The sequence below is a fragment of the Scyliorhinus canicula genome, chromosome 1, assembly GCF_902713615.1.
Source record: "Scyliorhinus canicula chromosome 1, sScyCan1.1, whole genome shotgun sequence".
In the NCBI taxonomy this organism is placed as follows: domain Eukaryota; kingdom Metazoa; phylum Chordata; class Chondrichthyes; order Carcharhiniformes; family Scyliorhinidae; genus Scyliorhinus; species Scyliorhinus canicula.
In genome coordinates this window covers 30,732,679-30,876,857 of record NC_052146.1, presented here as the reverse complement: position 1 = coordinate 30,876,857, position 144,179 = coordinate 30,732,679, and positions in this window count along the sequence as shown.

Here is a 144,179-nt window from a genome sequence, read left to right as displayed (position 1 = left end):
TGTTGAGCAATATGTAACTGACTGTTACGCCAATGACTGACACACCAACATCTTTATCAGAGATCAGCTGGGTTTATGTTATGATAAAAGTGGTTTGAGGCCACCGTCAGATGAATGGTGGCAGTCAGCTCTGATGTGGCTTAGAGTGGGATATTGCTGAGTATTAGGCACTCCCCCGTCACCTTTATTGCTGTCAGCATGTTACTGCCAAATAAGGTAGTAACGGGCAGCCTGAATTCTTATCTCTCTAGGTTATTCTTTTTATTTGGTTTCGACTATTTTCTTTCTTGTTTGATCCCTCTTTCCCCGAAAATCAAGATCCATACTAGATTCCATACCCACGGATGGGACCCATCTCGAACACGTTTTGCCAAACTGATCATTCTTCATTTGTGAACCTGGACAACAGGGGCTGGATGCTCCATGGCGGACTCAGACCGCGGAGCTGCATGTCCCAAATAGTGCCCCCGATTGGCCGTGCGCCCGATCGTGACCCCCGGGCCAAAATTACCCCGGGCCCATATGATGCCCCCCTGCCCTCCAATCGGCCCACTCCCGACCATGGCGGCCGTGGACTGAGTCCGCAGCCGCCAAGCTAGTATCCCGACCATGAGTGGTCCAAGCTGCCGGGAATTCGGCCGGTCGGAGTGGAGAATGGCAAGCGGGCTTCCAGCAATGGCCGCAGGTAGGTGATACGCGGCGGGGCATGTATGCCGCTTTTTGGGGCCCGGAGAACTGGGGAACCGGCGCCGGTCCCGATTCCATGTGCGGAAGTGGATTCTCCGCCCCGGTGCCAGACGTGATTTTGGCGTCGGGGTGCGGAGAATACAGCCCCGGGTGTCAGCAGGATATCTATTATGAGATGCATCACAGCTGACCCTGCCCTCAACTGAATTGAATTTCCATCAAGTCTCACAGGATAATCAAAATCACAGTTCAAGCTATTGCCCCGACTCATGGCTAGTTTTCATAGCAGCGAGTCTTATTGGATCAGGCATGTATGTCCATTTATGGGATGCTTATAGAATACTGCACTGACGTTGTGCAATTAGCCCCCATTTTTCACTAGTTAAAGACTGGGAGGTCTACTATGCACACCCCCCCCCCCCCCCCCCCCCCCCCCCGCGCCCCCCAACCACCTCCTTTTACAAGGCAGAAACTGTCACACCAGTACATTCAAGATAAAACTGCTTCGTCAGATTGACCTCCTGATTAAATGTAAGATGCTAAACATCACCTGATTTAAAAAAAAACAATCAAATCATAAGGGGTTAACAACCAATTTATGAAATGTGGGTTCGTACAGGATTTGATCATTTCAGATCTTTTGGATGAAAGAATTATGGGGTTACGATGACGTACATAGGTAACTTGAATTCCAGTTTAGTAGTTCAATACCTTGACCAGAATTAAAGCCTGATCTCTGACTTGTGCCAATGGACGTCTATATGTTTCATGCATTTGTTCTCAAGTAAACAAACAAGCTGGGAGTTTAACACATCTTAAATGTTGTGAGGTAAGGTATTAATGTCTGGATATTTGCCATCTTCAATATACAATGCCCCTAGATGGAATTTTGCCTCTATAATGGATTACCCTAATGGTTCAGTATTCAAAATGAATAGAGTTGTTCTACTCCATTGTCTGTCAATCTGCATACATTAACATTTCAAATAAACTGTTCCAGCTACCAGAACAACTTTGACTTAATTGGTTTCTCAATGAAGCCACTCGATGTATTTCCATAGACAAAGCATCATCTGTGGCCCTCCACATTGTATATGGGTGAAAAAGTACATCTTTCATTTTAATTCTTTTAAAAAGGGCATGAAGAGCTGACATTAAAAAAAATCTCTCCATGTCACAATCAGGCGGAAGAATTTTGGCTAATATTTTCCCTTCCTTAGCCAAGGGACATTGAGGCTAATCATGGCCCCCTACTATGATCCCGGTGGAGACGCAATCCTTCAACACAGATAGCGAGTTGAACCTCGAACCCTTCTGGACTATGTAGGTCAATTTCTCATTGTTTCAAAAGAGAGACCATCAAGGGACCTCTTCTATCTCTGTTTTCTTACATTTAAAAATTAAACTATATAGTTTAGATATATCAAGTCCCAATAAAAATGCAAGCAGCCTCTTTATATGTGGTAATGGATCCCATTAACTCTGCTCTGTCATTTATAATTAATGCTGTTTAAGTATCATGTGATCGCAGGCCCAGCTCTGGACAAAACTGTTCTTTTGACGTACATTGCAGACAGTTCTTGTGCATGAGGCGACCTGAGAGGATCAGGTTTCCACCTCATTTAAAATGCACGGCTGAGACCTTGGCTAACAACAAAACCTCCTTTGTTAACTTATATAAAAAAAAATCCCTGAAGATCTGAACAAAGAGCTGGAATTCAAAATGTTAAATGATTTAAATGTTATTTAATGAACATGCCTTAGGTATAGATGTTAAAACACCAGTGATGGAGGAAACTAATTTGACAACTGCTATGCGTGTTGGTATCACAGTTTGGTTTTTAAGGCTAAATGAAGCAGATGGTTTACTGTGCATTAGCTGCAACTTTGCATTTCATATCCTGTTTCCATCTTTGCAGTCCACTTGTGATTTCCTGATCTAACCCCTCCTCGGTGCCAATTACCAGGCTCTGCCAGTGCTGTCTGCCAGGTCATTGATGGGAAAAAATCCCTGCCCTCCGTCCTCTCTCCCCCGTTGACTTATTCTCTGCTATCCTTTGACTTCCTCCCCTTATCAATAGTTTCCTTGATACGCTACATATTATGTCCTCATGACTTGACTGGAATTTCTGCAGGAGGCATTTCAAACATGAAGATGCATCAAACAGCTCCACAGGACAGTGTTGGTGTGATGACAACTTTGTCAGTGGCTCATCTTGAGTACAGCACATCCAGTTATGGGCTAGTTATGCTGGCCTATTGATTATCGCTGGCATAGCAGGTTTTCTGAATGACTGCCCACAAATATCAAAATGAAAATTAGTTACCAGACAATACAGAATTATATTTTTCCACTTCCAATGCTATGCTCACTTTGGGAAGAACATCTAACTTTGCTTTAAGGGGATACATTTATGGGTGGCACAGTGGTTAGCACCGTTGCTTCACAGCACCAGGGTCCCAGGTTCAATTCCCACTTGGGTCACCGTCTGTGCGGAGTCTGCACCTTCTCGCCGTGTCTCTGTGGGTTTTCTCCGGGTGCTCCGGTTTCCTCCCACAATTCCCAAAAGACGTGCTGTTAGGTGAATTGGACATTCAGAATTCGCCCTCTGTGTACCCAAACAGGTGCCGGAATCTGGCGACTAGAGAATTTTCACAGTAACTTTCATTTCAGTAAATTTTCATTGAAGTGTTAATGTACGCCTACTTGTGACAATAATAAAGATTATTATTAGTAAAACAGGAAGTAGCTGATGATAAAGCCACCCCCCACATCCAACAACAAAACATCGGAGCTCTATTTTTTTGTATTTTGATAAAAAGCAGCTATTTACAGACATTGAATGTGGAAATAGCCAAGAAAGTGGAATAATACTATTTACTGAGGGGTGGATGCAAATACAATGCAGAAAGAGGAGCCAAAGATCTCACCTATGTCGCATAGTGTCTACAGAACTGTGGAAAATGGAGGATCGTCAAGTGATATAAGACACTAGTTCAGCGTCCGCTGGAGTATTGCCTCCAGTTCCAGGGGCCACACTGCAGGAAGAATGTGAAGGCATTGGAGAAAGTACAGAAAAAGAATCACAAAAACAATTCCAGGGATGGGGAACTTCAGGCATAAATGTAGATCAGAGAAGGTCGGATTGGTTTCTTGGAGAAAAGAAGGCTGATGTGACACTTGATAGAGGCACAAAATCAAGAGGGGTCCGGTTTCAGCAGGGTAGCATGGTGGTTAGCATAAATGCTTCACAGCTCCAGGGTCCCAGGTTCGATTCCCGGCTGGGTCACTGTCTGTGTGGAGTCTGCACGTCCTCCCCCTGTGTGCGTGGGTTTCCTCCGGGTGCTCCGGTTTCCTCCCACAGTCCAAAGATGTGCGGGTTAGGTGGATTGGCTATGCTAAATTGCCCGTAGTGTCCTAATAAAAGTAAGGTTAAGGGGGGGGGTTTGTTGGGTTATGGGTATAGGGTGGATACGTGGGTTTGAGTAGGGTGATCATGGCTCGGCACAACATTGAGGGCCGAAGGGCCTGTTCTGTGCTGTACTGTTCTATGTTCTATGTTCTATTCAGTAGGTTATGTGAAACTATTCCTGCTCATGTAAAGATTGAGAATGAGATGGCTCAAATTTAAAGTAATTGGCAAAATTGAGGCGTGGTTGGGGTCTGGAACGTCATTAAAGTCATAGGGTGGAATCTTACCATATTTTTTCAAAGTGTCAGTTCCGGTGTGAAAACTGGGGAGATTGCTGCCGTTGGCATGGGTGGGAAAACTCACTGCATATTTAGCCTCTTGAACAAATGTTTCCCTCATCTGCTTCACACCACAGCTTGCCTCTGATAGGCTCAGCTGGGAAAACTTAATCTTTGTAATCAATGGGGCGCTCATTTTAAACTCCTGCCCTGCATTTGTCCCAAATCCAATAGCGGGGCGATGGCTGCCAGAAAGATAGCACCACATATCATGGAGTGAGCCTTCACCAAACTCTGGGATGGTGGGGAGCAGAGTCGTGACATCCTATACTCGCGATAGTGCAGACATCCATCAAGCAAGGTCACCACCCTCACCTGGGAGGCAATGGCCGCAATAATAAGTTCCAGCTCGCTCCAAAAGCAGATGGGGTAACAGTCAGGATAAGTCAGCTGCCTAATGTCTTCCGATGCACCCCATCACACGCCTTTCACACTTCCAAGGTGATCTCTCACCCAGCCACCACACGGACTCCCAATACTTGTCATGACGTCACCCACCTAACCCCATTCTCCATGGTCCATCCAGTGAATAATCTGCTTCTCACATACATGCTCCCATGCACCTCCCTCTCATACTAGACTTCATCACCATCTGACCTGGCAAGACTCCCGCCTGCATTCTCCCCATCTGTCTCATTGCAGGTCAAACTCGAGCATGACTGGCATGAGTGGGCGCAGCCTGCCGGAGTCATGCCCAAGCTGAGAGAGTCTCTAAACTGGCAGGTGAAGAGCAGGATGTGTGCAAATGGCAGGGTGGGGCAGTAGACAAAGTGAGAACCCTCAGGATATGCAGCCATGGTGCAAGCCTCACATGAGTTAACATTCTCCCATCATTCATCCCCCATGATACACAAATGCCATCTCGCTTCCCTTGCAGGTAATCAGTCAACCAGCCCGGACCATCCTCGTGACCTTTGGAGACCACAGACCAGAGTAGCTCAGAACAGGTGTCACCTGCATCCTCCACCAGCACAGATTCTGACACCTCAGTGGGATTAACTAGTTGGCCTCTGGGTCATTCACAGGTGAGCACCTCACAGTTGAAAGGTGGAGGAAGGAACATCCCAGTGATCCGGCACTTGAGGGATGCCATTGGGGGAGTCTGTTGAGTCCCTGGCCAATGATGAACCCCTAGATCCAGTCGTCCAAGAGCTGCTGGAGAGACAAAGGCAGAGTCAGCACTATAGAATGGTGGGTCTTGTGGATCTCACTCCACCTGCCCCTCTATCCCATGGAGGAGCCCAGGGGCCCAAAGGGAGAGGTAGGCAGGAGCATAGCCCAGGGCCTTCCACCTAGGAAATCCTGGAGGTACCCAGCCTATCTGACACCCCCCTCACCATGAGCAACACAGTCCCACACACCGAGGAGGGTTGCTCTGTAACACCTGTACAGCCCAAAGCTAGGCCCGGATGCTGAAGGTCCAAACCTCCCAGGGGACCCCCATCAATCTGATGTCAGGCAACAGAGCGTGAAAGTCAGAAGACCTCCTGAACTTCAGCTGTGGATCCTGGGGATTGACCTAGATGTACCAGGAGGGTGAGGAAGAGTAAGAAACTATAGGCACCCAACAGACACTAATAGAGATGAGTCACCATTGTAATATTGTACTTGAGTTAAAAATCACTGTATTCACCCATACAGACTCTCCATGCTGTCATGCGATGGTGCCATGCTTCACAAATCCCCACGCATTCTCGGCACTTCATCCCTGTGGGATGTGAGAATGGGAGTGCCGTGTCTCTCCCACCTCCCGCACTGACGATACAGTGAAGACGTGCTGCTGCTGGCACGGGTCCCCATGCCCACCCAACCCCATCCATGGAAGGTTAAACCACACCCCTCCCCCCCCGAACATCAATACTCAGACCTCTCACATCTGCTAGTCTTCTCTAGTGATGAGGATACCAAGAATTGGCATTGAGAACCTGAACCACCTGGTACATAGGCGGAGAAAAACATCAAGGCCCCTGACCTTGGAAGAGGCAGTAACAGCTGTGATTTGTCATCCAGAATCTCTGGGCTCCATAAAAAGCCCATTCATTGGTAGGTGGCGTTCAGCTCTCTGTCAGGAGGATAAAAGGAGCACCGCTCTCTCTTCATTGCAAGTCATCATCATTCTCTCTCGGCATTCAGCCGATCACTTCACAGCCCTGCCCATAAATGTAGCCACCATCACAATGACCTCCTGCAGCAACCTCAGTGGTGTGTGAATGTCAGGCTCCATGTTGGGTGAGGTCTTCACAACCTAGTCCTGGTCGTCACCAAACAGAGATTCAATCAGGTCATCCAGAGACCTGCACCTTATTCAGGCCCTGGACATTGCCCGTGATCCTTCCTCCTCCTCCTCCGTGGGTTGCCTACGCTGTCCTCGACATCCTCCTCATCTGAGGACATGTGGTGCTCCTCGAAGTCCTCCAGGTCCAGTTGCTTTTGCCAGGTTATGCAGAGCACAGCAGATCCAATCGCCTTCTTGACCAGCGCAAGCATTGATTGATTTGCCTCATTGTAGCGAGTTTAAGCGGGAGCTTGTGGCCTCCGCACTCACACCACCAGCCACTTACTGAGTGGGTACCCTTTGTCCCAGAGCAACTACCCCTCCAGCCACCTCTCTCTTTCAAAAATGACTGGAATCTGCGTGCGCCCCCGGAAACAGGCACACACCTGCGTGATGCACGTCCCGTGGTCACAGATGATCTGGACATTGAGGGAGTGGTATCCCTTGTGGTTCAAAATTGGTGCCCCATGCCTCCATCGAGAGTGCAAAGCCACATATGTGCAGTCAATGTCCAGACCAACACCACCCTCTTGGTAAAAAGGTTTTCCTCAAATCCCCCTTCAACCTCCTGCCCCTCACCTTGAACTTGTGTCCCCTCGTAACTGACCCTTCAAATAAAGGGAACAACTGTTATCTATCCACCCTGTCCATGCCCCTCGTAATCGTGTACACCTCAATCAGGTCACCCCTCAGTCTTCTCTGCTCCAGTGAAAACAACCTAAGCCTATCCAACCTCTCTTCATAACTTAAATGTTCCATCCCAGGCAACATCCAGGTGGATCGCATCTGCACACCCTCTAGTGCAATCACATCCTTCTTATAATGTGGCAACCAGAATTGCACACAGTACTCCAGCTATGGCCTCACCAAAGTTCTATACAACTCCAACTTGACCTCCCTGCTTTTGTAATCTATGCCTCGATTGATAAACACAAGCATCACATAAGCCCTTCTCACCACCCTATTAACCTCCCTTTTGCGTTCAGAGATCTATGGACAAACATTCCAAGGTCCTTTTATTCCTTTTATACATGTTTAATGGTGAATAATGATTACTGGGTATACTTTCCATGATTAATCTCAATCCTTAATAAACTAACTTTGTAGAACTATTCTAGTGTTGTCCTAGCTATTCAGTTTTAAGGGGTCTTATCTCTGGACACCCCTTCAGGCTCCACCCACCGATTTTCCCTTCGGTCCCTAATGGGCTCTCCTATTTCCCTGGTTATCCTCTTCCCATTGATATACTTATAGAATAGCTTGAGATTTTCCATACTTTTACCAGCCAGAGCGTCCTCATGTCCCCTCTTTACTTTCCTAATTGCTTTCTTAAGCGCCATCATTCACTTTCAGTACTTCACTAATGCCTCCATTGGTTTGCTCCCCTTGTACTTGCTGAAAGCCTCTTTTCCTTCTCATAGCATCCCGAATGTCTATGGCCATCCATGGTTCTCTCAGCTTGTTACTCCTTCCTAATGCCACAGAGGAAACATGTTGGACCTGTACCTTCCCCATTTCCTTTTTGAATGTCCCCTACTGCTCTTCTATAGATTTCCCCACATGTAACTCTTTTCAGTCTACCTTGGCCAGATACTGCCTTATTTCACTAAAATCTGCTCTTCCCCAATCCAAAACCTATTTTTGTAACATGTCCATTTCTTTATCCATAACAACCTTACATTGTACCATGTTGTGGTCTCTACTACCAACATGCTTCCCTACGAACACATTGACCAACTGTCTCGCTTCATTCCCCAGAATTAGGTCCAGCACTGCACAGTCCCTTGTTGGACCCTTTACACATTGAGCTAAAATGTTCCCCTGTATACATTTTAAGAACTCCACTCCATCGAAGCACTTCACATGATAACTATCCCAATTGATGTTGGGAAAGTTGAAATATCCGAACATAATTACCCTATTATAATTTTTACACACCTCTGCACATTGCGCACATATTTGCTCCTCAATTTCCCGCTGACTATCTGGCAGTCTATAATAAACACCTAGCAACGTGGCTGCCCCTTTTTTTTATTGCTAAACTCTTCCCACAGAGCTTCATTAAAAAAATATATAAATTTAGAGTACCCAATTCATTTTTTTACAATTAAAGGGCAATTTAGCATGGCCAATCCTCCTACCCGGCACATCTTTGGGTGGTGAGGTGAAACCCACGTAAACATGGGGAGAATTTGCAAACTCCAGACGGACAGTGACCCAGAGCCGGGATCGAACCTGGGACCTCGGCGCTGTGAGGCAGCAGTGATATCCACTGCACCACCGTGCTACCTTTATGTTTAAGTTATTAAGCAAAATTGTTAAATAGAAGATTAAAGCTAATAATGCAATAATGAGTATTACAATCTGTGCACAATATAAAGTCTATTTTCGAACTATCCAACAAGAGCCACTCTCTAATGCGAAGCCAATCTTCTATAAGTAACTATTCTGTACACCCAGTCCTTTTCTTTCTTGTAATCAGATATTTCCCTATGAAGATTCCAATCAGTTTTGTTCGTTGAACTCCACTTGTAAAACTGATCCTGCCATTTCTATACACTTTTCATCACCTGCCATGGTTTGGTTGGAATTTCTTAAATGACACCTAAAACTCAAAAATAATTGTCTGTTATACCTTCAACTGAATAAATCACACAGTCTGTTCTTCAGCAAGAAATCAACCAAAACCCAAAATAAACTGTGAAAAACGAAGCTCTGTTGATTTTTCACCGGAGTTACAGCAGCCAAAAGGTAGAACCCTAAAATAAATTCCCAGTACAAGCTGTTACCAATTGAGCAAAACTTACATGTAAATTTGCTTTTTGTAATGAATAAGAAATCAGCACAGTTGCACAGATATACCATGAGTAACCTTTAACTTGTTGAATAAGCCAGAGATGTACACTGTTACATACCCTTGAATAAATAGGAATTGCTACACATTAAATAAAGTTTTGTCTATCTGGTTGAATAAACCAGAATTCTATTGTTGCATAATGAGTAGACCTTTCCCAGGTGAAAACAGTATCTCAACATAACTGCACGGCAAGTAACTCCCACTCTGTCAAATCCACAATTCGATACAGCTATACAGAATGAAACGTTAATTTGCAAACAAACAAGAAGCCCATACGATTACAGCAGAATTGCTGTGTTTGGGAGCACATTTCTTGCATTTTCCGCCCCGCTCACTCTCTCCTGCCTTGTTCTGGGTGATCTCTGCCCTCTTTAATGGATTTGCAACCAAATTGGTTGAAGGTAAAACAAGAGCCAGTGATGCCTGGAGCAGTTTTGCGCAACCTAAACAGTGTAAATGTCAAAATCTAGTAAGAGGCCAATCTCATTCGAACTAACCTTACCATCATCCGTACACTCTTGACTGCCTCACTGAGGTAAGCAGGGCTGTTGGTGGTTAGCAGTGGGACTGATACCGTGATAAGATGAGGATTTGGCAGTTCAGGCTGTCATTTTGCATTGGAATCATTACATTGATAACAAGCCATGGAAAGCTGAGGAAAGAGAAAGTAACTTTGTTTATTGCCCAACGTCAGATTTTTCAGTGTACAACAACTGTAAGCCAAGTCTATTAAAAACATTAAAAGGGATCCTTGTTTTTATGAAGAGATGATGTGGAGATGCCGGCGTTGGACTGGGGTGAGCACAGTAAGAAGTCTTATAACACCAGGTTAAAGTCCAACAGGTTTGTTTCAAACACGAGCTTTCGGAGCGCAGCAGAAGAAGGAGCTGCGCTCCGAAAGCTCGTGTTTGAAAATAACCTGTTGGACTTTAACCTGGTGTTGTAAGACTTTATAAAGAGAGGCATAGAATACAAAAGCAGGAAGTTATGCTGAACTTTTACACAACATTAGTTATGCCCCAGCTGGGGTATTGTTGTCAATTCTCAATACCACACTTTAGGAACAGTGTCAAGGCCTTAGAGAAGGTGCAAAGGAGATTAACCAGAACAATGGGAGGGATGAAAGACTTCAATTAGATGGAGGGCTGGGGCAAACTAGATTGATCTCCTAAGGGACAATTAATAGAGACACTCAAAATCATGAAGGGTTTTGAAAGAATAATTAAGGAGAAACTGTGGTGGTGAGGGGGGAGGGGGGGGCGTGTGGGGAAGGGGGTGCAGGGTGTTGGTAACCTGAGGACTCAGGCTGAAGGTGACTGACAAAAAAACTACTGAGGCGGATATATCAGGTCAAGAAATTTCCCAACTTGGTGGAACCACATCGGTAGAATGTTCTGCATTGGACAGGTGGGGTGAGGCGGAGTGGGATAGAGTTAGTCTCACCACCCCACAAAGGCAGATGGGACATGGACACAGGTGTGGCCCTGCCTTGGTTCTCTCAGACTTTGTCCCAGTTGTTTTGTTAAATTTTAGATCTTCTGGTCATCATACCTCATGCCCCATCACATATCCACCCACTCCTCATGCCCCATGCTAACTCATGCCTCCCACATACCCCAATGGTATTTGGCCCCTTGCCAAATCATGCCAACTCATGTCAACTCACCGACCACCTTTGAAAAATCTCCCATTCACAAAAGTCCATTCAAACCATTTGAATTACCTCAACTGCTTAATCCATTATACACACAAACAAACCTTTATGCATAATCTCACATCAATGATAGCTCCTCTTAATAACTTCTTTGAACTGTCAGTCAAACTGAGCATAGGATCTGACCTGCTGAGATAGTTATAGTTTGTGAAAAGCAGTCAAGCATTCATAATGACATAATAATAACCCTTGGGGAAATGTCAACAGACAGCTATTGTAATTGCTAGAAGACATTTTTTTCAACTTCCTCTGACACAGGCATCCTGTTTTTTTTAATTTTTGCAAGGCTGTGAATTTAAATAAATTGACAACTTGACAGTCTATAGACCTTATCCGCCTTTCGAAACTATTTGCATCTACCCTAAAAATGCATGACTCCAATAAGAACATAACATAAGAACATAAGAACTAGGAGCAGGAGTAGGCCATCTGGCCCCTCGAGCCTGCTCCGCCATTCAATTAGATCATGGCTGATCTTTTGTGGACTCAGCTCCACTTTCCGGCCCGAACACCATAACCCTTAATCCCTTTATTCTTCAAAAAACTATCTATCTTTACCTTAAAAACATGTAATGAAGGAGCCTGCAGCTTAAGGACATTGCTACAGCAAAAACTGTGTCTGTTTGAACTTATCACCGAGTTCAAATAGCCCTGTTGAATCCAAGTTTCCCTCATGTGTGAGTCATACCCTACCTTTCTTCTCCTACTGCCAAAATTGAGACCTGTCAGAAGTGGAGGTATATGCAGGTCCCATCATTTTTTAAAATCCGGAGAGTCTTCACGACTCGGTGACATCTGGGGAATAGAATCATTACGGCAAAAGGACGCCATTGAACCCATTGAATCCATGTTATTATAATACGACATAGATGATGGAGTCAGCACCTTGGCACAGTGGTGCTTCACAGCACCTGGACCCAGGTTCGATTCCAGCCTTGGGTGACTCCATAGAGTTTAGATGATCTCCCCGTGTCTGCATGGATTTCCTGCGGGTGCTCCGGGTTCCTCCCACAGTCCAAAGATGTGCTGGTTAGATGGATTGGACATGATAAATTGCCCCTTAGTTTCTGAAGGTCAGCTGAGGATGCGGGGATAGGGTGGGGGAGTGGGCCTGGCGAGGATGCTCTTTCAGAGGGTCGGTGCAGATCCGAAGGGCCGGATGGTCTCTTTCTGCACTGTAGGGATTCCACGATTCTATGATAGGATGATACAATTCAACCTACTTCCCATTATTTGTGCTCTGTCAATTATAGATGCAAGAAACATTCCTGGTGTCCAGTAATAAGGATGTTTATTGTGCAGCATGTTATTGTCATCTGGAATGCATTTACAGAAAGAATAGTGGTTGCAGATACAATAATAACTTTCAAAAAGAAATTGGATCAATATTTGAAAGTAAAATAATTGCTGGGCTCTTAAAAAGACAAGAGGAGAGGGAACTAATTGGGAGAGATTTCCAAGGAGCTAGCACAATGGTCTAAATGTTGTGCTGTATAATTTAAAAAAATAAAATAAATTTAGAGTGCCCAATTTTTTCCAATTAAGGGGCAATTTACCATGGCCAATCCACCTATCCTGCACATCTTTTGGGTTGTGGGGGTGAAACCCACGCAAACACGGGGAGAATGTGCAAACTCCACACAGACAGTGACCCAGGGCCGGGATTTGAACACGGGTCCTCAGCGCCGTAGGCAGCAATGCTAACCATTGTGCCACCGTGCTGCCCTAATTTTAAAGAATGGCAAATAGTGCTTGCTGTCACCAAAGAATATAGATGATGGCCTAAATATTTTGAATAGTGGGGTCTCGCTTTCCGCAGTGTTCCAAAGAGTCAATGGAAAACACATCCCTGTCAATTTCAAGTGTCCCACAGTCAATTTACCCTCAAATGAGCATTAGGTGGCTGCAGACAGCGCTTTCACCCCTCACTTACGATACAGTCCCACCTTACAGAGCTACCAACAATAGGGAAGGCCTGCGAGGGGGAAGGGGATGAATGGATGAGAGGCCATCGGGGGAGGACGGAGATCCAAAGTCACCCAGCCCGTAGGCAGGGGTGCGCCTGAGTTCAGAAGGGAGCTTCTGATGGAGGGTCCCCACCATCCCCACTTCCTGCCCAAGATGTAACTTTCCCCTTCCCCCACGGAGGTTCAATCACCCCGCCGGTCGAAAAATTGAGGCTGGGTGGAAATGGCTCTTAAGTGATCATTACGATCTCTCCATCGGACTGAAGTCTTTCATCCCTCGCACTGGTAATTCAGCATAAATTTATGTAATCGGGCATTCAGTGGGAATTCTGTCACTTCAGGAATGATGGAAATGTGTTTTTCCAAGTTGAGAAAAAAATGGACTCAAAATAATTCTCATCCTGATTACTCTGTTGATGAATCTATTCAGCCCGGTACTTAAATAATGCAGATCATGTAGGTCCCACAATCACCTTATTAAGTTGTAGTAAGAAGTCGTACAACACCAGGTTAAAGTCCAACAGGTCTGTTTTGAATCACTAGCTTTCGGAGCACTGCTCTTTCAGGAGCAATGCTCTGAAAGCTAGTGATTTGAAACAAACCTGTTGGACTTTAACCTGGTGTTGTAAGACTTCTTACTGTGCTCACCCTAGTCCAACACCGGCATCTCCACATCCTTATTAAGTTGAAGTGAAGGGCTGGTTTACTCAGTTGGCTGAACGGTTAGAACCTGGTTCAGATTAACATGTATGGCACAGGGTTGGATTCCCATTATGGCTGAGGTATACTTGGGACCCAGCCTCTTTACTTTGCTCTGTAGTAAAACCAAAGCATAAATTGTAGTTTGGTGATCCTTGAATAATCGAGGATGCTACCTGCAGAAGACGTACCCAACATGAGCTCACAAATGTAGGTTAAGAGCAGCAGATTGTATGGCCATCTTATAAGGTTTAATATGACCTGTGTTTCTTGCCCTTAACCATTCAAGGTCTACAGTAGCAAATATTGAGTCCAAAATACGTTTTTTTCTCCTTTTGTTTCATTAATAAAATAAAACAAGGTTAGCTTTTCCCTACTTTTTCCTTTCCTTGGTGCATATGGGTTACAATCTAGTGATAAATTATTGTGCTTTAGAGAAAAATAAAGTCTCCAATCTGTTCTCACATTCTACTCACTTTGTAATTGAATGCAAGCTCAATGTGGAAATTGAGGGCCAAGACTGTAAGACAAATATTTCTGGATGGAAGATGGGGTGAGGCCCGATATTGGACATGGGGATCACAATGCATAATCAGCCCATTGATGCAGGCAGTGTTCAACCTTAACATAATATAATCTTTATTAGTGTCACAAGTAGGCTTACATTAACACTGCAATGAAGTTACTGTATGCTGTCTGTTCATCAGCACGATTGAAGCATGCAGCCCAGTGTGAAATGCGCAGCAGGCGTGAGGCGCGTGTGTGGCTAGCAAAGTGCACAACTAGCTTGCATTTCTTGAAGGCAGTCTGCCCCTCTTAAAGAGGAGGTGCACCCAGGGTACAGCAGCTGCTGCAACAGTTTCAGAAAGGCTTAGACAAAAGGTACAGGACAGCAAATGGGGCAGCTGGCCAGAGAGAGGGTTCCCAGCTTTTCAGATAGTGATGGAGGTAGAAAGAAGCAGAGGCTCCAGTGAAGATAACGCTGAGCCCTCTTCTTAAATTGCTGTAGCCCTTGTGCTGCAGGGACCTCCACAATGTTGGTAAGGAGCGAGTTCCAAGATCTTAACCCAGCATGGGGAGAAGGAGGTGAAGCCCGAGCATTAGAGGGCTTAGGTCTTAATGGAGAAGCCAGTGGGGAAGGCGGGGTGGAGACCTTGTTTGGGGTGGGGTTGGGTGGTGCGCTCGATGTGGACAGTGGGCCCTTGAGGGGGTAATACACCAGTTTTATGGTCACCGTTACCAAGACGAATATTTCATTCCATATTTATTTAGATTTCTAATTTTTAAAAAAATTTAAATTCCCAATTCTTTTTTTTCCAATAAAGGAGCAATTGTAGCATGGCCAATCCACCTACCCTGCACATATTTGGGTTGTGGGGCTGAGACCCACGCCAACACGGGGAGATGAGCAAACTCCACAGTGATCCCGGGCCGGAATCGAACCCAGCTCCTTGGCGCTGTGAGGTGGCAATGCTAACTACTGCACCAACTTGCCACCCCCATGTTTATTTAGTTAACTGAATTTAAATTCCCCAGCAGCTTTGTTGGAATTTGAACTCATTTTTGAAATGTATTCTGTCATGGGAGGTGATCGGCGCTGACAAGGCCAGCATTTTCTGCCCATCCCGAATTGCCCATGGACTGGGTGGGTTTGCTGGGCCATTTCAGAGAGCATTAAAGAGTTGACCATATTTCTGTAGGTCTGGAGTCACATGCAGGCCAGACTGGGTAAGGATGGTAGATTTCCTTCTCTAAAGGACTTTCGTAAACCAGATGGGCTTTTACAACAATCAACAATGGTTCATGGTCATCATAACCGAGGCTAACTTTTCAATTCCAGGTTATTAATTGAACTTAAACACTACCAGCTGCCATGGTGGGATTTGATCTGTTGGCCCCAGAGCATAAGTCTGGGTCTTTAGATTACTTATCCAGGAACATTATCATCATTCCACAGTCTCCCCCTCATGTCTCTGGAGTTCTACCTACCCAGTGTTGTTTATAAAGAAAATTAACATTTATTGAAACAGCAGCCTGCTTATTCATATCATTTACCTGACTATCTCAAACCTGGAACAGGATTTTCTGCACCCCCACCAATTCCCTCCCGCACACCCTCCCGCTTCCCACGGCCTGGTGTTGTAAGACTTCTTACTGTACTACATTCCAGTAGGCGAGGCAACCCGCCATTGGCTAGCAGCAGGATCCGCCAGTTGCACTGATACGTACAGGGCTTTGCATGTCCTGTACCGTCCGTCATTGGGGAAAGCGCTGTGCAGGGGAGTTGAAGGTGTGGGTGTGTGTGTTTGTGGGGGGGGGGGGGGGGGGGGTGTTCTGCCCGACCAGAAACGGAAGGGCCGGAAAATTTTGGCCTTGATCTTTTACACTTGTGGGGGGTGGGGGTGGGGGTGTTCTGCCCGACCAGAAACGGAAGGGCCGGAAAATTTTGGCCTTGATCTTTTACACCTTTGCTCAGCCGTGATCATAATGAATGGGGTAGCAGGCTCGATGGATCGAATGGCCTCCTCGGGCTCCCATTTTCGATGTTTCCATGTCTTGTAAAACAAACGTCATGGCGGAATGGACAGAAATGTAGCTTTAACCCCAAAGGAACAGGTTAAAACTTCCAGATTAGGCTATTTGTCACTCAAAATACTATTTTTCAAAACTTGTTTCACAATACTTTTACACCCGGCAAACAATGCATGGGTCAAAAAAGTTAAAGATGAGACTGAAATATAATCAAGACTAATTTTTACTGTACGAGATTACATTTACCTGCCGAATTGTCTTTTGTATATTTCAGTGTGCTTGTTAACATATATTGTCAGAGGCCTCAACCTTCTGACAAACCTAGGCGCAGACTCATCTTGTTCAGAGAGCTATTAGCCTGTCAGCTGCAGAGAGGTAACAACTACATCTGTGCCGGCAAGTCCCATAATACCGGAGTTTGACTGTGTGCAATGCGGAGAATCTTCCAGCGTGCATCTGTATGACGCGCTCAGCTATGCTGTGCAGCAGCAATATGAAGCCAGTCGTTTCCCAGGCTGGAACAGCAATTATCATCTTGCAGTCGGTGCACTGAGTGAAACACAAAAACACAAGTGAAGGAGCAGGTGGAGGTGGCACAAGGGGCCACAGGAAGCAGCTGGCTGGAGGGTGAGATTTCTCCGATCCACGGCTGATGAGGACAGGATTCTGATCCCTGGAGCCCCACTTTTAAAAATAGCATGCTTTCTGAGCACGAAAGATTGTTGCAGTCAACGGGGAGCGTGCCAATCTGATTGCATCACATTAAAGTTGGTGGAGACAATCGAAGTTATCAGGCAGTCCAACTTGGGCCGCATGACAACATGAGAGGCCCCATGGAAGCACCCCTAATGACAGGCTTCATATTTCTCCTGAACATCCCGCCTGGAGACATTGAGTTATCAAATGATGGGAACCTCAAACAATACCATTACTGCCATGGGGTCTGCTGGTCTGTACATCAGGAGGTTCCCCACATGCATTATTTCTTGAATCACACCTACTGGGCTAAAATGGGCAGAAGCAGTCAGAAAATACAAGCAGAGCAAATCCTGAGCCAGCATTTCATCCAAAACTCAATCGCCTGCGACGTCCTGTCCACTTTGCAGCAGAACCTTCCAAGCACAGATCGGGCTAAGCAGTCACCTACCTACCCAGCAAAACACTACCAAATACAGCAGATGTTGAACATGGTTACCTTCGTCTCGAAGGATGGATGAAAATAAACTGGGCCATACAGTGCCTGTTTTTATTTTCAAAGTTACACACCAAAAGGCTCCTACTTTGTGTCTGTGAGGGTACACGCTGATGGGACGTGTGCCGGACACCACCTTGGTAAACGGGTTTGTTTACGAGCACCTGACTACCATTGGCAGCACATAGAGGAACAAAATGACAATGTCAATCAGTGTAAAATGTTGACTTGTTGCCAGCACTGCCATTTTCAAAGTTTACACTCTAGCCAATGCCCCCGTTCGGCCCATCGAGTCTGCACCGGCTCTTGGAAAGAGCACCCTACCCAAGCCACACCACCCTATCCCCATAACCCTTCATTCTATTTAAAGGGATGATGAACTATTTAAAGTCAGTTGCTGATTATTTCTTTTTGCCCTCTAGAGTAATTATATATGTTTTTGGAACTTTTCATTACCTGGCTAAAGTGTGAATACTCTACAAGAGATGGTATGGATATTCTTAGTCTTTCGTCATTTAAAATCTTGTGGTAAAAGAAATTGCTTCAAGACACAGTTGAACTGGTTGGATTTCCTTTGATTTGGATTGAAGCTGAGATTTGAGAGAATGAAGCTCGGTCATGTATAGTCGGACAAGCCGCTGGAAGTAGGAGGGGGAGAAGGAGAGGGAAGAGGCCATGTCACCAAGGGTCTTTCGGGAGCAATTCTCTTACCTCAACTTCAGCGACAGCAAATGAATGCAACATATTCCCTTGCAAAAAGGGTTGCTGCTGAAATCTGCCAACTGCTGCAGCCTCAAAATGACCAAGAGCAGCATTGACTGTGGCTGACAAGCTTGAATAGCTGCCAGCACATGTGAACTCTGAATCTGAGGCTTGCTACACCGTTCAGTGTATGAGGCTGAGGTAAATCATGTGAATTGAAGGGCCGAGTGTTAATTTATAGAGATTGCCAGTAGGTGAGTGATGGGTGTGCAGTGAATTAAACAATGGATGAGGCTAGTGGTGAAGTTAGGTGGATATGCCATTTGAAGTTTGAGTCGCTGACCTTGACAACTCATGTCAGATGGTTAAACATCTTTATGTACTGTATCCATGCTCCTGGAGCTACAGTCCTGGCGTGGACCCACACCACTATATCTTCTCACTATTTTCTGAGAAAATGCCTAGAGGACCTCCTGCTGCTCTGGAGGAGGAGGATATTTCTGGAATGCACTGGCTGGAAGTGTGGTGGAGGCAGGTTCAATTGAGACATTCAAGAGGGCATTAGATGATTATTTATATTTCATAGAATATACAGTGCAGAAGGAGGCCATTTGGCCTATTGAGTCTGCACCGGCTCTTGGAAAGAGCACCCTACCCAAGCCCACCCTATCCCCATAACCCAGTAACCCAACCTAACACTAAGGGCAATTTTGGACACAAAAGGACAATTTAGCATGGCCAATCCACCTAATCTGCACATCTTTGGACTGTGGGAGGAAACCGGAGCACCCGGAGGAAACCCACGCACACACGGGGCGAACGTGCAGACTCCGCACAGACAGTGACCCAAGTCGTGAATCGACCTGGGACCCTGGAGCTGTGAAACGATTGTGCCAACCACTATGCTACCGTTCTACCCACTTGAATAGTAACAATATGCAGGGGTATAAGGAAAAGACAGGGGATAGGCACTAAGCCATGATGCTCATTTGGAGATCCAGAACAGACATGATGGGCCAAATGGCCTCTTCTGTTCCATAACAGTTCTGCGATCCTGCAATCTCTCCTACTCTCTGTCGCCTCAGCAAGACCTCCAGTGTATTGTTGGAAAACCCTGGCGTGTGCGTATTTAAACATTCTATAATGAATCAGAGCACAGACTCAGTTTGCAAGTGGCTTCTACCATTTCTTGTAGCTACAATGCACCTCCCCTTTAAAAGGTACAAGCTGCCTTTAGAGGTTACTCCAGCCGCACGTGACATTGGACTCCATGCAAATGTATTCAGGCAATCAACAGCGTGAAGTTAACACAATGGACAGGTGAGAGTTAATCACCACCACTACCACAGCATGTGGGCTAGAAGACAAATGGCAAGGAGGAGCTCTCTGTCTGGAATATAACCTCGGTTCGTCAAATCTTCACCACTTTCTGCTTCCAAGTAATGCAAATAACATTGTACTTGCACAGGGGCAGCTCGCACCCAAAACTGATGTGAAGTCAATAGAGCCTTCCCCAGCCGGTCAAATGCTATCTTGGATCTTATTGCAATGCCACTAGTGCCAACCAAGTACAGCACTGCAACTCACGAGTTGGCTCTCACTTGGAACCAGCTGGCAGTTTGGGTATAGCGCAGGGTTGGCGGAAGGTGTGTGAGAGCAACATGCCTGCCACAGGCTGGAATTCTGTCTGTTGGATGCACACTTTATGCATGGCTTTAACCGGTCCATATAAAGATTGCTGGCTCCGCCACTCAAGACCTAGTGCAGCGAGGCAGAGCATGCATGGCACCGGCACCATCCCTTTGTACCTCAATTTTGCAGTTGGCATCTTACCACTGAATGACCTGATTTGGAGCGAAATTTAACTTACAGCCGTAAATTTCTGCCTGCCCTTCAACTAACTTTTTATGTTGAGATGTTGTCAAACAGCTGTTAACAGCCAAATTTATGTTTAGGGATTAGGAAAGAGATGGAGCAGCTGGGAAAAAGATGCAGAAGTCATAATAACATCACTCACAGATCATAACAATGTTATGATTCCCACACCCATTGCTAGTCCCACCTAAAGTCTGAGTAATGTTCAAAAGGGATGCTGCAGGTCTCTCTCCTATTTTTACCAATCAATGAGAAAATCAGCTCCAGTGAGCATCACATATAGGGACTGATCGTTAAATAAGTTTGTAGCATAGGAAGTGCCACTGTTTAATGATTGGCTAGTAGGAAGTACCGCGCTTAATGATTGGATTTGGAGCTGGATGTAGGTTTATTGTCACGTGTACCGAGGTACGGTGAAAAGTATTGTTCTGCGTACAATCCAGGCAGACATGAAAAAACATAGGACATACGATAAATACACAATGTAAATACATCGGCTCAGACATTAGGTGAAGCATACGGAGTGTAGTACTACTCAGTAGACAAGATGTGTGAAGAGCTCAGTTCAGATCATAAGAGGGCCATTCATGAGTCTGGTAACAGTGGGGAAGAAACTGTTTTTGAACCTGCAAGTGCATGTTTTCAGACTTCTGTATCGCCTGACTGATGGAAGAATTTGGAAGAGAGAATAACCCAGGTGGAAAGGGTCTTTTATTATGCTGCCTGCTTTCCCAAGGCAGTGGGAGGAATAGACAGAGTAAATGGATAGGAGGCGGGTTCGCCTGATGGACTGGGCTGCGTTCACGTTTCTTACGGTCTTGGGCCAAGCAGCTGTCATCCAGCCTGTGATGTAGCCAGATAAGATGCTTTCTATGGTGCATCTGTAAAAATTGGAAAGAGTCAATGTGGACATGCTGAATTTCCTTAGTTTCTTGGTCATAGTGTTGACGTGAGTGGACCAGGGCAGATTGTTGGTGATGTGCACACCTCGGAATTTGAAGCTGTCAACGATCTCCAACTTGGCACCATTGATGCAGGCAGGGGTGTGTACGGCCCTTCGTTTCCTGAAGTCAATGACCAGCTCTTTAGTTTTGCTGACATTGAGGGAGAGATTGTTGTCATTACACCACGCCAGTAGGTTCTCTATCTCCCTCATGTACTCTGACATTTTGTTTTCGAGATTGGCTCAAGTAACAACTTACCATGGACCTATGGGCAGAAAAGTCACAGCACATTCCAGAAATGACTAGTTAAACATAAAGATTAAATTCTGGAACTTTAAAAATAGATCCAAGTTTTCTTCTGGGGGGGGTCCCCCCCCCCCCCCCCCCCACCCACCCCCGCGCATCCCCCCCCCCCCCCACCCCCCCCAACCTCCCCAACCCATGTACAGCACTCTGATTGGAGAAAAATAAATCTCAGAATAACTGCTGATTACAGGATATCTGCTCACACCATTTTAAGAAGAGTAACATTTGAATACGTCAACAGGACCATGAGCAGTCAGAATGTAGGAAATCCCTTTGCCAAATCGAAGAATGTCATTTTCTCCGATTAATGCTCAGAATACTTGGAATTATGAATATTTGTCTAGAAATGACTGTGTTTAGCGCGTTTGTATAAATGGCTTTGCTTTCAAGCAGTTTGCTTTCAATGGGTAACATGGCTCTTAAAATTATGTCATTTAAACATCTCAAGTCGTTCCATCCTTCTATCCCGCAGAGTAATTTCTAAACTTGTTTTTTTTTTTGCAAATGGAGTCTACAATGAGTAACCTTCCTATTTCATCAGTCCATGTCAAGTCTCTGCCAGGAAATGATTCCTTAGCACAGGCTTCTTGAATTGTGTGAAAATAACGTTGAAGGAAAGGAACAGAGGGTTAGATAGGGTGGACAGTGAGAGTCTTTTTCCTCGGATGGTGATGACCAACACGGGGGACATAGAACATAGAACATAGAACGATACAGCGCAGTACAGGCCCTTCGGCCCTCGATGTTGCACCGACATGGAAAAAAATCTGAAGGCCATCTAACCTACACTATGCCCTTATCATCCATATACTTATCCAATAAATTTTTAAATGCCCTCAATGTTGACGAGTTCACTACTGTTGCAGGTAGGGCATTCCACGGCCTCACCACTCTTTGCGTAAAAAACCCACCTCTGACCTCTGTCCTATATCTATTACCCCTCAATTTAAGGCTATGTCCCCTCGTGCTAGCCACCTCCATCCGCGGGAGAAGGCTCTCACTGTCCACCCTATCTAACCCTCTGATCATTTTGTATGCCTCTATTAAGTCACCTCTTAACCTTCTTCTCTCTAACGAAAACAAATTGGGACATAGCTTTAAATTGAGGGGTGATAGATATAGGACAGATGTCAGAGGCAGTTTCTTTACTCAGAGAGTAGTAGGGGTGTGGAACGCCCTGCCTGCAACAGTAGTAGACTCGCCAACTTTAAGGGCATTTAAGTGGTCACTGGATAGACATATGGATGAAAATGGAATAGTGTAGGTCAGATAGGCTTCAGAAGGTTTCACAGGTCGGCACAACATCGAGGGCCGAAGGGCCCGTACTGCGCTGTAGTGTTCTATGTTCTATGTTCTAACAGAGAAATTTCAGAATTAACCCCATGTTTCTTCGCCTAGTTCAGCCTTTTTATTGACTGGTTAGTGATTTTTATGTATTGTAAGAGAGAAGTGCATTTGTGCAAGGCCTCTGCAATTCTAATAAGATATTAGTCAGAAAGTGTGTGTGTGTGTGTGTGGGGGGGGGGGGGGGGGGGGGGCTGTTATGGAGTAGGGAGGTCAGTGGTTTCATTTTCCTTAAGTAAAATGCATCAAATTAATCAGTGCTTGCTCCGACAGTACTTGTGAAGACAAGCACTCACATCTCATTTATGTCTCCCACCACTGTCTGGGAGCTCTGAAGCTGACAGGTGGTGTCTTGAGCTTTGAGCAACTTGCAATGATGTAATCTTATCTGAAAGCAAGAAGGGCCAAGTGGTACATAAGCCGAATCACAAATTAATCGAGGGCTGTCGGCATCGTCCAGAAGCTCCAGCAAAAACCTGAACTTAACAGACTCTCTCGTTTCTGTACCCTGGACGTGACCAGCAGCTCATCAATAAGGTGTGTTGTGTTTTTTTTTCTTTTTTTTAAATGAATTTAGATTACCCAATTATTTTTTCCAATTAAGGGGCAACTTAGCGTGGCCAATCCACCTACTCTGCACATTTTTGGGTTGTGGGGGCGAAACCCACGCAGACACAGGGAGAATGTGCAAACTCCACACGGACAGTGATCCAGAGCCGGGATCGAACCTGGGACCTCAGCGCCGTGAGGCAGTTGTGCTAACCACTAGGCCACCGTGCTGCCCGGGGTGTGTTGTGTTTTGAGCCATAATCCAAGGAGGGTTGCAGGCAACTGGGGATACCGTGCACTTCTTGCAACAAAATGACAAACCTTTTCACGATGAATGTGCTGATACGGCGGCACAGTAGCATTGTGGATAGCACAATTGCTTCACAGCTCCAGGGTCCCAGGTTTGAGACATGGCTTGGGTCACTGTCTGTGCAGAGTCTGCATGTTCTCCCCGTGTCTGCGTGGGTTTCCCCCGGGTGTTCCGGTTTTCTCCCACAGTCCAAAGATGTGCAGGCTAGGTGGATTGACCATGCTAAATTGCCCTTAGTATCCAGAAAGGATAGGCGGGATTACTGGGTTACGGAGATGGGGTGGAAGTGTGGGCTTGAGTAGGCTGCTCTTTCCAAGGACCGGTAGAGACTCAATGGGCCAAATGGCCTCCTTCTGCACTGTAAATGCTATGATTCTATGATACACAAAGGAACTGATCTTACAACCAGCCACTTGCCATGGGTCACATACAGAAACCATCACCTTCATACACTGGGGGTAATTATCAATGTGTTTTGCCCATTTCCTGGGTGGAAAACAAGCACAATGTATACTCAGATGCAAGGCCTTACACCTAATCGGAGCCTGCGGCATGGTTACTACTACTACGCTGGCAGATTTCTGAAATTAGAATTGAGCCAATTTATATATGCAACGGAATGTTCTGGGGGTGTTTCAGGACGTTTCTGCAAAATATGTGGAAAATTAGTGGAACATGCGCTGTGCAAGTTCCAATTAGCTTTTCTATTCCGACAGTGGCCTAAACCATGATTCTTGAAGGGATCATTGGAGAGCGCTGAAGGAACAGTCGGACAAGGTTTTCCTTACTTCCCCTTATGTGGGCGAACAGGATTTTTCCTCCCAATTCAATACCCCATCTTAGCGTCACTGAGAACCAGACTCATGTACTGGAGCTTGTGGTGCTCCCTGAATCCAGTCAGAATCCTCAGTCTCTGTCTTCCTTTGTTCTCCACTTCCTCACCAATGGAAACAATCTTCCACTGTTTGCCCAGTCACCCAGGTTCCACTCAGCTCTTCACTGATTGTTCCGCTCTCAGCACTGCTTCGACTCACCACATACTGTTCCCTGCTCTGCAAGAGATGCCAGACCCTACCTCAATGCAGTCTATTGCTCTTCCTCTTCAACACCCAGTCACCTGTCTCCCTCTTTCCATCCACCTAGCCACAATTGCTCAAATTACATTGTGGATTAAAGTAGTCCGATTTCAGCCGATTTGTCCATACGCTCGCCACCGGTGCTTGGTACAGCAACCGAACCCAGTCAATAAAGCCCTGCCCAAACCTGAACCATCCCAACACCTCCCACAAATAATTCTACTCCACCCAGTCGAAGGCCTTTTCCGCGTCCATAGCGACCACTACCTCCATCTCCCTCCCCTTGGAGGGCATTCTGATCACAGCCTTCTAACGTTGGCTGCCTGCCTTTAATAAACCCCATCTGGTCTTCCCCTATTATCTCTGGGCCACAATCTTCTATCCTTGAGGCCAAGATTTTAGCCAGCAATTTGGCATCAACATTCAGTAGGGAGATGGGCCTGTACGACCCGCATAGCTCTGGGTCCTTCACTCGCTTCAGGATCAATGATATTGAAGCCCACGACATTGTTGGGGGAAGGACACCCCGTTCCAAAGAACAAAGAGCAAAGAAAAGTACAGCAGAGGAACAGGCCCTTCGGCCCTCCAAGCCTGCACCAACCATGCTGCCTATCTAAACTAAAATCTTCTACACTTCCGGGTTCAGTATCCCTCTATTCCCATCCTATTTATGTATTCGTCAAGATGCCCCTTAAACGTCACTATTGTCCCTGCTTCCACCACCTCCTCCGGCAGCGGGTTCAGGCACCCACTATCCTTTGTATAATAAGCTTACCTCGTACATCTCCTCTAAGCCTTGCCCCTCGCACCTTAAACCTATGCCTCCGAGTAATTGATCCCTCTACCCTGGGAAAAAGTCTCTGACTATCCACTCTGTCTATGCCCCTCATAATTTTGTAGACCTCTATCAGATCGCCCCTCAACCTTCTTCGTTCCAGTGAGAACAAACCAAGTTTATTCAACCTCTCCTCATAGCTAATGCCCTCCATACCAGGCAACATCCTGGTAAATCTGTTCTGCACCCTCGCTAAAGCCACCCCATCCTTCTGGTAGTGTGGCAACCAGAATTGAACATTATACTCCAAGTGTGTCCGAATTAAGGTTCTCTACAGCTGCAACATGACTGCCAGTTTTGATACTCAATGCCCTGGCCAATGAAGGAAAGCATGCCCTATGCCTTCTTGACTACCTTCTCCACCTGTGTTGCCCCTTTCAGTGACCTGTGGATCTGTACACTAAGATCTCTCTGATTGTCAATACTCTTGAGGGTTCTACCATTCACTGTATATTCCCAACCTGTATTCCAAAATGCATTAACTCACATTTGTCCGGATTAAACTCCATCAGCCATCTCACCTCCCAAGTCTCCAAACAATCTAAATCCTACTGTATCTTCTGACAGTCCTCATCTCTATCCACAATTCCAACAACCTTTAGGTCATCTGCAAACTTACTAATCAGACCAGTTACATTTCCTCCAAATCATTTATATATACTACGAACAGCAAAGATCCCAGCACTGATCCCTGCGGAACACCACTAGTCACAGCCCGCCAATCAGAAAACCACCCTTCCATTGCTACTCTCTGCCTTCTATGACATAGCCAGTTCTGTATCCATCTTGCCAGCTCACCTCTGATCCCGTGTGACTTCACCTTTTGTACCAGTCTACCATGAACGACCTTGTCAAAGGCCTTACTGAAGTCCATATAGACAACATCCACTGCCCTACCTGCATCAATCATCTTTGTGACCTCCTCGAAAAATTATTAAGCTAGTGAAACATGAGCTCCCCTTCACAAAACCGTGCTGCCGCTCGCTAATACGACCACTTTCTTCCAAATGGGAGTAGAGCCTGTCTCGAAGAATTCTCTCCAGTTCCCTAGTCTCATTAAATGCCCTCACTAGCAGCGGGCCCAGCATCCCAGAAAGCTTCTGTAAAATTCCACAGGGTATCCGTCTGAGCCAGGGACCTTGCCCGATTGCATGGCCTCCAACCCCTCTGCTACCTCTGCAATCCTGACGTCGGACTACTTTAAACTGCACTGGGGGCAAGGCAAGAATGTCCTCTCTCCCCACTGTTGTTTGTTTTGGCCATAGAGCCACTGGCTTTGGCTTTAAGAGCTTCAAAAGATTGCAAGGGGATAGTCCGGGGTGGGGGGTGGGAGGGGGCGGAGTTGCAATGTAATGTCTCACTATACGCTGACCCGTTCGGGGGGGGGGGTGGGGGAGATTATGCGGATTTTAGGGGAATTTCGCCAGTTTTCGAGGTACAAATTGAATATGGGTAAAAGTGAGGTGTTTGCGATCCAGACGAAGGGGACAGGATAGGAGACTGGGAGAGCAGCCATTCAGAGTAGTGGGAGGGAGTTTCCGTTATCTGAGAATTTAGCTGGCACGGGGATGGGAGCAGCTACATAAGTTAAATTTGGCTAGTTGAACAAATGAAGGAGGACTTCTGGAGGTGGGACATGCTCCTGCTGTCACTGGCGGGGAGGGGACAGACTGTGAAAATGACGGTCCTCCTGACATTTTTGTTTGTTTTCTAGTGCCTCCCTATTTTTATACCAAAGGCCTTTTTTAAACGGGTGAATAGAGTGATCTCCGGTAAAACCCGCGAGTAAAGAAAATGCTGCTGGAGCGGAATCGAGGGGTAGGCAGGCTGGCACTGTCGAACTTTAGTAACTACTACTGGGCGGCAAATATAGCCATGATTAGGAAGTGGGTAGTTGGGGAGGGGTCGGTGTGGGAGCGAGTAGAGGCAGCGTCGTGTAAGGGCACAAGTTTGGGGGCATTGGTAACAGCACCTCTGCCGTTCTCGCCATTTTGAGCATGCACGAAGGGGATACAGGCAGGGATTTGCAGATGTCATGTCCACTGTACTTAAAACAAGGATGGCACCGAGTCCAGAGGTGGCAATTTTTGGAGTGTCGGAAGATCTGGGAGTCGGGGGGGGTGGGGGGGGGGGGGGCGAGAGAGGCTGACGTCTCGGCCTTTGCCTCCTTGTTAGCCCAGAAATGGACATTGTTAGAGTGGAGGGACTTGGAGCCCCCGAAATCAGAGGTTTGGGTTTCTCAGACTTGAGAAAATTTAGTTCGCCTTTAGTGGGTTAATGTTAGGGTTCACCTTTAGGTGGCAGCTATTTATCGACTTCTTCAGGGAAAGCTAAACTGCCAGCAGAGGCAATAAAGGGCTGGGAGCATGGGTTGGGGGGGGAGTTAGGCTACTTTGTGTTTAGGGTAGGCGGGATTAGTGAGAGATGGAGAGATGTTTCTTGCACTATCTTTATATTTGTATTTGTACCGTTTATTGTCGTAAAATTATAAATGCCTTAATAAAATGTTTTTTAAAAAAACTTACATTGTGGAGTCGGTCTCATTCCTGCAAACCCCATTCTTGACCTCAAATATCCCTCGATTCCATATCGCCCCAAATCCCTGTTTCCTGGTTTTTGAACCACCCCCATGGAGCATCACCTGACTCCTACATGCCCGTTTCCATTCTCTCCTGAGCTCCATCCGCCAAATTCAACCTCCTGCCATCCTTTCCTCATCTTTTCTGTCCCTCGCACTCTCCACCTGCTCCGAGCCTCAATCCCTTCAATGCTCACGTAAATCTGAGTTGTTATTGTTGACTGTGCAGTGGTGTAATTGGCAACACACTCGCCTCTAAGTCGCAGGATCAGGGTTCAAGTCTCACTGCAGGGTTTGAGCACAGAAATTAAGGCTCACACTTCAGCGCAGTACCGAGGGAGCATTGCACTGTCAGAGACTATCTTTTGGGGATGACATTACACCAAGGCCCCTTATGCCGAACATTCTCGGATGGCTGGAAAAGATCCCATGACACTATTTCAAAGAAGCTGAGTAGTGCTTGGTCTCCTGGCCAATATTCATTTCTCAATCACAAAAAGAGAGTATGTGGTCATTCCATATGAGCACTTGGTGAGGGTTGGCTATGCGCAAACCAGCCTCTCTGTTTCCTACATTTCCACAGTGACTACACTTCACAAAATGTACTTCATTGTCTGTAAAATGCTTTGAGACATCCCGTGGCCATGAAGAGCACTAAATACAAATCTTTTTTCAATGGCTCCTGTGAACCCTTCCCCAAACCCAATCCCCTGACATGAGGGCATCCTCTCCCAGCTAAGATACACATCCCCATGCTGGGCTCTGAGTGGTAGATTCCCAAGAACATATGTGCCCCATTTCGGGACAGGCCAACATCCTGCGCAGGCACCATGGGCTGGATTAACCACATATTTGACGCCCCTGATCTAGGTTTGAAGAATGTGTTTGGGGCGTCTTGGAGGATGGCTGGTGGCAGGATTCAGCACCTTAAGAAAGAAAATTGGCCAGGAGGAAAGGTCTTATTAAAGAGAAAAAAGCAAACAGAAATGTCAATTGATTTGGACGATGATCCAGCAGCCTTTGAGCAGTGCTTATAAAGGAGCGTAGATTTATTGAACCTCTGCCCGCATGCAATAACGATGCAGCAGCTAAAACATTAATAAAATTCTGCCTTTCTGACCTTCATAAAATCAAGCTTTTACTGCAATCCTGCGGCTCTGAGAAAATGGCCGTGTGTACGGTATTGCCGTGGATGGATTAGTGGTTTGTGTGGTTGACATTTGTAAATCCTACAAAAGCATAATTGATAGGTCAGCTGTAATTGGGCATTAAAATGAAAACGGCAATCTGTGTTTCACTGACAAACTGCCCCTAATTACATATTTCATTGCTCAGGGTGGGATGCAACTGAGATTGTATTTAGAAGCCTCCCAGGGAGGGCTTCTGATCTTTAAATAGTTTTCACATGAATAGCTGGTGAGTGGGTCAGGAACTGACTAGTTCACATTGAGAGGAAAGTGGAACAAGTGAAGCGGAATGTGGCAATGGGTTAACTAGGTATTAATGTGCCCTCTGTAGATTCTCCTTTCCGTCTCTTCCTGTTATCCCATCCTGCAGATTTCTTTGAATTCTTTTCTGCGGGTTATAGGAAATGCAAGGGAGCACTGAATCTTGTTTTGTGACTCCAGTCTGGCACTAGGCATTCAGCTTCGAAGTTCTCAGATTATATTTCAGTATCCTGTTCACTGGCGGGGGGTGGGTGGCAGGGGGGGGGGAACTAAAGTCAGCCAAGCATGTGTGCTTGTGTGTGTGTATGCATGTGCGTGTGTATGTGAGTGTGTGCACCTATGCATGGGAGTGTGGGTGTGTGAGTGTCTGTGTGTCTGTATGTGTGTGTGTGTGTGCCTGTGTGTGGGGGGTGGGGGGTGCGCATTGGCTTTTTTTCTACGACACTGGAGCATATTATAAGAGTCCTTCCTGTTTGTTCCTGTTTATTCCTTGTAATCTCTTTTTTTTTTGCTGTTACCTTTTTGATTCATGGATGATTAATGGACATGTGTCTTTGCCTTTAATTCAAGCAGATGATTTCAGCAGCTGGAGAGATCACTGTGCTGGTCTGTGCTTGTTTAAACTGGAGGTGTAGACTGACCAACACCAATGACAGAGATTGGCTGGGACTCGGATTGATTGATCTGGCTGGTGGCCAGTAAATTGGCACAAAAGGCTGTGCTCTGCTCGTGACAGGCGGTGATTAAATCTGATCCCACTGGAATGTTTTTCAGAGCTCCAAGGGTTGAGTTTGGTTTCACTTACGATTTTAGCAGCCAGGTGAAGAGATCTAACTAACTTTCTCTAAAAAAAATGCAACTCATTATCTCCAGAAGGCCATTGTGGGGGCTGACTCTCCATTCAGCAAGTCCGGTTGCCATTCTGTTGAGACTGCCGAGGCCTGAAGTCCAACCACAAGCTGAAAGCAAGGTTTGATGTGAAATAGAGTGTCTCTACAGAAAGATAGAGGTTTGAATGTGAACCTTGAGCCCAGTTTTATAGGAGATAAGTTGTTTCTCCGGAAAGCCTGATGCCTGAGAGTACTGTATTTTCTAACCTACAGGGACCCTGAATGAATGACTCTATAAAGAAGACCATGACTGGTTGCAAACCACAGACTTTAACCAGCAAGCATGATGTGAAGAAAATTTGATAAAGAACCACCATATGATGCAAAGACTCTTATCTTTTGACCCTCGTCCTTATTATTTTTATCCCTTTCCATCCCTCTGTGTTTGTGTGTCCTGTGTGTGTGGGTAGAGTATGGGACAGTTAAAGTGGGTAGTGGGTATTAGCTTGTTGTTATCCAGTTGTATTTTCTGAATATTTCATGATACTTATTGGTATAATAAGCAGTAATTGTGTTTCAACTTACAAACCTGGTGACTGTAATTATTGGGCAGCCAAGGGTCAAAGACTTTGGGTATTTTTGATAGAATTATTGGTCAATTCTCTTGTGTTGGGACTTCAGAACGAGTGGGGCTGGAACTGACCGTGCACTTGCCAAGGGTGTCATAGCAATATTCATACTCAGCAGGGACTAAGGACACACATGGGTGGAATTCCGACTTAGGAAAGGGTAATCTAGAGTTGTGAAGTACGTGCAGATGCTCAATGATGGAGTGGAGATTGGTCCTTTGTGATTTGAGATTTCCAAGGCATGTAATGATAGAGACATGCCTCACATTTGAGACACACCTACAGCCTTTGTTGGTCATCAAGATCACAGTCACTGTTGCCTTTTCTGATTCAAGATTGAATTTTGGGCTTTCATTAATGGAACCAGCTGTCCATCAGCTGCCCACTGATATGTAAACCAGCAATTCTATGTCCTTTCCTTTGGACCAACCAGCAGCAGCATGAGAGGGTTGTGAAATTATGTACCTTTTAGTCAGCTTTACATCTAAATCTAATCAGAGAGTTTTGAAGAAAGTCCTCCCCAACTGCTATGATTCCATCAATGGCTCCTGGGAATCCTTCCTCAAAGCCAACCTCCTGCCATGGAGGCACCCTCTCCCATGCAAGATACACATCCGTATATTGAGCGGTGAGAGGTAGATTCCCAAAACATTGGGGACCCATTTCGCGACACTTGCCCAGCACCTGCGGTTTAGCGAGTTGGTCACACCGCAGGTGAAAGTTACTGAGGGAGATAGAAAATGGGTGACCAAAAGACAGAGCAAGAACAGGAAGGCTGTGCAGGTGTCCCCTGCGGTCATCTCCCTGCAAAACAGATATACCGCATTGGATACTGTTGAGGGAGATGGCTCACCAGGGGAAGGCAGCAGCAGCTAGGTTCATGGCACCGTGGCTGGCTCTGCTGCGCAGCATGGCAGGAAGAAATATGGCAGGGCTATAGTGAATGGGGACTCAATCGTAATGGGAATAGAAAAAGTAGGACCTCAAAGTAGGATTGCTACCTGTGCCACGAGCTAGTCAGAGTAGGAATGTCGGGATAGATAGGATGAATGCGTTGCTCGAGAGATGGTGCAAGAGGGAGGGATTCAAATTCCTGGGGCATTGGAACCGGTTCTGGGGGAGGTGGGACCAGTACAAACTGGATGGTCTGCACCTGGGCAGGACTAGAACCGATGTCCTAGGTGTTTCCTAGAGCTATTGGGGAGGGTTTAAACTAACGTGGCAGGGGGATGGGAACCAATGCAGGAAGTTGGAAGGTAGTAAAACAGGGACAGAAGCAAGAGGAAGTAAGGGGAAAAGTGTAAGGCAGAGAAGCCATAGTCAAAAATCAAAAAGGGCGACAGTACAAGGAACAATGACTGAGGGGAGCTCAGTGAATAGGCCCAGTAATACTAAAAGGAATAAAACAGGAAGTAAAAACGTAAATAGTAAGTGATGCAGCAAGTTTTTACATGAAGATATGGGTTCAATGACAAGAAAAATTAAGAGAAAAGTTAAGAGGAAAAATAACTTAGGAGAGGTTACTGATCGAGGTGTTAAGATTCAAAACAGAGGTATAAAAGCCAACATAAGTGTACTTTACCTGAATGCTCGTAGTACTCGGAATAAGGTAAATGAGTTGATGGCGCAAATCATCGTGAATGACTATGATTTAGTGGACATTACTGAAACATGGTTAAAGGATGGTCAAGACTGGGAGTTAAATATCCGAGGGTATCAAACTATTCGGGAGGACAGAGTGGATGGTAAGGGAGGTGGTGTAGTCCTGTTATTTAAGGATGACATCCAGGCAATAGTAAGGGATGACATCGGTGCTATGGAGGATAAGGTCGAATCCATTTGGGTGGAAATCAGGAATAGTAAGGCAAAAAAGTCACTGATAGGAGTAGTCTATAGGCCACCAAATAGTAACATTATAGTGGGGCTGGCAATAAACAAAGAAATAACTGATGCATGTAGAAATGGTACAGCAATTATCATGGGGGATTTTAATCTACATGTCGATTGGTTTAACCTGGTCGGTCAAGGCAGCCTTGAGGTGGAGTTTATAGAATGTATCCGCGATAGTTTCCTAGAACAGTATGTAATGGAACCTACAAGGGAACAAGCGGTCCTAGATCTGGTCCTGTGTAATGAGACAGGATTGATTAATGATCTCATAGTTAGGGATCCTCTCAGAAGGAGCGATCACAATATGGTGGAATTTAGAATACAGATGGAGGGTGAGAAGGTAAAATGAAACACTAGTGTTTTGTGCTTAAAAAAAGGAGATTACAATGGGATGAGAGAAGAGCTAGCTAAGGTAGACTGGGAGCAAAGACTGTATGGTGAAACAGTTGAGGAACAGTGGAGAACCGTCCAAGCGATTTTTCACAGTGCTCAGCAAAGGTTTATACCAACAAAAAGGAAGGAAGGTAGAAATAGGGAAAATCGACCGTGGACATCTAAGGAAATAAGGGAGAGTAGCAAATTGAAGGAAAAAGCATATAAAGTGGCAAAGATTAGTGAAACAAAATGAAAATCGCTTATTGTCACGAGTAGGCTTCAATGAAGTTACTGTGAAAAGCCCCTAGTCACCACATTCCGGCACCTGTTTGGGGAGGCTGGTACGGGAGTTGAACTGTGCTGCTTGCCTGCCTTGGTCTGCTTTCAAAGCCAGTGATTTAGCCCAGTTTGCTAAACCAGACCCTAGTGGGAGACTAGAGGACTGGGAAATCTTCAGAGGGCAACAGAAAGCTACTAAAAAAGCTATAAAGAAGAGTAAGATAGTTTATGAGAGTAAACTTGCTCAGAATATAAAAACAGATAGTAAAAGTTTCTACAAATATATAAAACAAAAAAAGAGTGGCTAATGTAAATATTGGTCCTTTAGAGGATGAGAAGAGAGATTTAATAATGGGAGATGAGGAAATGGCTGAGGAACTGAACAGGTTTTTTGGGTCGGTCTTCACAGTGAAAGACACAATAACATGCCAGTGACTGATGGAAATGAGGCTATTTCAGGTGAGGACCTTGAGATGATTGTTATCACTAAGGAGGTAGTGATCGGCAAGCTAATGGGGCTAAAGGTAGACAAGTCTCCTGGCCCTGATGGAATGCATCCCAGAGTACTAAAAGAGATGACTAGGGAAATTGCAAATGCACTAGTGATAATTTACCAAAATGCACTAGACTCTGGGGTGATCCCGGCAGATTGGAAATTTGCAAAAGTGACACCACTGTTTAAAAAAGGAGGTAGGCAGAAAGCGGGTAATTATAGGCCAGTGAGCTTAACTTCGGTAGTAGGGAAGATGCTGGAATCTATCATCAAGGAAGAAATAGCGAGGCACCTGGATGGAAATTGTCCCATTGGGCAGACGCAGCATGGGTTCATAAAGGGCAGGTCGTGCCTAACTAATTTAGTGGAATTTTGTGTGGACATTACCAGTGCGGTAGATAATGGGGAGCCAATGGATGTGGTATATCTGGATTTCCAGAAAGCCTTTGACAAAGAACAAAGAACAACAAAGAACAAAGAAAATTACAGCACAGGAACAGGCCCTTCGGCCCTCCCAGCCTGCGCCGATCCAGATCCTTTATCTAAACTTGTCTCCTATTTTCCAAGGTCTACTTCCCTCTGTTCCCGCCCGTTCATATACCTGTCTAGATGCCTCTTAAATGATGCTATCGTGCCCGCCTCTACCACCTCTGCTGGTAAAGCATTCCAGGCACCCACCACCCTCTGTGTAAAAAACTTTCCACGCACATCTCCCTTAAACTTTCCCCCTCTCACCTTGAAATCGTGACCCCTTGTAACTGACACCACCACTCTTGGGAGAAGCTTGTTGCTATCCACCCTGTCCATACCTCTCATAATTTTGTAGACCTCAATCAGGTCCCCCCTCAACCTCCGTCTTTCCAACGAAAACAATCCTAATCTACTCAGCCTTTCTTCATAGCTAGCACCCTCCATACCAGGCAACATCCTGGTGAACCTCCCCTGCACCCTCTCCAAAGCATCCACATCCTTCTGGTAATGTGGCAACCAGAACTGCACGCAGTATTCCAAATGTGGCCGAACCAAAGTCCGATACAACTGTAACATGACCTGCCAACTCTTGTACTCAATACCCTGTCTGATGAAGGCAAGCATGCTGTATGCCTTCTTGACCACTCTTATCAACCTGCGTTGCCACCTTCAGGGTACAATGGAGCTGAACTCCCAGATCTCTGTACATCAATTTTCCCCAAGACCCTTCCATTGACCATATAGTCCGCTCTTGAATTTGATCTTCCAAAATGCATCACCTCGCATTTGCCTGGATTGAACTCCATCTGCCATTTCTCTGCCCAACTCTCCAATCTATCTATATTTTGTTGTATTCTCTGACAGTCCTCCTCGCTATCTGCAACTCCACCAATCTTAGTATCATCTGCAAACTTGCTAATCAGACCACCTATACCTTCCTCCAGGTCATTTATGTAGATCACAAACAGCAGTGGTCCGAGCACGGATCCCTGTGGAAAACCACTAGTCACCCTTCTCCATTTTGAGACACTCCCTTCCACCACTACTCTCTGTCTCCTGTCTCCCAGCCAGTTCTTTATCCATCTAGCTAGTACACCCTGAACCCCATACGACTTCACTTTTTCCATTAACCTATCATGGGAAACAAGGTGCCATACAAAAGGTTGCTGCATAAGATAAAGATGCATGCCATTAAGGGTAAAGTAGTAGCATGGATAGAGGATTGGTTAATTAAAAGAAAGCAAAGAGTGGGGATTAATGGGTGTTTCTCTGGTTGGCAATCAATAGCTAGTGATGTCCCTCAGGGATCAGTGTTGGGCCCACAATTGTTCACAATTTACATAGATGATTTGGAGTTGGGGACCAAGGGCAATGTGTCCAAGTTTGCAGACGACACTAAGATGAGTGGTAAAGCAAAAAGTGCAGAGGATACCAGAAGTCTGCAGAGGGATTTGGATAGGTTAAGTGAATGGGCTAGGGTCTGGCAGATGGAATACAATGTTGACAAATGTGAGGTTATATATTTTGGTAGGAATAACAGCAAAAGGGATTATTATTTAAATGATAAAATATTAAAACATGCTGCTGTGCAGAGAAACCTGGGTGTGCTAGTGCATGAGTCGCAAAAAGTTGGTTTACAGGTGCAACAGGCAAATGGAGTTTTTCCTTTATTGCTAGAGGGATGGAGTTTAAGACTAGTGAGGTTATGCTGCAATTGTATAAGGTGTTAGTGAGGCCACATCTGGAGTATTGTGTTCAGTTTTGGTCTCCTTACTTGAGAAAGGACGTACTGGCGCTGGAGGGTGTGCAGAAGAGATTCACTAGGTTAATCCCAGACCTGAAGGGGTTGGATTACGAGGAGAGGTTGAGTAGACTGGGACTGTACTCGTTGGAATTTAGATGGATGCGGGGGAATCTTATAGAAACATATAAAATTATGAAGGGAATAGATAGGATAGATGCGGGCAGGTTGTTTCCACTGGTGGGTGAAAGCTGAAATAGGGGGCATAGCGTCAAAATAAGGGGAAGTAGATTTAGGACTGAATTTAGGAGGAACTTCTTCACCCAAAGGGTTGTGAATCTATGGAATTCCTTGCCCAGTGAAGCAGTTGAGGCTCCTTCATTAAATGTTTTTAAGATTGAGATAGATAGTTTTTTGAAGAATAAAGGGATTAAGGGTTATGGTGTTCGGGCCAGAAAGTGGAGCTGAGTTCACAAAAGATCAGCCATGATCTCATTGAATGGCGGAGCAGCTCGAGGGGCCAGATGGCCTACTCCTGCTCCTAGTTCTTACGTTCTTATGTGGGGGCACCATGGGCTGGATTAACCAAATGTTTGACACACCTGATCTAGGCTTGAAGAATGTGTAAGGAAAGTCCTGGAGGATGGCCGGTGGTAAGATCCAACACTTTAAGAAAGAAAATTGGTGTGGAGGAAATTATTTAAAACAAACAAAAATGTGAATTGATCTGGACAAAGACCCAGCAGCCTGTGAGCGACCATCAATTCACACGAGACGATTAGTAGAAGTGAACAGTGCTTTTAATAAGCTAGATCTGTGCCTGCCTGCGACTGCTCTGTACTGAGTGCCGTGTACAGGTTGCAGGTTTATATACCACCCCCGAGGGGGCGGAGCCAGAGGCGGAGCTCACAGAGGCATCAACATAATACAGTACAATGCAGTGGTGAATTGCAGTAGAGATACGTTCACCACACTCGTGACATCAAAGACACCCTAAATGTCCGCATAATTGTCAGCTGTGAATAGACTGGTCATTTTATATATGTGCCCAGCATTCATTAGCATTGCGAAGGAGATGCAGTTGTGTCTTGGAACTCTGCATGTTCACTTTAATAATCAGCCAAGGGAAAGGCATACCACAACTTTTCACTGTGGTGCAATGCTATTTATAAAGTTGGTGCAGACTCATTCTACCAGAGGAAGTGCACAATGCATTCAGTGAGATTAGATACCTTGTTATTTTTGGTTGATTGATGTTTAAGCGTATTTCCTTGTCACTCCATTGTGAGCAAGTGTTTCAGTAAAAAGTTTCTGTTTGCTTGTGGCAGGATCAGAAGCACAACATGCAGCCACACCACATCGCAACATTATTTATTTGTTAAATTTGACAGGAGGGCTCCAATCTTTGACTTCTCCTGTTTTAATTGCGGCGGCTGATGATATTTCTGAAGAATAATCTCACCAGGCAAACTTGTTGAGAGGTGAAAATCCCAAGGTAGTTAAGGTATTTTTTTTTTAGAAAAATAATTCCTTATTTCTGGTTTGGTCGGTCGCTGCTCTGCCTGCGATAACGTAACGCAGCATTGAAAAAAAACTATGGACGTTGCTCCATAAAACTCAGTCACTCATTCCCAAAATAGTACAGCCAAGACCAGGGAAAGAACCTGAGAACGTTCTGCTCTGTCGTGTCTGGCGATCGTTTTCATATTGTACTATTCTATTCTCTGATAATCAATGGTTACAGGAGGCAGTCAGTCAGCCCTTCACACCAGTGTAAGAGCAATTTAGCTAGTCCTGATCCCCCCTACCTTTTCCCCATAGCTCTGGAAATGTTACTCTTCAGGTAATCATTCCATTCCCTTTTTAAAGCCATGATTAAATCCACCTCCACGACACTCTCTCAGGCAGTGCATTCCAAATCCTGCCCACTCGCTGGTTAAAAGGTTTCCCCTTCTGTCGCTGTTGCTTCTCTTGTCATTCACAAAGAACAAAGTACAGCACAGGAACAGGCCCTACGGCCCTTCAAGCCTGGGCCGACCATGCCGCCCATCTAAACAAAACTCTTCTACATTTCCGGGGTCCGTATCACTCTATTCCCTTCCTATTCGTGTATTTGTCAAGTTGCCCCTTAAACGTCACTATCGCCCCTGCTTCCACCAGGAACCCACTACCCTTGAATTGGTGTCCTCTGATTTTCGGCCCTCCCACCAATAGCAGACTCCTCATGATTTTGAACACCTCTATCAAATCTCCACTCAACCTCTTCTCAAAAGAGAAGAGCCCCATCTTCTCCAATCTCTCCATATAAATGAACCCCCCCCCCCCCCCCCCCACTCCATCCCTGGAACGATTCTCGGAAATCTTTTCGGCGTCTTTTCTAATATCTTCACTCTTTTCTAAAATGTGGTGCCTGAAGTTGGACACAAAACACCAGCTGAGGCTAAATCAGCATTTTATAAAGATTCACTATGGGTAGAAGTTTAAGGATGGTGCGCGATCGATGTTTGCCATTCGCTTAACGTGCGACCGTCGACTCTCGGAAGCCCGTTGCAATTTAACACTCACCTGAGCATTGATTGGCAGGGGGCACGATTTCTGTCCACCCATGGGAGGAAGTCTCACCCTTGAGAACTCTCAGCTAATTAGATTGGCCGATAGCTCTCTAACCTGGCCAGGCACAGCGCTCGCCAGAAGTTGTACTGCTGTGCTCTGCCTGCAACTAAGTCCCGGGACCATCGGAAGGGCAAGTCCCGGGGGTCCCGGGGGCGGGCGGGTAGGGGACACCTTGAGGGGTATGGAGGGGGGCAATCACAACATGGGGGAGTGGAGGGAAGGGTGGAGGGGGGACAGAGTTCCACAGTCATGGACAGGAGCGAACTCCAGTTCTGGAAAGGCATTCCGATTGAAGCATTCCATTCACCCCCCTTTCCTGCCTGCGATGTAGAAAGAATTCTTTTTCCCACTGTTTCCCATCCTGCCCACACTCGCTCCCACCAGCCTAAAATTAAGGCAGAGCAGGAAAAGGCCCTTTGGTAATCATTAAGTGTCTATTTAAAGGCCTTAATAGGTCAAAGGGCAGTGTTCCCTCCTGAGGCCCTGCCCTCCATGCATGAAATTGTGTCTGTAGTTGAGACCCTGGGGGAACCTTGTCCATTCAATTTTACCCAGCAAGAATACCAATACCAATATAGCAGTGGCTATAATGCAAATGTAAATTGGGTGCTGGACACTGTGCTCTGAAATTGGTCCATTTTGCTCCCTGCTCTCTGCCTGGAAATTGTGTACAATGAGGGGCAGTTGGTCACCCATGAATCTTGTTTCAATATTTCATTTAGCAACTTGCCCATTGAAGGGAGCTCCCAACAGTACTTCACCCATTACAACCAAAAAACCCTAATTTTATGTAACATTATGCACTGTTAAGACTTATAAAACTCTGGGATCCACAGGGATGCAAATTGACAAAAAGCTTGTGAACAATCGTAAACCAGAACAACAGAAAACTCCCCCCAATATTTCCCTGAACTGAAGTAACAATAATTAATCGCACAAAGTGTAACACTTCTCCACACCAGGCAGATTCATTGAAGTGATAACACTTTGTGAACAGCGAGGTCTTGTTAGCAAGATTAGTGATTAATAATGGGCAAATAAACAAACTCAGTGCTGCATGGAAAGAGACCAATTACACTTTACGTCGATAGAAGGCGGTTTCAGTTTCACAGTGACAAATGATGCATTGTAATTCAGATGCCAAATCACCTGAAGCGCACTTTGGTAAGAGTTAGTTTCATACCACTTTCATACCACTTCAACATCACAGTTGTTGCTGTGTTGGTAGCATCAGTGTGTATAAAAAGCACCCGGGTGACCTAGAGATGTGGTCTGGGGTCTCAGAACATCAATCTGTATTCTCCTTTCAACTCACGAATTGAACCTTCCACCTACTCTCTTCCAACATTAAAAGACATATTTTATTGCCAGCATGATTGTCCCACCAGCACTTAACAAGGATACAAATGCCAGGGAAGAAGGCAGGAAATCCCTTCAAAGGATTCCTGCCTGATCATACAGTGCATGATCTTATGGCTCTCCTTTTAGCTTAGCCCAAAGCACATTCACATGGGATGTGCAAGAAATTAATTGAAGTATAAATATTAATTCAAATTGATGTAAATAAAGCTGTGATTTGATATCCCAACTATTAAGTACAGGATCAATGGGCGCGACTCAGCGGGCGTGTCCCGCCGGAATTGGGACAGGACGCCTCTCCCGGGATTCCCGACGGTCGTTATACCTCGCAAGCTCGATCGAGAACTCACGAGACAACCCATCCATAATGGGTGGGAGCCAGACTTGCAGAGATAAGTGCCCAGGTGGTACTGCCAGACTGACAGGGGCACTGCGAGAGTGCCAGGCTGGCAGTGTCAAGGTTCCCGGGTGACATTTTGCCCACACCAGGGATTGGGCCAGGGGGTGCCCTGGCCATATGAGGTTGGATGCAAGATGCTCGAGGGCACCCTAACAGGTGAATTGGGGCATTGGTGGGGGTCTGAGGGTCGTGTAGGGGAGGTCGAGAGATCGCGCCCCGATCTTTTCCTGCACTGAGGAGTTCCGCTCATCGGAGCTGCTCAGTGCAGGAAATGCAGCTGAGTGGGGCCTCGGTGGGGCGATCCCATGCTGAGGCCCAAAACAAAAGAGTGCTGTTAGATATCGGGGTCGTTCCCGGCGCTACATGGGTATTCCCGCCCAGAACAGACTTTTATTTTTGGTTAAATCGCGCCCATGTCTTCAAACTAGAGTGGACATTGATGGGAAGCTCCATGTACAATCAAGCTCTTAATGGGAGTGACACTTCTTTTCCCCCAGGGTTTAATATTGACTTTCTCTTTTTTTTTGCATTTTAGAAGCTAATTATGTCAGAACATGGGGCGAATATTTATGCTGAAGTCAGACAAGCCAAATGTCTCCAAAATGCATGCAGGGGTTAAATTAAAACCCAAAATTTCATATCCCTTGATTACCACCTGGGATTTGAGCGCACTGGAGCAGGGTAAATAAGATTTGAGAGTTAAAAGCGTGGCTGAAAGATTGGTGTGGGAGAAGCATAGAATCATAGAATTTACAGTGCAGAAGGAGGCCATTCAGCCCAGCTAATCTGCACCGGCCCCGTGGAAATAGCACCCTACCCAAGACCCATCCTTACCCTATCCCCTGTAACCCAATAACCCCATCCAATCCAACCTTTTTGGACACTAAGGGCAATTTAGCATGGCCAATCCACCTAACCTGAGACATGGGGCACTGCCACCTGTACTGGGGAAAGCGGGAGCTGTACTATTGGGACGATGTTCACCTGAACCAGGCAAAGTCATATAACTAGGGTAGAAGAGAGGGCTTTAAACAAACAGTTGCAAAAATAATAATAAATCAGAAAGAAAGGTACTCTGTCTGAATGAACACAGTATTCACAGCAAGGTAGAGGAATTTACAACACAAATGGAAGTAAACAGGGATGATCTAATTGCCTTTATGGAGGCATGGCTGCAGGGTGACCAAGGTTGGAGACTGTATGAACAGGCAAATAGCACCATGGTAACACAGTGGTTAGCACTTTTGCTTTACAGCGCGAGGGTCCCAGGTTCGATTCCCGCTTGGGTCATTGTCTGTGCGGAGTCTGCACATTCTCCCCGTGTCTGCGTGGGTTTCCTCCCACAAGTCCCGAAAGACGTGCTTGTTAGGTGAATTGGACATTCTGAATTCTCCCTCAGTGTACCCGAACAGACGCCCGAGTGTGGCGACAAGGGGATTTTCACAGGAATATTATTGCAGTGTTAATGTAAGCCTCCTCATGACAATAATAAAGATTACTATTATTAGGAAAAGGAGGTGGGGGAGCACCATTAATAACATATGTGATCAGGACATTGGTGAGCTTGAATCTTAGATCAAACTCTGCAACTGGATCCTTGACTTTCTGACCAACAGACCACAGTCAGTAAGAATGAACACCAACACCTCCTCCACAATAGTCTTCAACACCGGTGCCCCGCAAGGCTGCGTACTTAGCCCCCTACTCTACTCCCTGTACACACACGACTGCATGGCAAAACTTGGTTCCAACTCCATCTACAAGTTTGCTGACGATACGACCATAGTGGGCTGGATCTCGAACAACGACGAGTCTGAATACAGGAGGGAGATAGAGAACTTAGTGGAGTGGTGCAGCGACAACAATCTCTCCCTCAATGCCAGCAAAACTAAAGAGCTGGTCATCGACTTCAGGAAGCAAAGTACTGTACACACCCCTGTCAGCATCAACGGAGCCGAGGTAGAGATGGTGAGCAGTTTCAAATTCCTAGGGGTGCACATCACCAAAAATCTATCCTGGTCCACTCATGTCGACGCTATCACCAAGAAAGCACAACAGCGCCTTTACTTCCTCAGGAAACTAAGGAAATTTGGCATGTCCACATAACCCTTACCAACTTTTACAGATGCACTATAGAGAACATCCTCTCGGGCTGCATCACAGCCTGGTATGGCAACTGCTCGGCCCAGGACCGCAAGGAACTTCAGAGAGTCGTGAATACCGCCCAGTCCATCACACGAACCTGCCTCCCATCCATTGATACCATCTACAGCTCCCACTGCCGGGGGAAAGCAGGCAGCATAATCAAGGATCCCTCCCACCCGGCTTACTCACTTTTCCAACTTCTTCCATCGGGCAGGAGATTCAGAAGTCTGAGAACACAGACGAACAGACTCAAAAACAGCTTCTTCCCCACTGTCACCAGACTCCTAAATGACCCTTTTATGGACTGTCCTCATTAACACTACACCCTGTCTGTTTCATCCGATGCCAATGCTTATGTAGTTACATTGTATATCTTGTGTTGCCCTATTATGTATTCTCATGTATTTTCTTGAATTCTGTTCAATTCCCTTTTCTTCCCATGTACTGAATGATCTGTTGAGCTGCTCGCAGAAAAATACTTTTCACTGTACCTCGGTACACGTGACAATAAACAAATCCAATCCAATCCAATCCAAGATCAATAAAGATCCTCAGCTAAATGATTTAAGCGGTTGTTGACAGTGCTACAAGTGGCACTTGCTAAGAATAACCCGCTCACTGGCCGTGAGTTTGTGATCAGCCAGGGTCACTCAGTTCCTGATCTCATTATAGCCTTGGTGCAAGCATGGACAGCAGAGCAGTACTCAGGAAGGAGGTGAGAATGACTTCCCTTGACGTCAAGACAACAGTTGATCAAGTACAGCATCAATCAGCCCCAGCAAAACTGGAGTAAATGGGAATTAGGGGGGAAACTCACTATTGGTTGGAGTCCTGCTTATTGCAAAGGAAGATGGTTGTAGCTCTTGTGGGTCAACATCTCAGTTTCAGGACATCATTGAAGGAGTGCCTTGAAGTAGTGTCATAGGCTCAACCATCTTCAACTGCTTCATCAATGACCTTACTTCCATACTCCTTATGTGGCGATGTTTGTTGCTGATTGCACAGTGTTCAGAATCATCCACGACTCCTCAGATACTGAAGCAATCTGTGCCCATATGCAGCAAGAACTCGACAGCATTCAGAGAAGCAACAAGTAATATTTACATCATATAAAAGTCAGACATTGACCATTTCCAATAAGAGAGAATCCAACATCTCCCTTGACATTCAATGGCACTAGCATCAATGAATCCCAAATTATCAGCAACCCCCGTGGTTAGGATTGACCAGAACCTGAACTGGTCTAGCCATATAAATACTAAAATCTATAAGAGCAGGCCAGGAGCTAAGAATTCTGTGGAGAGTAACTCACCTTCTGACTCCCCAAAGACTGTCGACCATCGACAAGGCACATATGATCAAATACTCTCCCCTTGCCTGGATGAGTGCAGGTCCAATAACACTCAAGAAGCTCAACACCATCCATGACAAAGCAGCTGTTTTATTGGCAACCCATCCACCACCTTCAAAATTTACCACCAACACAGTGGCAGCAGTGTGTACCATTTACAAGATGCACTGCAGCAACTCATCAAGGCTCCTTTGACAGCACCTTCCAAACCCTCAACCTCTACCACTTAGAAAGACAAAGGCAGCAGATGTGTGGAAACACCACCACTTGCAAGTTCCCCTCCAAGATATGTATCATCCTGACTTGGAAATATATTGCCATTTCTTCATGTTGCTGGCTCGAAATCCTGGAACTCCCTTCCTAACAGTACTGTGCATGTACATGCATCACATGGACTGCGGGGTGGCCTGGTGGTGCAATGGTTCGCACTGTTGCCTCACGGACCTGGGTTCAATCCCAGCCCCGGGTCACTGTCTGTGTGGAGTTTGCACATTCCATCCGTGTTTGGGTGGGTCTCACCCCCACAACCCAAAGATGTGCAGGGTAGGTGGATTGGCCACGCTAAATTGCCCTTTGAAAAAAAAAGAATTGGGTACTCTAAATTTTAAAAAACACTACATGGACTGAAGGCGGCAGCGGCAGGCTCACAACTACTTTCTCAAGGGCAATTAAGGATGGGCAATACATGCGGGCCTTGCCAGCGACACCTACACCCCATGAAAGAAGAGAATTAATCAGTTTAGGTGGAGCTAAGAAACAGCAAGGGCAACAAACATTGGCATGAGTTGTTTATAGGCTTGCAAGTATTAGTGGTAATATAGGACATTGTGCAAACCAGGAAATTAGCAGTACATCTAACATGGGCAATAAGGTAATGATGGCAGACTTCAGTTTATATATAAACTGGGTAAAGTTTAAAAGCTACAATGCTGTGGATGACAAATTCCTGGAATGTGCATGTGGTGAATGTAACATGATAATTCACACTATATCTTTGTAAGCGCAGTAGCGTTATCTGACCACTAGGGGGAGTAGCTCTGGGAATGCTCAGGAGCTTGTACAGGGCTCCACCCTTGGCTCCATAATACAATATCATTTTAGATGAAGTCTGAAAGTGATGTAGTTCAATATGAAACTAAGGTTTTAAATCTAAACTATACTGTACGCAGAACAATTCTTTTCACTGTACCTCGGTACACATGACAATAAATCAAAAAATCTAATCTAAACAAACAAGTCTAAAAAAGGTATGTGGGGAAAAGTAGATGTGGTAGATTAGGAAAATATATGACAAAGTGACAAAATATATAGACAAAATAGGCTAGCATTTAGAGAATAAATACATGGTTTACGATAAATTTACTTTTCTTTGAGGCACAAAAGAACAGCAGGAAAGGTGCTATGACCACCAACAAGAGAAGCTAAAGATTGCATTATTTCAAAGGCTGAGGGCGCGATTCTCCCGACTTACCAAAAATCGGAGAATAGCGGGCGTCGTAAATTATTACGGTGATGCTGGTCCGATGCCCTCCCGCTATTCTCCGAACCCCGCACAGACTCCAAGTCTGTTTACACGGCGTCAAACACACCTGCTTTTTAAGTTCATCAACCAGTCGTGCTGGCTGACGACTGCTTCCAGGAGGTGAGCGCACCGCTCAGCGCACCGCTCGAGTCTGGCCAGCACGACTGGTTGATGAACTTAAAAAGCAGGTGTGTTTGACGCCGTGTAAACAGTGCGCGATTAAGTCGGGGCTTCGGCCCATTCGGGCCGGAGAATAGCGGTTGGGGCCAAAAACTAGCGATTCTGGTCGTGTCGGGGGCGCGTCAGAGGCGTTTGGCGGGAATGGTGACTTGGAGTCTGTGCGGGGTTCGGAGAATAGCGGGAGGGCATCGGACCAGCATCACCGTAATAATTTACGACGCCCGCTATTCTCCGAGAACGGGAGGGGGGTCCAGAGCGGGGGGGAGTGGGGGAGTGGGGGAGTGGGGGAGACGGAGGGGGGAGTGGGGGAGATGGAGGGGGGAGTGGGGGAGACGGAGGGGGGGGAGTGGGGGAGACGGAGGGGGGAGTGGGGGAGATGGAGGGGGGAGTGGGGGAGACGGAGGGGGGAGACGGAGGGGGGCAGTGGGGGAGACGGAGGGGGGGGTGGGAGTGGGAGTGGGGGGGGGTGTTAGGGAGAGAGTGAGTGAGTGAGCCGTCCAACCCCGTAACAAAATGTCTGCCACCATGCCATGGCGTGCCGGTCACAAGGACAAGGCCGCTGTTTGCCCTGTGGCTTACGGCCACAGGCCACTGACGCACCCGTGAGGAGGACATAGTTTACTGGCCGTTGGATGCAGAAAGTGACCAAGGGTTAGGCTGCCCGCGTGTCAGCAGCGCGACCAGGCCACCGGGACACACAGGTATCCCGTGGCTGGCGGCTGCTGAGGTGTCGACTAACCTCCGTCTAACATGTCCCGTTTCTCTGCCCCCACCATCCTTCTGTAGGTTAGCACAATGTCTGTGAACAGAACGCCTATGTTCTGCGCAGTGGTTGGGGCCGCTGTACTGCATTTGGAGATGCAGCAGCATCCACAGCCACAACCCACAGTGGATGCAGGGCCAGCTGCAGCAGCAGAGGGACGGGCTGAGGAGTTGCCAGTCGTCGAGCAGCATGGGGAGGAGGAGGAGGGGGAGGAGGAGAGAGTGAGGGTGCAGCCACGGCGCCAGAGGCGACGACCAAGGCCGAGGGTGTACCTGCCCGGATCTCTTTCCTAACAATGACGGACAATACCTGCAGGAGGAGACTCCGGCTGAGTAGGCGGACGGTGATACATATCTGTCACCTCGTGGTGCACCTCGCCCCACGTGGAACGGGGCGAGGACACACGATCCCGGTTGCCATCAAGGTGACGGTCACTCTTAACTTCTATGCTACCGGCTCCTTCCAGTCTCCGAGCGGGGACATCTCCGGGATCTCCCAGTGCATCCGGGATGTGACCGACGCCCTCTATGCCATCGCTAACATCTACATCACCTTTCCCGAGGACCAAGCAAGTCAAGACTCACGAGCTCGTGGATTTGCCAGAGTGGTCGCGATACCGAGGGTGCAGGGGGCAATCGATTGTGTTCACGTCCCCATGCGCCCACCTGCAGGGGACAGGGATGTGTTCACAAACAGAAGGGGGACATACTCCATGAATATCCAGGTGGTATGCGACCCACACATGAGGATCATGAATGTCTGTGCAAGGTTCCCAGGGAGTGTGCATGACTCCTACATCCTGGCGCAGTCGTTCATCCCTGCGATGTTTGAGGGACGTCCCCCCCGGCTGAGGGGCTGGTTGCTAGGCGACAGGGGTTATCCTCTGAGGTCTTGGCTGATGACGCCTATACGGAGGCCTCAGACCAATGCGGAAACACGATACAACGATACCCATGCAGCAACCAGGGGTGTGGTGGAGCGCTGCCTTGGCCTCCTGAAGATGAGATTCAGGTGCCTGGACCACTCCGGAGGGGCCCTGCAGTACCAGGCTGAAAGGGTCGCTCGCATTGTAGTGGTCTGCTGTGCGCTGCACAACATCGCGATGCAGAGGGGAGATGACCTGCTGCAGGAGGCGGAGGGAGAAGCCAGTGGCAGTGGTGCCAGCACAGAGGAGGAGGAGGAGGAGGAGGAGGAGGAGGAGGAGGCTGGCGGAGTGGCGGGCGCAGCACGCAGACATGACCCAGGTGATGGTGATGCCCAGGAGGCGGCACAACAGACCCGGCGAGGACAGCGGGCACGCAACGCCTTGGTGGCAGCACAGTTCACGCGTCGCATGTGACGTCGCCGCTGAACACCAAACCACCACCTGCATCGCTAGTCGTGCAGAGGGTCAACACATAACTGCCACCACCACAGCCCCCCCCCCCCACCCCCCCCCCAGCCCCCCCCAGCCCCCCCAGCCCCCCCCCCCCCCCCCCCCCACCCCCACCCCAGCCCCCCCCAGGGCATGCTGCTCGACGGCATCGAGCAGCGCCTCCACATCAGCCTCAACAAACCGAGGGGCAGCTCTCCTGGGTTCCGACATCATGGCCGACAGATTCTGGGCTCGCCCGCGCCTTTTTACGGCGTCGGGCGGCGTCACGTGGGCGTGTTCGTGTCGTCGCCGCATTCCGTCGTAATGGCGCATGTAATTGACGCGGCCGCGTTCCTAGCCCATTTCCCGGAAGTGAATACGTCGGGAAATGGACCCTTCCCGACCGTCGTCAAACGCGCCCGTTTTTCCCGCCGATTTCCCGATTTTTCGTGAGTCCGGAGAATCGCGTCCTGAGGCTTATAAAGTATCCAAAACAAAAATAGAAAGCTTGAGGATTGAGAGCATTCTAGAATTCAGCCAAGGAGGACCAAGAAACTGGTAAAGAAAGAGAAAATAGAACATAAAATTAAACTACTGGAAAACTTAAAAATGGACTGTTAAAGCTTCTATAGGCATGTAAAAAGGAAAAGATTAGCATAGGCAAATGTGAGCCATCTATAGGAAGTGATAGGAGAACTTATAATGGGGAGTAAGGGAATGGCGGAGACTAAGCCAATACTTTGGTCGGGATTCTCTGTTCCCCGCTGCTACGATTGAAAATCCCAATCGGGCCGGAGAATCCTGCGGGAGGGCAAAATCGGGATACACGCAGGCAGCAAACCAGTCGCAAGTCTCTGTGCCCAGGAAAAGGGTGGGTGAAGACTGTGACTCCAGTTTTCCCTTTATCCAAGTGAAGACATTTCTGACTTATGCTCAATGCCTCTCCCATGGCAGGCAGAAATACATGAAAAACTAATTAAGGATGAGAAAGGTCAATTGAGTTCCCAGCTTTCCCTGTGACTCATCTAGCTTAACACCAAAGTGCATATTGAACACCCATATCTGTTAAATCATTCTAATGTTTTACACGCTTCCAGTAAAGAATTTATTTCCAATATGCATTTTAAATGTAGTCTTTACTCATTTAAAATTATGTCATTTGGTCCTGCTGGCCCGAATCTCTGAATCCACTCAGGGAATCACCTCATCTATATCACTTAATAAAAAGTGTTGAAATATACCCTTGCACTGTTCACCACAGCAGATCTGATTGAAATACGGAAATCCACACTGTGCTGCATTTCACAGACATAAATCAGCTTGGAGCGCATACTCAGTAGTACAATGCAGTCATTGCATTACCTTGTTATTATAATCAATCAGCTAATGCCACTTTCCTGCGAGGCAACCATTGTCAGAGTCAATGTCAGCGACTGAATAGTGGGGCAGTCGGCCAAGGTAGGGTAACTCTGCCCCATGGACAGGACCATGACACAGAAGAGGCTTGATTTTGCCTTCCCTCTGGGACCACTTGGGAGGCGGGAAGGCTTGCAAGGTGGTGCAGTAAGGCAGAAGCTGGCATGCACTTAGTTTGCCATCTGTCGCGCTAGCTTGCCAGCGATGGGAAAGGTGACAAATGACCAGCCAATCAAGCCACTTAAATATCCAATTAAGCACTACTTCCCACCTCTGCTGACAATTTATGAGTGTGACGGGGGGCCCTTTTTGGGAAATTTTTAGCCCATGGTGAGATTCCCCTGCTGGCAATGGCTGCTCAATGGTACCAATTGACATCCCTTTACCCCACTGCGGGCGCCTGCCTAATTGGCCCCGGCACTGCCAGCACCCACTTAACAGTTTGTGAGGGCGGACACCACTCATCTTCCAGGTGCAGCCCTAGCAGTGTCCACTGCTCCCAGTGGCACTCCTGAGGCTTCTGGGCCTTCGTACTGACAGGCAGCTCTTGAGGGTGGGTGACTGTCCTGAATTGGGATGCAGTCCAGCAGCAGCCAATTAAGAGATGCGGCCCTGGGTCCCACTGACCACTGATGTGGTGCCAGGTTGCTCCTGTCCCTTTAGCTGTCTTCGCTGCCCCTTCTCACCACCCCACCTCACTCTCTGAACAGTGAGAATCCTGCCAGAGGTCCTTTGCCAATATGTAATGTGACCCAAGACAGGGAAATAGCATTGGGGTGGTTGCAGATTGACAGCTTTAAGTCATGACCCAGCAGAACTCAATCCAGAGAAGGAGCAAACCTCCAGAGAGTGTACATAACAGAAGGGGCTATTAAAATAAAGATTGATTACATCTCAAGCACTCAGCAATGCCCATCCTAATAGGCAATCATTCACACATCTTGTGGTTTTGAGTTCCTCGATAATAACATTGTTACAATCATGAGACTTATAAAATGAATGAAATGAAAATCGCTTATTGTCACGAGTAGGCTTCAATGAAGTTACTGTGAAAAGCCCCTAATCGCCACATTCCGGCGCCTGTCCGGGGAGGCTGGTATGGGAATCGAACCGTGCTGCTGGCCTGCTTGGTCTGCTTTAAAAGCCAGCGATATCCAGGCTTGGGCTGACAAATCCCAAGTTACATTTGCGCGCCACACAAGTTCCAGGCAATGAGCATTTTGATTTGATTTGATTTATTATTGTCACATGTATTAGTATACAGTGAAAAATGTTGTTTCTTGCATGCTATTCAGACAATGCATTCCGTACATCGGAAGGGAAAGAGAGACGACAGATTGTAATGTTACAGTCATAACTGGGATGCAAAGAAAAGATCAACTTAATATGATGTAGGTCCATTCAAAAGCCTGATGGCAGCAGGGAAGAAGCTGTTCCTGAGTCGTTTGGTACGTGACCTCAAACTTTTGTATCTTTTTCTTGACGGAAGAAGGTGGAAGAGAGTATGTCCAGGGTTTGTGGGGTCCTTAATTATGCTGGCTGCCTTTCCGGGTCAACAGGAATTATAGATAGAGTCAATGGATGGGAGGCTGGTTTACGTGATGGACTGGGCTACATTCACAACCTTTTGTAGTTTCCTGCGGTCTTGGGTCTTGGGCAGAGCAGGACCATACCAAGCTGTGATATAACCAGAAATAATGCGTTCAATGGTGCATCTGTAAAGGTTGGTGAGAGACGTAGCTGACATGCCAAATTTCCTTAGTCTTCTGAGAAAGTAGAGTCATTGGTGGGCTTTCTTAACTATATTGTCAGCATGGGGAGACCAGGACAGGTTGTTGGTAATCTGGGCACCTAAAAACTTGAAGCTCTCGACCCTTTCTACTCCACTCCCATTGATGTAGACAGGGGCATGTTCTCCTCTACGCTTCCTGAAGTCAATGACAATCTCCTTCGTTTTGTTGACATTGAGGGAGAGATTATTGTCGTTGCACCAGTTCACCATCTCCTCCAAGAGAGGATCCAACTATCACCCTTTGACATTCAATGGCATTATCATTGCTGAATTCCCCCACAATCAGCATCCTGGGGGATTAGCACTGGGCAGAAACTGAACTCAACGAGCCACACTAGTACTGTGGCTACCAGAGCTGGCCAAAGACTAGGAATCCTACAGTGTGTAACTCACCTCCTGACACCCCCCAAAGCCTGTCCACCATCTACAAGGCACAAGCTAGGAGTGTAATGGAATGCTCTCCACATGCCTGGATGAGTGCAACGCCAACAACACTCAAGAAGCTCAACACCACCCAGGCCAAAGCAGTCCACTTGATTGCGACCCATTCCACAAACATTCAATCTCTCCGCTACCAATGAACAGTGGTTGCCTTGTGTACTATCTACAAAATGGACGGCAGGAACTCATCAAGGTTCGTTAGGCAGTACCTTCCAAACCCACAACCGCTACCATCTGGAAGAACAAGAGCAGCAGATTCCTGGGAATCGCACAACATGGTGGTTCCCATCCAAGTCACTCACCCTCCCAGATTTGGAAATATATCACCATTCCTTCACAGTCGCTGGGTCAAAATCCTGGAACTCCCTCCCCAACAACACTATGGGTTTACTTACACCTCAGGAACTGCAATAGTTGAAGAAGGGAGCTCACCACCACCTTCTGAAGGGCAATTAGTGATGGGCAATAAATGCTGCCCTAATCATCTGTAAATGAACAAAGAAAAAATATTGCCGTGGGGAAGAGTGTGGAAGAAGCCATTGGAAAAGTTGGAGTACGGCTTTCTGAAAATATCACAGAATTTCACAGCTAGGGGCTGATTTAGCTCAGTGGGCTATTCAACTGGTTTGGAATGCAGAACAAGGCCAGCAGCGTGGGTTCAATTCCCGTACCAGCTGAGAATTCTGAATTCTCCCTCTGTGTACCTGAACAGGTGTTGGAATGTGGTGACCATGGGCTTTACACAGTAACTTCATTGTAGTGTTAATGTAAGCCTACTTGTGACAATAAAAAGATTATTATTATATCACAGATATGGCACAGGTTAGTCTGCCAGAGTCTGGGAGAGAAAGGGATAACAGCTGGAGGCCGAAGGTCTATGCACCAGAGTGGGGGTGGAAGCTCAGATTGAAAACTCCAAATTCATGAGGAGTTAAAACAAAGCTGGAAGATTTGCCTACCTTGAGCTCGAGGGAGGATCCCCAATAATATGCTCACTACAAAGTACAGTTCTGGGCTTAGAAGTTATCAGGCTGAGAAATTATAAAAACAAATGCATACCCTCAGGAGCTAAGAAACACTTTGGACTGATTTTTTTTTTTAAGGGGCAATTTAGAGTGGCCAATTCACCTAGCCTGCCCATCTTTGGGTTGTGGGGGCGAAACCCACACAAACACGGGGAGAATGTGCAAACTCCAACTTTGGACTGATTTAAGGAGAATTGAATGTTTCCTTAAAGGCCAGTGCAAAGTATATCTGTGAAGTGTTTTCTTCAGTTGTTCCAAAAATAAGAAGAGAGAGGGGTATTTGTTTCTGTGGTTTAAAGTTGCCCACAAATATAGTGAACAGGATCCTCAGGTCCCTAGCTGTGTGTTTCTTGGCTGCTCGCCATTTGCTGGTGGCTGGTTTCTACCCTTTCGCCGGCTGTCAATGGGATTTCCCATTGAAATTATCCCATGCAGGGATGCGCTGCCAGTGGGAAAAGTGAATTCTGAAGACCAGAGAATTCTGGCCAGTGTTTAGTCAATAATGCTTTCAGTCTTTTGTTAAAATTTTAAATTGTGAAACATTGGGCGCGATTCAACGGCCTCATTGCACCCAACTTTATGACGGGATGAGGCCATTAAATCTCGCTGGGCGAGATCCAGATATACATATTTAAATGAGCCATTGGGCTCATTTAAATATGTCTGCACCAGATTATCCCGGAGCCCGGGAACTGTCGGGCACATCAGCTAGGCCTGGACCAGGCACCATTTAGTATTGGTCCACACAAACGTGAACCAGGCCTGGGTGGCCCCCTGACTCTCTCTCTGGCACCTGGACACACTGGCACTGCCAGCCTGCTATTGCCAGTGTACCTACTTGCCAGGATGGCACTGCCATGGGTCTGAGCCTAAGGGGAGCCATGCCAATGCAAGGAGGAATGAGGGGGGATGTGAAGGATGGAGGAGTGAAGGGTGGGTTTGAAGGGGCCTCATAAAGGTTTGGGGGGGCGTTAAAGGTGGAGGTCCTGAAAGGGGTGCCCAAAAAGGGGTCAGGAAGCTTGAAAAGGGGGGGGGGGGGGTTCTCAGTGACCCCATAGCACGGTGTCCTCACTTGGGAGGGTGTGGGACATAAGGGGGGGGACAGTAGCACAGTGGTTAGTACTGTTGCGTCACAGCGCCAGGGTCCCAGGTTCAATTCCCAGCTGGGTCACTATTTGTGCGGAGTCTGCACGTTCTCCCCGTGTCGGCGTGGTTTTCCTCCGGGTGCTCCGGTTTCCTCCCTCTAGACCAGAAAGACGTGCTTGTTATGTAATTTGAACATTCTGAATTCTCGCTCAGTGTACCCGAACAGGTTCCGGAATGTGGCGACTAGGGGCTTTTCACGGTACCTTCATTGCAGTATTAATGTAAACTTACTTGTGACAATAAAGGTTATTACTTGTGACACTATTAAAGATCATTATGTGTGTGTGTGGGGGGGGGGGGGTGACAATACCCATGGGCGGGGGTGGGGGTGGGTGGGGGACCCTATAGTGGGGGACCCTATAGCTCACTTGGAGATCGGGGCACCCTTTCAAAATGGCGGCCCAATCTCTGAGGAGCCAGTCTCGCCGGCGAGTTTAGCTCCCCAGTGTTGAAAAACGTTCTAAGGGCTTGACCAGGGAGAAACTTCCCAAAGTCCAAACAAATGATTAAAATGTGGTTGAGTAGCAGTGTGGATCACACGCAAAGAGACAGCAAGAAACATGCCACCAAACCGGCCAAAATGACACGAAGAAATATTCGTGTCAGACCCCTTTTGAGCACCCCCCCGGTGCTCGATCCCCCCTCCCTCCCCCACAGGCCGCCCCCGCAGCGTTCCCGCGCTGTTCACGCCAGCAGCGAACAGGTGTGGTCGGCGCCAGCGGGAACACGTCGGATTGGGCAGGCCGCCCGGCCCATCCGGGCCGGAGAATCGCCACTCGCCCGTTACAAACGGCGAGCGGCGATTCTCCGAGAGGCCAGCCGTAAATCTCGGCATGCCGGTTTCTGGGGGGTGGGAGAATCACGTGCGGGTGCCGGGGCAGCATGGCGGGACTCGCCTGGCGCCCCCATGATTCTCCCACCCGGTGTGGGATCTCTGGGGATAAAATCCTTGCAGGTGGATCCAGGATCTAGCAGCACTGGGAAGTGGAGAGGGTGCAGAGACTAATGGGCAATAAGATAATGTTGACCAGGAGTACAAGGAAGAGGGATCACAAAGCCCAGAAATAGGGACCAAGGCTTGGCAATGTTGATGGAAATTGGCACCTTGTAATATTGTAGATGATCCTGAATTTGAGAGCACTGGAAAATGGAATAGGGAAGTACTGAGGGGATGGAATACAACCCAATTTGGGATAGGACCTGGCAGGTTGTTTTCAGTATAAAATGTTTAAATGCTTTGGCTGCCAACTCTATGTATGCAATGGCTAACAATGTTTACAATTGGATAAAACAAGTGATGCAATTTGTTTATTCAAGTTAAAGTTTGAATAGAAATAAGCACAAATTATGTAGTTACCCTATTCATCCAAATTAAAAACACTTAAAATTCAATTTGTTTGTCTTTCAAGTAAAACCCCCCAGAAATAAACTTTGTAAATCATGAGCAAAGACTAAAATTCACATTTTCATAATTACATGGATAAACTTGTCCTTTGATTGTCTCCTTTGATTTTCTTTTTTCTTTATTTCTTTCCACTACCTTTAACGTTCCTAAGTGGAACACACATGTATTAACAGCTTAAATCTGCAAGATTATCTGAATTTCATGATTACAAGTCCTCAGAGAGCTTTTCGAGACACTTTCGAACATGAAGAAACCAAATATCTGCAGGAGAGCGAAAATTCGGAGAGAGTCACAAACTGAAAATGGTCAGGTTTCGCAGGTGTGCCTAGCAACTTTCTGCATGGATTTGTCAGGAGAATGATCCACATGAAGTCCAGGGTTTTGACACTTGCTGAGGCCATGATAGAAAACCTTTGGTGTTAGAAACCACCAAAAGGAAATTTTCTGTGTAAATCTGATCATTCTTATTGGGAAAGCTCTATTTACTGATATTGATTTTTTTTTTCTAAATTTAGAGTACCCAATTACTTTTTTCCAATTAAGGGACAATTTAGCTTGGCCTGTACATCTTTGGGTTGTGTGGATGAGACCCACGCAAGCACGGGGAGAATGTGTAAACTCCAGATGGACAGTGACCCGGGGCCAGAATCGAACCTGGGTTCTCAGAGCCGTGATTACTAATATTGACAGTGACACACAATTAAGGGCTTGAAATTCATTTTGAACAATTTCATCAATTCTCCATGCCCTCTCCTTTATTCCAAGTTTATCCGATCTGATCCTTCAGTTGTTGGCTGTTTTCCTGAATCCTTAGTTGTTCTTATTGCTAGCTTTTGAGACTCTTCCCTTGCTTTTGATTTTTAAGCTTCCAATATCTTCAATCCTGATCTGCTATTGTTTTACTGAGACACAGTAAGGGTGACAGCAACTCTTACAAGAAATGTGCACTATGAATGAGTTTTAATATATTATACATCGCTAATTTTTAAAGCCATTGGCTTGTGATGATTCAAAAATACAATTTTTGTTTTTATTGGGATTCCAGAATTTTTGACAGTGTTTCCGAGATTGCAATGTGTGATTCTTCCCAGTTTTCAAATGAGAAAACATAAGCCAGTAGCCCTGCGAATAATATTCAAGGCTATTCCCCATAATCAGGGCTCATGCTTTATGGTGATTGGCACCAGCATTGCGAAGACTCAGCGCCCTAAGGGTGTGAGGTCAACCATCCAATTCATAATGTGCCCAATGTTCTGATGGCATTTTCCTTTATTCAGAGGATGTGTTGAAACTTATTAACATATGCTGACTTCTCAAGATAGACTGCCGCAGAGTTGTACCATTTTCTGTACAATGAGCTGCAGGCAACATCTGGATTGGGAAAACTCTTCCCATAGAAGTGAAGATTACCACAGCGTGAAGCTTTCAGGCTACTAGACACTTTTGACTCCACCCAGTCTGCACTGGCAGTGTTCGAAGCAGCTGACAAAGGCTATGCGTGCAAGCAAACCAATACAGCAGCTTTCCTCTGGAAAAAGAGCCATCACCTGGATTGATATTGCTGCATTCATTGTGTGCTAAGGTTCACTTGAGTGCACAAATTGCACAAGTTAGATATGCTCGTGCTTTGTATTAACTCATCTGTCTTCATGGACATAAACAATTACCATTAAGTTAGTGTTCAGGTGGCATCTGAACACAGAAGCAATGCTGTGCAGGTCAGTGACCATCATCCAGCAAATCACTGCTGAGACTACAATTTACCTTTCAATGTTGAACTGTAACCCTGTAAGAGTGATTAGGTTGCTGTTTCCCCAGTCAGGTATGCTGCAAGGTAAGACCCCTCACTCCTTCAGTAGGTTCATGGAATGTTACAACCTACCCCCCATTTTCCCTACCTTATTTTCCAATTATATTTGTGTGGTCTGGTTTGTTACTTATCTCATTTAAACTTGCTTTGCTTTCTGGTCAGTCACTTGTATCTTTGCAATAAAAATACAATACTGCAGATGCTGGAAATCTGAAACAAAAACAAAAGAGTCACATGTAACTCAAAATATTAACTCTGATTCTCTCTCCATAGATGCTGCCTGACCTGCAGAGTATTCCCAACATTTTCTGAATTTTACTTACACCTTTGTTCGCCTTTTCAATTTTGTTTAGCACAGGGCTAAATCGCTGGCTTTGAAAGCAGACCAAGGCAGGCCAGCAGCATGGTTCAATTCCCGTACCAGCCTCCCCGAACAGGCGCTGGAATGTGGCAACTAGGGGCTTTTCACAGTAACTTCATTGAAGCCTACTTGTGACAATAAGCGATTTTCATTTCATGAGCAAACTTGACCACTTTTTGGTTGCTGTTTATGAGATATTATACTCCCTTCGGTTACTTGTGTATCCACTTAATTTCCAAGAACTGACTTTGGCTATTTCCTAGAAAGTGCACAGTGGTGGGCATGTACCCTTGAAAATCCTCTCCCTTTTTGCCACTGGCATTACTTTTATTCCACGAGGTTGTAGCCCACTCACATTAGGGAGAGGAACTCTGATCATAACATTTGCTGCAGCCTGGGTCCCATGCTATCAGCCCAGCCAATAATCACATCACATATGTGTATAGTTAGGATATTGCTGAGGTGGCAGAGGTACAGCTAAAAATATAATTCCATTTTATTACGCCGGATTCTTAAACTGGTACAGGTATATTGCAGCTTGTTTTTCACATATCCAACCAGACCAGTGGCCTGCATTATTTTGCAGCAATTTAAATTTTTTGTTCTTTTCAGACAGAGTAGAATCATAGAATGGTTACAGCACTGAAGAAAGCTATTCATCCCTATATAGACTCTCTACAAGGACAATCTATCTAATTCCACCACCCACCCTTTCCCAATAGCCCTGCAAATGTTTCTGATTTGGGGGTTTATCCAATTTCCTTTTGAAAGTTGCAAATGAAACTGCCTGTACCCACCTTCCCAGCAGTTTATTCCACATTGGAGCCTGTCAATGTGTAAAAAGCATCTCCTCAGCTTTCCTTTTGGCAATTTGCATCCTCTGTCCCCCTCACCCACATCTCCCCCCCCCCCCCCCCCCCCCCCCCCCCCCCCCCCCCCAACCCCCCTCAAGCAGGAACAGTTTCTCCGTTCCTACACAATTTATCATAGAATTTACAGTGCAGAAGGAGGCCATTCGGCCCATCGAGTCTGCACCAGCTCTTGGAAAGAGCACCCTACCCAAGGTCAACACCTCCACCCTATCCCCATAACCCAGTAACCCAGTAACCCCATCCAACACTAAGGGCAATTTTGGACACTAAGGGAAATTTATCATGGCCAATCCACCTAACCTGCACATCTTTGGACTGTGGGAGGAAACCGGAGCACCCGGAGGAAACCCACGCACACACGGGGAGGATGTGCAGACTCCGCCCAGTGACCCAAGCCAGAGTTGAACTTAGGACCCTGGGGCTGTGGAGCAATTGTGCTATCCACAATGCAACCGTGCTGCCCATACTAGCTCAGCATGGTAGCACAAGTGGATAGTACTGTGGTTTCACAGCGCCAGGGTCCCAGCTTCGATTCCCCTCTGGGTCACTGTCTGTGCGGAGTCTGCACGTTCTCCCAGTGTCTGCGTGGGTTTCCTCCGGGTGCTCCGGTTTCCTCCCACAGTCCAAAGACATGCAGGTTAGGTGGATTGACCATGCTAAATTGCCCTTAGTGACCAAAAAGGTTAGGAGAGGTTATTGGGTTACGGTCATAGGGTGGAACATGTTCTATGTTCTATCTAGAAACCTTGTGATTTTGAACAACTTAGAATCCATAGAATGCCTACAGTGCGGAAGGAGGTCATTTGGCCCATTAGGTCTGCACCGACCCTCCAAAAAAGCACTCTACCGAGGCCCCGACCCCATCCCGTAACCCATGGCCAATCCACCTAACTTGGATATCTTTGGACTGTGGGAGGAAACCGGAGCACCTGGTGGAAACCCACGCACACACGGGGAGAATATTAAAACTCCACACAGTCAACCAAGGTGGGAATTAAACTCAGGTTCCTACCTAATAAAAGTAAATTACTGCGCCTGCTGGAACCTGAAACCAAAGAGAAAATGCTGGAAAATCTCTGCAGGTCTGGCAGCATCTGTAGGGAGAGAAAAGAGTTAACGTTTCGAGTCCAGATGACCTTTGACAAAGCTTTGACAAAGGGTCATCTGGACTCAAAACAAACTCTTTTCTCTCCCTTCTGATGCTGCCAGACCGGCTGAGAGTTTCCAGCATTTTCTCTTGGTTTCAGGTCCCTACCTACTGTGCCACCCTGCCGCTCTTAAACACATTGCGTTTTGACGTTCTCTTCTCTGAGCAGAAAAATACCAGCTTCCCCAAGCTATCCAACTAATAATACAGTTATTGCCGTCATTAATCCCATTATTCATTTCATTCAACATTTTACTGAGAAGAAAAGCCCTTCAACCGTGTTTAATAATGAAAGGGGAGAATACGATGAGTAGAAAACACAACCTCCGGAAAGAAGCTCTGCATCTTTAAACAGGGGAGACATTCCGTGAGAACCGTTCCAAACAGGACGTTGTGAGATCAGTATGCTCTGAACTGTGCGCCCAGCCTACAAACCGATGCCCACAGGCCAGGCTTTTGTTTAGAAGCTGGGTTAACAAACACTGCAAGTCATTCTTCCTGTTCCACTTTCTGAAGCCTGTCCTGTTGTGTTGAGAGCATGATATGCCGCTGGCTGCGATTAGCAGCAAGTGTCACAATGCATTATACCAAGGTTACGTCTGAACTCAAGTAGGGGTGTGCTGCAGAATTTTTTTTTTAAACAAGAGAAAGGCAAAATATGGTTTTACTTACGAGAAGCTGGATGGGAGATAACTAGCTGAATCATAGTTGATAACGTAATCTCTATCATCACAGGTCTCTAACTCCCACTGGCAGTTAGTGTGGCAAGGCAGCGGGTCACTTTTTTGGAATAAACAAGATTTATTATGCACTTTATCTGGCTTTGTTGATTTATTTTTGTCGAAGTTTAGGATATCCATGCTGGAGAACGGAATTTTCTTTGGTTGCTTTTTTAAAAATCCAGTGGCAGCATTGAGCACTCCCAAGTGAGCTAAAGTGAAGGTTAAAAGCAAAATAAAGCTACTCTACAGTGTCCCAGCACTAGCTCCCCAGCAGGTGAGATACAAGTTGAAAGCAGAACAAGGTTTCTCCACACTTTCCTCAGGAGCATTTCCGCACCAGATGTAGCACAAGTTGGATTTTATTTTGATCAGTTCTCAGGGTGTAGGTAAGCCCACTATTTTGTCAATCTGCTCTCAGAAGGGAGTGGCGGTAGCCACATGTTTGAGAAAAAGCATCAATTCATTGTAATTGTTATTTTTAAACCAGTGCTGCAATTATTGTTTTGAATGTCATAATCTGTTCTTGTAGGATTATGGATTTATGATTTGATAAACCCATGGATTACTAATCTCGTACCATAACCACCAACTACAACATCAGTGAATTCTTCAACCAAGCTCTTCCCGATCAGGTTCAGAAGGAGATGTTCAGAGTAACATGTCTTTCACTAACTTTACAATGTACCTTGTACCTGTCACCTATAACTAACCATATACATTCTATGCCATGATAACGCTAATCCTTGGGAACATGGATGGCAGATGTTAATAAATAGTGAAAGCAGATACAAAGTCCATTAATATGGGCAGGTGATGGTGCAGTGCTATTGTCACTGGACTAGTAATCCAGAGACCCAGGACAAGATCTGGGGCCCCTGGTTCCAATCCCACCATGGCAGATGGTAAAATTTGAATTCAATAAAAATCTGGAATTAAAAGTCTAATGATGACCAAGAAACCATTGCCGAATGTCGAAAAAACCCACCTGGTTCACTAATGCCCTTCAGGGAAGGAAATCTGCCATCTTTACCTGGTCTGGCCTACATGTGACTCCAGACCCACAGCACTGTGGTAGACTCTCACTTGCCATCTGAAATGGAGGGTAATTAGGATGGGCATCGAATGCTGGCTCAACCAGCGATGCCCACTTCCCATAAATGAAAATAATAAAGTGAACCCATGCTTCGATTATTTTGTTAATGGCCCGATTAACCTGTGTCACTAACTTTAATAATTTCTGAATATGTAACCCTAAATCTCTCTGAGCTCCTGTTTCAGAAGAATAACAATTTACATTTTTTACAGCGTATTTAACATAATAAAATACTCCAAGTGCAATCGGTGGCCAACACTGTTTTGCACTTTTACACTCAGCTCAGGCGCTGATCACTGGATTCCATTAGTAACGACAGAGGCCTGTAGTGAACAAGTGGATCAGGCTGATGCTGTTGACTGAAACAGGAGACATTGACCTGAAGACAATCTTGCATGCCCACATTGCCATGGGTTTATAATATTGGTAGGTAGGCCATTATTACACTCGGAAATGCAGCGCAATGAGGTTTGTATGTCTGCCTTCTACCTGTGTAAAAGTGTTTGTGATAAACCTGAATGTTAACTCACCCCTCCATTGTGGAAAATAGGCAATGGGTGTGATTAAAATGGACCAGCAGCCTATCTTGCTCCAATATTGATGCCTTCCTACCTTATCCTGAAGTCTACCTATTCCTTTAAGATATGTGAGGCACCCACAGAAAGCCAGAGAGTCCCATTTCAAATACACACTTCAGATCCTGACACCATTAACCTTAGTTGAAGGTCTGAACAGTTTCCCCCATTATTTCTGACCTGCTGGAAGGCAATCCTGGTTCAGAAGGCTCCCAGGAGATACATTTTATTTCAGGTTTCCTTTTGGACCAGCCCTCACATGGGCCTCCTTTACCACAAGCGTCACCCCTTACCAGTCACCTTCACCTCTTACCTACTCGCACGGACCAATCTCTATGAGGACCTAGTAATTGCCAGCCTGCAATATTCCGCTATGGGAACCAGGCCCAGCAGTTACATCCTGCCAGGGGTACCAGTAACTCTGAAAAACATGTGGACCATACCCAACCAACATCCACTTCCTTTTAAAATGGGGCCATACCCACGGCTAAAACACTGAATTTCAAATGAGTTGATTGATTTGAACTTGCACTTTCATGCAGGCAGTAGCCTGAAGTGACCTGCATATCAGCTCCCACATACTGTCAAATTATAATCTCACTGCGAAATCAACAGTCGTGACACAATCACTTTAGATATCATCCGTCACTTATCAAATTAAAACGTATCGTTAGTCTATCTAGCAGCATGCAAGCCGAGCACACAATCTGGGAAAAGATACAGCATGCTACAATACACTGAATATAAATTCCCAAGCAGCTCCAAGTCTTTATTCACAAATGTTGTCTTTAGCCAAAGGAAATCGATGCATGCTGAAACGCATCATGCCAGCCTTGTGGGTCAGCAGCGTAAAAGGGCCCTCTTTCCAGTTTAATTTATTGTCTAGTTTGCAATAGTTTATAAAGGAACAGTTTCTGGTACGTTATAGAATGAAAGTTTTAAATCTGTGTGCGGATGTGTGGCCTGTACCACTGAGGTGATAAAGGAATGGAATCTCAATTGAGGCTTCAGAGTAAAACATATCCTTGAGTTAACCGGGGTACAAGGCATGTTAGCAAGGCTAATGAATGTATAAAAAACAGTTTCTAAAAACTCCATTGGCTATTCCATTAATAACACTCAATTTGTGTACTTAACTCTAACTGGATTTTTGCTTAAAGCAAAAGTATTCTACTGTAGAAGTGTAATTCAAAGTGAAATCTGGACTAGGAAGAATATTCATGTAATTAATGAAAAATGAAAATCGCTTATTGCCACGAGTAGGCTTCAATGAAGTTACTGTGAAAAGCCCCTAGTCGCCACATCCCGGCCCCTGTCCTGGGAGGCTGGATCACCATGTTTCAGCAATGAGTCTGTGTCTTCCTGGTTAGAAGCCTAGAGTTTCACACTAGGGGCAGGATTTATCCGCCGCATTGTCATGGTTGCAAAATCTCATTGGGGCTGGTTTAACACAGTGGACTAAACAGCTGGCTTGTAATGCAGAACAAGGCCAGCAGCGTGGGTTCAATTCCTGTACCGGCCTCCCCAAACAGGCGCCAGAATGTGGCGACTAGGGGCTTTTCACAGTAACTTAATTGAAGCCTACTTGTGACAATAAGCTATTATTATTATTATCTTGTGAGGAGCCAAAAACGGGATTTCGCGATTGAGATTTCTGATCACGGTCTTCCTGGGACCTCCCCGATGGCAAGATCAGGCTCGCTACCATCAAACCTGATTTGCATGAACGAATCCATGACCACATACTTGGCATGGTTAAAGTCACATCTTCAGCCGTGACTAAATCTACCAACCCACCAGGCGTGACGTCAAGCAGGCATAAATTAAAGCTGTTTCTTTAAAAACAGGAACCAGGTTACATGACCTCCGTGAGGGAGGATGGGGATGAGCACCACTTGTCCTACTGAGCACCAGGGAGTCCAAGGGGTCAGGGCCCATTGGTCAGCTTAGGAGAGGGGTGGATGGGTTGGGGGTGTCCGGGGAAAAGGGTGCAGTATTTTGGATGGGGGGGGTCAGAGGTTTGGAGGAGGGAGGCATGGGGTGTGAGAGAAAGTGCAGGGCAGTTGACGGGGGCATAAGGCTGCACTCACAGGGTGAGGTAGGGGTAGCAGTTGGTGCTGGTGGTCCTGACGCCTGCTGTCGGTACTGTTTAAGTGAGCATTTAATGATGTGTAATCTATTGTCTATTGTTAAAATAAGCTTTCAGAGCTGTGTAAGTCTGCAGCCTGTGGCATGGGAGTAGGGAGGGGTGGGTGCAGCTCCAGGGAACAAGGGGTGGGGGGGGCGGGGTGATGAGAGACAAGGAAGCAGGTCGAATGAGCAGAGTGGATCAGACCCCGGAAGAGAAGGCAGCATGGTAGCCACCTTGTGGGTAGAACATAGAACATAGAACACTACAGCGCAGTACGGGCCCTTCGGCCCCCGATGTTGCGCCGACCTGTGAAACCATCTGAAGCCTATCTGACCTACACTATTCCATTTTCATCCATATGTCTATCCAGTGACCACTTAAATGCCCTTAAAATTGGCGAGTCTACTACTGTTGCAGGCAGGGCGTTCCACACCCCGACTACTCTCTGAGTAAAGAAACTGCCTCTGATATCTGTCCTATATCTCTCACCCCTCAATTTAAAGCTATGTCCCCTCGTGTTGGTCATCACCATCCGAGGAAAAAGACTCTCACTGTCCACCCTATCTAACCCTCTGACTATCTTATATGTCTCTATTAAGTCACCTCTCAGCCTTCTCCTCTCTAACGAAAACAACCTCAAGTCCCTGAGCCTTTCCTCGTAAGACCCTCCCTCCATACCAGGCAACATCCTAGTAAATCTCCTCTGAACCCTTTCCAAAGCTTCCACATCCTTCCTATAATGTGGTGACCAGAACTGCACGCAGTGCTCCAGGTGCGGCCGCACCAGAGTTATGTACAGCTGCAGCAAGTGTGGGCGTGGTGTGTGCAGGTGTGTGGGCTCAACCTCTGAACAGCTGATGTCCAGGAGGCTTAAGTGTTGAGGCATGACAGCAATGAGATCTCTGAATGACACAGCCTGAGTAAGAAGGATGCCTAGTGGTTCTGCCTCTCCCAGAAGCATAAAACAATTGCACATTCCTCAGACTCGTCAAACTAATTGGTCAGCAAGAGTTAACCCTTAGCAATGTCAGCTGCCCAGGTAAAAGGATGCTCAAAGTTCCACCTAATCTGTAATTGAGCAGTGCATCAGATTCTAAAGATGCGGTTTTGCTGCCTCGGTCGGTCCGATGGGGCCCTCCACTTTGGCCCCCAGAGGATCTCCCACCTTGTTGTGGTCTGCTCTGCCCTACACAACATGGCTGTGCTGCAGGGTAATGCCCTTGCTGAGGATGGCCTCGAGGAGCAGCACATGTCCTTGGATGTGAAGGGCACGCAGGAGTGCATTGACGAAGAGCTGCTGAGGATCTGTACGATGGGGACCAGGTTTTGGGGTGGGGGGGGGGCGAGGGTGCGCGTAGGCAGGAGGTCTAGTGATACCCTCATCGACTCCTGCTTTATGGAGAAGGACTAGCTTATTGTCCAACAACGTGAACCCCCAGGACGTTGTGACCCCTCTGCAACCAAGGGAAGACGCTGGACAAGATACTGAACGTCAGGCTGCTGGGGCAGGCAAGTCCTTGATTGCCTGATGCTCGGCCTATATAGGAGGCTGATGCTGACTCACAGCGAGGAATGCTACAAGATCATAACAAATAGGAACAGAAGTCGGCCGTTCAGCCCCTTGACGCTGCTCCACCATTCAATAGAATCATGGCTGATCTGACATTCCTCACATCCACTTTCCTGCCCTTTCCCCATAACCGTTGATTCGCTCACCACTGATCAAGAATCTATCTATCTCAGCCTTAAATATACACAAGGGGCGGGATTCTCTCAGCCCAGGGCCGGACCGGAGAATCCTCGCGACAGGCCCGATTCGCGCCACGTCGCCCCAACGCCGGGACGTGATTCTCCGCAGAGCGGAGAATCGACGCCATTGGCACTGGCGTGTTCGGCGTGGCGCCCATCAGGGGCCATTCTATGCGGCCCCCTCGCCCATTCTCGGCCCTGGATGGGCCGAGTGGCCGTAGCAAAAAACCCGAGTCGCGCCGGCATCATTCTAATCTGCTCTCAGCTGGCGGGACCTCATTGTGGAAGGGTCCGGGGGCGGCCTGTGGGAGGGCAGGGGGGAATCGACCCCAGGGGGGGCCTCCGTTGTGGCCTGGCCCGCTATCTGGGCCCACCGATTGGCGGGCCAGCCTCTCGGTCTGGGGTCTTCCTTTCTTCCGCGCCGGCCCCTTTCGCCCTATGCCATGTTGCGTCAGGGCCGGCGTGGAGAAGGGAGCAACTGCACATGCGCGCTTTGGCCACGGTGCCACTGCGCATGCATGGACTCTGCGGTGCCCAGTTGACACCGGGATCAGCAGCTGGAGCGGCGTGGGCCGCTTCAGTGCCGCGCTGGCCCAGTGTAGGGGCCAGAATTGCTGATCCTGAGACCTTGTTGACACTGTCGAGAAACGCGACGGCGTTTCCGATGGCGTCAACACTTAGCCTCAGGATCAGAGCTGTTGTTGTGTATTTTATCAAGGGGGATGGGAATGCTGCTGTAGTCAGGGCCTGGAGGGTCATTCCCTTACAGGAGGCCTCCTCCATCTGTACTCACTCTGAGTCGGGTTCGTGCACCCATATCCTCACTCTTTCCGCTGTTGCTGCCCAGTGGTAATACAGCAGGTTCGGTAATGCCAGCCCCCTTTCATTTTCCTTCTTTGCAGTGTCAGTTTTGGAATTCTCAGGTTCCCCTCTCACACCTTTGGACTTTGGGAGGAAACCGGAGCACCCGGAGGAAACCCATGCAGACACGGGGAGAACGTGCAGACTCCGCACAGACAGTGACTCAGCGGGGAATCGAACCTGGGACCCTGGAGCTGTGAAGCTCTGGTAGTATAACTAGGGGTATTACGGTACTTCAGAGGTGAGCTGCCATTGGTGCAGAGGACTCGCTGCCCATTGGCCCGGGTAAGTCATGTGCCTCTCAGCCGATTAGCTGAGAGGTAGGTAGCTCTGCCTACAGGGCGGGATATAAGAACCCGTGTTCCCCGGCAGTCGGCCATTTCTTCTGTCTGTCTGCTGCCGGGCACACATCTTGTGTATTAAAGCCTTTTGTTGGATCACATCTTCGCCTTGAGTCCAATTGATGGTGCATCAATTTAATGCACAAGTTTTAAAAGATGGAGCTTCGTATCAAGCCGGAGAGCCTTCGACTCAGCCCGCACGCAACAAATGCAACAGCTGCATTTAAACACTGGCTGGCGTGTTTTAACAGTTATTTGAGCACAGCCAAAAACCTCCCGACGAGGGAACAAAAACTATATATGCTCCACTCGTGCGTGGGCACCGCCGTGTACATGCTCATAAAGGACACAACAGACTATAACGCAGCTATGGACTTACTAAAAGGACATTTCATTCGGCCGGTGAACCAGGTCTACGCACGGCACTTGCTGGCCACGAGACAGCAATTCCCCGGTGAGTCCTTAGATGAATTCTCCCAGACCCTCCTTGTTCTGGGGAGAAACTGCGCCTGTCCACAAGTTTCTGCGGCCGAGCACACTGAACTTTTAATTCGAGACGCTTTCGTGGCGGGTATTCAATCTACCCAGATCCGCCAGAGACTCTTGGAGAAGGAAACTTTAAGCCTCGCTGAGGCACGGGGCCTCGCCTCCTCTCTCGATATCGGCAACCGCAACGCCCGCGCGTATGCATCCGACCGCGCGGCGGCCCCCTGGGCGGCATGGAACGTGACCCCCCTCACCCCCGCAGACTCTGACCCCCCCCCCCCAGGCCTGCGCCGCAGGGCGCCCCGATAAACCCACGGGGCCCCGCTGCTACTTTTGCGGCCAGGCCAAGCACCCCCCGCCAGTGCTGCCTGGCCCGCACTGCAACCTGTAAAGGCTGCGGCAAAAAGGGCCATTAAGCGGCCGTTTGCCTGTCCAAGGCGGTCGCTGCAGTCCCGAGCAGTGACCGCGGGTCCCCCCCCGCGCCCCATATGGCCCATGGACCTCGCTCCCCCAACCCCCCACCGCCACGGGTGATCACTGGGCGCCGCCATTTTGGCCACGTGCAATCCCCGGGCGCCACCATTTTGTTCACCCCCCACCATGTGCGGCCGATGGGCCCCGCCACCTTGGATCGGCACCGAGGACCCCGCAAGTGACCACTCGCTGCCGGATGACGACTCGGAGTTCCTGCCACGACTTGCCTCAGTAACGTTGGATCAGTCACGGTCCCGTCACACTGTCCACGGCGACTACAAAGATCTTCCTCAACGGTCATGAGACGAGCTCCCTGTTGGACTCCGGGAGCACAGAACGTTTCATCCATCCCGCCACGGTAAGATGCTGCACACTTCCCGTTTATCCGGTTAAACAAAGAATCGCTCTTGCGTCTGGTTCGCACTCGGTCCAGATCACAGGGTGCTGCATAGCGGGCCTCACGGTCCAGGGGAGGATGTTTAAAAACTATAAGCTCTTCGTCCTTCCCCATCTCTGCCCGGCAGCATTCCTGGGGTTAGATTTCCAGTACAACCTCCAGAACTTAACTTTCAAACTCGGCGGCCCTATGTCCCCCTTTACTGTCTGCAGCCTCGCGTCCCTCCAGGGTCGATCCCCCATCCTTGTTTGCAAACCTCACCCCAGATTGCAAACCCATCGCCACTAGGAGCAGACGGTACAGTGACCAGGACCGGACCTTCATCAGGTCCGAAGTCCAAAGACTTCTGAAGGAGGGCGTTATCGAGGCTAGCATCGCTGGTGGGGGGTGAACAAAATGGTTGCGCCCGGGGATCGCACCGTGGAGTCAGGGGCCCAAAGTGGCGAACACTTAGCTGGTGGCTAAGACCGGGGAGAAAAATCGGATGGTCATAGACTACAGTCAGACCATCAACCGATTTACGCAGCTGGACGCGCATCCTCTCCCACGTATCTGCGACCTGGTTAACAGGATCGCGCAGTACAAGGTTTTTTCCACGGTGGACCTTAAGTCCGCCTACCACCAGCTCCCCATCCGCACGAGTGACCAAAAGTACACTGCGTTCGAAGCGGATGGGCGACTCTACCATTTTTTAAGGATTCCTTTCGGTGTCACGAATGGGGTCTCGGTGTTCCAAAGGGAGATGGACCGAATGGTCGACCAACACGGTTTACGGGCAACCTTCCCGTATCTCGACAATGTCACCATCTGCGGCCACGACCAGCAGGACCACGACACCAATCTCCGCAAATTCCTCCGAACCGCAAAACTCCTTAACCACACGTATAATAAGGATAAGTGCGTGTTTAGCACCGACCGTCTAGCCATCCTCGGCTACGTAGTGCGTAATGGAGTGATAGGCCCCGACCCCGAAAGCATGCACCCACTGATGGAACTCCCTCATCCACACTCTCTCAAAGCCCTCAAGCGCTGTTTGGGCTTCTTTTCATATTACGCACAGTGGGTCCCCAATTACGCCGACAAAGCCCGTCCCCTCATCCAGTCCACCACGTTTCCCCTGTCGATGGAGGCCCGCCAGGCCTTTAGCCGCATCAAAGCAGACATTGCAAAGGCCACGATGCGCGCTATTGACGAATCCCTCCCCTTTCTGGTCGAGAGTGACGCGTCTGATGTTGCTCTGGTGGCCACCCTCAACCAAGCGGGCAGACCCGTGGCCTTCTTCTCCCGGACCCTCCACGCTTCCGAAATCCGACATTCCTCGGTCGAGAAAGAAGCACAGGCCATAGTAGAAGCTGTGCGGTATTGGAGGCACTACCTGGCCAGCAGGAGGTTTACCCTCCTCACAGACCAACGGTGAGTAGCTTTCATGTTCGGTAATGCACAGAGGGGCAAGATAAAGAACGATAAAATCTTGCAGTGGAGGATTGAGTTCTCCACGTACAACTACGACATCTTGTATCGTCCTGGGAAGCTAAATGAGCCTCCCGATGCCCTGTCCCACGGCACCTGTGCCAATGCACAAGTGGACCACCTTCGAACCCTCCACGCGGACCTCTGCCACCCGGGGGTCACCCGCTTTTTCCATTTCATAAAGACCCGCAACCTGTCCTACTCCATCGAGGACGTCAGGACAGTCAATAGGGACTGCCACATCTGCGCGGAGTGCAAGCCGCACTTCTTCCGCCCTGAACGTGCGCACCTGATAAAGGCTTCCCGCCCCTTTGAATGTCTCAGCATGGACTTCAAGGGTCCCCTCCCCTCCAACAACCGCAACACGTACTTCCTCAACGTGATTGACGAGTACTCCCGCTTCCCGTTCGCCATCCCCTGCCCCGACATGACCACAACCACCATTATCAAAGCCCTGCACACCATCTTCGTCCTTTTCCGGTTACCCCGCATACATTCATAGCGATCAGGGGTCCTCATTTATGAGCGATGAGCTGCGTCAATTCCTGCTCAGCAGGGGCATCGCTTCCAGCAGGACGACCAGTTACAGCCCCTGGGGTAACGGACAGATCGAGAGGGAGAACGGTACGGTCTGGAAGACCGTCTTGCTGGCCCTACGGTCCAGAAATCTGCCAGTCTCCCACTGGCAAGAGGTCCTCCCAGACGCCCTCCACTCAATCCGGTCACTTCTCTGTACCGCCACTAACCAAACGCCCCACGAACGTCTTCTTGTTTTTCCCAGGAAGCCTTCCTCAGGGACCCCGCTCCCGACCTGGCTGGCTACCCCCGGGCCCATTCTGCTCCGGAAACACGTGCGGGTGCACAAGTCGGACCCGTTGGTCGAAAGAGTCCAGCTACCCCACGTGAATACGCAATACGCGTATGTGGAGCATCCCGACAGCCGACAGGACACGGTCTCCCTCTGGGACCTGGCACCCGCCGCATCTCGGCCACACCCCCCAGCACCAGCCACCCCCCCGACACCCACTGCTCCCAGCAACAACGCACACACAGCTCAGCGGACAGGGACCCCCTCCCCCGGCCTGGCCCCCGCTAACTCCGACTAGGGATACGGACACAGAACCATGATCATCGCTCCCGGAGTCACGGACGACCACCGCTCCGTGAAGGCGCCCACTCGACTGATTGAATCGATGTGACCTACGGGCGGACTTCTGGCTGCGGATGGACTCTTGTGATTTTTTGTTCTTTAACTGTTCACCCATTTCCCCCCCCCCTGATTATGCACACTGTACATAGTTATTGTTCTTTTCGTCTCTTGCATATTAGTTACGGGTCAGTGGGCAGCCATCAATGCAACGGCACGGCCTCAACATCTCTAGTCATACTACCAGTCTCGTACTCACGGGGCACCACCCCCCCCCCCCATGCCCGTTTCCCCCCCACCCCCGGCTTCCTTTTCAAGAAGGGGTGAATGTGGTAGTATGACTAGGGGTATTACGGTACCTCAGAGGTGAGCTGCCATTGGTGCAGAGGACTCGCTGCCCATTGGCCCGGGTAAGTCATTTGCCTCTCAGCCGATTGGCTGAGAGGTAGGTAGCTCCGCCTACAGGACAAGATCTAAGAACCCGTGTTCCCCGGCAGTTGGCCATTCTTCTGTACATCTGCTGCCAGGCACACATCTTGTGCATTAAAGCCTTTTGTTGGATCACATCTTCGCCTCGTGTCTAATTGATGGTGCATCAGAAGCAACTGTGCTAACCACTATGCTACCGTGCTGTCCTTTTGGGAGCGTTGTCTGTAAAATTCCAAACACTTCGACCAGTTAATTATTCAAACCTTTTACCCAGGCTCCCTTCTTTGCGAGAGGAACAAAGGACAAACACAAGGGGCGGAATTCTCCGACACCCCCCCCAGGGTCGGTGAATCGCCCGGAGTCGGCGTAAATCCCGCCCCCGCCATGGCCGGAATTCTCCGCCACCCGGGAATTGGCGGGGATGGGAATCGTGCCCCGAAAGTTGGTGGGCCACCGGCGCCAGTCGGTGGGCCCCCCGCGGCAATTCTCCGGCCTGCGATGGGCCGAAGTCCCGCCGCTGTCAGGCTTCTCCTGCCAACGTGGTTTAAACCACCTCTGGTGGCGGCGGGAGCAGGCAGCGCGAGCGGGCCCCGGGGTCCTGGGGGGGGGGGGGGGGGCTGACCCCACGGTGGCCTGGCCCGCGATCGGGCACACCGATCGGCAGGCGGGCCTGTGCCGTGGTGGCACTCATTTTCTTCCGCCGCCACCACGGCCTCCACCATGGCGGAGGCAGAAGAGACCCCCTCCACCGCGCATGTGCCGGGGTGACGTCAGCGGCTGCTGACGCTCTGGCGCATGCGCGGACTCACGCCGACCGACGAAGGCCTTTCGGCCAGCCCCGACGCCGGTCAGCGGAGCAGGAGCCACTCCGACGCGGGCCTAGCCCCTAAAGGTGCGGAGAATTCCGCACCTTTTGGGGAGGCCTGACGCCAGAGTGGTTCTCGCCACTCCGCTACGCTGGGACCCCCCGCCCCGCCGGGTAGGGGAGATTCCCGGCCAAGGTTACAATTCAACCCAAGTTTATTTTCAAACACAATAAAACAGATATCACTTAAATTACCCCAACAATAGCATGCCTTAAGATTCTTAATACTATCCGTGCTGATGGACTGGAACGAGCTGCAGGTCCAATCCTCTGAGTCTCAGTTATCTCAGGAAATTTGTGAACGTGGGTCTTGTACGTTGCTTCCTGCTCTCCTCTGGTCTGTCATTGAGTCTTCTCTGCTGCCTTGCACCATGTCTTCGCTGGGGAGGGCCTCTGGATGTCACTTTTTTACACCCCTCTTTGCGCACTTCCAGAAGCTTCTCTGGCCCTCAGCCAATTGGGGAAGAAAGATGATATTAGTAGATGGCCTGGTTAGGGGTTTGGAACACAAGAACTCACTTGAGTTCAGTTATCTGGATGAAGGTGAAGTGGCTTGCCACTTTTCTCTTGCAGGCCCACCTCAACCTTAGCACAGGCTCACTCCTGCCCCTCCCCTGCGTGCTCCATGGCTCTCTCCTCGCAGCAGTTGCGAGCAAGCTTCTCTTGCAGGAACACAATGGAGATGATGTGAGTTGGCTACCTAGTGGGTCAGATGTTTATGATACCTGGCATGTGTGGGCTGTGTGCGTAAGCAAGCAGGGGTTCTGAAGAGGAGTGCTGGGAGATTTGAGAAAGCTTGTGGGAAGTCAGGTACTGGGGTGCCTGTGAGGTGGCAGCATGTGGGATCGAGATGACATTCTGAGGGGTGAGGGCAAGATGGAGTGCAGAAAGGAGACCAGGAGCACTTACCCTGGCAGAACGGAGTAGGTCATTCATCTTCTTGTGGCATTGCACCCCCATCCTCTTGTGCAGGTTGCTGGCACTGACCAGTGCTGCCACCGTCTCCCATGCGGGCTTTGTCACCTTGCTGGAGCGTCTCCAGCCAACACCAGAGTATATTGTAGCCTGCCTCTCCTCCATGGCATCCAGCATATGGGTGAGGGCCCTCTCCGAGAATCGAGGAGCCGGTTATCTCGCTGCCATCCCCCTGGCTTGAATGGCAGCAAGTGCTGTGGAATCATTTCAATGAAGTGCCCCCTTCATTGAAGTGTTCAGATGAAACCCAGGTCAGGAGAATCAGATGCTTCGTATCTCAGACGCAGCGTTTTGCACATGGGCGAAAAGCTATTTTCCTAAGTGCCTGAAAATTGTGGCCCACATCGCGCTGCTGGGGGCTGACAGGAATTGCACCAATTTTCTCGCCGTCAGTGACACTTTTCTTGGAAATTTCCACCCCAATACAAAGATAAAGGAGGTCCTCTGATGTTGTCAGTTATTTGGTGGGGCATTGCGGGCACAGAGTAACCACCATTTTCTTTTACTGTAACATCACTGTACTTAAAATAATAGTTCTCTTCTACCTGTGCTACGTGGCTGGCCTGTAAAGTCACCATGTTTAAAAATCTCCCAATAAAGCAACTGAGAAAAACCCTGCACATAAAAGCCAATTTCAACTCTCAACACAAGTGGACGGCAATCAACAACAACATAATAATGTCTGCAAAATTAGCGCTACAGTTTTTGCAAAAGTCCTCAGAAGGAAGGACTCATATTCATATAACCTTTTTCATAACCTCAGAACAACCAAGAATATTTTACAGCCAGTAAGTACATTGAAAGTGCAGTCAATGTTGTAATGGAGATTAATGCAGCAGCCAATTTGCACACAAGAGAGGCGCCACATAAAGCAATGTGGCTCATAAACAGATCATTTGTTTTAAATCATTTGAATGATAAATTTTGACTAGGGCGCTGAGCGAACTCCGCTGCTCAGGGGAGTTTCGACTGGAACCTTATATTTCCACCTGCTAGGGCTTTAGGGTTTAATATTGCTCCCAAAGATGTCACTTCTGACACTGCAGCGCTCCCTCAGCTCTGCACTGAAGTACAATCCTAGGTTAAGCAAGATGTCTTAAAACACCAGGTTAAAGTCCAACAGGTTTATTTGGAATCACTAGCTTTCTTTGGAGCGGAGCTCCTTCATCAGGTGGGTGAAGTCACCTGATCACTCACCTGATGAAGGCCACTCACCTGATGAAGGAGCTATGCTCCAAAGGCTAGTGATTCCAAGTAAACCTTTTTAAAAAAAAATTTAGATTACCCAATTATTTTTTCCAATTAAGGGGCAATTTAGTGTGGCCAATCCACCTACTCTGCACATTTTTGGGGGCGAAACCCACGCAGACACGGGGAGAATGTGCAAACTCCACACGGACAGTGACCCAGAGCCGGGATCAAACCTGGGACCTCAGCGCCATGAGGCAGGTGCTAACCACTAGGCCACCGTACTGCCCTGATTCCAAGTAAACCTGTTGGACTTTAACCGCCGTTCTGCCTCAGAAATGAGAGCGCTGCCACGGAGGTAAGGCAGACATGCCAACAAGGCAAGCCCTTGTGGTGTCACCTAATATTGCACTGCTGAAAATATTAAACAGGAAAGGGTACAGTGGATAATCTTGCCTCAGTTCTGTTCTGAGATCGATAAGTTTAAACTTGATGCCCAAATGACTTTACATGGAACTCGAAAGTGAAGTGCAGATGTAAGATTTGATCATGTACTTCCAGGGGTCCATGTGAGGGACGAGGTCAGAAGTGCTTTATCAGACCCCTGGCTCTTTCATTTGTGTAAAACTGTCCTATTAAAATGCATTTATTTTATTTTAAAAGCTGCATACGCACTGAGATTTATCCACTTAAAATCCAGAGTTTTATTCTGATGGGTTTATTCATTTGAAGTTTTGCTCCCCTGAGGAAAGGGGGTTAATGGGATACAAATCCTGAAGCATGGTGTGCACAGAGATGCAATCCAATTCAATTCAATTAACTAACATGATCAGCAGTCAAATAAAACCATTAAAGATTATTTCTTCCACACAGAATATTTCAATTTACAAAAATGCTTCAATTACCAGGGAAGTAATGTGGTGCAATGTAGGTTAAAAACATTAGAATATTATCCTGCAATGTGCCAAGAAATCAATGGGCCGGTCAAAAGAGCAAAGAGCTCTGTCACACTTTACTAGAGAGGGATGGGATGTAGCTTTTACTCAAACCATCCCGAGGAGCAGGCAACTCCAAGATCTGAGCTGGGTGTGAGGGGAGCTCTGCAGCTCAGTGTAGACACACAGGGCTTGCTTAGGCTGTGATGAAAATCCCATTATGCCATGTTGTTTCCAAAGCAGATGGAAATGTAAGAACAGTGAGAGCAACGGCCAAAACTGGAAATCAATTAAACTTTTGTACGATCCCAGTTGATATTATAACTGGATGGGAAGATCCCAGAATGAAACTTTGGCTCAAAAGACTGTAGCTCTTTAATATTTAAAACATGGATGAACAGAGTCACGGGACTGGTAATTAGTTTTAACAAATAGATAAAAAACATTTATTAAACATGGAAAATATTGGATTATGATGCAATACGCCATTACTCCCCCCCCCCCCCCCCCCCCCCCACTTTTTTCTTAACAATTACACACAGGTTTCAGGATTAACATGGATTACACAGTGGGAATGTGCAAGCTCCACATGGACAGTGTGGGTCGGGATTGCACCCGGTGATCGGCACTGTGAGGCAGCAGTGCCAAGCACTGCACCACCGTGGCACCCGTTACGAAGTGCTCTTAATCTACAATGGCCTCATTGATACAAAAAGTCCCTTTTAAGCACACAAGATGGCTGTAGTCAAATACACGCACACTGCTTTGAACAAAGTTAGTGCCTAGGGATTTCTCCTCAGAATCCTCCAGATGGTGAACACATGAGAGTTTCCAAACACCACACCCAAAGCTACGCTTGAAAATCTTCTCTCATAATAAGCGGTTTGCATTCTTACTGTGCCCACCCCAGTCCAACACGGCATCTCCACATCATTCTGTATTCAGACCAGGTTTTCCAAATGGCACTTTAAACAAAACTTCCACTCCACGTTTAACAGGGAATCCAGTCCAGGACTTTACACCAATCCCTTCAGGATTTCTTTGTCTTGACTGCTGGGAAAACTGCTCACAATTGCTTTGAATCTCGATCCCATACTGTATTAAAATGGTATCAGATGTTTGATTTACCTTTAAGGCTGATGTTCCACTTTAAATCTGGTCACTGTAATTGTCTCTTTGACTCAGAACACAAAGTTTACTCTTCCTTGAATTCTTCTGAATGACACCTTGCGTTCTGTTGACTTAACGCCAAACTTCTTGGAAACTTCTCTTCATTTATCTAGTTCCCTTATTTAGCTGGACTTTAGATTTCAGATGACAGTTTTCTCAATCATTACTCCATGGTTTGGCTTTGTTCAAGCAAAGCTGAGAGAAGTGTTCCCTCTTTAGCCTTCTAAATCAGCTGCTTCCAGCTCTGTGAGAACCACAAGGGAAAATGCTGGAAAATCTCAGCAAGTCTGGCAGCATCTGTAGGGCGAGAAAAGAGTTAACGTTTCGAGTCCGATGACTCTTTGTCAAAGCTAACAGACAGAGAAAGTGGGAAATATTTATACTGTGGAGTGAGAATGAAAGATGAGTCATAGCCACTGAAACCCAGGGAAACCGGGTGCTAATGGGCACAGAAATCAAGGGGAAAGAGTGTTAATGTCTGTGAGAACTGCCTTCTCTCTCACTACCTCTCCAACATCCCACAAGTTAGCTAAACTAATACAAAGCTTCTCTACCCCACAAGGTCCTAGTTGCAAAGCAACCACTGCTGGTTTATTTATTCCTCACGTCCTCGCAGAAATATATTTGGAACTTATCCAATTGCCACATATACAAACACCTCTGTCCAGCATGAATCTAACTATAGGTTTTACATTTTAAGGCACAGAAATATTAAATTAAACCCACTTAAAACAATACCTTGGACATGATCGAACGGAAATGTTTCTAATGTGGTAGCAAGCGGGAATTGCCGCGAGCTTCCCGACAGTAGACCCAGCGAGGACGTCACTGGCATCAAACAAGGCCCCATGCTTCCCTCCCCAAATGACTGTCTCACCGGCTGATTCATTGGTTCTACACCAACCAGCTCCCCGCTAACAAAGAAAAGGACAGCACAGGAACAGACCCTTAGGCCCTCCAAGCCTGCGCCGACCATGCTGCCCGTCTGAACGAAAACCTTCCACACTTCTGGAGACCGTAACCCTCTATTCCCATCCTATTCATGTATTTGTCAAGATGCCCCTTAAATGTCTAATTTTGTAGACATCTATCAGGTCGCCACTCAACCTCCGTCGTTCCATTGAGAACAAACCAAGTTTATTCAACCGCTCCTCATAACTAATGCCCGCCATACCAGGCAACATCCTGGTAAATCTCTTCTGCACCCTCTCTAAAGCCTCCACATCCTTCTGGTAGTGTGGCGACCAGAATTGAACACTATACTCCAAGTGTGGCCTAACTAAGGTTCTATACAGCTGCAACATGACTTGCTAATTTTTATACTCAATGCCCCGGCCAATGAAGGCAAGCATATTGTAAGGCTTCTTGACTACCTTCTCCACCTGTGTTGCCCCATTCAGTGGCCTGTGGACCTGTACATCTAGATCTCACTGGCAAGGGGCAGCAGCACTTAAACCAATCCCACAGAGCAAGCCCCACACAGTTCACAGCCATGTCTCCAAGGCAACCAGCCCCACAATTCAGGGTCCCAGGCTTGGACGGTCAGCCACAGGGGAGCCAGTGCCACCTGGGAGGAATTGGTAGCTTGCGCCAACTCAGGAGCTTCACTAGGAGGACCGGCACTCAGGGCTGTAAGAAGATCAATGACCTCCACTGGGCTGCACAGGTGAGATGGCCCCGCCCCTGGCACCGGCCCCACCAGCCACCCTCCCTCCCTCCCCCACGACCATGCGGCTGGCACCACCCCCACCCAGCACCATACCGTGCTCCAGCCCAGCAATGTCCAGCATTGCTGCCCAAACGCCCCCCAAGCCCCTCCCATTCACAACCCCCACTGCCCCATCTCCCACAAAGTGTGCGGCTTCATTTGTCTTCTCTGTGTCCCCGCAGGAGAAGTTGTGGGGAACTTGCGGACAGACGGGAGACAACCCAGACAGGTGGCAGGGTGTCGGACATCCAATCCTCACCCCCTATAAGGAACGGGCACTGGAGGTTGAGAGGTGGCCGAGGAAAGAGCAGTCACCGACATAAGGGTTGGCGTTTGACGCAGGCATGAGGACCCATCTTCCACACTCAGATTACCTGTCACATGTGAATTGTTGATGCCAGACAGAATTATCCTTCTCGCTCACTGACCACATGTCCATTCTCCCACAGGATCTCCATTCGATGGTCCCATCCCGGGTGGTTTCCTGCTCCTGCCTCCCAAGAGAACACCTGAGGGGAGCCGATGGAAACCACCATATTCTCATCACAGCTGTCAACCCCACCCTCCACCTGTGCAGATACACACTATCAGGGTCAAAGGTGTTGGACATGCTTCTGTGTGAGCACAATACAGTTGCTGATGAACATCAGGTGGAGGCAGGAATGTCCAAGGAAGACAGGAGTCGGAGGTCTGCTGGATCCCTGGACACAGCTGGGTCCCAGTCAGATGCTGAGCCCCTGGTCCAGGTTTACTGGAGCTGCTGCAGTCGATAGGGTGCGGCCATGAGATTCAGTGGGGGATGTCAGCCACACTCCAGCTGATTGGAGGAGTCACAAAAGCTATGGGGGCAGGATATAGTGCTGGCACCGAGGCCAACAATGCTAGGGTGGCAACCACAGTGGAGAGCCAGGTGAATGACGTTGGCAGCATGAGTGGCTGTGCCCAAGGTGTGTCCGTATTGGGGTTAGTGACGCCGATGGCTGTGGGCCTCGGCCACATGTCCGGCACTGCGGAGCATATCCCAGTCTCAGGTGTGCATTGCAGAGGCATTCCAGAGCATGTCCCAGTCACTGAGGAGCATCTCCGAGGGCAGCGACACTGTTGTGCAGACATTGGGGAGCTGCCAGGACTAGTAGAGCCAGATGACACAGATGCATTTGGAACTCAATCCAGCTGCCCCTCCGTCCTGAGGTGACGCCCAGGGCCCTACGGATACTGACCGGGAGGAGGCCGGGGCACTGGGTACCAACCCAGAGCCACCCTACGGAGTGCAACGGCAGGCACCAGCTCCCCTGAGATTCCCCCTCCCCTCCGGCTCCAAACAATGGCGTGTCTTGGAGTCAGGCTCTGGAACAGGATGGCACGGTGAGGCATGTGTCACCGGCAATTGGCCCGTGGCCCCCCAGGGGACACCGGCAGTGGCGTCAAAGGCCACGGAACATGATAAGCAGAAGGGTATATCCACCTTTGATGTGCATTCTGGGGTCACACCTCGACGCAACAGCAGAGTACGGCAGGCGAAGCAGGTAGAGGATCACTGAGAGGATGTGGGGGGGGGGGGGGGGCAGCACCAATCAGGGCCAAGGGGAAGTTGGGATCACAATTGTACATCATTAAAACACCTTTCACCCGAAACATGTGGCGCCTCTGACATGTTATTCTGCAATGCCGGCTGACCTCCAACCCATGCCCCACCCCCCGCCTTCGAAAGTGACCCGCTGACAGTGCTGACACGAGCCATCACCTTGGGGTGGTGTAACACAGATCCTGGGGACACACCTCGACATAATGGTGGTTGGTTGGGGGGGGGGGGGGGGGCGGGGAATTTGGTCCAGGGATGACACATGCTGGGGGGGCTGGACACGATAGCATTGTGGATAGCACAATCGCTTCACAGCTCCAGGGTCCTAGGTTCGATTCCGGCTTGGGTCACTGTCTGTGCGGAGTCTGCACATCCTCCCCGTGTATGCGTGGGTTTCCTCCGGGTGCTCCGGTTTCCTCCCACAGTCCAAAGATGTGCAGGTTAGGTGAATTGGCCATGGTAAATTGTCCTTAGTGTCCCTTAGTGTTGGGTTGGGTTACTGGGTTATGGGGATAGGGTGGAGGTGTTAGCCTTGGGTAGGGTGCTCTTTCCGGGAGCCGGTGCAGACTCGATGGGCTGAATGGCCTCCTTCTGCACTGTAAATTCTATGAATGGGTGTGGTGGGAAGGTGTGTGGGAAGAGCTGGAGGGGAGGAGATGACAGATATAGCCACGTCCTATGTGAAGCGGGCAAAGATAAGCGCCTCCCTGGCCCTCTGGGCATGCCAGACCCTTGCCGCTACCACCCGTCCTCCATCCTCCAGATGGTCCTCGGGCTTGTCCTCCAGCCCCTCATGGTCCGACGCACATCACCTTCCTCCTCGGAGCTGGCCGTATATTCCTCCATCTCCAGCACGTCGACCCACTGCTGTGCCCGGTTGTAGAGGACATTGCAAACCACCACATAGCAGGTGACTCTCTGGGGGAGGTACTACATTGCACCCCAGAGCACTGGACGCATCGGTCCTGCATTTTAAGCAGTCTAATGCACCACTCAATGGCAGCCTGGGTGGCTTCATGGGCCTCATTCTATTGGGCCTCCTCCTCAGTCTCAGGCCTCCATATTGGGGCCATTAGCTAGATCCTATGCAAGAGCTTAACCCTAAGAGCTAACAGGCCATCTGGGGTGGTCCTCGAAGAGGCCAGGGATCTCCGACTGCCCCAGGATGTAGATGTCCTGCATACTCCTGGACTTGGTCCAGCTAAAAGTTTATATATGTAGCTGCCCAGACAAACAAAACAACCGTGACTTCACGGATGCACATGGGGGCTGTTATTTGGAATATGCGCACAAGTCCCAGCTCGAGCCCTGGAGTGACCCTGAGACAACAAGGTTCAGGACTGTGCTGACATTTATGGCCACCGGGGACGGGTATCCTCCTCCTTCACGTGGTGCCAGGTCCACAAGGACGTGGGGCAGGTGCTGCACCATCCCCTTGTTGAGGTGGAGACTCCTGGGGAACATGCTGTTTGTCATCTGCTAAAAGATCAGCGATGCCTGTACACCTTGGGCCATCGCTGGCCTCTCTCTTTGGGACCTGGCCTGATGGGCGGCCGGGCCCTCAGGGTGTGGGGCGGGGTCCTACACATGGGGCACCGCCTCGAGCCTCTGTTGGCGAAGGGGGTGGTGAAGTACCTTCTTGAACTGTTGCAGTCAGGTGCAGGTACAACCTCAATGCTGTTTGGAAGGGATTCCAGGATTTTGATCCAGCGATAGTAAAGGAATGGCTATATAATTCCAAGTCAGCATGGTGCGGATTGTAGGGGGAATTGCAGGTGGTGATGTTTCCATGCTTCTGCTGACCTTGTCCTTCTAGGTGGAGGATTTAGAAGGTGCTGCCTAAGGAGCCTTGGTGAGCTGTTGCAGTACATCTTGTAGATGGTACACACTGCTGCTACTGTGCATCAGTGTGGAGGGGATTAATGTTCAAGGTGGTGGATTGGGGTGTAAATCAAGAGCAGCATTTGCAGGTCAAGCATCTTACTTGAGCGCAGTTCCTCTTGTGGCAGCAGGAACATATCTTCCAATGAATCAGATGGAAAATCTCAATTCTCGGGCAAGAATATGTTATACACATGCAGAAAAAAGTGCCATTTGTGCAACATACTCAATGCTGTCGTACCTTGGATACACATATGAAGAAAGATGTACAAAATACTTGATGTAATTTTTATTAGACCTTTTTAGTTCGGCCCCCATGGTCTACAATGAGAGCTGATATGAGAGAGTGTAAAGAAAAAAAGACTGAAGAGCATACACACTCATCACAACTGCCCAACATCCAGAGTCAAGCAGCTGAATTTTTTTTAATAAATGTTTTTTATTTAGTTTTCATGTTTTATATTGAACAAATTACAAATTGTTAGAGAGAGAAAAAAAAACACGCAAAAATTAACATATATATTTACAGGTGAGCATCTTCGTAGTAATAACTGTGGCCTCCCCCTCTTCGCCGGCATACATATTTTACATTCCCCAACATGTTTATTGGTATTTATTTAGTTTGGTTTTGGGCCTTAGCTAGCCATCAAACCCCCGTAACGAGCCCGTAGCCCCCCCCCCTCCCCGCCGGCTACCTTGCCCCGACTATTCTTCCTCTTGTACGTTGGCCACAAACAGGTCCCGGAACAATTGCATGAATGGCTCCCACGTTCTGTGGAAGCCGTCGTCCAACCCTCGGATGGCGAATTTGATTTTCTCCATTTGGAGAGAATCCGAGAGGTCGGACAGCCAGTCTGCAGCTCTGGGCGGTGCTGTTGACCGCCAACCAAACAGGATTCTACGGCGGGCGATCAGGGAGGCAAAGGCAAGGGCGTCCGCCCTCCTCCCCAGGAATAGATCTGGCTGGTCTGAAACCCCGAAGACCGCCACTATCGGGCATGGCTCCACCCTCACCACCACCACTTTGGACATAGCCTCGAAGAAGGCTGTCCAGTACTCCACAAGTCTGGGGCAAGACCAGAACATGTGGGCGTGGTTGGCCGGGCCTCTTTGGCACCGCTCACATCTGTCCTCCACCTCCGGGAAGAACCTACTCATACGGTTTCTCGTTAAGTGGGCTCTATGTACCACTTTTAGTTGCGTCAGGCTGAGCCTTGCGCACGTGGAGGTGGAGTTGACCCTATGCAGTGCTTCGCTCCAGAGTCCCCACCCTATCTCCATCCCCAGGTCGTCCTCCCATTTCCTTCTTGTTGCGTCCAGTACGCTGTCGTCCCTATCTACCAGTCGGCCATACATGTCACTACAGTTCCCTTTCTCTAGGATACTTGCGTCCAGTAGGTCTTCCAGTAGTGTCTGTCGTGGCGGTTGTGGGTATGTCCTTGTCTCCTTTCGTAGGAAGTTTTTCAGCTGCAGGTACCGTAGCTCGTTCCCCCCAGCTAGCTGAAATTTCTCTGTCAGTTCGTCCAGTGTTGCGATCCTGTCGTCCGTGTATAGGTCCCTGACTGTCAGTGTCCCCCCGTCCTGTCTCCACCTTTTGAAGGTGGCGTCAGTCAGTGCTGGTTTGAACCTATGGTTGTTGCAGATGGGAGCCTTGTCCGACATTTTGTTCAGGCCAAATTGCTGCCGCAGTTGGTTCCAGGATTGGAGGGTGGCTGTCACCACTGGGCTGCTGGAGTGTTTTTTGGGTGGGGATGGGAGTGCTGCCGTGGCGAGGGCCCGGAGGGAGGTCCCCATGCAGGAGGCCTCCTCCGCATGCACCCACTCGGCTTATGGCTCCTGGATCCATCCCCTTACTCGCTCGGCTGTTGCCGCCCAGTGGTAGAATTGTAGATTCGGGAGGGCTAAACCCCCCCTGGATTTTGTTTTCTGTAGGACCTTCTTTGGGATCCTAGCATTTTTACCCCCCCATACGAACGCCATGATAAGTTTGTCCAGCGCTATGAAGAAGGCCTTGGGGATGTAGATCGGAATGGATCTAAACAGGAAGAGGAACCTGGGCAATACGTTCATTTTGATCGTCTGGACTCTTCCTGCGAGGGAGAGTGGGAGTGTGTTCCATCTTTGCAGGTCCTTTAGCAGCTGAATTTTAACCAAAAATAGCGAGCAAGTTTAGGTCAGTTTGGTGGGTTGTGGTGCTAAAGGCTGGAAAATATTTTTCCCAACCCAAGTCTGCCTCCAACTTGCCAATTTCCACTTTAACTGAGATGGACAGGTAGCTCATCCATTTGAAGTTAAAGAGTAACACTAGCTGTAATGTTCTTCTTGGAGGGCCTGATTTATATGACAAGAACACCTGTAGCTAAAGCTATAAATGATTTATTAACATTAATTGCGGGCCAAACATATACAAAACAACAGACGAATAACAGTATGAACATGCACAAACCACTACCTCTCTCTCAGCTGCCTAGTCAGTCTGAGGTCATCTGACTCTAACATTCATTTATATACTAGTGAGACTCCTAGTGGTCAGTCGGTGAATTACAATGCAACTTGACATCACTGCTCTTGGAGTCTTTTTGTTGGTCATGACCTCACTCCAGATACTTCACTTTTATTAAGTGATACTTAAGAATGTGTGAGTAAATCAAAGAAAAATTTGCTTTTTCCAGGGGAATTAAAGTAAAGGCCAGAAACTTGCAGCCCAAATATTCAAAATACTGAATTAAACTACTTCAGTTGCACTGGTTGAAACCATTCTCTCCCACAGCCCTGATGAAACATTCCACTGAGAGAATAGTCATGTATTGAATAGGAAATGCAAAGGGCACAGAACTCATCCTGCATTAACCGTAACTTGTTCAGCCAGAATGGAATGAAAGTGGGCATAAAATCTGAAGGCAGAAGTTCATATGAGGTTTAGGATTATAAATATTGAAGAGTTTTCTATTTAGAAGTTTTCAAAAAGTTGGGAGACTTTCCATTCCAGAGTCAAAAATCTTCCACAAGCAACTCTGGGTGAGTGAAAAGAATGCTAAATCTTAAGGTAGTTAGATTACAATCATCAACAAACAAATCCATTTTGGGAAGAAATAATGATACTCTTCAGGGATTGATAAAACCTGTCCACTTTCTCATCATATCTACACAATGTTCAACTGTGTTGTCTTCTTCAATGGTAAATTGCTCCACAACTATTATTCTTTGGACGGAAGATTGTTTTCCCTTCACAATGTTTTATGGAAGTGAAATCCTGTTTTTGAGGATTTCATTAAAAGGGTAGATGAAGGGGAACCAGTAGATGTAGTACACTTGGATTTCTGAAGGGAATTCAAGAAGGCTCCAGACATAAGATTAATACATAAGATAAGGTCTCATGGAGTTGGGGATGATTTATTAACATGGCTAGATGATTGGTTAACAAACAGAAAGCAGGCAGTAGGCGTAAATGGGGCATTTGCAAGTTGACAGACTGTGACTAGTGGAGTGCTGCAAGGATCAGTGTTGTGGCCTCAATTATTTGCAATCTATATTATTGACTTAAACTTAGAGAGAGGAAAATATCTAAGATTGCTGATGATACAAAGCTAGCTAAGGTTAAAAGCTGTAAAGTGAGCAAAGGAGCTGAAAAAGTTATGGGCAGGCTATGTGAGGGGTAATAATGTGGCAGATGGAGTATAATGGGTGAATCGTAAGGATATTAATTTTGGCCACAAGAATAAAAAAGCAGACTCTTTTTCAAATGTGTGTAATTGTAAATGTTGATGTTCAGAGAGCTTTGGAAATAGCCATATATGGAACCAAATAACTTAGCATGCAGGTATAATAAGTAATTAGGAAAGCAAATGGCATGTTGCCATTTCGGAAGTGATTTCTTCCCTCTTGGGAATTCGGTAGTGTTCCCCCATGATGTTGGTGTTCAGGTCTTCTGGATCGATGCAGATCCTGAAGTCTCCGTTGCATACCATTGAACTGACCCAGTCCGTCAGTTGCATGACCTTGGAGATGACATCTTGCTGTTGCATGTGGCCATGTTCGGTCTTGAGCCGCACTCTTAACGGAGCTGGCACTCATTTTGGCGCATGTATCACCAGTCTGGCATCCTTTTTTTGATTAATTGAGTATGTAGAGGGCAAGGTGCTCATTCCCAAGAAAACATGTGTACTTATCCAAAGGTTGCCCAATTTCATGCTGAAGCATGTCTTTAACCTTGTTGGTTGCATGTATACGCTTTACTAGGTTTAACTTCTTGCAAGCATCCACCCCTATTAGCGATATCTTGTCATCTTCCACAATCTCAAAGTCAATTGGCATTTCAATGTCGCCATTTCTAACAAGAAGAAGGTAGGATCTCTTGTGACTATAGTATTACCATTGTAATCGGTCAGCCGACAAGTAGATTTATTAGCGGTGTACTATAAGCTTGTCTTAATTTTTTTTCCATGATAATATTTGTGTGTGCTCCTGTATCAATTTTAAATGGTCTGTCTTCGCCATTAATTTCTAATAATAGTCTACTCCTTAATTATCTTTGAGATCTGTTGTACGTTTGTCATTGCAATCCAGAAAATTAATCCTAGTGACTGCTTCAATCATGAATATATTGTTTAGTCTGTATGGTGAGAAATCATCTCTATCAGTTAAGATATTAGATTTTTTATCTTCACTGTGAACACTTTGGATCCTTCTGTAGCCATTGTAGGACTTTTTAAAATTTGGTTACTGGAGAAGGTGTTGAGAAATGACACTGTGCGCCAAAGTGGTTGAACTTACAACTATTGGAACATTGTTTGCCTTTTGCCGGACAATTTTTTTATTTTATTGTGTGCATGGCCAGTGTGTGCAAGTCATCATGCTTGTGACGTCACTCTCAAAATGGCCACCAGCCGTTGTACGCAGTTTTCTTTGCTGCGACACAGCATTAATGGCATCAGCCACGTTGCCCGATTTTGCGCTCTTTTCGTTTACCACGAACTCCGCATATTCAGAAGATGCCTGTTCACTGGCTTTGCGCATATTAATCATGTATTCCAGCGGCAAAAGCGGTTGTTTTAGCTATTTTTCACGCAAACGTTCATCATTTATCCCAAATACAACTTGATCACACAGCATTGAATCGGAAGCTGAGGAAAAGTTACAGGACTGCGCTCTGTAATAACTCCACAGCAGCAGAAGACCCGTCACCAGAATTCCTTTTATTTACAAACCCAACAACATGACCATTCAGTTTGTTGTCTACACCGGGAGTGCAGAGGGCCTGGCACTCCCTGTTATATACACAGAAAGGCGTTCCCTGATTGGGCCACTAATCAGGGAACTCGTACTCTAATTGGCCAATCTCAAAGGCCTGGCCTAAGTCATTACACCCCTCCCCACCAAAGTCTGAGGAGCCCCCATGGCCCTTGTGCATCACAGGTCTCCGGCTTCGTTTCTGTGCCGGGTCCGGCTCCTCCACTTCGGCCTCTGACATCGGGGGGTGTATAACGGCTAGGCGCCCGTCTTTTCCGACGTGAATGCCTGAGGGGCAGTTCGCTCCTTTCCTCTGATGGCAGGGGTACAGTTGTGGCATCATCCATGGTGTCCATAACCGAGTCCGATGTCTTCACCAGTGGTGTCAGAGGTGCGTGAATAGTTTGTCGGGGAGGACTCTCCACAGTCCTTGGTATGCTAGTCAGAGTCAGCTCTGGAGGAGGAAATGAATCTGAGGCCCGCACTTGGTCCAGGTGTTTCTTTATTACATGTTTTCCCATGCAAAGTGGGCCGGTTTTATATTGCCTCATGCTCTAATCGTTTTATTTCCATATCGACTTTCTGCCTTAATGCGAAGGGTACTGGTCGGGCCTTGTAGAATTTTGGGATTGCCTCTGGATCTACATGCAATGTCGCCTTTGCTCCCTTTATTATTCCGAGCCCTTCTCGGAAAACCTCTGGGTGTATGCACAGGAGTTCGCTCAGGAGACCATTTTCCAGCCAGAAAATATTTACCCAATCCAGCTGGATCTCTTTTAGCCAGTTTCATCCCAATAAGCTTGGCCCCACACCTTTCACTACCATTAAAGGCAGCCTATCCAGTTGCTCTCAATAAGCCACAGTTACATGCATTGTGCCCAACACTCTCAGTCGTTCCCCTGTGTATGTCCTCAGTTTAGCCAAGGTCCTGGTTAGGGTGGCTATGCAGTTGCCTATCTCCCAGCGGTAGTCCCTTAACTCAGCTTCACTGGTATTGGCGTCTACCTCTATTGGAGTACCCTGTAACTCATGCGCTCTGCTTGCCGCTTTTTCCAAGGACAAAGCCAGCTACAATGCTTGTTTGTAATCCAGCTCGGCCTTTAAGAACAGACGTTTCTGTATTGCTAAATTATTTATTCCACAAACCAAACGGTCTCGGAGCATCTCATTTAGCGTCAGGCCAAATTCGCAAAGCCTCTGCTAATCACCTTGATCTTGTGAGAAAGTTTGTAACTGACCCACCCAGTGTCTCGGAATGCTGAGTAAAACAGTACCTTCACAGGATCGGAGATGGCTTAGGGTCATGGTGCTCTTTTACTAAGTCCGTTACTCCTGGAAAGTTTTCGTGTCCGGTGCCTCCAGAAAAGTGAGACTGCGCATCATGGCAAAGGTGCCTGGCCCACACGCAGTCAGCAGAATAGCCCATTGCTTTTCATCCGGAATTATATTGTTTGCTCTAAAGAAGTACTTCATCCTCTCTACATATTGGGCCCAGTCTTCCGCTGAAGGGTCAAAAGAGTCCAACTTTCCGAATAAAGGCATTTTGCCTGTCAGTGGCTTACCCTCAATATGCAGCAGCTGCTGACGAGTAGGTTTCTTCAGGTAACTCCGTTTTCCTCGTCGCCACTGCAATAAGTCCACAGAGGCAGAAGTCCCGTCACCAAAATTCCTTTTATTTACAAACCCAACAGCTGAACAACCATGACCATTCAGTCTGCTGTCTACACTGGGAGTGCAGAGGATCTGGCACTCCCTGTTATATACACAGAAAGGGGTTCTCTGATTGGGCCACTAATCAGGGAACTCATATTCTAATTGGTCAATCTGAAAGGCCTGGACTAACTCATTACAGATCTTGGGCGCGATTCTCCCAAAGGGAGACAAAGGGCGCGATTCTCCGCTGCCCATGACAGTTCGGAGAATAGCGGGAGGGCGTCCCGACATTCTTCATGCCCTCCCGCTATTCTCCCCCCCCCACGGCCGCCCCACGACACGAATCGCTGCTCGCCGTTTTTTACGGCGAACAGTGATTCTCCCCAGGCCGATGGGCCGTGTTCCCAGGCCTTTACGGCCGTTTTTACGGCAGCAAACACACCTGCTTGCTGCCGTCGTAAAAATGGCCGCAACTTGCCCGTTCTGGGCATCTAGGGCCCTGATTGGCACGGCAGTACCACGGCCATGCCAAGGGGGGCATGTAACGGACGCACTCTTTCTCCCTCCGCCGCCCCGCAGGATCAGTCTACGGGGCAGCCGAGGGAGATGACAGCCCCGCGCATGCACGGGTTAGAGCCGTCCAATCCGCGCATGCGCGGCTGACGTCATTGTGCGCGTCAGCCGGCGTGACGCTTGGCGCGCGGACTTAGCGACGGTCGCTAAGGCTGCGATGCTGTGCTTCATGGGGCCCCGCTGCTAGCCCCGCCCGGGGCGGAGAATCGGGTCCCGGGAGGGGGCGCGGAGGCTGCCGTGAAACACGGCCAGTTTCATGGCAGCCTTTACGACTCGCCGCATTTGCGGGGAATCGCGCCCAAAGTGCCGAGGCCGGAGTGAAAACCGGAGTGTTTCACTCCAGCGTCGGAGGCTGCTCCTTGCCCCCTATTCTCCCACCCCCAGGGGGTTAGGACCGGCCAACCTGCGCATGCGTGGGTGATGTCATTTAGGCGCCGCCGGCCGCATCATTCAGGCGGCGCCTAAATGACACCACCCGCGCATGCGCAGGTTGGCCGGTGCCAACCCGCGCATGCTCGGTTGCCGTCCTCCCCTCCGCTGCCCCGCAAGACATGGAGGATTGATCTTGCGGGGCAGCGGAGGGAAAAGTGTGCGCCTTTCAGAGACGCTGGCCCGACGATCGGTGGGCACCGATCGCGGGCCAGACCCCTCCTGAGCACCCCCCTGGTGATCGATCCTCGCTCCGCCCCCCACAGGCCCCACACGCAGCGGTCGCACGTTGTTCACGCCGGCAGCGACCAGGTGTGGTTGGCACCGGCGTGAACCGGTCGTACTAGACAGGCCGCTCGGTCCATCCGGGCCGGAGAATCGCCGCTTGACCGGAGCGCCGATTCTCCGAGCGGCCTGTCGCAAAACGCGACACACCGTTTTGGGGGGTGGGAGAATCGCGTGCGGGTGCCAGGGCAGCGTGGCGTGAATCGCCTGGCACTCCCGTGGTTCTCCCACCCGGCGTGGGGGTCGGAGAATCGTGCCCCTTAACTTTAAAGCTGTTATGAAAGAATCTACCAACTCCCCTCTTAACTGCAGCCTTTTTCTGAACATGTAGAGCTCATAGGTCTCATCATCTTCTTCTTGCAGTGTGCAACAAACTTCTGTAGCACTATGGTATATTTTATTTTATCTTCATCAGCAGTGAATTCAAAGGAATTATACAGTGCTAATGCTTGCGTTCCAGCCAAATTTAATAGGTGTGCCACTTTTCCCTGATCGGAAGCATTTTCTAGCGAGGAGGCAGATAGGAAAACTTCAAACTGCTGCTTAAACAATGGCAAGTTTTGACATAGTTTACCGTTTGTCCTGAAGTAGTTAGGCTTCTTGAGACTTTCCATCTGATGATTTGTCTTCTGCGTAGATTTTCTGATCGTTGTAGCGGCTTGATTGTTTTCTTCAATCTTCAATCATTTGTAATCTAACTTTTTCTTACTGTAGAAATAAACTCTTGGTAATGTGTGATATTCTTTGTGTTGCTAAATTCAGGATGGTTGGTGTAGTGTTGACAAAGGTCACAAAATAGCTTTAACTTGAACAAAGCTATCAATTTTATAACACTGCTAATTTGGATTCGACATGCACTCCTAAATAATACACAGTTGATAATTAACATATAGGATGGGATTCTCTAATAATGGGCCAATGTCTCCACACCGGAGTGAAAACCGGCGCCAACCACTCCGGCATCAACGATTCCCGAAAGTGAGGAATTCTAGGTTGGCACCAGAGTGGTCCCCGCAGCTCCAGCCGGCGCAGAACGGCCAGCGCGTGTTCACGCATGCACAGAACAGCCAACGTGATTCCGCGTTATGGCCGGCATATTTCCGCGCATGTGCAGGGGTTCCCTTCTCCGCACTGGCCCTTGGGCAATATGGCGGAGTCCTATGGGGGCCAGGCGCGGAGTAAAACAGGCGTGGAGTAAAACTGGCTCCCAGTACGCCTGCCGATCGGTAGGCCTCGATCGCAGGCCAGGCCACCGTGGGGTTTCCCCCCCTCCCAGGATCGGATCCACCCGCTCCCCCCCTCCCCCCCCCCCCCCCTCTCCAGCACGGCCCCCACAGACTCACCTTCCAGGTCCCGCTGTGTGGGACCTGATTAACCCACGCCGGCAGGACTCGGCCAAATTCGTCGACCACTCGGCCCTTTGGGGCCAGGAGAATCGCCGAGGAGGCCGCTGTCAACGGCTGCCGACCTGCACGGCTAGAATCCCACGGGCGCCCGAGAATCGACGGCAGAGAATGGGGAAGCTGGCGTTGGGGCGGCTGGACGGAAGAATCGCGCCACCCCGGGGGTTCTCCAAACCGGCGCTGGGTCAGAGAATCCCAGCCCTTACCTACAATCACCTACAACTAATCTCTACACTATAATAAACTATTATCTGCTCTTACTCACATTAAATATACTTCATTCTGTCGCTAGCTAACTCCTTCACTTCTCTCCCCACAATGCTTAGAATCAATGCCGTATAACTTGTAACTGTAGCCCCTTCTAGTGATTGATCTGGACATTTAATTAACCCTTGCAGTTCCTTCATTTATAATAATGCCACATCTAACACCCTCCACCGTCCCAGAGACACTCACCTCGGTTGGGCATTTTAGTGAAGAGGCTCCTGGGGCACTATCTGGTGCGCACCACACAGGTGGAGGTAAGAATCCCCAAGGGGGTGGATGGTCAGAGGGCGGCCCAACCCCAGGGGCTAGCTGCCATACAGACGGGTCTCGGGCTTCTGGAAAGGATGGTCCCATTGATACTGAAGATGCAGACACAGAGCCGGGGTCTACATGGTAGCACAGTGGGTAGCACTGTTGCTTCACAGCGCCAGGGTCCCAGGTTCGAATCCCGGCTTGGCTCACTATCTTTGCGGAGTCTGCACGTTCTCCCTGTGACTGCGTGGCGTCCGGGTGCTACGGTTTCCTCCCACAATTCGCGAAAGATGTGCTGTTAGGTGAATTGGACATACTGAATAAAAATAAATGGTTTTTATTGTTTATTATCTGTTGTTGTAAATTTTGATGAAAATGTGGAAAAGGAGGAGAATAAAATATTTTTTAAAAATATATCAATACATCACTGTTCTTTTACTGTTGCTGGGTCAAAATCCTGGAACTCCCTCCCTAACACCACTGTAGATATACCTACACCACATCAGCTACAGTGGTTCAAGAAGGCAGTTCACTATCACCTTCTCAAGGGCAATCAGGGATGGACGATAGAGGTGGGATTCTTCGCTTGCTGACACCGATTTCCTGATAGGCAAGCTGGCGGAGAATCCTTTTTTATCATTACTCGGATGCTCTACCCAAAACGGCGTCATCAGGGAGTACGCCACATGCCTATGGGACGGCCTCAGGACATCAACTGAAGGTCCTCCCCGGATGCTCTGCCCCCCGATGTGCCGAGTTCACGACGGTGCGGGGCATGTGTGCTCTCAGTTTTCATGAACCGAGCGTGGCGACTGCGGACTGTGTCCAGCGCCGCCACAGTCAGGGACGAGCCGTTCCGCTGGCCGGGAGGGGCTTCGGCGAGGGCTTCGGGGACTGATGGGGTGCGGTCCTGGGATGGCGATGGAGGATCCAGGGGGTCACCATCTGGTCGGTCGGGTCCGTGCGCGGCCGCGCCATGTTGTGCGGCGCGACCACTGCAGGTCGTCGCCGTGCGCATGCGAGGCCATGGACCGACCATTCTCCAGCCATTTTGGCATGGGAGCCGGGTGTTCTACCGGCACCATGGCTAGTGCCTCACCAGTCCTGGAATTGGTGAGGGTTCAGCAACGATTTTGGATCGTAAAATGCCACAGTTCCCACGCCGGCGTCAGCACTTAGCCGCAGAATCGAAGAATCCAGCCCACGAATGAAAAATGAATGTTTGGTCTCTCAAGGAATCAAGAGATATGGGCGGGAAAGTGCAGTTGGAGGTTATGATCTTATTGAGTGGCAGAGCAGGCTCGATGGGTCAAATGATCATGTACCGCTCCTATTTCTGATCTCATGTGATAATATTGACTATTACAACTGGTGTTCAATGGAAATTGAGGCCTTCACCACCATGAGCAACCTGCCTGGATCTGCCTTAATATATAACCTTGAAAACACAAATCAGATCAGTTGCGAATCACTGCAAAAAAACACAATCCAAATCCTTTAACCTTTCCTCAATAGAATTCATTTTATTAAATTCTCATGTGTCATATTTGATTGTGATTTGGCCCAAGGAAATCTAGAGTAACAACAGATTTTAGAGTACACATCACACAAATACAATATTAAAGCAATGCTGTGAAGCATGGGTCATTATACTCCAAATATTAATGTCTGACCATTGTTCCAGTTTGAATTGTACAGATCGCAAGACACAGAATATTATCAAAATCCTTTTTGGGCATCAATATAATTTTTTGATCCCTGTCTTACCAAAGTAAGGGCAGCTGAGAGGAAACAAGCAGCAGATCGAACCTAATCATTCAGTTTTACTCACACGTCACAAATGAAAACATTTAGCAGTAATAAATATCATGCCATACTTTCCAGGGAACTATTCTAAAAACCCAGACCAATCCCCACAAGGGGCTCCCCCACACCCCTGACAGTATTCCGCCTCTTCCCCCCACCCTGGGATTCCCCCTCCCCCCCCCCCCCCCCACTGCCACAACCTCCCACCTACACGGATATACCGACACCTCCCCCCCCCCACCCACAGGACCGACTCTCATCCCAATTCGTCCCAACTCCCCAACCCTGGCGACTCCCCTCCACACCTGACCCGACCCCTCAAAACTGGTTAGACAAACCCGCCCCCAGCCCCCCCCCCCCCGAGCCAACCTGACGCGACCCAGCTAGACCACCAGACCCAACCCCATTCCCTGCCCCCTCCTACCGTGCCGACCCCCATCTTCCCTGACGTGGCTGGACCTGACCTAATCCTGACTCAATCCCCACCCCCTGACCCTCCAGCAGCCCAGCTGCCCACTCCACGGGCCTGACTCTTATTCCTGACCTGAATGCCCAACTGGAATCCCCCGACGCAATTCCCCAAACTGGCCGGACCCCCCCCCCCCCCCCCCCCCCCCCCACTGACCCAACCCGACCAAACTGGGCCCTGCAACCCGACGCCCAACTCCCCGACCCAATTCTCTTAAACATCAATGGACTTGGGTCTCACCTGGCCTGAGTCAGAAGGTTGGGCGAGACAGGCACAGAAAATGTGGTGCAGTTAAGTGGGCACAGAATGACAAGCTGAAGCTGGTATCCATTCTAAGAAAGCTACGGCCCCCTCGCCATTCACTCAGGTTTTAAGTTTGCCATATCATTTTGTCAACTTTAGACATTTTAGCCCTTTCAAACATTAGCACACAACTAGGACCTTCATGGTATCAAGCTATCGCAATGTCTTAGTTCCCCCTGATTCAAGTCCACTGCTTCACTGCCAGTGCAGCTCTTCAGTTACAGCTATCCAATTTCAGTTTGCCACTTCCTTCTGATCCTTGCTTTACCTTTTCAAATACTTATTCAGTTCAATGTTAAAAGCTACCGCTGACTCAACTCCCATTTGCGGTAGAGTATTCCAAGTTCCCATAACCATCTGTGCAAAATAAAAAGAGTTATTTTAACTTCCCAAAATGCAAAATGCAGCAGATGCCAGACATTTGAAATAAAAATCAGAAAATACTGGAAACACTCAAAATCTGGCAGTTTGGTATCTCCATCCCAAGCACTATCACAGAATCGCAGAATTGTTCTGGAGCAGGAGGAGGCCATTTGGCCCATCGTGTCTGCACCGTCTCTCCAATCGAGCATCATGGTTTAGTGCCACCTCCCTGTCTTCTCCCTGTAACCCTGCACTGTGTTTCTATTCAAGTGATCATCTAATGCTCTCTTGAATGGTGGGCGGCATGGTAGCACAGTTGTTAGCACCTTTGCTCCACTGCTCCAGGATCCCAGGTTCGATTCCCAGCTTGGGTCACTGTGTGGAGTGTGCAATTTCTCCCTGTGTCTGCGTGGGTTTCCTCCGGGTGCTCTGGTTTCCTCCCACAAGTCTCGAAAAACATGCCATGAGGTAATTTGGTCATTCTGAATTCTCCTTCTGTGTATCTGAACAGGCGCCGGAATGTGGCGACTGGGAGACTTTCACAGTAACTTCATTGTAGTGTTAATGTAAGCCTACTTGTGACAATAAAGATTGTTATTATTAAACCTGCCTCCACCATATTTCCAGGCAGTGCATTCCAGACCTGACCCACTCATTGCGTGAAAAAGTTTTCCCTCACTGGCCCACAACATCCTCCACCACCAGAGCTGTTGCTGCACACACCCAAAATAATGCCCGTTCTCAACCAGCTCGACAAGAATCTTTCACATCTTACCCTCTCAATATTGTTCTCATTTTAGAACAGATCTTCCTCTCCTCTCCCTTACCTTTTTCTGTTCCAAAAGAAAAAGCTCGAATTGTCAGCTTTCCTTTGCAACACCGAGCTCCATTTCTGTTATCATTATAGCAAATTTTTGATGTTCCCCTTCCATGGTTTCCATATCCTTCCTGTGCCGGTATTTCCAGAATTGCTTAAAATATTCCAGCTGTGGCATAAACAATCACATGTACAAATTCATATCTTTCATCCTCATTCTACATTTCAGGCATGATACCCAGAATTTGATCGACTTTTTCTTTTTTAAAAAATTTATAAATTTAAAATGCCCAATTTTTTTCCCCCCCCAATTAAGGGGCAATTTAGCATGGCCAATCCACCTAACCTGCACATCTTTGGGTTGTGGGGGTGAGAGCCCCCACGCTTTATTGACTTTATCACAGCCTATTCCACATAGAACATAGAACATAGAACAGTACAGCACAGAACAGGCCTTTCGGCCCTCAATGTTGTGCCGAGCCATGATCACCCTACTCAAACCCACGTATCCACCCTATACCCGTAACCCAACAACCCCCCCCCTTTACCTTACTTTTATTAGGACACTACGGGCAATTTAGCATGGCCAATCCACCTAACCCGCACATCTTTGGACTGTGGGAGGAAACCGGAGCACCCGGAGGAAACCCACGCACACAGGGGGAGGATGTGCAGACTCCACACAGACAGTGACCCAGCCAGGAATCGAACCTGGGACCCTGGAGCTGTGAAGCATTTATGCTAACCACCATGCTACCCTGCTGTAATGCCATCTTTAAGATCTAAATGGCAAAGATTGCTGTTCCTTCAATCTTCAAATTATAATATGGTGGTCACTGTACACTTCCACTGTCTCCTGCCCCAATATGTGTCACTTCACTTTTCACTGAATTTCACTAACCAATGTTCTTCGGCGATCTGCAGCATTCAGTTTGTTGATGCCTAATTAGGGGGTGTGACAAACAAACATGTCCAAATCATTTATATCAATGGGAAACAAAAAGAAAAATCCTAACAGACCCTGGGGCACAACACTACCCACATCCGACCAGTCTAAAACAGTGCCAGAACTCAGTGGTGGGCACTGCTGGGTCTGTTTGCCCCTCCATATGTTTTAGATAAAACGCAGTAATTGCCACAAAAAACAAAGTTAGTCAAACACAACATGCCCTTGACAAATTCAGATTATCTGGCTGATTAGCCCCTGCCTTTATGAGTTCTCATTCTGCATTACAGACACGAGAAGTTTATCCACAACTGAAGCAAAGCTAATTGGCCTGTAATTTCCTGGCTCATTCCTTCCTCTTTTTTGAGTAGAAGTGCAACATTCGCCATCATCCCATTTCTTTGGCACGATTCCCAAGTTCTTTTTTGAAAATTAGTTCAGCGTCTTCACTTGTCTTCTCCCCAACCTCCTTCAGCATGCTGAGATGCATTCCATCTGTGATATCTCTATTCAAAGACACAGTATTAAGAAAGTTAATGGGGCATCTCCAGTGCCCTTTCCACATCTACCTCATGCATTCCACATTGATATATTCATCATCCTTTGAAAGACGCATGCAAAATACTTCAGCAACGCTGCCTTTACCTCAAAGATGACCTGATGTGTCTCTGAGTGGTTTCACTCCTTCCTCGACTGCCCCTTTCGGTCTATTAAAGTAGTCAGCCTTCCTTTGTGCTTATTTTGTACTCCTCTTGGCTTTCTTCTGTATCCTCTATAAATTGAATGTGTGTTTTTTTTAAGATTCCATGGGGTTGATTTTACAGGGGGTGGGGGTGCATGGAAGGGAGAGGTGGTGGACATACCGCTCGCACCCCTGACCCTGGAAGGAAAGTCGGGGAAACGGACCAACTATAAAAAAGCTGCTTTGCAGTGATAAGACATAGCCGGCAGTCCAAACAAGCTCATGGCTGGACTTCTGAACACTGGCTGGCAGCTCTGGCAGTCCAGACAGAGCCCAAACTCAGTAACGGGCACTGCTGGATCCGCAGGCAGGCCATGAGCTGAAGAGGGCATGACTACCAGAGGGAGTAAATAAACTGATAAGTTTGGGATTTTGTTGGAGATTGGGGAGTTGGAGGGGTGAGTGGGGTGGGGTGGTACAACTGTCTTTGGAGACCAAGTGGGGAAGAAGAAAGTCAGGGGGAGTAACACCTTGGGCATGGGTGCACCCGATGCACACGAGGTACACCCTCTCCTGGAATTATGTGTCCCCCTTCATTTAGAAGTTGTTTTAAAAAATGGCCTTCTGACTGCTGTCTGCCTGCTACTGCCCAGTCTTTTATGGCAGTGGAGGTGAATTGAGGGCCTGAAGTAGGCAATAATTGGTCAGCGAAGGCCCTCAATAGACATAAGGGCCGGTGGGCTAGTGGGTGCCTGTTCTAACTCCTACGAGACCCATGGGGACGACCTGATTGAACTCTCTGTGGGACTTGTGGAGTACAAGCTGCTGAAGAGCAGTGGCTCAACAGCGAGCTCCTTAATTCCCAAAATAAAAGCCAGTCTAGGAAGGAGCCGGCATCTCAGGATGGTCCCGGCTGAGACTTGGACTGTTGCTTAGTTGCTGTATTTCGAAGCTGTGAGTATGAAATAAACCACTTTTGACTCAACTTTTCGGGACTCCTCATTGACTACATTAGCACCTTACCCCCCCCCCCCCCATCCATCCTCTCTGCACCCCCCCACCCCTTCTTTCCCCCCCCCCCCCCCCCCCCCCCCACTTCCTGGCCCACACACACACATATTAAGGGGACAAGATGGTTGGGCAGGAAGGTTGTGGGTGAGCCATGCAACATACTTTACGCCCCCACCCCCTGCCAAAAATCATGCCTGGCTGTGGGTGGGGGGTTTATAATCCTGCCCCACATTTATCTCTTTTTCCTTCCGAAAGGAAACTCTTCCCTTAAAATACTCCCTTAAACTTGTGCCTTCTCTGTCTTTTTAAAAAACAAATTCTCCACTGTTAATGTTCTGTTTCACCTACCGCTCCCTCCATTTAGTCACTTAATCTGGAGCAGGCGCACTTCCATCTCACTGAAGTGAGCTAATTTTGCTGTCCTGCCTCAACTGTAGTTGGTCTCCCATTTCCTTTCACCTGCCTCATTCCTGCTGTGGGATAACTCGATGCTTTGGGAATCAGAGAGGTCTGGAGACACCAAAACAGTCCAATCACGACATTGCTTCTGCTGGCTCCTTGCTGGAGCAATTAGAAACAGATTTCACTGCTCTCCCCAGAGCATTTTTCATCATTTGCTTCAAGATCTTTGTCTTCGCTTCCCTTAGGACACCACTCGACTTGGAGACACTTTCTCCACTCAAACACTGGATAAATTAACTACTAACTTCTCTCCTCACTGTTAATGGTGAGTGATCAAATTAAACTCATCATCAACTCCCAAACCAGTTCAACAGAAAGTCCTACTATTGATTTATTTCTTGCTCAGCAGGCCTTTTCCAGATTCTCCTCACTGCTTCCAACTCTTAGGCATGCTTTGCTTGGGGATCATATATAGCTGTGCACTCCATGGAGAAAATGCTAGGCATGCAACAAAATAAGTCACATGTTCAACCCCTCAGTCTCAGATGCCAACATCTATTCCATAATTTAGTGCAGGCAGATGAGCTACTTTTACTCAATGTCACTTCTGCTTGCTGTCTTTTGTTTCAAATTGCCATCAGTTCCCATGCAAAGCATACTTGAGAACTCAAAGGCAGAAAGAGATGGAGTTGGGAGGGAGCATCACTGCAATTGACCCACAGGTTTAGAGGGTGATGTGTTGGGGGAATGCAAATATCTGCTGATTTTTGCCAGCAAACAAAGATATAGGTTGGAATTTTCCAGCTGTTGGGATTCTCTTTTCCCTCTGGCAACGCGGGTGTCCCAGCGGGTGTCCCAGTGGGGTGGCTTCAATGGAAAATCCCATTGACAAGCGGCGGGAAGAGAGATTTCCGCCACCTGTGAACGGGACGCTGCCGAGAAACACGCGGCTGGATGACCGGAGAATCCCACCCATAGGGTGTAAAACAGTGCAGGAATGTTCAGTCCCCAGCAGAATTTATGAATTTAAATTTAGATCTATTGTCACGTGTTCCGAGGCACAGTGAAAAGTATTGTTCTGCGTACAGTCCAGCCAGATCGTTCCATACATGCAAAACATAGGTCATACATAAATACACAATTTACATACATAGACACAGACAGCGAGTGAAGCAAACAAGAGTGCAGTACTACTCAGTAGAGACGATGTGTGGAGAGGTCAGTTCAGACCATGAGAGGGTCATTCAGTAGTCTGGTAACAGTGGGGGAAGAAGCTGTTGTTGAACCTGTTAGTACGTGTTCTCAGACTTTTGTATCTCCTGCCCAAAGGAAGAAGTTGGCAGAGAGAATAACCCGAGTGGGAGGGGTCTTTGATTGTGCTGTCCACTTTCCCAAGGCAGCGGGAGGTGTAGACAGAGTCAATAGATGGGAGGCGGGTTTGCGTGATGGACTGGACTGTGTTCACGACTCTCCGCAGTTTCGTACGGTATTGGGTAACAGTGCCAGAAAATATGCATCCCGATCCAGAACAAGCAACATTTACAATGGATGGAATTTCCTGGTTCTTCCTATCACCAGGATCTTCCGGACTGGCCAATGGCAACCCCCATGGTGGCTTCCCCAGCGGCGTAGCCAGCGGACAACACAAAGCGCTGTTGATATCAGCGGAACCAGAAGATCCCACTGCCGCCAATGGCATGGTGCCTCCGCCACCGGAAACCCTCCACCGGGGGGGGGGGGGGGGGGGGGGGGGGGAATCCCGCCAAATGTATTTAAATTACACAAGAGTTGAAATAGGCTGTTGGGCTTTCTCCAGACAGTAACCAAGCCTCTGGACTGCATTGCTGGTTCGGGTGATGTGCACCACATCATTGCACAATTTCAAAACGCACCTGGGCTGTTATATGACTGATTGATTTTGGTACTTGCATTTTTCCCTCTCCCAGATGATCGTACAATTTGCAGTGCAGAAGAAGGCCATTCAGCGCACCGAGTCCGCACCGGAAAGAGCATCCCACCCAAGCCCCACGCCTCCACCCTATCCCCTTTATCTTCGTAACCCAGTAACCCCACTGTGGTGAATGTATTCACCATAATGCATGCATGATACTGTAACCTAGGACCTGGAAGTGGTGATATGAACTACTTCCAGGTACTGTACTGTAACCTCGGTACGGCTCCGCCTCTGGCTCCGCCCACACCAGGGCCATATATAAGTCGACCTCTTGTGGGCGGCATTCATCTGTACTACTGACTCTGGCTAGGTAAGTTCATGACTAATAAAGCCTACTGTTCAGTTGCTCTCTCTGACTCACTGTGAATTGAAGATATATCACCCACCTAACCTTTTTGGACACTAAGGGCAATTTATCATGGCCAACCTACCTAACCTGCACATCTTTGGACTGTGGGAGGAAACCAGAGCACCCGGAGGAAACCCACGCAGACACGGGGAGAACGTGCAGACTCCCAATCAATCTCAATCACATGGCTGCAGTTGAGGGATGGTGGGAGGCATGAGAGAGGCTGGAGGGTAGGAAATGTCTAGCTATGAAGCTCGATGAGCCACCAAGATGAGCCAATCAGTCTTTCCTGTCCGCCTTTATTGTATCGAAGGTGAGGAGAAGAATCCAAATGCGAGATTTTGCATCGCCAAGTTTTAGAAGTAGCGACCAGAGAATTTTCTGGATCTTAATTTCGGTTTATTTCTGGTCAGGATTCCTTCTGTTTTACAAGTTCTACTATGAAGGAAGTTACACTAGACAGATTTTATCAGAAGATGCAGCTGCCTTGCCAGAGAATGTATAGCACTCGTTTGGCAATATCAGACACTCTGCAGTTAGTCAGATGGAACTAAACAGGGGATTGAGTTGCTGCCAAGCACAATTCACCCACCCTGTGCTTGCAGGCATTTCCCTGTAACCACCACAATGTGTCTACAATTAACGTGATCTAAAACTGGGATAAGCAGAAGGGACAAGTTGGGAGAAATTGCCTATCCCCCACCCACCCGGGACCATCACCGATCCCTCCACCACCACCACCCACCACCCACCACCTCCCCCACCCCGGTTGTGTTTTCAGAACAATTGCACAATCTGGCAAACAGAATAAGAAAATAACCTGGATTCCAAGAATAATAGACAGTAATTTCATTCATAATCAATTTTATACAAATAAAATTAGTCCATGTCATATACAGTAACGTCTTAAAGTACAAGCAGAGTTCTGCAAAGTTTCAAAAGTTTTATAAGCCATTCAGTGTCGATGGATTAAAGGCATAATTAAAAAATCTATATTTTTTCCGGGATGTGAGTTTCGTTGGATAGGCCAGCGTTGTTGCCCATCCCTAATTGCCCTTGAGAAGGTGGTGGTGAGCTGCCGTTTTGAACACTTCAAACCATGTGGCATAGGTAGGCCCATTGTGCTGTTAGGGAGCAAGTTCCAGCATGTTACCCGAACGACAGTGAAAGAACAGCGATATATTTCCAAGTCAAGGTGGCGAGTGACTTGGAGGGGAACTTCCAGCTGGTGGGGTTCCCAGGTATCTGCCAGCTTTGTCCTTCTAGGTGGTAGTGGTCATGGGTATGGAAAGTGCTGTCTAAGGAGTAGTAGGTGAGTTCCTGCAGTGCATCTTGTAGATCAGGAGTGGGCAAACTATGGCCCGCGGGCCACATGCGGCCCGCCAAAGGTCTTTATGCGGCCCACCAAGTCATTAAAAAAAAAAAAAAATTAAAATTTTTTTTTTTTAAATTTTTAATTTTTTTTAAAGGTTAATGGGGGGGGGCTGTTGGGTTACTTACTGGTATAGGGTGGATACGTTGACTTGAGTAGGGTGATCATTGCTCGGCACAACGTCGAGGGCCGAAGGGCCTGTTCTGTGCTGCACTGTTCTATGTCCTATATGAGGCGCCCAGAATCATAACCGGGTGAAGTAATTATTTTACTTAATATACTATGCGGCCCTTTAAAATTGTGAATTTCTGAATGTGGCCCTTGCACGGAAAAGTTTGCCCACCCCTGTTGTAGATGGTACATACTGCTGCTACTGTGGGTTGGTAGTATGAATGTTTGTGCAAGAGGTGTCACTCAAGCGGGCCGCTTTATCCTGGATGGTGTCGTTGGAGCTGCACTCACCCAGGTAAGTAGGGAGTATTCCATTACACTCCTGACTTGTGCCTTGTGGATCGTGCACAGGCTTTGGGGAATCAGGAGGTGAGTTGATCGCCACAGGATTCCTAACCTCTGACCTGTTCTTGTAGCCATAGTATTTATATGGCTTGTCCAGTTCAGCTTCTGGTCAATGGTAACCCCAGGATGTTGATTGTGGGGGATTCAGTGATGGTAATGCCATTGAATGCCAAGAGCTCAGGCAATTCCTTTATTCATGACGAAGGTTCGGAGGTGACATTGGATTCTAGTCTAATGTAATAAAAGTTATATATTACATTCAATAAGAATTAGCGGGTGTGAAATAAAAAAAACTTCCAGTTCTGGAATCCACATAATGGGAGAGATGTGACGGAACTGGAATGGGCAGAGAGGAGATTTACAAGGATGTTGTTGGGCTGGAGAGTTTTGGCTATGAAGAGAGATTGGATAGACTGGAGCAGAGAAGACTGAGGGGGGACATGATTGAGATGTGTAAAATTTTGAGGGGCATAGATAGAGTAGACAGGAAGAAACTTTTCCACATAGTGGAGGGATCAAGGGGGCACAAATTTAAGGTAAGGGGCAGGAGGTTGAGAGGGGATGTGAGGGGAAACCTTTTCACCCAGAGGGTGGTGGGAGTCTGGAACGCACTGCCTGAAAGGCTGGCGGAGGCAGAGACCCTGATAACATTTAAGCTGCATGTAGATATGCACTGGTGATGCCAAGGCATACAAGGCTTGGCCCAAGTGCTGGAAAATGGGATTAGAGTACATAGGTTGTTGTTTTTGACTGGTACAGACGCGATAGTCCAAAGGGCCTTTTATCTGCTGTCGACCTCGATGGCTCTCTGACATTCTCAACACCCATTCCATTTTCTCATTATTACATGGATTGTTTGATTTTCCATATATTGGAGGAAGGACCATTGGATACCTTGTAACATCAGTTAACCTCCTCCCACAAGTCCCAAAAGATGCGCTGTTAGGTAATTTGGATATTCTCAATTCTCCCTCTGTGTACCCAAACAGGCGCCGGAATGTGGCAACAAGGGCTTTTCACAGTAACTTCATTGCAGTGTTAATGTAAGCCTACTTGTGACAATAAAGATTATTACTATCTGCATCCAGTACCTCAAAACATGAACACAAAAGGCTTTGGATGGGGTGCAGGCAATAGTGTATTGCATTGAAATGACTGTTTCTTTGCACAATGCCTCCAACATAAAATGTCCTAAGTTTTCCTTCAAGCTAATAGTTTAAGGATACACTCTCCGGTTCCCACACAAAAGGTGTGGAATTTTCCATTATGGAGACCAAAGGCAGAATTCTCCATCCGTTCACGCTGGCTGGATTCTCCTACAGTTGTGGACAGGGCCCTCAACAGTGAGCGATCTATCTCTCGCGCCACTACCCTCGCCCCCCTCCACTCCCTCCCAGGACAAGGATAGATTCCCCCTCGTTCTCACATTTCATTCCACCAACCTCCGTATGCAAAGCATAATCCTCCGCCGACGTCACGATGGCTGACAGCTCCAACCCGCGCATGCACGGTTGCCGTCTTCCCCTCCACTGCCCCGCAAGACGTGGCGGCTAGATCTTGCGGGGCGGCGGAGGGGAAAGAGTGCGTCGCTTTGAGATGCCGGCCCGACGATCAGTGGGCACCGATCGCGGGCCAGTCCCTTCCCGAGCACGGCCGTGGTGCTCACTCCCCTCTCCGCCCCCCACAAGCTTCAAACGAGCATTTGGCGCCCATGTTCATGACGGCAGTGACCAGGTGTGGTTGCCGCCGTCGTGAACCGGTTGGGAACGGCAGGCCGCTCGGCCCATCCGGGCCGGAGAATCGCCGGTCGCCGTGAAAAACAGCGAGGGGCGATTCTTCCAAGTGGGAGAATCGCGGGGGGCGCGAGGGGGGCGTGTCATGAGTCGCCCGGCCCTCCCGCGATTCTCCCACCCGGCGTGGGGAGCGGAGAATCGCGCCCTATGTGTTTGGTGGTGGCATCTTGCTGGAGGTGGCAAAAATGGCGGAGGATTATGCTTTGCATACGGAGGTTGGTGGGATGAAATGTGAGAACGAGGGGGACTCTATCCTTGTTCTGGGAGGGAGTGGAGGGGGGTGAGGGTAGTGGCGTGAGAGATGGACCGCTAACTGTTGAGGGCCATGTCCTCAACTGTAGGTGGCAAATCACGGTTGAGGAAGAAGGAACACATTTTCGAAGCACCATTTTGGAAAGTGGCATCATCGGAACAAATGCAACGGAGGCGAAGGAGTTGAGAGAAAGGGATGGAGTCCTTACAGGTGTGAAGAGCTGTAGTCCAGATAGCTGTGGGCGTCAGTGGGCTTGTAGTGGATAGTCTATTGCCGGTAATGGAGGCAGAAAGATCAAGGAAAGGAAGGGAAGTGTCTGAGATGGACCAGGTGAAAGTGATGGAGGGGTGGAAACTGGAAGTGAAGTTGATGAATTTTTCCAGGTCCAGGCGAGAGCATGAAGCGGCACCAGAATAGTCATCAATGTATTGGTAAAGGAGTTGTGGGAGGGGGCCCGGATAAGCCTGGAACAAGGAATGTTCCACATACCCCACAAAAAGGCAAGCATAGCTAGGATCCATGCGGATACCCATTGCTACACCTTTGATTTGGAGAAAGTGAGATGAGTGAAAGGAGAAGTTGTTGAGAGATAGAATGAGTTCAGCCAGGCGGAGGAGAGTGTTGGTGGATGGGAATGTTCCGGGCCTCTTTTCGAGAAAGAAGCGAAGAGCTCTCTGCCCATCCTGGTGTGGGATGGAAGTGTAGAGGGATTGCACATCCATGGTGAATAGATTGCGGTCAGGGTCCACGAACTGGAAGCTTTCAATATGACGCAGGGCATCAGAGGAATCCCGGATGCATTTATACTCAATGCCCCGGCCAATGAAGGCAAGCAATCCTTATGCCTTCTTGATGACATTCTCCACCTGTGTTGCCCCTTTCAGTGACCTGTGGATCTGTACACCTAGATCTCTCTGACTGTCAATACTCTTGAGGGTTCTACTATTCACTATATATTCCTTACTTGTATTAGACCTTCCAAAATGCATTACCTCACATTTGTCCGGATTAAACTCCATCTGCCATCTCGCCACCCAAGTCTCCAAATTATCTAAATCCTGCTGTATCCTCTGACAGGCCTCATCGCTATCTGCAATTCCACCAACCTTTGTGTCGTCCGCAAAATTACTAATCAGACCAGTTACATTTTCCTCCAAATCATTTATATATTCTACGAACAGCAAAGATCCCAGCACTGATCCCTGCGGAACACCACTAGTCACAGCCCTCCAATCAGAAAAGCAACATTCCATTGCTACTCTCTGCCTTCTATGACGTAGCCAGTTCTGTATCCATCTTGCCAGCTCACCTCTGATCCCGTGTGACTTCACCTTTTGTACCAGTCTGCCATGAGGGACCTTGTCAAAGGCCTTACTGAAGTCCATATAGGCAACATCCACTGCCCTACCTGCATCAATCATCTTTGTGACCTCCTCGAAAAACTCTATCAAATTCGTGAAACACGACCTCTCCTTCACAAAACCATGCTGCCTCTCGCTAATATGACCACTTGCTTCCAAATGGGAGTAGATCCTGTCTCGAAGAATTCTCTCCAGTAATTTCCCTACCACTGATATAAGGCTCATCAGCCTGTAGTTCCCTGGATTATCCTTGCTACCCTTCTTAAATAAAGGAACAACATTGGCTATTTTGCAGTCCTCCGGGACATCACCTGAAGACAGTGAGGATCAAAAGATTTCTGTCAAGGCCTCAGCAATTTCCTCTCTTGCCTCCTTCAGTATTCTGGGGTAGATCCCATCAGGCCCTGGGGACTTATCCACCTTAATATTTTTCAAGACGCCCAACACCTCGTCTTTTTGGATCTCAATGTGACCCAGGCTATCTACACACCTTCTCTGGACTCAACATCCACCAATTCCTTCTCTTTGGTGAATACTGATGCAAAGCATTAATTTAGTACCTCGCTCATTTCCTCTGGCTCCAAACATAGATTCCTTCCCCTGTCCTTCAGTGGGCCAACCCTTTCCCTGGCTACCCTCTTGCTTTTTATGTACGTGTAAAAAGCCTTGGGATTTTCCTTAACCCTATTTGCCAATGACTTTTCATGACCCCTTTTAGCCCTCCTGACTCATTGCTTAAGTTCCTTCCTACTTTCCTTATATTCCACACAGGCTTCGTCTGTTCCCAGCCTTCTAGCCCTGACAAATGCCTCCTTTTTCTATTTAACGAGGCCTACAATATCCCTTGTTATCCAAGGTTCCCGAAATTTGCCATATTTATCCTTCTTCCTCACAGGAACATGCCGGTCCTGAATTCCTTTCAACCGACAATTGAAAGCCTCCCACAAGCCTCCCTCCAGCAGAGGGCAGCAGAGCAGAGCTACTGATCAGCTGTTCTGGGGAAATTTGCATACGTGCAGTGCGGTCAGCCTAAGTTGAAGGTGGTTTGTGGAGAGGCTGTTGGCAAGTGACAGTTAAACCCGAAACACTTTGTGAGTGTTTCCCACCCTACCTCCTCCTCTAACCAACCCCCCCACCCCACGGTGGTTGGGAAACGGGAGCAGGGGCCTGTCGTGAAGGTGAATGAGTGCCTTTAAATTTGCTTAACTTTCAGCGGGAGCAGGGTTTGAGGTAATATCAGGTAAGCTCTTCCTTTCTTTTTCTTTTTCTTGTTTTTTTTTAATCTAGAGGTGATGTCAGGGAAGGCAGTACAATGCTCCTCCTGCAGAATGTTTGAGGTGAGGGACGCCGTCAGTGTCCCTGCTGATTTCATCTGTGGGAAGTGCACCCAACTCCAGCTCCTCAAAAACCGTGTTAGGGACCTGGAGCTTGAGCTGGATGAACTTCGGATCATTCGGGAGGCAGAGGGGGTCATAGATAGGAGCTTCAGGGAAGTAGTTACACCAAAGACTGGAGATAGATGGGTAACTGTAAGAGGGACTGGGAAGAAGCAGTCAGTGCAGGGACCCCCTGCGGTCGTTCCCCTGAGTAACAAGTATACCGTTTTGGATACTTGTGGGGGGGACGACTTACCAGGGGTAAGCCATGGGGTACGGGCCTCTGGCACGGAGTCTGTCCCTGTTGCTCAGAAGGGAAGGGGGGAAAGGAGTAGAACATTAGTAATTGGGGACTCAATAGTCAGGGGCACAGATAGGAGATTTTGTGGGAGCGAGAGAGACTCACGTTTGGTATGTTGCCTCCCAGGTGCAAGGGTACGTGATGTCTCGGATTGTGTTTTCCGGGTCCTTAAGGGGGAGGGGGAGCAGCCCCAAGTCGTAGTCCACATTGGCACTAACGACATAGGTAGGAAAGGGGACAAGGATGTCAGGCAGGCCTTTAGGGAGCTAGGATGGAAGCTCAGAGCGAGAACAAACAGAGTTGTTATCTCTGGGTTGTTGCCCGTGCCACGTGATAGTGAGACGAGGAATAGGGAGAGAGAGCAATTAAACACGTGGCTACAGGGATGGTGCAGGCGGGAGGGATTCAGATTTCTGGATAACTGGGGCTCTTTCTGGGGAAGGTGGGACCTCTATAGACAGGATGGTCTACATCTGAACCTGAGGGGCACCAATATCCTGGGGGGTAGATTTGTTAGTGCTCTTTGGGGGGGTTTAAACTAATTCAGCAGGGGCATGGGAACCTGGATTGTAGTTTTGGGGTACGGGAGATTGAGAGTCTAGAGGTCAGGAGCACAGATTTGACTTCGCAGGAGGGTGCCAGTGTTCAGGTAGGTGGTTTGAAGTGTGTCTACTTCAATGCCAGGAGTATACGAAATAAGGTAGGGGAACTGGCAGCATGGGTTGGTACCTGGGACTTCGACGTTGTGGCCATTTCAGAGACATGGATAGAGCAGGGACAGGAATGGTTGTTGCAGGTTCCGGGGTTTAGGTGTTTTAGTAAGCTCAGAGAAGGGGGCAAAAGAGGGGGAGGTGTGGCGCTGCTAGTCAAGGACAGTATTACGGTGGCGGAAAGGATGCTAGATGGGGACTCTTCTTCTGAGGTAGTATGGGCTGAGGTTAGAAACAGGAAAGGAGAGGTCACCCTGTTGGGTGTTTTCTATAGGCCACCTAATAGTTCTAGGGATGTAGAGGAAAGGATGGCGAAGATGATTCTGGAAAAGAGCGAAAGTAACAGGGTAGTTGTTATGGGAGACTTTAACTTTCCAAATATTGACTGGAAAAGATATAGTTCGAGTACATTAGATGGGTCATTCTTTGTACAAAGTGTGCAGGAGGGTTTCCTGACACAATATGTTGACAGGCCAACAAGAGGCGAGGCCACATTGGATTTGGTTTTGGGTAATGAACCAGGCCAGGTGTTAGATCTGGAGGTAGATGAGCACTTTGGAAACAGTGACCACAATTCGGTGACCTTTACGTTAGTGATGGAAAGGGATAAGTATACCCCGCAGGGCAAGAGTTATAGCTGGGGGAAGGGCAATTATGATGCCATTAGACATGACTTAGGATGTGTTGGTTGGAGAAGTAGGCTGCAAGGGTTGGGCACACTGGATATGTGGAGCTTGTTCAAGGAACAGCTATTGCATGTTCTTGATAAGTACGTACCAGTCAGGCAGGGAGGAAGGGGTCGAGCGAGGGAACCGTGGTTTACCAAAGATGTGGAATCTCTTGTTAAGAGGAAGAAGGAGGCCTATGTGAAGATGAGGCATGAAGTTTCAGTTGGGGCGCTTGATAGTTACAAGGAAGCGAGGAAGGATCTAAAGAGAGAGCTGAGACGAGCAAGGAGGGGACATGAGAAGTCTTTGGCAGGTAGGATCAAGGAAAACCCAAAAGCTTTCTATAGGTATGTCAGGAATAAAAGAATGACTAGGGTAAGAGTAGGGCCAGTCAAGGACAGTGGTGGGAAGTTGTGTGTGGAGGCTGAGGAGATAAGCGAGATACTAAATGAATACTTTTCGTCAGTATTCACTCAGGAAAAAGATAATGTTGTGGAGGAGAATGCTGAGACCCAGGCTATTAGATTAGATGGCATTGAGGTGCGTAGGGAAGAAGTGTTGGCAATTCTGGACAAGGTGAAAATAGATAAGTCCCCGGGGCCGGATGGGATTTATCCTAGGATTCTCTGGGAAGCCAGGGAAGAGATTGCTGAGCCTTTGGCTTTGATTTTTAGGTCATCATTGGCTACAGGAATAGTGCCAGAGGACTGGAGGATAGCAAATGTGGTCCCTTTGTTCAAGAAGGGGAGTAGAGATAACCCCGGTAACTATAGGCCGGTGAGCCTAACGTCTGTGGTGGGTAAGGTCTTGGAGAGGTTTATAAAAGATACGATTTATAATCATCTAGATAGGAATAATATGATTAGGGATAGTCAGCATGGTTTTGTGAAGGGTAGGTCATGCCTCACAAACCTTATTGAGTTCTTTGAGAAGGTGACTGAACAGGTAGATGAGGGTAGAGCAGTTGATGTGGTGTATATGGATTTCAGTAAAGCGTTTGATAAGGTTCCCCATGGTCGGCTATTGCAGAAAATCCGGAGGCTGGGGATTGAGGGTGATTTAGAGATGTGGATCAGAAATTGGCTAGTTGAAAGAAGACAGAGAGTGGTAGTTGATGGGAAATGTTCAGAATGGAGTTCAGTTACGAGTGGCGTACCACAAGGATCTGTTCTGGGGCCGTTGCTGTTTGTCATTTTTATAAATGACCTAGAGGAGGGCGCAGAAGGATGGGTGAGTAAATTTGCAGACGACACTAAAGTCGGTGGAGTTGTAGACAGTGCGGAAGGATGTTGCAGGTTACAGAGGGACATAGATAAGCTGCAGAGCTGGGCTGAGAGGTGGCAAATGGAGTTTAATGTGGAGAAGTGTGAGGTGATTCACTTTGGAAAGAATAACAGAAATGCGGAATATTTGGCTAATGGTAAAATTCTTGGTAGTGTGGATGAGCAGAGGGATCTCGGTGTCCATGTACATAGATCCCTGAAAGTTGCCACCCAGGTTGATAGGGTTGTGAAGAAGGCCTATGGTGTGTTGGCCTTTATTGGTAGAGGGATTGAGTTCCGGAGCCATGAGGTCATGTTGCAGTTGTACAAAACTCTAGTACGGCCGCATTTGGAGTATTGCGTACAGTTCTGGTCGCCTCATTATAGGAAGGATGTGGAAGCTTTGGAACGGGTGCAGAGGAGATTTACCAGGATGTTGCCTGGTATGGAGGGAAAATCTTATGAGGAAAGGCTGATGGACTTGAGGTTGTTTTCGTTAGAGAGAAGAAGGTTAAGAGGTGACTTAATAGAGGCATACAAAATGATCAGAGGGTTAGATAGGGTGGACAGCGAGAGCCTTCTCCCGCGGATGGAGGTGGCTAGCACGAGGGGACATAGCCTTAAATTGAGGGGTAATAGATATAGGACAGAGGTCAGAGGTGGGTTTTTTACGCAAAGAGTGGTGAGGCCGTGGAATGCCCTACCTGCAACAGTAGTGAACACGCCAACATTGAGGGCATTTAAAAACTTATTGGATAAGCATATGGATGATAAGGGCATAGTGTAGGTTAGATGGCCTTCAGATTTTTTCCATGTCGGTGCAACATCGAGGGCCGAAGGGCCTTTACTGCGCTGTATCATTCTATGTTCTATGTTCTATGTTCTATGTCAGATGTTGATTTACCCTAAAACATCCGCCCCCAATCTAGGTTCTTCAGTTCCCGCCTAATATTGTTATAATTAGCCTTTCCCCAATTTAGCACATTCACTCAAGGACCACTCTTATCCTTGTCCACCAGCACTGTAAAACTTACTGAATTGTGGTCACTGAAACTTCTGCCACCTGGCTGGGTTCATTCCCCAATACCGGGTCCAGTACAGCCCCTTCCCTAGTTGGACTATCTACATATTGTTTTAAGAAGCCCTCCTGGATTCTCCTTACTAACTCTTCCCCGTCCAAGCCCTTAGCTCTAAGTGAGTCCTAGTCAATATTGGGAAAGTTAAAGTCTCCCATCACAACAACCCTGTTGTTTTTACTCGTTTCCAAAATCTGTCTACCTGTCTGCTCCTCTATCTCCCACTGGCTGGTGGGAGGCCTGTAGTAAACCCTCAACATTTAGACTTCAGCCTTCTTATTCCTGATCTCTACCCATATAGCCTTGCTGCCCTCTGAGGTGTGCTCCCGCAGTACAGCTGTGATATTCTCCCTGACCAGTAGCACAACTCCGGCACCCCTTTTACATCCCCCTCTATCCCTCCTGAAACAATTAAAACCTGGAACGTTCAGCTGTCAATCCTGTCCTCCCCTCAATCAGGTCTCTGTAATGGCAACAACATCATAGTTCCAGTACTAATCCAAGCTCTAAGTTCATCTGCTTTACCTGTTATACTTCTTGCATTAAAACATATGCACCTCAGGCCACCAGTCCCGCTGTTTTCAGCAACATCTCCCTGTCTGCTCTTCCTCAGAGCCATAGTGGCCCTATTTCCTAGTTCTCCCTCATTTTTTCACCTTCTGACCTATTGCTCTGGTACCCACCCCCCTGCCATTCTATTTTAAACCCTCCCGTGTGACACTAGCAAACCTCGTGGCCAGAATATTTATGCCTCTCCAGTTTAGATGCAACCTGTCCTTCTTCTACAGGTCACACATGCCCCGGAAGAGCTCCCAGTGGTCCAGATAACTGAAACCCTCCCTCCTGCACCAGCTGTGTAGCTGCTCTATCTTCCTATTTCTAGCCTCACTGGCACATGGCACAGGGAGTAATCCCGAGATTACAATTCTTGAGATCCTGTCCTTTAACTTTCTGCCAAGCTCCCTGAACTCCTGCTGTAGGACCTCATCCCCCTTCCTGCCTATGTCGTTAGCACCAATATGTACAACGACCTCTGCCTGTTTGCCTTCCCCCTTCAGGATGCCCGCTACCCGTTCTGAGACATCCTAGACCCTGGCAACAGGGAGGCAACATACTATCTAGGAGTCCCTTTCACGTCCAGGGAAGTGTCTATCTGTTCCCCTGACTATAGAGTCCCCTATGACTATCGCTCTTCTGCACTTTGACCCTCCCTGCTGAACATCAGAGCCAGCCGTGGTGCAACTGCTCTGGCTGCTGCTGTTTTCCCCTGATAGGTTATCCCCCCCTACAGTTTCCAAAGGGGTATACCTGGTCGAGATGGGGACAACCACAGGGGATTCCTGCACTGACTGCCTGCCCCTTCTGGTGGTCACCCATCTCTCTGCCTGCACCTTGGATGTGACCACATCTAAAAACTGCTATCTATGATGCTTTCTGCCACCTGTATGCTCCTAAGTGCATCCAGCTGCTGCTCCAACCGAACCATGCGGAATGTGAGGACCCCCAGTTGGGTGCACTTTCTGCAGATGAAGCCATCCGGGATGCTGGAAGCCCCCCGGACCTGCCACATCTCAGTCAGAGCACTGCACCCCTCTAATTGACATTGCATTAATTAATTAGTAAATTAAATTTAAAAAAATATATATATAATGGATAGAATGCAGTGATCACACACTAACAGGTAAGACTGTCCACCTGAGATGTTCTGTGTTCCTGGTCACGGGTCCTGTGGGTCCTTATGTTGATGAACCCGATCATCTTTAATCACTCACCTGGCAGGAGTTTCCAAAACGTGGCATTGGTCCTTGAGTGCTAAGTCGTGGGTATTCCTTTCTCAGGCTCCTTTTCTGGGCCTCCTCTTGCTGTCAGGTGTTCTCGACGAATTGTGTCCCTTCAATCAGGAGGTTCCTCCAAATAGGTCTCTTCTGAACATAGGCCTCGCTGGCATTGACATCTACATTCTATTTCTTAAGATAAGCCTTCAAGGTGTCTTTGAAAAGTTTCCTTTGTTCGGGATCCTTCTTTGAGCTGGGTGAAGACGATTTGCTTTATTTGGCGCGGCTCTGAGCATATACTAAGCATATGGCCGACCCAGCGCTGCTGGTTTCAGATGATCATGGCCTCGATACTGGCGCTGTTGACTCCTTCAAGGACACTAATGGTAGCACACATGTCCTCCCAGTTAATTCAGGGCTAAAGTATATTTGGATTTTGCAATGTATTTTAAGCTGTGTTGTTTAAGAGCCTCCCTGATGTAATGCTTACAAGCCTCAGATGCTTTGGAAAATTTTAATGCCTCAGCTGACATATGCAAGCCTCCTGTAAGCTAATGTGACATCTCTCTGACAAGTATTGCAGAATCCAGTGCAGATTCAAAATCTGTAATCATACTTCACCTCCACTGGGGCATCACACGAGGAGCTTGGCTTCTTAAAATCCTTGAACTTCTTTGGAGACTTCAACGTAGGAGTAGGGGTCATGAGAGGAGTCAGGCTACATCTCCACCTGGTGAGGAAGCAAAACATTTCCCCACCCCTAAGAGTGTACGGGCAAAGGACATGATGTCAGAGGGGATGTGTGCCACAATACTGCACTTCAGGCACTGCTGCCTTTGGAATTTGAGCTTGTAAAATTAGCAATTGATATGAATAAACCCTCTCTCCCTCCTCATCTCAATGCCTCCCTCTCACTCCTTCCCCTCTCTCTCCCCTGACCCCTCTTACCTCCCCTCCCTTTCCACTTTTCCCTCTCCTCCTCCCCTTCCCCACTTTGCTCCCCTCCCCTTTACAAATGGACAGAGGTCTGTGGGGCTGGAAAAAGTAATAGAGATAGGGAGGGTTGGAGGCCCAGGGAAGGATGTTAAAACAAAACTTGATCATCTGGACATTGATGGAATGGAATATCACACCATCCCAGAGGACATGGAATGATGTAAATTGATCTAGAGGGCCACATTTGAGCCATCGCTACTGCACAGTATTCGAAGGAAACCTGCCACGCTGAAGAATTGTTCTGTCAATTGAGGTCAACAAAAGGCAGGAGCAGCTTCTAAAATATATATCATAAAGGGTAGGCAAAAACAACAGCAAGGGAAATTTCTAGATTTGCAGCTTTACTATCCATTCATTCTGGAAAAAAAGAGATGTAAACCCATTGAGAAGAAAAATATACCAGGACCATTGACATCTCAACAAATTCGAAACCAGAATCTCAAAAACTGGAATGGAAGCAGCACAGATCAATGACTGCCCGCTGTGATTGGCAAAGCTAACGTTGTTTCTTGGGTTGGTTGGGGGGGGGGGGGGGGGTGTTGTGTGTGGGGAAGAAATACAGTTTAATGAAGGACTTAACTCTTACATCATTGCTGTTCAAATATCACCTTGGGGACACCATTGTTTACATCCACACCCGTCTAAAAACATCCATTAACTAAGCATAGTAACAGAAGCAAAAAGAAAAGTTACAAGTGGAAGGACATGTTGTTTAATAAATATACATTGGATCCCGGATTTTATGAATGGGGGAGAGAGCACACATAGATACATAGAAGATAGAAGCAGGAGGAGGCCTTTTGGCCCTTCGAGCCTGCTCTGCCATTCATCACGATCATGGCTGATCATCCAACTCAATAGCCTAATCCTGCTTTCTCCCCATAGCCTTTGATCCCATTCACCCCAAGTGCTATATCCAGCCGCCTCTTGAATATATTGAAAGTTTTAGCATCAACTACTTCCTGTATAATGAATTCCACAGGCTCACCACTCTTTGTGTGAAGAAATGTCTCCTTATCTCTGTCCAAAATGGTTTGCCCTGAATCCTCAGGCTGTGACCTCTGGTTCTGGACACATCCATCATTGGTTACATCTTCCCTGCATCTACCCTGTCAAGTCCTGTTAGAATTTTAGAAGTCACTATGAGATCCCCCTTATTCTTCTGAACTCCATAGAGAACAATCCCAACCTAGTCAATCTCTCCTCATTTGACAGTCCTGCCATCCCTGGAATCAGTCTGGTAACCCTTCGCTGCACTCCCTCGAGAGCAAGAACATCCTTCCTCAGAGAACGAGACCAAAACGGCACACAATACTCCTTGTGTGGTCTCACCAAGGCCCTGTACAATTGCAGCAACACATCCCTGCTTCTATACTCGAAACCTCTCGCAATGAAGACCAACATACCATTAGCCTTCTTTACTGCCTCCTGCACCTGCCATTCAGTTAGCAATCTGCCTTCCTGTTTTTGCTTCCAAAGTGAATAACCTCACACTTATCCAAATTATACTGCATCTGCCGTCGATTTTCCCACTCGCCCAACCTGTCCAGATCATGCTGTAGGATCCCTGCACCCATGTCACAATTCACCTTCCCACCGAATTTGGTATCATCTGCAAACTTTGAGATGTTACATTTTGTTCCCTCATTCAAATCTTTTATATTTATTGTGAATAGCTGGGGTCCCAGCACCGATCCCTGTGGTACCCCACTAGGTACTGCCTGCCAATTTGAAAAGGATCCATTAATCCCTATTCTTTGTTTCCTCTCTGCCTCATACAAACAATGAGGTAGTGTGAAATTGGAGTTAGAAATCTAGATCAGTTGTAGATTTTAAATTGAAGCTAGGTCAGTTATTAATTTTAAGTCTGAGTTAGATGCATTTTTGTGAAGCAAATATATTATGGGATATGGGCCAAACGCAGGTATATGGGGCTGCATCCTCCGTTTTGGAGACTATGTCCCCACGTCGGCGTGAAAACAGTGGTCTTTTGCGCCAGGAAAACTGGCGTCAAAAGACTACCGTTTCCCCGTTTTGCTGGGGGCTAGCAGGGAGGCAGCGTAAAGATCGCAGCTCTAGCTGGTTCAGAGGCCACGCATGCACACGGTGGCGGCCTGCAGTGACCGCGCCGTGCTTCATGGTGGATTCAGCCCACGGACCTGGACCGCCAAAGTAATGCCCCCCATCGGCCGCTCATGATCCTGACTGCCCACCCACATTGCCCCCAGCCCGAAATGAAGCCCCCCCCGCCCGCCAATCGGCCCTCCCCCAACTGCGGCGGCCACAGACTGAGTCCGCAGCCGCCTCGTGAGGTTCCCGGACGGCTGGGACCATGAGGTTCCCACGCTGTTGGGAATACGGCCGGTCGGGGACGGAGCATCATGGGGCGGGCCTCAGCAATGGCCTGAGCAGTGGATAATCGGCACGGCGTACTCCAACTCAGGGGCAGAGAATTGAAAAACCGGCGCCACTCCCAATTTTGACGCCAAAACGGATTTTCCGCCTTATGCCAATCGCGATTTCGGAATTGGGGAGCGGAGAATCCAGCCCATGGAGTTAGGCCACAGATCAGCCATGAACTCATTCAATGGCAGGACAGGCTCGAGGGGCTGAATGGCCTACTCCTGTTCCTATTTTCCAAATGGCACCCAGTTGTAAACACACTACTTTAGAAAGGAATTCAAAAGCATGGAGAAAATTTGAACGAGATTTAATAATACCAGGAATAAGAGATTTCATTATTAGGAAATTTATAATGAGAAGATTAAGAGCAGATCTGATTGAGCTGCTCGAAATAACAAGTGCTCTGATTTTTCATCTCCAAAATGGATGGCTTTCGAGATGGAACATGCAGGGTGTCATAATATAACACAGGGGGTGATGTGGGTGGTAGTTGGGGGGGTGAGGATGCACGATCATTGTAAAATCGTGAGCGGTGGTGTCAGGGCACACCTCCAACATTATCACGGCAGGGAGGAACCTTATTAGCAGCAGAGGGCTATCCGGGAATGGCATTTTCACGGTAACTTCATTGCAGTGTTAACGTAAGCCTACTTGTGACACTAATAAAGATGATATAAATAAAAATTATTATTGCATGTTTATTCTAAAAGAGGCAATTGACAGGTACTCTGTCTTGTATCCAAAGCCACCCCCCACCCCCCCGTCCCTCCATACAAGGTTTTGCAAAAACAAATAGGGAAAAAGTACTGTAGTTTCATTGGTCGGCTAATCAGAGGACACCAAACGAATGTAGGTAGGGACTAGGAGATGTACTTTAAAACAAAGAGTATCGTCAATGGACAAATATACATTTGGAAGCAGTGGAGGATGCAGAATCTGTAACTATTTTATGAAGGGAGATGGATAAATATTTGTAAAACAAATATTCGGGTGGCACGGTGGCACAATGGTTAGCACTGCCGCCTACGCCGCTGAGGTCCCAGGTTCGATCCCGGCCCCGGGTCACTGTCCGAATGGAATTTGCACATTCTCCCCGTGTATGTGTGGGTTTCACCCGCACAACCCAAAGATGTGCAGAGTGGGTGCATTATCCACGCTAAATTGCCCTTTAATTGGAAGAAAATAATTGGGTACTCTAACTTCATTTAAAAAAACAAATATTCACAAGAGTATAAGAATCAATGGATAATAAAGAGCAGGTCTGATGAGCCAAGAGGCATTTTGTGTTTTAAAATTCTACAGTAAATGATTAACACTGTTGGCACAGACTGCACTCATCCACCTAAAACTAATATTCAACTGGAAATTCTAATCAGAAGTTGTTTTAAATGCCAACAAGGAAGTACTTGGGGATCCATGCATAAAAAATATTCCAATTGACTTCATCTGGAAATGTTATACTGGGATCTAAAACCATCTTGGAACAGAAATTATAGATACATATTCAAACAGCCATGAGCTTGAGAATAACGATGAAACAAATTATTAAGGCCCAGGAAGCTGTATGGTGAATAATGATTTCTTTACGGTTACAAAAGATCTGCCTATGACAGCGAATAATATACAAAGTAAAGTCCAGTTGGGGTAGCCAATGTGTCGGTCCCTGTCTGGGCCGACTTTCATACTGGGTTCTTATAAATCCCAGCTGTGCGAACTTGTCCGCCCACTCACAGGCACGTTCATATTGCACAAGTCCCTCGGACAGATCAATCAGGGGTCTCGTGGGGTTATCACACAAATGATGAAAGAAAAAGCTGCTGAGTGCACCATATGCAAGATAGGGTATAAATACAACTTTCGGTTTTAACACACACACACACACACACAGCCCAAATCAACACAAGAACTATAATCTGGGAATGGACACATTACACACGCACATATCACTGGGCATGCAGGGGAGGTGGTGGCATACTGATATTATCGCTGGACTAGTAATCCAGAGACGCAAGGTAATGATCTGGAGACCATTTGGCGCCAGTCAGCGTAGCAGAAACCACTCCGGCGCGGGCATAGCCCCTAAAGATGCGGACAATTTCGCACCTTTGGGGAGGCCCAACACCGGAGTGGTTGGCGTCACTCCGCTACGCCGGGACCCCCCACCCCGCCAGGTAGGGGAGAATCCCGACCCTGGTCTGGCCCACATGTGACTCCAGACCCACAGCAATGTGGTTGACTCTTAACTGCCCCCTCAAGAGCAATTAGAGATGGGCAATAAATGGTTGCACAGCCTGCACGCCCACATCCCATGAACGAATAAAAAAAACACCTGCACACATCGTGGAACACTATTTTAAAAGAATAGCATCAAAAGTCAAATTTTAATGCACTTTAGCCGCCTCCAATTACTGATTCCTGTATTTCTTTTTTTTAAAGTATTTTTATTCAGGTTTTGCAGAATTTTTCATAAAAGAACAATAATAACAAAACTAACTAGAGTGAATATTAACATAGTGTAAAAAGAGAATATAGAGTAACAATTAAATAGACATTACCCCACGCGACCCAGTCTTCCCACACCATCCCAATGAAGCACTCACCCCCTATACCCCTCACCCCCCCACCCCACCCCACCCCACCCCCCACGGTGCCTAGCTCTAACTTTTTTAAAAAAAAATTTTTGAAATAATTTTTATTCAAGTTTTCAACAACAAATTTTATCACAACAGAGAAAAACAGTAACCCCTCCCCTCCAATACAAAAACAATAAATTAACAAGAAAAAGAAATAAGCATAAAACCATGAGAACAAACCCCCACAACGAACCCATAGCCCTCCCCCCCCCCCCCCCCCCCCCCCCCGGCTACTTTCCCCCGATTCCCGTCCATTTTCCCCTGATTCTTGGCCACCCGGCTATTCTTCCTCTTGTTCGTTGGCCACAAACAGGTCCCGGAACAATTGCATGAATGGCTCCCACGTTCTGTGGAAGCCGTCGTCCGACCCTCGGATGGCGAATTTGATTTTCTCCATTTGGAGAGATTCCGAGAGGTTGGACAGCCAGTCTGCAGCTCTGGCTGGTGCTGCTGACCGCCAGCCAAACAGGATTCTACGGCGGGTGATCAGGGAGGCAAAGGCAAGGGCGTCTGCCCTCCTCCCCAGGAATAGATCTGGCTGGTCTGAAACCCCGAAGACCGCCACTATCGGGCATGGCTCCGCCCTCACCCCCACCACTTTGGACATAGCCTCGAAGAAGACTGTCCAGTACTCCACAAGTCTGGGGCAAGACCAGAACATGTGGGCATGGTTGGCCGGGCCTCTTTGGCACCGTTCACATCTGTCCTCCACCTCCGGGAAGAACCCACTCATACGGTTTCTTGTTAATTGGGCTCTATGTACCACTTATAGCTGTGTCAGGCTGAGCCTTGCGCACTTGGCAGTGGAGTTGACCCTATGCAGTGCTTCGCTCCAGAGTCCCCACCCTATCTCCATCCCCAGGTCGTCCTCCCATTTCATTCTTGTTGCGTCCAGTACAGTGTCGTCCCTTTCTACCAGTCTGTCATACATGTCGCCACAGTTCCCTTTATCTAGGATACCTACGTCCAGTAGGTCTTCCAGTAGTGTCTGTCGTGGCGGTTGTGGGTACGTCCTTGTCTCCTTTCGTAAGACGTTTTTGAGCTGCAGATACAGTAGCTCGTTCCCCCTGGCTAGCCAAAATTTCTCTGTCAGCTCGTCCAGTGTTGCGATCCTGCCATCCGTGTATAGGTCCCTGACTGTCAGTGTCCCTCCGTCCTGCCTCCACCTTTTGAAGGTGGCGTCAGTCAGTGCTGGTGTGAACCTATGATTGTTGCAGATGGGTGCCTTGTCCGGCATTTTGGTCGGGCCAAATTGCCGCCGCAGCTGGTTCCAGGATTGGAGGGTGGCTGTCACCACTCGGCTGCTGGAGTGTTTTTTGGGTAAGGATGGGAGTGCTGCCATGGCGAGGGCCCGGAAGGAGGTCCCTATGCAGGAGGCCTTCCCCGCGCGCACCCACTCGGCCTCTGGCTCCTGGATCCATCCCCTTACTCGCTCGGCTGTTGCTGCCCAGTGGTAGAATTGTAGGTTTGGGAGTGCTAGCTCCCCCCTGGATTTTGTTTTTTGTAGGACCTCCTTTGGGATCCTAGCATTTTTACCCCCCCCCCCCATACGAACGCCATGATTAGTTTGTCCAGCGCTTTGAAAAAGGCCTTGAGGATGTAGATCGGGATGGAACTAAACAGAAAGAGGAACCTGGGCAGTACGTTCATTTGGATCGTCTGGGCTCTCCCCGCGAGGGAGAGTGGGAGTGTGTTCCATCTTTGCATGTCCTTTTTTACTTCCTCCGTCAGGCTGGTGAGGTTCTATTTGTGGATCCCTTTCCAGTCATGGGCTATTTGGATCCCCAGGTAGCGGAATTTGTGTCAGGCATGTTTGAGCGGCAGCCCCTTTAGTGCCGCCACCCCCCCCCCCCCTCCCCCCCCCCCTGCGGGTGTACTGGGAAGATCTCGCTTTTGCTCATGTTGAGTTTGTAGCCCGAGAAGGCTCCAAACTCTTTCAGGAGCGCAATGATTCCGTCCATGCTGCTCTGTGGGTCCGAGATGTAGAGGAGCAGGTCATCTGCATAGAGTGAGACTCTGTGCTCTCTACCTCCCCTTCGGATCCCCCTCCAATTTTTTGCTGCCCTGAGCGCGATTGCTAGCGGTTTGATTGCTAGTGCGAACAGCAGCGGGGACAGTGGACATCCTTGTCTGGTGCCCCTGTGCAGCTGGAAGTATTGGGAATTGGTATTGTTGGTCCGTACGCTCGCCATGGGAGCATTGTATAGGAGCTTTACCCAAGTGGTGAACCCTGTTCCAAGTCCGAACCGCTCCAGTACCTCTATGAGGTATTTCCATTCGACTCTGTCGAAGGCCTTTTCTGCATCCAGGGAGACGATCACCTCTTGTGTTCTCTCCCCGGAGGGGGTCATTATCACGTTCAGCAGGCTCCTGATGTTCGAGGTAAGCCCGTTTGGTCCTCTGCAACCACTTCGGGTACACAGTCTTCTAGCCTTTTGGCTAGGATTTTGGCCAGTATTTTGGCATCTGCGTTCAGCAGTGAGATGGGTCTGTATGACCCACATTCCATTGGGTCTTTGTCTTTCTTAGGTATCAGCGAGATTGAGGCCTGTGCTAACGTGGGTGGCAGTGTGCCCCTAGCTAGCGAGTCTGTGAACATCTCCCGCAGGTGCGGGGCCTGCGCTGTCGCAAATTTTTTGTAGAAGTCCGCCGGGAATCCGTCCGGTCCCGGCGCCTTCCCCGTCTGCATGGAGCTAATGCTGTCCATGATCTCTCCCAGTGCTAGTGGTGCTTCCAGGTCCCGTTTTCTGCCCTCTCCCACGACTGGTATGTCCAGTCCATCAAGGAACCGGTTCATCCCAGCCTTCCCCATTGGGGGCTCTGAGGTGTACAGCTCTTGGTAGAAGGCCTTGAAGGTTTTGTTAATCCTCTCTGGTTCTGTTTCCAACGTGCCTCCGGTACCCCTGATTTGCGCAATTTCTCTGGTGGCTGCCTGCTTTCTCAGCTGGTGTGCCAACAGGCGGCTGGCTTTGTCTCCGTGTTCGTACAGGGTCCCGCGCACCTGGCGGAGTTGGTTCACTGCTTTCCTGGTGGAGAGCAGGTCAAAGTTCCTTTGTAGTTCTTTCCTCTCCGCCAGGAGCTCTACAGTCGGGGCCTCTGAGTATTTACGGTCTACCTCCAGGATGGAGTCGACTAGCTTCTGCCTAGCCACCCTTTCCTCCCTATCTCTTTGCGCTTTGAAGGCAATGATTTCCCCTCTTAGTACGGCCTTAAGCTCTTCCCAGAACGTGGAGGATGAGACCTCCCGGTTTTGTTTATTCTCCTTGTACTCTGCTGTAGCCCACACTATCCTTTCGATGAAGGCCTTGTCAGCTAGTAAGGCACCGTCCAACCTCCATGTGGGGCGCTGGGCCCTTCCCGTCTCTAGCCGCACGTCCATGTAGTGTGGAGCGTGGTCTGATATCACAATTGCGGAGTATTCCACTTTGTCTATCCCTGGAAGCACCATTTTCCACACCACACTGGTGTACTGGGGAGAAGAAGGAGAATTCTTTCTCCCCCGGGTGGGCGAACCTACAGGGGTCCACTGCTCCCATCTGCTCCATAAAGTGACTGAGTTCCCTTGCCATGCTTGAGGTTTTTGATTCCTGTATTTCTGTTTGTGAATCTTAAAGCTAGGTGACAGCGACTTTTGCCATTTGGTGCTTTTTTTTTAAAAGTGCAAAATTGACATAGAAATGACTGTGGATTTGAACTGGACCTGCTCTTCCATTCCCAACCCTCAAGAAACAAAAGCTTGCTTGTGCAGGGCGTGTTTCAGCACCCTCCAGCATTTATAATATTCAAATTGCTTGAAGGTATTCACAAAATCTCGTGCTACATGAGAGGCTCTTTTGTTCACCCCCGCCTGATCCTACACTCATCCACGTTACAGGTGGAATGTCAGATAGACATTTAAAAGTTTTAGAGGATTGCACAATCTTGAAAAGAAAATCTTAGAAGGTTGCAACATAACTACGTTGCTCCAAATAATATTGTTGGTTCAATGCTTCAATCGACTGAGCAATTAAACTAAAAGCAAAATACAGCCGATGTAGGAAATCTGAAATAGAAGGAGAAATTACTTTAAAGAGAAAAAAAACAGCATCGGAGCAGAGAGAAACAGAGTTCACGTTTCAAGTCGAATGCATCCTCTTCGGAACTGAAGATGTAATTTCCCTCGAAGTGTTCACCCAGGGCGGAGATTCCTTGGCCTCGCCGTGGCGTGTTTCCCAACTTCAGGAAGCGGCCCGCCATTGGTCGGTGGCACGTTTCTTCCGGTCCCGTTGTCGTTGGGATTTCTCATTGAATCCACCCCATGTCGTCAGAAAACCCGTGGCGGGGGTGCGCCGACGGCGGGACAGGAGAACGCTGCCGGTCTGAACAGCCGGAAGATCTCGCCCTCTGCTTCTCTCTTCGTAGATGCTGCCAGGACTGCTGAGCTTTTCCAACACTTTCTGCTTTTATCGCTAACCCAACCTGAAGGGACATCAGAAACATTAACAAAGATTAATTAAAGGCTGTGCCCCACTGCATCGGCCATTGGCTCAGTTTTGCAATTGAGTGTTCCTGTGGTTCACGTCCATTTCACCTTCCATTTTATTGTACAATTGTGGTGATATGATCTGCATACCTGTCTGCCATTGGGCCAGAACATCGGCTTACCATTGGCCCTGGTCGGTCATGTGCCTCTCGACCGATTGGCCGAGAGGCTGAGTTAACCACGCCTCCATTAACGAGGTATAAATGGTCAGACGCCTGACGATCGTCCTTTCCATTGTAGACGATCGCAGAGCTGTGTTCTAGTCTATTAAAGCCTGACTTTGGTAAAGCACTCGCCTCGCGTACAATTGATGGCACATCAATAGTTGTACATCTTTTGGAGCTTATGAAGTTTTGGATCCGTCATTTCAGGTTATGATCATTCGCAGATTGTGTTGAAAACATGAAATGAATATTCAGTTTGAATGCATGAATCTTTATCTTAACAACTAGTAGGAATTAATCCTCACTTGGCAAAACAATTATTTAACGATGCACTCAAAACGTCAGGGACCCAAATCATCAAAGTTCAGTGATATAACTGCATTGCTAGTGTTTGTTGCACCATGTTACATCCTTTCTCAGCCATACCACCACAGCTATTTTCCTTTATATATTAGTATGTGTTCTGTGAGTGTATTGTAGTTAGACTCACTGTGCAGTGGACACTGGTTGAAATTCATTAATCTTCAACCACATAAAAATGGAGTGCAGGATTTTTGGAAATGTTTAGAAACAGAATAAAACTTTTCAAACAAAGAAAAACATTTTCAAGTGATCAAAGTTGCAGAAACATCAAAAAGGTCAAACAGAATAGGCAGAATGCGTCAGACGTAATTAAAAACAAAGCATTTACCCTGAAAAATGTTAAAGCCCCACATTACTGTACCTGTTAACATTTACCGCATTCCAATCCTGATAAATACGTGACTGAGTGCGCCAAGAAATGTTATGCTTCAATCAGTACTCCTTTAAACTGAAGTTAAACAAGATCTAATTTGTAACTTTTCCCCCATTTAATCAAACTGCATTTCAGTATAAATATAGGAAGTTCTGAACAAAAACATACTAGAGAAAATATGGACACTGGGACTACTTCTGGGGCCAGGAAAGGTTGTACAGATGGAATAAACCCTACAGAAGAGGAGCACTCATGTCCTTGTGGAAAGGGTAAGTAAGGTAATGGGGATAGATTAAACTCGTTGCTCTATTTAGGTGGGTACCATCCACTATAGGTTAACAACTAGGAGAGAAAGACCAGCACAACACACAGAGAGTTTGGAGAAATTATCCAAAACACAGACATTGGCACCAATGCACGTGGAATAAAGAGACCTCTGCACTCCTCAGCCCAGGTTGCAGTATTGGTCAGTGTCTGAGGTCAGCATGAGAACAGCAGCACAGTGGTGTCCTTGTGAGCAGAGTTGGCAAAGAACAGATGCAGACCAACTCTACAGCCCCAGCGGTGTGGCGTTCATCATAACCAGACCAGCACAGTGCTCTGACAGGTAGGCTATGTATGTTGCACTCACCTCGAACTCACGAGTGAACTGAGGTTAGACCAATGCGTGAAAATAAAACAAGCAAGTTCAAAGCACAAACCTTCAGCTTAAAGGGTATGCTGCTGGAGCCACTGGAATCCTCACAACGAAATGGCAACATTTGGGAGTTGAATATCAAGGTTTTTAAATCTTTGGAAAGTACAAAAAATTCAGAAAGGCCGGACAGCTACGAGATTGATAAAAGAAAACAATTGCGGCCGTAGAAAGAGAGGATTTTAATTTGGTATGATAAGGCAGTGAACACACAATGGACATGCTTGTGCTCCTGCAGACCTCTGATCAAGGCCTCGAGGACCTGGTGGGTGAAGCGGGCTATTGCCTTCTTCTTGAGGCTTCAAGTGGGGGCGAAATTCTCCGACCCCCCCGCAGAATAATCTTAAAGTTGGAGCTCGGCATATCAGGAGTGAAATCACGGAGGACATTTACACACAAATGATCTTGGAAATCTGGAACTCCTTCCCCCAAATGGCGGTGGGTGCTGAGTCAATTCGAATTTTGAAGACGGAGATTGGCAGTTTATTCAGTAAGGGTATCGAGGAATGTAGGTCCTATAGTTTCCTCCATGGCAACGCCTCAGCAAATCAGGCTCGTCATGCCAACCAATCAGGACTCTTCCCTCCTGCTGTACAAACTGTTATCATCATTTGAAGTTTGACATTCGTATTTCTGTCCTGATGAGTGTCAGACAAAAAGTTTCAGCGACATGTCTCTCCCTGTCAGCAATACAAAACCACTACTGTACGTACACACCAATTGTGATCATCAACAACTGGGTAAGATACTAGCAAAGGAAAGCCTGGTACAACTGAAAAAATAAGTGGAAATCCAACAGTCCGGCAGACTTAGCAAAGGGGGATGCAAATAAATTAGTGCAAACAAAGGCAATATGTTTAACTTTCTTTTTTTTAAATAATTTTTATTAAGATTTTCACAAAATATAAACAACAAAACAATATTAACAAAACAACCATAGTAAAAACCAAAGAACAACAACTAACCCCCCCCCCCCCCCCCAACCCCCCACCCCCAGCAACTACAGAAACAAAAAAAAAAGCAAACAACAAAAAGGAAAGAGATAACACCTGCCACATCCAACAATCCCATGTACACAATTCTCCCTCCCACCGAACCAAACACCCCCCACCCCCTCCCCGGGTTGCTGCTGCTGCCGGCCTATTTCCCTACCGTTCCGCCAGGAAGTCCAGAAAAGGCTGCCACCGCCTAAAGAACCCTTGCACCGACCCTCTCAGGGCGAATTTCACCCTTTCCAACTTGATGAACTCCGCCATGTCATTGATCCAGGCCTCCACGCTTGGGGGCCTCGCATCCTTCCACTGAAGCAAAATCCTACGCCGGGCTACTAGGGACGCAAAGGCCAGAACACTGGCCTCTTTCGCCTCCTGCACTCCCAGCTCTGCTGCTACCCCAAATATCGCGAGTCCCCAGCCTGGCTCAACCCTGGATCCTACCACCCTTGACACCGTGCTTGCTACCCCCTTCCAAAAGTCCCCCAAAGCTGGACATGCCCAGGACATATGGGCATGGTTCACTGGGCTCCCCGAGGACCTAGCACACCTGTCCTCACTCCCGAAGGACCTGCTCATCCTCGTCTTGGTCATATGAGCCCTATGTAGCACCTTGAATTGTATGAGGCTAAGCCTCGCACAAGAAGAGGAGGAATTCACCCTTTCCAGGGCATCCGCCCACGTCCCCTCCTCAATCTCCTCACCCAGCTCCTCTTCCCATTTACCCTTCAGCTCCTCCACCGAGGCCTCGTCTACCTCCTGCATTACGTGGTATACGTCCAAAATCCTCCCTCCTCCAACCCACACCCCCGAGAGCACCTTGTCCCGTACCCCACGTGGGGGCAACAGAGGAAATCCCTCCACCTGCCGCCTGGCTAATGCCCTAACCTGCATGTACCTAAACATGAGTGGGAGGAAACTTGATGCATTTAACATAAGTTTTAAAAATTGCAATAGACAAAACAATGTGAATTCAGGTTAACAAATATCCAGGACTTGATGGGTTCCACCCCAGAGTATTAGACAAAATAGGAGAGAAAATTGCAGATACATTAGTCATAAACTTCCTGAGCTCCCCCGAGTCAGGAATTACGTCTACTGATTGAAAAATTGCAGATGTCACTTTATCACATTAGCAGTGAGGGAGGGAGATAGCGACAGGCTGTGCAGTTTGACAGCAGCAGTAACTGGAATTAACCAACAGCCAAAGTGACTGGACATTTGACAAGTACCTGCTAATCAAAGAGAATCATCATTGATTTTTTAAGGATAGGTCGTGTCTCAAACATATCGACAAACCTTTGAGATCACAGGATACAACGGGTTGATGGGTGTTTGCTATACGTGCTTTCAGAAGGCATTTTTTACCTTGTTCATGGGATGTGGGTGTCACTGGCTAGGTCAGCATTTCTTGTCCATCCCTAATTACCCGTCTCAAGAGCAATTAGAGATGGGCAATAAATGGTGGCCTAGCCAGTGACGCCACATCTCATGAACAAATAAAAATAAATTGATAAGATTCCTCACAGCAGGTTATCAAAAAATTAAGTTTAGTCAAGTGTGGAGGTAAACTGAGTTATTAACCATTAGGAGCTAGGCGACAGAGAGTAAGGATATAGCAAACATTCTCTGATTAATGGGATTAACAACTGGTGCGCTCCAAGGGTTTTGTCCTAGGACCTTAGTTTTATTTTCGCCAGCATAGTGGTTAGCACAAATGCTTCACAGCTCCAGGGTCCCAGGTTCGAATCCCGGCTTGGGTCACTGTCTGTGTGGAGTCTGCACGTTCTCGCCATGTGTGCGTGGGTTTCCTCCGGGTGCTCCGGTTTCCTCCCACAGTCCAAAGATGTGCAGGTTAGGTGAATTGGCCAGGCTAAATTGCCCTCAGGGTCCAAATTGCCCTTAGTGTTAGGTGGGGTTACTGGGTTATGGGGATAGGGTGGAGGTATGGGTTTGGGTAGGGTGCTCTTTCCAAGAGCTGGTGCAGACTCGATGGGCCGAATGGCCTCCTTCTGCATTGTAAATTCTATGAATATCGATTAACGACTTGGAGGAAAGAATAAAGTTATACAACCCAGTTTACAGATGACACAAAGTTAGGAAGTCCAATATGTTGTGTTTGGGGTCATGAAGTGACAAAGTGATGTAGAATAAGCAAACAGGCAAAACACAGACCAAGTTCAATTTGGGGGATCTACTTTGGATCCGAGGACGGCGAATCAGAACATTTCCTCAGTGGAATGAAATGAGGAGCCATGAAGGATTCAACTGTGCACGTAAACAAATTACTAAAACGGTAACGTACCCACCAAGAACCATTTGAAAAGGCTAATGGAATGTTGCCTTTTGCATCAAGGTTTCTGGAACACAAAACCGGAGAAATAATGGTTCCATTGTGTTTTATTTTATGTAGCGAATGCAAGGTCCCTAAGGCAAGCAGTTTCTTCTGTTCCTGCTGTGTTGAGTGTGGGTAGCCCGAGTCCACTGAGTCTGTGGATTGGACATTCTTCTCTGATGTGGTGCATAGTTTCCTCTCTCCCAGAGGCACGTAGGGGCTGGGACTAATGCCCAACTGGGAGGTTGGAGGGTGGCCGGTCCTGAACCTGTTGAGGATAAACAACTCTTTCCTTGGAAGGTTGAAACAAGGCAGCTGATAGGTTGGGTTTGAGACCAGGTACTTGGTTGTCATGTCCAATGAATCCCATTCATTTGTTAGGTAGAATTTGCATTGACGTCCTGTGTGGGGGTTTCACAAGGTTGGCCTTCTTGATGGGAGCCGTACCTGGGTGGGCTGAATAGACCAGCATGAAGTGGCAGGTGTGAGGCATTGCGAACTTTTTCTATCATTTTGTGGGTTGTGACGTGTTGGCGGATATGTGAAGGAGTGATAAAAGCAAATTACTGTGGATGTTGGAATCTGAAAGAAAAAGTGAAAATGCTGGACTATCTCAGGAGGTCTGACAGCATCTGTCGAGGGAGAAGGGAGCTAACGTTTTGAGTCTGGATGAATTTTTCAAGCTTTGACAAAGAGTCATCCAGACTCGAAACATTAGCTCCCTTCTCTCTCCAAAGATGCTGTCAGACTTGCATGGATTGTCCAGTATTTTCTGTTTTTGTGGAGGGGTGATGTTCGCCAGGAAAGGGAGTCACGCGAGTAGTGCTGTGTGTGCATGTATGTGCCCGTGTGTGTGTGATGATCTTCACCAAACAAGGGTTATTCTGCTACTGAATATCTACAGGGCTGAAGTCAGACCCCATCCCGAGTGCTGTGTCAGATTTGAGCATTGTACATCAGAACATGGCGGGGAGACAGTGCTGACTCACCAGGATGATGCCAGAGCATAAAGGCCTAAGTTATTAAGGCCTATTGCAAAAACCTGGTTTGTATTGTTTTGAGTTTTGAAAGTTGAGGACTGATCCAATAAAAATATTCAAAATGAATACAGAGATTCAATGGGGAAGATGGTCAAACTATATTCATTGGTGGAGGAATACAAAACAAGGGGGGGAATAATCTTAAAATTAGAAGTCGTCCAATTGGGAGTGAAACCAGGAAGCATTTTTCATGCCAAGTAGCAGAAATCTGGAAAGACCTCTCTAAAGGATTGTAGATGCTGCATCAATCGAAAATTTCGAGGTACATTGGTAGGTCAGGGTATCAAGGGATATGGAGCAAAGGCAGAAAACTGGATTTGGCATACACCTCAGGCATGATCTAACAGAATGATGGAACTAGGATCCTGGGGCTGAATAATAACTGGATTATTCCAGTCTAGATCAGAATCATGGCTGGAATTTCCCAGCCCCTCACCCACTGGTGGGATCTTCTGGTCCTGCTGAACTCAATGAGCATTTGAATTGATTGCCACATCCGCCCGCGGGGGAACCAGCCAGGGCAGGGTTGGAAAATTCCAGCCATTAGCAGGACTCCCTGCTGTCAAAATCCACTGCAGGACCCAATATGCAGCATTGCAGAAGTGCTGCACTGTTGGAGGTACATCCTTTGGACGTGACATTGAACTATCGTTCTATCTGCCTGCAACGAGACCTGGGTGTCATGGTGGAACAGTCGCTGAAGGTTGACATGCAGGTACAGCAGGCAGTGAGGAAAGCTAATGGCATGCTGGCCCTCATAGCGAGAGTATTTGAGTACAGGAATAGGGATGTCTTGCTGCACTTATACAGGACCTTGGTGAGGCCACAACTTGAGTATTGTGTGCAGTTTTGGTCTCCTACTTTGAAGAAAGACATTCTTGCTATTGATGGTGTCCAGTGAAGGTTCACCAGCACGGTAGCATTGAGGGCAGCACGGTAGCATTGTGGATAGCACAATCGCTTCACAGCTCCAGGGTCCCAGGTTCGATTCCGGCTTGGGTCACTGTCTGTGCGGAGTCTGCACATCCTCCCCGTGTGTGCGTGGGTTTCCTCCGGGTGCTCCGGTTTCCTCCCACAGTCCAAAGATGTGCAAGTTAGGTGGATTGGCCATGATAAATTGCCCTTAGTGTCCAAAATTGCCCTTAGTGTTGGGTGGGGTTACTGGGTTATGGGGATAGGGTGGAGGTGTTAACCTTGTGTAGGGTGCTCTTTCCAGGAGCTGGTGCAGACTCAATGGGCCGAATGGCCTCCTTCTGCTCTGTAAATTCTTTTTTTTTTAAATAATTTTTATTGGAATTTTTTGAAAATATATATCAACAAAACACTAATAACAATAATAGTAATAAACACCCCCAGCACCCGTAACAACGCATATAACAAACCCCCCACCCCCCCCCCACCCCAATAAACAACAAAATAAATTAAAAATAAGCAAATTAACTTAAACACTATCCCCCTAAACCATCCCCCCTTTCCCCCCGGGTTGCTGCTGCTGCTGACCTAGTACCTTATCGTTGAGCCAGAAAGTCGAGGAAAGGCTGCCACCTCCTAAAGAATCCTTGTACCGACCCCCTCAGGGCGAATTTGACCCTCTCCAGCTTAATGAATCCCGCCATGTCATTAATCCAGGTCTCCACGCTCGGAGGTCTCGCATCTTTCCACTGCAGCAAGATCCTCCGCCGGGCTACTAGGGACGCAAAGGCCAAGACATCGGCCTCTTTCGCCTCCTGCACTCCCGGCTCCACCCCAAGCCCAAATATCGCGGGTCCCCAGCCTGGCTTAACCCTGGATCCCACCACCCTCGACACCGTCCTCGCCACCCCCTTCCAGAACTCCTCCAGTGCCGGGCATGCCCAGAACATATGGGCATGGTTCGTTGGACTCCCCGAACACCTGACGCACCTGTCTTCGCCCCCAAAGAACCTAGATCCGGACATGTGGGCCCGGTGCAGCACCTTGAACTGGATGAGACTAAGCCTCGCACATGAAGAGGAGGAGTTCACCCTCTCCAGGGCGTCCACCCATGTCCCCTCCTCAATCTGCTCCCCCAGCTCCACCTCCCACTTAGCCTTCAGCTCCTCTACCGACGCCTCCCCTACCTCCTGCATTACCTGGTAGATGTCAGACACCTTCCCATCCCCGACCCACACCCCCCGAAAGCACACTACCCCTTACACCCTGCGGGGGCAGTAAAGGGAACCCCTCCACCTGTCGCCCAGCAAACGCCTTGACCAGAAGGTACCTGAACATATTCCCTGGGGGGAGCTCAAACTTCTCCTCCAGTTCACCAAGGCTCGCGAACCTCCCGTCAATAAACAGGTCTCCAAACTTCCTAATGCCCGCCCTGTGCCACCCCAGGAACCTGCCATCCATGTTCCCTGGGACAAACCGGTGGTTCCCCCGCAGCGGGGCCTCCACCGAGCCCCCCACTTCCCCCCTTTGTCGCCTCCACTGCCCCCAAATTTTGAGGGTAGCCGCCACCACCGGGCTCGTAGTGTACCTCGTTGGAGGGAGCGGCAGCGGCGCCGTTACCAGTGCCTTCAGGCTCGTGCCTCCACAGGACGCCATCTCCATCCGTTTCCATGCTGCCACCTCCCCATCCATTACCCATTACGTACCATCGAGACGTTAGCCGCCCAATAGTACGCAGAGAGGTTGGGCAACACCAGCCCCCCTCTATCCCTGCCCCGGGACCCTCCTTACCCCCGGAGTCCCGTGCGCCCAAACAAATCCCAGAATGCTGCTGTTCACCCTCCTAAAAAAGGCCCTCGGAATGAAAATGGGGAGGCACTGAAACAAAAACAAAAACCTCGGGAGCACCGTCATTGTAACAAACTGTACTCTATCCGCCAACGACGACGGCAGCATGTCCCACCTTTTAAACTCCTCCTCCATCTGCTCCACCAACCTAGTAAAATTGAGCTTGTGCAGAGTCCCCCAGCTCCTAGCCACCTGAACCCCCAGGTACCTAAAACTCCTCACTGCCCTCTTTAGCGGGAGCCTACCAATCCCCTCGTCCTGATCCCCCGGGTGTACGACAAACAGCTCACTCTTGCCCAGGTTCAATTTATATCCCGAGGAACTTCCAAACTCAGCAAGAATCTCCATCACCTCCGGCATTCCCCCCACCGGGTCTGCTACATACAACAGCAAATCATCCGCATACAGCGACACTCGGTGCCCCTCCCCACCTCGCACCAAACCCCTCCACCTCCTCGACTCCCTGAGAGCCATGGCAAGAGGCTCAATTGCCAGCGCAAAAAGCAAGGGGGACAGGGGGCACCCCTGCCTCGTCCCACGGTGGAGCCTGAAGTACTCGGACCTCCTCCCATTTGTCACTACACTCGCCATCGGGGCCTCGTACAGCAACCTCACCCATTTAATAAACCCCACCCCAAACCCGAACCTCTCCAAAACCTCCCACAAGTATCCCCACTCAACCCTGTCAAAGGCCTTCTCCGCATCCAATGCCACCACAATCTCCGCCTCTCCTTCTGCTGCCGGCATCATTATCACATTTAGCAGCCTTCGCACGTTAGTGTTCAGCTGCCTCCACTTCACAAAACCCGTCTGATCTTCATGTACCACCCCCAGCACCCAGCCCTCTATTCTAGTGGCCAAGATCTTCACCAGCAACTTGGCGTCTACATTCAGCAGTGAAATCAGCCTGTATGATCCGCACAGCAAGGGGTCCTTATCACGCTTCAGGATCAGGGAGATTAGCGCCCGAGACATCGTCGGGGGCAGAACACCCCCCTCCCATGCCTCGTTGAAGGTCCTGACCAACAGGGGGCCCAGCAGGTCTGCATACTTCTTATAAAATTTAACCGGGAACCCATCCAGTCCCGGCGCCTTCCCCGACTGCATGTGGCCAATCCCACTGACCAGCTCCTCCAACTCAATCGACGCCCCCAGTCCCTCCACCTGCTCCTCCTGCACCCTTGGAAATCGCAGCCTGTCCAAAAAACTCTCCATTCCCCCTCCCACCACAGGCGGCTACGACTGGTACAGTTCCCTATAGAAGTCCCTAAAGACCTCATTGACCTCTGCCCCCTGCCACACCACATTCCCATCGCTATCCTTCACTCCACCAATCTCCCTAGCCGCGTCCCGCTTACGAAGCTGGTGCGCCAGCATCCTGCTCGCCTTCTCTCCATACTCATAGACCGCTCCCTGCGCCTTCCTCCACTGTGTCTCCGCCTTTCTGGTGGTCAATAAATCAAACTTGGCCTGCAAGCTACGCCGCTCCCCCAGCAATCCCTCGTCCGGGGCCTCCGCGTACCTCCTATCCACACTCAACAGCTCCTCCACCAGTCTCTCCCTCTCCCTCCTCTCCCCCCTCTCCCTATGGGCTCGGATGGAGATCAGCTCCCCCCTAATCACTGCCTTCAGAGCCTCCCACACCATCCCCACCTGGACCTCCCAAGTATCATTGACCTCGAGGTACCTCTCAATACATCCCCGAACCCTCCTACACACCTCCTCATCAGCCAACAACCCCACGTCCAGATGTCAAAGCGGGCGCTGGTCCCGCACATCCCCCATCTCCAGATCCACCCAATGCGGAGCATGGTCCGAAATCGCAATAGCCGAATACTTGGCCTCCTCCACCCTTGGGACCAATCCCCTACACAAAACAAAGAAATCAATGCGGGAATAAACCCTGTGCACATGGGAGAAAAAAGAGTACTCCCGAGCCCTCGGCCTCCCGAACCTCCGGGGATCCACTCCTCCCATCTGGTCCATAAACCCCCTCAATACCTTGGCCGCCGCTGGCCTCCTGTCTGTCCTTGAACTAGAACGATCCAGTAGGGGATCCAGCACCGTATTGAAGTCCCCCCCCCATGATCAAGCCCCCCACCTCCAGGCCAGGAATGCGGCCCAACATACACCTCATGAAACCATCATCATCCCAATTTGGGGCGTACACATTAACCAACACCACCCTCTCCCCCCTGTAGCTTACTGCTCACCATCACATATCTGCCGCCACTATCAGCCACAACCTCAGACGCCTCAAACGCCACCCTCTTCCCCACCAGCATCGCCACCCCCCTGGTTCTTCGAGTCGAGCCCTGAGTGGAAAACCTGCCCCACCCACCCCTTCCTCAGACGGACCTGGTCCGCCACCTTCAGGTGATTCTCCTGAAGCATGGCCACGTCCGCCTTCAGCCCCTTCAGATGCGAAAACACCCGGGCCTGCTTAACCGGCACATTCAACCCCCTCACGTTCCACGTAATCAGTCGGATCAGGGGGCACCCCCGCCCCCATCCCCCGTCGACTAGCCATAACCCATCGACTGCTCGCCCCTGGCTATCACCCATTGACTGCTTGCCCCTGGCCAGCACCCATTCGGCCCGTTTCCCACGGCGATAGAACCACATCCCGACCCCCCCCCCCCCCCCCCCCCCCCCCGACCCGCACCAACTCCTCCCTGACCAATCCAGAAGCAATCCGGTATCCCCCCCCCCCCTCCCCCCCAGGCTAGGACCCCTCCTAGCCGGGACTCTCCCTCCACTGTACTCCCGTGAGCCAGCTGACTTGTGCTGACCCCGGCAGCTCCCGCTCTAACTCCGACCCCTCCCGATATGAGGTCCCCCCTCCTCCCCTGCATCAGCTCCTTGGCACCGCTTCGGCGCAGGAAACCCGGTCTAATAACCACGCCCCTCGCCATCAGCTCCACCCCCTCATCCCGCAGCGCGGGAAACCAGAGAAAAGCCCGCGCTTTCACATTGTCCCACCCCACCAACGCAGCTCCCAAACCGCAGTCCCAACACAACCACCAACTCCGTACAAACAAAGACACAGATCAACCACAAACGCCAGTACCCCCCTTAGAACACAAAACCATAACCCACATCGTCCGAAAGCGAGAGAAAAAAACAGAAACAAACAGAATAACCCGCTACAGCATAAACAATGATACAGAAATAGAAAAACTCCCACAGCCCCCAATCTCTAGTTCAAGTCCAGCTTTTCAGCCTGCACAAAGGCCCACACTTCCTCTGGGGACTCAAAGTAGTGATGCCGGTCCTTGTAGGTGACCCACAGGCGGCAACATGCCGAACTTCACCTGCTTTCCATGGAGCACCGCCTTCGTCCGGTTAAACCCGGCTCTCCGCTTGGCCACCTCCGCACTCCAGTCCTGGTCGATATGCACCACCGATTTCTCCCACTTACAACTCCTCACCTTCTTGGCCCATCGGACAACACACTCCCGGTCACTGAACCGATGGAACCGCACCAGCACCGCCCGCGGGGGTTCATTCGCCTTAGGCCGCCTGGCCATTACTCTGAGGGCCCCCTCCAGCTCCAGGGGCAGATGGAAGGATCCTGCCCCCACCAGCGAGTTCAACATCACGGCCACATAGGCCGACAGGTCCGACCCCTCCAGCCCCTCCTCGAGGCCCAGGATCCGCAGGTTCTTCCTCCGTGACTGAAGCTCCATCTCCTCGAACCGATCTTGCCACTTTTTATGAAGCGCCTCGTGTATCTCCACCTTCCCCACGAGGGCCGAAACCTCCTCCTCACGCTCAGAGGCCTGCTGCTGCAACTCCAGTATCGTTGCACCCTGGGTTGTCTGGGTCTCCAGCAGCTTACTCGTCGTCACCTTAGGGATTCCAACAACTCCCCTTTCAGCTCCGTAAAATAGCGCAGAAGGGCCGCCTGCTGCTCCTCAGCCCACTGCCTCCACTCCTCAGGGGCTCCACCGGCCGCCATTTTGTTCACCTTTCCCCGCTTTTCCAGGGGAGCTGCTGCTGTTTTTCTCCTCGCCCCACTTCGAGCGCACCATAAATCTCGGGGGGTTTTGCTCCAGACCCCTTTATTCACCGGGAATCGTCGAATCAGCGCCGTTTGGGGCCCTTAAAAGAGCCCACAAGTCCTCTTAAAGCGGGAGCTGCTGAACGTGCGGCTTAGCTCCGCATAGCCGCAACCGGAAGCCTCTGCTCTGTAAATTCTATGACCAGACTAATTCCCAGGATGGCAGGACCGACACATGAAGACAGACTGGATCGACTGGGCTTGTGTTCATTGGAGTATAGAAGAATGAGAGGGGAGCTTATAGAAACATATAAAATCCTGATGGGATCGGACATGATAGATGCAGGAAGGATGTTCCCGATGTGGGGGATGTCCAGAACTACTGGTCACAGCCTAATAATAAGGGGTAAGCCATTCAGGACTGAGGTGAGGAAGAACGTCCTCTCTCAGAGAATTGTGAACTTGTGGAATTCTTTACCACAGAAAGCTGTTGGGGCCAGTTTGTTGGATATATTCAAGAGAGAGCCGGACGTGGCCCTTGCGGCTAAAGGGATCAAGGGGTATGGAGACAAAGCAGGAGTGGGATGCTGAATTTGCACGATCATATTGAATGGTGGTGCAGGCTTGAAAGGCCAAATGGCCTACTCCTGCGCCTATTTTCTATGTTTCTAGCGCTTTAGGTGGATGGTCAACAACCTTCTGTATTATTTGAGGAGGATCAGTGTCTGAGCCAACATCCCTTCCCCAATTAATAACACAAGAAAGCAAATCAACTCATTTATTCACCTCATTATTGTTATTACCCAGAGAAGTTGTATCTGTCTACCTGCACGGCAGTAATTTGAATTTGAAATAATTGAATTTAAAGGACAGACAAGCTGGACTGAAGAAGGCATCATACCAATTCAAATCAATGGGTGAATTCTCTGTAATTGGTCAGGAACAAATTTATCTTGTATTACTAATCTTGCCAACAAAATCAGTTTATTCTCATTGTGACCCTACTGAGTTTCATTTTCGAGCCATCAAATATTGTCCATGGTCAGGACAACTATCATTCCAGTCCAACAGAAACGCTAACTGTCTCCTTTTTCTCTGAAAACAAACCTACAGTTTGTTAAAATTCCCAATATTATTGAAGCAGAAATGCATAAAAAGAAAGAGACTGGGGAGGATCGGGAATAAAACACGTTGGAAGACTAAGGATGATTATTACGAGAGCTAATGTAGTTCTCACGCTGTCTTCACCCGTTAATTTGGAGGAAATTGGTTTTGGGCGTACTTGTAAAGAAATGTAAGTCAGTCGCCTGTTTTGAAATAACTATTCAACTTTCCCATTGAATTGAAGTTGAAAGGAAAATCAGGGAAGATGAAAACAGGCTGCCATTCCCTCTCATCCATTTTTCACAAGTGTAACTCTTAGGGAGGTGCAGCACTGATTAGAGATGGATTAAACCTTCACTGAAATTGAAAACAATGGGTGCAATTTAACAGGGGGAAAAACAGAGTCCCATTTTGGTTCAGCTCGCCAATGCAGGAAGAGATTGACCACCTCAGTCACCCCACCATGGCCTCCGGACTCCGCCCCCAAACTTGCCTCTGAGGGGGCCCCTCAAGCCCCCCAGCCTCCCCCCCCCACTTCAAGCCCCCCCCCCCCCCTCCCCGCGCGCGCCCCCCCCCCCCCCCCCCCCCCCACCTCTTAAAGGCAGGGCCCGAACCCTGGCATGGGACACCTGGTACCAGGCATGTTGCCACTGCCAGTTTGGAGCCCTGGTAGTGACACCCCCACCCCCCCCCCCCCCCACCCCCCTGCCTTGCAATATAGGCCAACACTGCATTTGCCTTCCAAATTACTTGCTGTATCTGCAAGCTAGCATTTTGTGATTCATGTATGAATTCAGATCTTCTGTATTGCAGCAGTCTGCAGTCTGCAGTCTTGCGCAATGTAAATAATATTCTGTTTTCCTATTCATCCCACCAAAGTGACCAACCTATTATATTCCATCTGCTAAATTTCTGCCACACTCACTTAATCAATCAATGTCCTTTTGCAGACATTGGGCAGGATTCACTGGCCCGCCAGCCACATGCTTCTCGGCCGCGCGCCATTCGCTGGCAGCGGGATTCTATCTTCCTGCTGATTGTCAATGGGATTTCCATATGCCGCCGGGAAACCTGCTGGTGGGGCTGTGCTGCCAGCGGGAAAACTGAATCTCAATGACCGGAGAATTCTGGCCTCCATGTGTCCTCGTCATTACTCTATATCAATGTATCTACAGTAAATTTGGTTGAAATTGGTCCCTTCATTTAAGTCATTAATTAGTTGAGATCCAGAACTGTGGCATTCCACCAGTTACAGTTTGTTAACCTGAAAATGGCCCATTTATCCAGGCTCTTTGGGCATATTTCTCCCAGGGCCATGCTGGCATGTTCAATGGTGGGCGGAGGAGGGGAGAATTTGGCAGAAGTCCAAAAATAGGCTGGCGTGAATTTCTCATGCGATCTTCCACTGGCGCCTGCCTTAGCTGGAGGCCGGATGGAGGCCCAACCAGAATCTTCCACCCACGCGTGATTCTCGCAACACCAATGGGATCACCCCCGTCAGGAACAATGTGGTGTACATCTGGACAAGGCAGTGGCATGGTGATAGTGTCACTAGATTAATAATATGGACACCCAGGGTCATCCTCTGGGGACCCAGCTCAAATCCCATTCTGGCAGATGGTGGAATTGGAATTCAGTAAAAATCTGGAATTCAAAGACTACTGATGACCAAGAAATTATTGTCAATTGTTGTATCACCATCTGGTTCACTAATGCCCTTTAGGGAAGAAAATCTCACGTCCTTACCTGGTCTGGCCGACATGTGACTCCAAACCCACAGCAATGTGCTTGACTCTTCACTGCTCTGAAATGACCTGGCAAGTCACTCAGTTCAAGGGATGGGCAATAAATGTTGGCCTGGCCAGCGATGTCCACATTCCCTGATTTAAAAAAAAAAATAATGCTTGCCAGTGCCTCCAGAGTTCGGGATGGAGACCGGCATCCCTGGACCCCAGAACATCACAGCAGTGGATGGGGGGTGGATCTCCCAGATTCAGTGTCATCGAGGAAGTCCATCTTCCCACTTCTGAGTGTCCGAGGACTTTCTTTTTCAGGAGGTCCATCTTCCTTCTTCAATGTTGGGTCAGTGATATTGGGCACATTTTGAATATGACTCCCAAAAATTATGGCGGACTCATGCCATCATGCTCGCCTCGCAACGGAATACAGCACTTCACCCCGGGTGCTTAATTCATTACGTTGGGGCCGGAAGATATTTGTGGTTTCCCGTCGGCCTCTGCAAGTTCCTGTCCCAGCCATGAGGTTTAGTCCCAGATAGGGAAATTCCACCTTTCGTTTCTGTCAGTTAGCCAATACTCTATCATATTCAGATATAACCGAAATGTCATGAGCTCTTATCTTGGGAGTAACCCTCTATGTGGCACGTTATCAAATCATCTCTACCGGGCAGAAAGAGGTCATTCGGCCCATCGTGTCTGCACCGACCCTCTGAAAGAGCACCCTACCTCGGTCCACGCCCCAACCCCATTCCCATAATCCCGTAACCCCACCTAACCTTTTGGACACTAAGGAACAATTTAGCATGGCCAACCCACCTAAACGGCACATCTTTGGACTGTGGGAGAAAACCAGAGCACCCGGAGGAAATCCCCTGCTTGTTACATCCTTGAAAACCTCTATTAAATTCGTCAAACATGATTTCCCTTTCATAAAACTATGTTGACTCTGTCTGATTGTATTTTATTTTTCGAAATATACTGCTGCTACTTCCTTAAAAATAGAGTTCAGTATTTTGACAATGACAGATGTTAGGTTAACTGGCCTATAGTTTTCTGCTTTCTGTCTCCCTCCTTTCCTGAGGCAAGTGTGCGACCAACCAAGTCACAGAGCTGACACTGTAGAGGAGTGCAGCTATTGATTAATTGCGCAGTTTATGTTCTCAGAGTTAAGCAATACCTTGTGGATGAAGTCTTCTAATTTGTTCTGCAAGCTCAATGTTTCGAATTATACAGTTACCAGTTTGTGAGCACACATCAGGGAATGTTCAGAGTTACTGGCCAGGCCCTTCTGTTACTGAGAAAATAATTTTAAAAAGTGAACAAATGTCAAAAATACCAGCACCAGAAAAAAGTCATATATCAGTATTTTAAGGGGGAAAAAAAATCTATATTTGGGGAGTTACCTGGTTGGAAATGCCTCCTAATTGACCACCTGCAGCCAGGTTCCTGATTTGGACAACCCAATGAGAGGGCCAGGTGCTCTGAAACCGCAGCAGTGCCACTTGGATGGATGGGTGTTGCTGGGCTGGGCAGGAGACCTTGCTAATTGGTTGCCATGTCGACTCTGATTGGCTGAGGTATTGGCATGGAGAAAGACATAACAGCTTGGCCAATTAGAGTCACCTTGGCAACCAATCAGCAGCTTTTTCTCTCGCCGTATATGTTGTGATCGTTTGAAATTTGGCATTCTTGTATTTGTCCCGATGAAAAGCTTCAGCAATGTGTCTCTCTTTTCAATGATATTGGCCTAAATTTTCTGCTCCTGGCCGCTGCGAGAATTATCGCAGGTGGGTTCGAAACTCTGACTGGCGAGCAAAAGATCTGCTGACTTTGGGCAGGAATTGAAGTGGAACTGAAAGTCCTGCCCATTGTCAGGAACAGCGATGATTCTTAGCCATCATTTTAATAGCTTCCAAGGCTCAGGGGAGTCTTCAGTTCAGCTGCTCTCCGAATTCCCAAAAGTACTACCTTCTGTTTGGGTAAACTCATGAAATGCAGCATCTCATTCGTGGAAAACCGAGTAAGTGAAATAACTCACTAAGGGCAGGATTCACCCCCCTAGTTGTGTCCCAAGTAGTTGTGTAAGGTGGGGGGCGGGGAGACAGAGCCTTGAATAATTGTGTGTCAGGGGGGGTGGGGAGAGCCCCCGATAATTGTACGATGAGGGGAGGGAGCTGGGGGGAGTTTCACCTCAGTGCTGATCAGGGTGCACAATCTCTGTAGAGCTCCCGGATTTGCTGCTTGTATCAGCCCCACCAGACTGGAGGGGGGGGGGGGGGGGGGGGGGGGACCCGGAAATGATGGGTGGCCTGACATTGAAGGGAGGGAGAACCTGGCAGTGAGGGGGGGAACACCTATGATTGTGCAGGGGCAAGGTGAGCAGCCCTGATATTTGTGCATTTGGGAGTGGGCGAGACCATAAGACCATAAGACACAGGAGCAGAATTAGGCCACTCGACTCATTGAGTCTGCTCCACCATTCAATCGTGGCTGATATTTTCTCATTACCATTCTCCTGCTTTCTCCCCATAACCCCTGATCCCCTTATTAATCAAGAATCTATCTATCTCTGTCTTAAAGACACTCAGTGATTTGGCCTCCACAGCCTTCTGTGGCAAAGAATTCCATAGATTCTCTGGCTGAAGAAATTCCTCCTCATCTCTGTTTTAAAGGATCGTCCCTTTAGTCTGAGATTGTGTCCTCTGCTTCTAGTTTTTCCAACTAGTGGAAACATCCTCTCCACGCCCACTCCATCCAGGCCTCGCAGTATCCTGTAAGTTTCAATAAGACCCCCCCTCATCCTTCTAAACTCCAACGAGTACAGACCCAGAGTCCTCAACTGTTCCTCATATGACAAGTTGTTCATTCCAGGGATCATTCTTGTGAACCTCCTCTGGACCCAGTCCAAGGCCAACACATCCTTCCTTAGATACGGGGCCCAAAACTGCTCACAATACTCCCAATGGGGTCTGACCAGAGCCTTATACAGCCTCAGAAGTACATCCCTGGTCTTGTATTCTAGCCCTCTTAATATCAATGTTAACATTGCATTTGCCTTCTTAACTGTCAACTGAACCTGCACGTTAACCTGAAGAGAATCGTGAACAAGGACTCCCAAGTCTCTTGGGATTTCTTAAGCATTTTCCCATTTAGAAAATAGTCTATGTCTAAATTCCTCCTTCCAAAGTGTATAACCTCACATTTTTCCACATTGTATTCCATCTGCCACTTCATTGCCCACTCTCCTAGCTTGTCCAAATCCTTCTGCAGCCCCCTTGCTTCCTCAATACTACCTGACCCTCTGCAGATCTTTGCATCATCTGCAAACTTTTTTTTTTTAATTTTAGAGTACCCAATTATTTTTTCCAATTAAGGGGCAATTTAGAGTGGCCAATCCACCTAGCCTGCACATCTTCGGGTTGTGGGGGTGAAACCCACGCAGACACGGGGAGAACGTGCAAACTCCACACGGACAGTGACCCAGGGCCGGGATTCGAACCCAGGTCCTCAGCGCCGTAGGCAGCAATGCTAACCACTGTGCCACCGTGCTGCCCATCTTAGCAAACTTAGCAACAGTGCCTTCAGTACCTTCTTCCAGATCATTAATGTATATTGTGAAAATATTGCAAAATATTGTGAGAGCGACGATAACTGTGCATTGTTTGGGTGGAGGACAGGCTCCGATAACTACGTGGGGTGGGAAAGCCCAAATAGTTGTGTAAGGTGGAGGGCGGGGAGAGAGAGCCTTGAATAATTGTGTGGCGGGGGGATGGGGAGAGCCGCCGATAATTGTACGATGAGGGGAGGAAGCTGGGGGGAGTTTCACCTCAGTGCTGATCGGGGTGCACAATCTCTGTAGAGCCGGATTTGCCGCTTGTATCAGGCCCCGCCCCACCAGACTGACTGCGTAAACCACGTCCACAATTTTTTTTTGTCAGAGTGACTCAAGATTGGGACTGAAAACTCTGGAGAGAAACACATCGGCTTTCAGTAAGAGCCTGACACCCGGACAAATTATGGGAAAATTCCACACAATTCAAACAAAGAAATGAAAAGCAATTTAAACTCTTGAACACTATAAATTAGAAAATGTTAAACAGTTGTCATTATCAGGTATAACCCACCACTAACTGTCCCGAGGAATATTTGTTAGTCTTCGTCGTCAGCCCATATCCATTTCCTGTGGCTGTCCTTTCTAGGTGATCAGATGTATAAATTAGATGGCTGGTAAATTTTCACTTTTGATGTCAATTTTCTGCTACAGAACAACCACCCACCCGTTTGATTGCAATTCAATTCACTCCCACAACTTCCTTATTTTAAATAAAAATAACTCAAGTATTTGAAAAACAAAGGGGTTCATGCCCACTGGAGGCGATTTTCAGCCGACGTTCATAGTCAGAGAGAACAGCGATGCAGAAAATCCAGAGAGTATCAGGAAACGCTGTTCTCGCCAGAGAGGTCGTGTTTCCTGATTTTCCACGCCCCTCGCTGGGGCCATCAGGAGGTTCACATCCACAAAGGGCAAGGACCTCATCTCAATAGATTTGAATAAATTTGAATATGATCAGCCAGCCCCCCCCCCCCCCCCCCACCCCCCCACTCCCCCCACTCCATGATCACCCCTCACTGAATATTCAAATCTCACATAACGTGACATCACATCGGTGCGATTTACAACAGATTTTTAAAAAGATTCAGCTGAGAGGAACCCCCAGAGGGCGCACAGCTAAGTGCAGGTTGGCACTATCAGGGGGCAGTTCCAGTTATTG